This window comes from Lipophrys pholis, assembly GCF_963383615.2.
Source record: "Lipophrys pholis genome assembly, chromosome: 1".
Classification (NCBI taxonomy): Eukaryota; Metazoa; Chordata; class Actinopteri; order Blenniiformes; family Blenniidae; genus Lipophrys; species Lipophrys pholis.
The window spans coordinates 24,127,341-24,271,519 of record NC_137635.1 but is presented as its reverse complement, the minus strand read 5'-3'; the positions used below and the strand labels follow the sequence as shown (position 1 = coordinate 24,271,519).

The window sequence follows — 144,179 nt, the reverse complement described above, 5'->3', positions numbered from 1 at the left end:
CGTGACTTAAAGACTCTGAATATAGTTCTTAAATGGGCCTGACATATTCTGATATTTGTGCAACATTTTTTGGGCTCCAATAAATATTCCAAGAATATCAAGAACCACCTGTACTGGTAAAGTTAGTAACTGAGCGTGTGGATTAGTAGTGATGTGTGTTGATGTGTTCTACAGAGTGTCAGCATTCGCTCCCTGCAGCATCCTCCTCTCTGATCAACTCCATGGAGGTTCTCTGAATGCTGAGCGCTCTGGAGTGTGTCCACTGTTCAGTAGCTGCTGGGAGAAGAACTGGGGGGTGGAGTCATATATTTTTATACCCAGTTGCTGACCTGACTTGTTCTACGCCCTGGGTGAACAACCGGCCAAGATGGAGGCGCTGTTGACGTGGTCCTTCCCGGTCGATGAGGCGTCTACTTTATATTATGTCTATGCTGCGGTCAAACCCCGCGGTCAATCCCCGCGAAACCCGGCCTCGGTCAAACCCTGCGGAACACAGCGAAACCTGCCTGCGGTCAAACCCCGCGAAACCCGGCCGCGGTCAAGCCCCGCGGTGAACCGCGGTTTTCAACGCATCGCGAGGCTCGGCCGCGGCCAGGTTTCGCGGTGCGCCGCGGGGCTTGAACCCAGCCGGCCGGCCGGGTTTGCTGCGAGGCTCGGCCGCGACGGCTGGCGAGTGTCCTGCTAACGAATTTGAATGGCGGCCCACCACTACTAAGTGAATGTAGAGGAAAAACTAAATACATTAATTTGATAAATTTACCCAATCCAGTGTCTGTCGAAGATTAAATCTGGCTGCAGAAATGACGGCTCTTGTGCTCGGGCTAATACTTCTTCTTCCTTTAAAATGTGGTTGACCCTGGCACACTACCGCCACCCTCTGAATTGGAATGACTTTCTATTTCTGGTGGAGACCAAACGCTATTACATTACGTTTGTGTTCTCAAATAAATCATTTTGATATAATGCATGAAAAACATCCACATTCAACATTCTTCATAAACAACTTGAGTCTATGTGATAAAATCATGTTTACAACAGGAATTTGAATGAATTGTGTTGCATCTATTAAATTTATTTTCATAAATTCAAAGACCTGCTATGTATACGTTTTTCCAGTGTAATGGGCCAGCGCGGGCCAGACAGTTAGCTCCCGCGGGCCTGTGGCCCGCAGGCCGCCTATTGAGGGCCCCTGCTCAACACCAACAATATGGCACAATCTACCCCAACCCCTTCCACAGAGCCCGTGGTTATTCCATCTGCCAAGACCATACACTAGCTTTGGCATAGCTTTAACCCCACAAGCTGAAATGCCTCATGATGACTTTGGGAACAATTTTGCTGCCAGAGATAAGGACTACAAGCAGACTGGATTGGCCCAGCACACTATAGAGACTGGTAATGCCCAGCCCATTTGTCAACGTCCCCATCGGCTGGCCCTCTCTAAACAGCAGGCGGCAGAGGAAAAGATCCATAAGGTGCTCGCTCCTGGAGTGATTGAGCCATCAGATAGTTCATCGGCAGCCCCGGTTGTCCTGAGAAGAATGGCACCTGGCGGTTCTGTGTAAACTATCGTCACCTCAACGCAGTCAACAAAAATTACACCAATCCATCCCATCACATTTATGACACCCTTGACTACATCTCGAGGTCCAGCTGCTTCAGCTCACTTGACAGTTGCAGCTCAATGATTGGCCAACCCCTGCGAATGTCAGTGAGCGGAGCTTTCTGGGTCTGACTTCGTAATACTGGCAGTTTGTCCGAGGCTTCGCCACCGACAGAATGAGTTGACCGTCATGGACCCAGCGGACTCCACCAGAACCACTTCACATCACTGTTTCAAGGAGCCCTGTGACCTGGTCCCATTCGCCCGGCTTACCGGTGACCTGTACCCGTCTGTCCAGCTTCCAGGTGACCTGTTACCGTCCGTGCGGCTTCCCGGTGACCTGTTACCGTCCGTCCGGCTTCCAGGTGACCTTTTACCGTCCGTGCGGCTTCCCGGTGACCTGTTACCGTCCGTCCGGCTTCCAGGTGACCTTTTACCGTCCGTCCGGCTTCCAGGTGATCTGTTACCGTCCGTCCGGCTTCCAGGTGATCTGTTACCGTCCGTCCAGCTTCCCGGTGACCTGTTACCGTCCGTCCGGCTTCCCGGTGACCTGTTACCGTTCGTCCGGCCTGTTCCCCTGGGGCCTGCTCCTGTCTGGCCTTTCCACGGACCTGGACTCTGGTCTTATCTCACATGCTAATCTGCTAAGCTAACTAGCCCAGCATTAGCATTAGAGAGCCTTAAAAGCATTAGCAATAAACTAACAAACTAACCAATAATGTAGCTAATCGCTAAATATCAATTTTTGTTAGGGTTGTGGTGACTTATTTTGAAAAGATTGGATACTTTTATTTTGATAGCCAGCTGACCCCTAGCCTTGCTAAACAGTTAATATCCAATTTGAAGGTTTACATTGTCATTATAAAAAATAAGAACTTTTATTTTGAAGGAGTTTGGGGCTTTGACATGTTAGCATGTTAGCAAGTCCACAAACCCCTTGTTAGCATGTTAGCTCTTCCACTAACCGCATGTTAGGTTTTCCACTAACTGCATGTTAGCAAGACCATAAACCACATATTAGCTTCTTTATGTAGCGCATGATAGCAGGTTAGCTCATAAACAAGGACTTTCAAGGTATTGCGCAAATCTGGGTGTGAATAGACCTTTTTCCCGACAACTAGAAGTATTATTTTGAAGGAGTTTGGGGCTTTAAAATGTTAGCATGTTAGCTAGTCCACAAACCGCATGTTAGCTAGTACACAAACCACACATTAGCATGATAGCTAATCATTCAACCGCAAAATAGCATATTAGCTTCTTTATGTCCCACACGATAGCCTGTTAGCTAGTCCATAAACCACACATTAGCATGATAGCTAGTCCACCAACCACATATTAGCATATTAGCAAGCCCACGAACCACATATTAGCATGTTAGCTAGTCCACAAACTGCACGTAAGAATGTTGGCTAGTCCACAAACCCCACATGAGCATGTTAGCGTGTTTATGTCTCACACAATAGCATGTTAGCTCGTGCAAACACCACACTTCCCTAATAAATTATAAGCATGCTCACGGCTCTTTTCAATGGAAACATAAAGCTATCAAAGCTGAATCCAGCATAACGAGAATAAAAGTTCACTTAAATGTTTCGTACTGTGGAATATCGTTCATTTTGATCTGAGTAGTTTTTCCTTTACTCAACAGGATTTCAGTAAATGAGTAATCTTTAGGTTTAAGCGAATGCTAACTGCAGTTCCACTGCGCTTTCTTTCTGATACTTCAGGGATTTTAACCAAATGCAATGTCATCTAGAAGTCGGTTATTTGTAAGTATTTTTTTCTTAAAGTAGTGTCAGTACAATAATGTGAATATCATGTGAATCTCAACAAAGTTCATCATACAGAAGGATCTACACAACTTATATTATTGTAACGAAGAGCATCTCAAGTTTCTCAAGTAAAAAACTGCACATTTGCTGCAGTTTATAAAATGTAGAGCAGAACCAATAATTATAGTTTCTGAAATTCTAGTACTTCCATGGAAATATGATGAACAGATTGAATTGTAGGCTACTTCCTTGTTAACTTGAGGGGGATGGAGTTTTCTCTTATTTCTTCATTTTACATTTTAAGGAATTAAGTGATGTATTCATTAACTCTTTCTAATCTGAGTTTGGACTCAATTGTAAATGTTAATAGGCCAATTAAACATTTAAAAAAAGAAATAATCTGATAAAATTGAAGTTGGTAAATTGACTCCTACTTCTAAGTGGTTCTCAGAAAGAAACAAAAGGCAGACCATAGTTCACAACCTGGCAACCAAAAACATGTTGTTTATCTCACGACTAATGTATAAAGGCACCTTAAGGCAAAAGTGGAGTCTTTCAACTCACAAGGCCACGTAGAGCTGAGATGAAATCATGAATTTCATGACATGTAGAATTATAGGTTTTTCACATGACAGCAGTTGTGCACATAAACCCCCAAATGGTTCGATTTGTGAAAGAGCTTTGATTGAAGCTGATGCTAAATTAAGAGGAAAGACAGATTAGAAGCTTAGGGGAAATCAAGCCAAGGCTGATGCTCTTGTTTGGATGTTTGAAATTAGACTGAATACTGAATAAATCTAGGTGCTATGCTTGTGAGAGCGCCATTCTCACTGATTATGCAAATGAGGCTTGAAATTCACACAATAATCTGATGATGTGCTGCTTTGTTTAATTTGGACGGCTATTTTATCAGTTTAACGGAGACGAGTGCGGAACAGCTTCCAGAAAAAACCTAATTTGTGGTCTGTGGCCACTTGACTGTCGTAAAATTGTAGGGTCACAATGAAATGGGTGTGATCCTCTACTTGGTGCTTCCTTCCTTCCAGTCCAAGGGTCTGGGCCTAATAAAGGCCTGTGTGGTGCTGTGCAGACAGACGCCTTTCTGCTGTGTGGTGAAATGTGTTCAATCACCATGGCTACTGGTCAGGGAAGAGCCCCTGCTGTGGTTATTAGGATTTCTGTCTGCTCACACCGGACCAGCTCAGTATGCAGGTTAACAACTCACTGTGTGTGTGTGTGTGTGTGTGTGTGTGTGTGTGTGTGTGTGTGTGTGTGTGTGTGTGTGTGTGTGTGTGTGTGTGTGTTTAAAATGGATAAGTTCTGATGCCTCCTGACAGTGAAAAGGGGAATATGAGAAGCTCTGAGCAGTATTGATTCAGCCCACAATTCTCCAAGCTACCAGAGGATCTGAAGAGAGAATTATCCATGCACCATTTCCTCCCTACTGTGTGGAAATTCTGCAGTTACAGCTTTCTCTGCCTACATACAACAGAAACGCGCGCGCGCGCGCGCACACACACACACACACACACACACACACACACACACACACACACACACACACACACACACACACACACACACACACACACACACACACACACACACACACACTTGTGTTATGATGTTGCAAAATAATAGTGGTTTGGTGTATTTATAGCTGCCTTGTGGCCCTGTCTGTGTTTCTTTGGTGATTTTTTTCCTAAAATAGGACAAAGAAAGGAAACAAAGCATCAGGGCTGTAATGGAGGGAATTTTAACACTTGACATCATTTTTCCACTGAGATTGCCTCGATGTGATTGGAACAGATCCCACATCAGTGTAGTGATCATGACAATCACTACTTGGACTAAAGGCTCCAGTTTGCCTGTTAAAACCACATGAAGTGATTATCGGAATCCATAAAGTGGCCTGGATAAATCCAACCAATGAAATGTATTGACTTGTGAGACCCAGGGCATTGTCTGCATATGCCGCTTTGCCCTGAGTGTCTTCCTCCGCTGCTCCCCACCCGGTGTCTCCTGAATAATACAGCCCAGCCCCTCCTCGCAGCCTCCCGGTGTCCAATGGGCCGGGGCGCGGTCTATCAAGCTATCAGCTCTGAGCCAATCCGCGTCGTCCGAGCGATCGTGGAAGCCGGATGCCCTCCCTCGTAACGCCGTGGCTCCGGGAGGCAGGCGCACAATCGGTGTGGAGTTGCTGTGGGATGAAGGCAATGAGGGCGCGGAGACCACCTGGACTGGCTGCAGGGACGGAAGGGACGCCTGTAAGTATCCATCCTGTCAAATGTAACGGAGGGGCGGTGTGGTTTCATCTGTGCAAATTCATGCTTTATTTACAATTAAACCGTGCGGGTTTCTGTTGCGGGTGCGCTCCTGATCCCGACTGAAAACACCCAGGATCCGCTTCGTGTCCCGCACAGCGCCGCTCCGCCGGGCGGCTCCGCAAGGACACCGTACTGCACACGGCAGTCATCTCCGTGTGAATGCAAGGGGATAAAAAACGTGATTGCCGACTATTTGTGTGAATTATGATTCCCTCTTATGCAGTCTTGAACTTTTGTCACGCTCCAACCAGACGCAGTACCATGGTACATGGTGTACAGATACACGCTGTTCCCGTTTATTCTTAGAAAGTTGTAACGATATGTCCATACAGCAATCCCTGCTCCCAGGAATCACCTCAACAATCAAACTTCAATTCATTTAACTCATCAGGCTGCTCTTCTCACCCGGCCCCACCTTCGCTGATAAGAGGTGGCTGTTATTTCCCAGCTTGACAATGCGCCCCGGCTTCGTGTGGCCCCTCTCTCATTATATTCGCGCTACAGCACAAACCTGCTGCCTCACGAATCCGAACGAGACATCTGAAGAGCGGAAACCGCGACCGAAGACTTCCCAGCCGCTCGCCGTCTCTCTCCACACACCGACTGTGTGATCCGGTGTGTGCGTAACGCGGCCAGGGAAGAATAGCCTGGCAAACCAGTTCCGGTAACATTTTTAACGCGGAAGACCGCATGTGTGCTGATTGCAGGTAGGAACTGGGATAACGCAAAAGGAGGACGTTGGTTTCTTTTCACCTCGTTCCTGAATCTTGGAAGCTATCTTCTGCATCTGCAGGTACTTTAGTGCAGCTGAGGGGAGACTGGGCCTAGACGCTTAGTGCAGCAGGAGAGTCGACAGGATATGGATTCTGCACAACATGGTCTACTAAAAAAAGTCCTTCAGAATAATATGCATCTCATGCCAACTGGTTGTGCACACATTTTCAAACACAATGTCCAATTGCATGTTAATGAATGAGCAGCCCTGGTAGACGTTGATGTCATCAGCTGTGACAGTCTCACTTCTGTCCTCATTACACATAATTCACTTTATCTTGGTTCCTGGAAGAGAAAAAAAGCATAGCAACAACCTCCTGTTCCCTGATATTATGGAGCAGCAAATGTCCAAGTCCAATCAGTTGAATTCAGTTTGAAGTTGCTCTCTGAGTTCTCAGGGAGGGACAAGCGAGCGCAGCAGAGCTGATGTCCTCCTGCTGCTGTAACCCTGGTGGTTGCTTCTTTCCTCTCTCCTGCTGGAACGATGATCAGAGTTCCTGTGTTGCTCATTGTCACATATGAAGAGTTTCATCAGCTGCACCCAGCATTAGTGTGGAGAAGCAACCTGCTGTCGCAGTGGAGAGGGTACAGCCACAGATCACTATTGTTCCTCTGTTGCATGGCACCTTGTTCATAGCTGAACCATTCAACTGCTCCTGTCTTTTAATGGTAGCGTCTCAATGTGAATTCTTTCATTTGCACACTGTTCCCAGTAGGGTTGTTCGGTATACCGGTACTGCATTGGTATCGCCGTACTGACGCCTTTAAGACGATACTATACTGGGCCCGGCCGGTAGCGGGATCTTTTTTTATTTTTGTTATATATCTCCCATAGCGTCGCTGTGTTGTAATTTTCACCGAGGAGAGTCGCCAGTCTCTCTGTGGGGGAAGCGTCGGCCGGCTGCTCTTCTTTTTGACTTTCATTCACTTTGGATCTAGTAGACGTGGAGCGTGGCGAACGACCGGGGATCCCTCTCGGAGAGCCATCGGTGACGGAGGGTGCACGAGAGACATTGACAGCTCTTTATGCGATCGGGCGGGGGGCGGGGTTACGGGATGTTTTGGGCAATAGAAAATGCAGAAAACAGCGCTCTGGTTTCTTTCTTTATTTTTATTTTTAATTTTTTTGCACTCCGGTTTCTGCGAGACGAGGTGCACGATCCCGCGCTCCGACCCGACATCCGCAACTGAATAGCGCTTCATACTCAACCTTATTTACCAACAACTTTCCTGGACACAACTTCAAAATAAAAGTCAAAACAACGAATTTTCAAAACAGTCTTCTCCCAACCGAGCTTGTACTTTGAAAAGAATATCGGATGCGCATGAGTAAATGACATGGCGTTTGCGTCCATGTGAGAGTGAGCATGCGTAACTGACTCAAACGACCTGTGGAAACTCTGTAAAAAGAAATAGAGGGCATCACTAACGGAGCAGCAAAGAACAAGTCTGGAGAGAGAGATGAATAAAAGAGAGAGCGATAGAGAGAGAGGAATAAAAGAGAGAGGGTGATAGAGAGAGAGAAGGGAAACAGTGGCAGTGTTCGAGAACATGTCTGGTCAAGGTTGGAAACACTACTAACCTGCTAACCTGCTACACTACTAACCTGCTAAACACCTGAAGGACAAATACCCAGACCTGCAGAAGGAGTTCAAAAGAACCACTGCTAATAACTTATATACCCATGAAAAAGTAGCTCTGGAAAAAAATGTAAGCTGTTATAAATACAATATAATAAATAATATAAAAGAATATAGCATGAAAATATTTTATTTTAGCCCTTTAATGTTATAAAGATTACTGCATAGTAACATACTATTGAAAGACATTGGTCCTACTGAAGACAGGCTGGATCTAATGACATTTTTTGTGTTCTCTTTTTATTTGGAAAAGTATCGAACTACATGGCGGTATCGGTACCGATACCAAAATGTTGGTATCGTGACAACACTAGTTCCCTGTGGGCCTGCACGTGTTTTGTTGTTGCCCCAATTCTTTTCAATTAAATTACAATATGCAAAGAAATTAATTTTTTGCATCCCTGAAACATCTGGATAGTGTAAATGTCACGAGGAAGATGCCTCCACCTCAGGTGTGTGTGTGTGTGTGTGTGTGTGTGTGTGTGTGTCAGCCCTGCTTCAGGCCCGACATGCTGCCTGTACGATGAGTGAATGACCTTTGACCTCCCGTCAACCCAGGTGGCTTTAAAGTGCCTATTGGCCCGTTCACCATCACATGACATTTGAACTGTTCAGGACCAAGCACTGGTTTTAGCAGATTAAGAAAATGTCCAGCTCTGTGTGCATTCGAATGTGTCTGTTTGAAGCTGTGGATTAAAGGTTTTCTCCAAACCGTCTGAAGCTTCAGCTATTTTTAGCTTGAGAGAGGAAATGTTGGAGGAATGAGAAGTGTTTCAGTGAGATGTCAGAAGCTGACACAGGTGAGCCTCTGAGCTTCTGTCGGGGCTCAATTCAGAGACGTTGCTGATGTTGTGCCGCTGTTTTAATCACAAAGGACAGCGAGACACAGACGAGTCCCGATTGTGTCGCAGCTGAGAGAAACAGCCCGTCTCCATTCTGTCACAACGTGCTCTCTATTGTATCACCATGCACCAAAACTCCCCATGGAAATTTTGGAATCTTTCCCATTGTTCCTAAAGGAAGGAGGGCTTTCATATGGAAGTGGGGAACGCCAGGAAATGACGGGCATTCTTTGTGGGCTTTTTGAAAATGAACGTGTGGGTCCTTGCTTCCCTCTCGACAGCGTAGAAATTAAAGAAGGGGATTATGTTCTTAACATTTTCTGAATGGTATTTTAGCTTTCTTGAGTTTCCTGCTGCAATTTGTTCCCAAAATATATCTTGGTATTTGGCATGCTGGAGACGTGCCATCAGAGTTTCAACTAAAAGCTTTTGTCAAGAACTTTTCACTTTTTTCTTTTCCTACAGTTTCTTGAATGGGCACATTCTTATTTTGCTCCTTATTTGTCCTCAGTTTGCCTTCTTCACCCCCCCCCCCCCCCCCCCCCACCCCCACCCCCCCAGCTTTAAGCACAGTCCCGCTGCTTCAGCTCAGCTTTATGAGGTGTGACAGTGAGGTCTGGTTGCTGTGTGGACTGGAACGTAAAGCCGACTGCAGTTTGGGGAGGACTTAAACTCACTTCACCCCTATACAGTCCTTCGTATACAGGAACTGCCTTCATTCTGCTGAGCTGGCATGAAAGTGCACGACTGGAAGTAGGGCAAAGGAAAGAAAACACCTCTGAGCTGCTGGTTTTTTTTTGTTTTTCAAAGGAATATTTCAATCAAGTGGTCATCTATTAACTTCAAGTGTAAAACTAACTACGTCAACGACATTTCCCTGTTTTCATGTGTAGTTTGGCACCAGATGTTCACACGTCTCACACCTTTCCTTTCTTTTCAGGTTTAATGACAGGTTTTCTTTAACAAGGTTTTCTCTCTAACTTTCTTCAGATTCAACCTCGCAACTTACCCCCCCCCCCCCCCCCCCCTTGTTGTTTTTCCCCACCAGACCAGTGGTAGTTCCCAGGTATTTGAGCGGTGTAGCATAGCTGGGAGGCTGGTTGTTCGTCCAGCATTAGACAAAGGCAGCGTGTCTGAAGGAGGGGATGAAAGGAAACGGGGCTGTGCAGCCACTCCTTTTTACAATGGGAAACCTCCTTAGTGAGGCTGTAGAGCAAATAAGCACCTTCTCTCTCTTCCTTTTTGAACAAGGTGTGTGTGTGTGTGTGTGTGTGTGTGTGTGTGTGTGTGTGTGTGTGTGTGTGTGTGTGTGTGTGTGTGTGTGTGTGTGTGTGTGTGTGTGTGTGTGTGTGTGTGTGTGTGTGTGTGTGTGTGTGTGTGTGTGTGTGTGTGTGTGTGTGTGTGTGTGTGTGTGTGTGTGTGTGTGTGTGTGTGTGTGTGTGTGTGTGTGTGTGTGTGTGTGTGTGCCTTCCTTCCACCTGCTGCTCGGAGCTGACGGATGGTGATGCTCCTGCTAAACACTTTTCCTCTGCTGAGGTTTGTCATTGTTCTGGTTTAAACTGTGAAGAAAACATTTTTTTAATTCTCAACTTTTCCACAGAATGTATGTTGATTTTGAATAATGTAACCTCAGTAAGAATTCACATCATCATGCATAATAGTAAAAAAAAAAAAGTGCTGTTAAAACTTCTACTATTCTACAAAATTGCTGAGTACGTGTGCCACAAGCATTATATTCATTATAAACGTCTTGCTTGGATGTTGTTAAAATCCAGTTTCGATAAGCACAAACTGAAAATACATTGTGTGAGAAAACACATTTTCATCTTTTGCACCTCGTTTCCACTGACATGACTGACTGAATCATCGGTGTGCCTGCCATTGGCCATATTATAGCACATTACTCCGCGCTCACAGACGGGTCTAATTATACATGTGCACTTGTGTTCTGTGTGTCTCGGGCTGGTCGCTTTAAGTGTTCTCATCAGGGGGAGGGAGTGGGAGCCGCAGGAGTCTTTTATGGCTGCAGCTCCAGAGACAACCTTTTCTCAGGCACTTCTCTTCTGGCACTTTTTTATGACATCATAAATTCCTCCATTTCCTCTGACCAGCCTTAGGTGGGTATAAAGGACATACCTGGCCAGTAATTGTCTGTCTGGCCCTCTCATCGGTCAGATCCCTTACACTGCTGATGACTTCCTTCTGATCCAGACTCAAACTGCCTGAAGATGGACAAATCTCTCAGATCTGGACGGAGGACTAATTCTCATAATTTTTACAAAGGCTTATTTGAGTTATCGGGCTAGAAGGGGATTTTCTGTGTTATGGTTTTTCTTAGATGCCTTTTATGGCGTCTTTCTGGGCCTGTTAGGTCCGCGCAGAGTCAGCCTGGCACCTGGGCTACAGAGGCCTGCATGTGCACTTCAGACCCGTTTCTACCTTTTGTTTGTTGAAGTCTGAGGATGGAGAGCAGAAAAGAAAGGATGAGGGGAAGAAAGCGGGGGTTAGAGGAGCCCTCAGGAACAGTCAGTGTGCACATTCATTTGATGGCGAGCTTGACTGGCCTCAGGGAGGCTGCAACAATATACACACCAGCATGACAACATTCCGGGAGGTTAAAAAGGTCAGGGGTCCCCCAGTGACCCAGCTCTGCCAATCAGTCCCAGGGCACCAGCTCAGTGCCTTTGTTTTCGCTTTCTGTCTTCGCACTTGTTGATCAGACTCTACATGTTGTGGTACAATGTGCCCTTTGCTCTCCAATAGACTAGACTGGCACGGAGCCCTTTTATAGTTCAGCAGTCAGTCTGTTGTGGCTCAGGTGTTGGTTCTTTAAACATTTTAGAGGTGTTATGAAGAACTGGAATGTAGTTTTCATAATTTGTTAAAGCTTTTAATGAGAAAAAAAATAATGACCGAGATGGAAATTGCAGAGCTTTGGCCCTTGTTGCCTGTTGTTTAAAATGTCTGTAGCCTGCGGCACAGACAGTAACCATACCAGATGTTTGTCCAGCCCAGGCCTATATATGGTTATGACAGAGCCCCATTTTATGTAATCAGGCCACAAGGGTCAATTATTAATCCATTAAGAGCTAAGTTGTGCTGTTCCTCCCTTATGGAAAAGTTGTGTGCATGCGCGCGAACCACAACATACTTCAAATCACGTCTGAATGCTGCTATTAAAGTAGAGCCTATGCATGTGTAGGCATGGAGTGGCATGTGAGGCCCCCACAGACAGACTGCAGGTCTGTTAGTCATTATGCACGAATGTACAGTATACACAGGAGTGGACATGCAGCTACGCCCACAGCTCCGCCGGACCACCCCAGAGACACACCACTGGCACTTCCTTTGCCCATTTCTAGCACGCAGCCTCCAGGGAAGTGCCTTTTGGGATTTCCGGAGGATGCGCTGGACATTAATCATCTGCTGATTAGGAACCGTTCCAGGAAAAATGGAAATACTGTTGGTCAGAATCACAGACAACATGCAGCTTAATCAGTAGTTTGGGTAAAAATATATGTCCAGTGTATTGCTTTTAGCCATTTTGTTTTTACATCTGCTTTTGTTTTCCTGCAGGTTTTCATGATTATGACTGACTGTTGTGGCTCCTTGAAGATCCTTTCAGTTAGATATACAGCACAACATCATTAAAAACAGCCAATTTATTACTGAATAATCTCAGTGTGTCACATTATTTTGTCCTCTGTCTCGGTGGAGAAGCATCACATAAAGATGACTCTAAACCTGCTGAATTTCAGCGCGCTCTCTAAATCCTCTTACAGTGGAGAGCAGGAGACATGGCTCTCTTTTAGTGCACGGTTTAAAATGAGTCTGTGTGACTGCAGCTGTGGAAGAGCTCCAAAGATGGGGACGTTATTGTCAGGAACAAATAGAGGACTTTTTATTTTGTCTAGCAGCTGACGCCTACTCCCACCCACTCCTCCAAACTGCTTTTGTCAGTAATGTAGAGTGGCCCACTCAGGCAGGAGCAAGGCACCAGCAGAGTTTGAGGGTGCGGGCTTTGACGGTAATAGGTTCAGGAGGAAAAGGCCCGGCTGTTTGCCATATGGCGTAATTATCTGCTATTTGGAAAGATTATCTCGCTCCATCGTGTGTGTGTGTGTGTGTGTGTGTGTGTGTGTGTGTGTGTGTGTGTGTGTGTGTGTGTGTGTGTGTGTGTGTGTGTGTGTGTGTGTGTGTGTGTGTGTGTGTGTGTGTGTGTGTGTGTGTGTGTGTGTGTGTGTGTGTGTGTGTGTGTGTGTGTGTGTGTGTGTGTGTGTGTGTGTGTGTGTGTGTGTGTGTGTGTGTGTGTGTGTGTGTGTGTGTGTGTGTGTGTGTGTGTGTGTGTGTGTGTGTGTGTGTGTGTGTGTGTGTGTGTGTGTGTGTTCGTTCTGGTTACCCCACACTGTCATGGAGAGACACACCCCCATTTGTGCAGGGTTAGCTCTGATCTCTAACCCCAATCCCTCCCTCCTATGTGATCCCTCTCTTCCACACACACTCATAGACGCAGTGTTTTTCAACACAAAAGAAATATTCAGGGAGGGGGTCCCCTCGGAGGACGTGACATTGAACTGGGGGGATTAAGAAGAAATGGCTGGCTGACACTGGGGTTGCCATGGCAAAGCCCTCTTTTCTCCTGGTGTGTGAGATATATCAGGAGTGCAGGGAGGAGGGAGTTCACATGCTGCACTTCTTACATATTTTTCCTCATTACGAGAGCAGGTTATCGTGTTTGACACTATCCACTACTACATTTTGCAAGCAATATTTACAGTTAATATTCTGAGTAAAAATAAACTTTGTATAGTGAAAAAACCTGTGGCAGGAGAAGGCAGTAATTTGTGGACCAAGCGTGATCACCAGACAAAAACCCGATTGTCTTTTATGGCTTTCTGAATTATAGCTGTAATAATGTGACACATTCATCATCCATTGTAGCCCGTGTCTTATCATACCCGCCCGATGTCGGCCTCATTGCCCCAGCGGAGTAATGTATGCAGGTCCAGCTCGCCCAGTGACATCAGCAGCCCAGACTGATGAAATTGGCCCATGAATGACCATCGATAAGCGTCCTGACATCAGTCCCCCAGTCTGGGGTGACACTGTCGGCTGGTTGTTCCCCAGCTGGGGCCTGTTCCTGACAATGGCAGCTCACAGCCAAAGGCTGGGCTGCACAGTAGGACTTGAGTCTGAAGACGCCATGTTGTGGAGAACCACAGTGGGGATGAAAACAGTTCAGGAAAATGTTTTCAGGCCTAAATTAGAGCAATATATTTATATCAGTGGAGCAGGCCTGGACATTTCAATTCCTGGCACTTAGAACACTTGGACTGTTGAAAAGAACTGAGCCTTAAAACGAGCTCAGTTCTGGATGAACTGCTCATCAGTCAGATTTTATCTGAAAGTCTGTCCTCCACAAACTTAAATGTCTTGGACGCTCTGCATTCAGTCAGTATTATGCTTTCACTATGAGACTGTTGTTTGGTTCTGTGGTAATGGCCGGTACTTCTCTGTCACACATAATGACTTTTGAAAGTCACAAGCCTGAACTGTGTTGACTGGGAACCATCAAGTAGGAACCTTTTTAAATTAAAAGCAAATCAGTTATATTGATGCCTGATGTGCATTTTTATCATTTGTGTCATTATTTCTCACTTGCTGATCAGTCATTGGTGTCTGTAGGGCCTGTGGGCTACACAACATCTAGAAGAGTAGATCACTAAAGTTCTCAAACACGGTCTCATTTATCACTTCAACATGTGTTCATCTGGTTTGTAGATTTTTGTTTCTAACATGAAACAATAAAGATTGATTTTATTTTGTCAGTCAGTGTCATTTTTAAGCTGGATAATTATTAGTTTTCATCGTGAAAATTTCTTCTGAAGAAATATTTCTGATTACCACGGTCCATCCACAGAGACACAATCACATGATTATCCTCTCATGTATGCTTTTGGAAATTGGACAAAAACATGCAAACTCAACACAAAAGGCCCCCAAGCCCAGACCTATACTGTGGATAGTCTTAATCTGCTGCTCCACCGTGCAGAGCGGCAGGTTACGGTACGGTAAAGCTCACCCAGGACCAACTCTGTCTCGCCGTCCCACCACAAAGTACGGTAAAAATGTAGGCAGGGTTTTGAACGACTCTGAGACGTGTCCAGCGAAGAACACGGAAGCAGCCGTCCGAGTCGTTCTCTGTGACTCGGGTTAAACTTTCTCACTGCAGCGTCCAGCTCATGTTTCATCTCCTCCTCCTGTTCCTGAGAGGAGAAGCTCCTGTTTCATCTCCTCCTCCTGTTTCATCTCCTCCTCCTGTTCCTGAGAGGAGGAGCTCCTGTTTCATCTCCTCCTCCTGTTTCATCTCCTCCTCCTGTTCCTGAGAGGAGGAGCTCCTGTTTCATCTCCTCCTCCTGATCCTGAGAGGAGAAGCTCCTGTTTCATCTCCTCCTCCTCCTCCTGTTCCTGAGATGAGAAGCTCCTGTTTCATCTCCTCCTCCTGTTCCTGAGATGAGGAGCTCCTGTTTCATCTCCTCCTCCTGTTCCTGAGAGGAGAAGCTCCTGTTTCATCTCCTCCTCCTCCTGTTCCTGAGAGGAGAAGCTCCTGTTTCATCTCCTCCTGTTCCTGTTCCTGAGAGGAGAAGCTCCTGTTTCATCTCCTCCTCCTGTTCCTGAGAGGAGAAGCTCCTGTTTCATCTCCTCCTCCTGTTCCTGAGAGGAGAAGCTCCTGTTTCATCTCCTCCTCCTCCTCCTGTTCCTGAGAGGAGAAGCTCCTGTTTCATCTCCTCCTCCTGTTCCTGAGAGGAGAAGCTCCTGTTTCATCTCCTCCTCCTCCTGTTCCTGAGAGGAACGTCTGTATCTTGTTAAAAGACGCCATGTTGTGTTGCGGCGACGTTTCAATCAACCAGTGAGCACAAAGCGGCGTATGTAAACAACAACGGAGGTTTACGACCGATGGAATATTTAAATATTGCGGCGAAGTCCAGAGTGACGATCGTCACTACCAATCAGCAGACGGCTGCGTTGTAGCTCCTCCTCACAGACCCGTTCCTCGGTGCTCGGTACCTCAATGGAGGGGTAGTGGAAAATCGTACCTGGTGGTCGAGGGTTCTTTCCGTACCATCCACAACTTTTCAGTCGGACCAGGTGAAAACCCGGCCCACGCCGCTCCGGCACAGAAAGTGGGGCTTTACTGCGAGGTGTTCAGTATTAACCACTACAACCCTGTGTGGCCCCACCTCACTAGTTTTAATTTTGAATGTTATTTCTCTGTCGTAACCAAACCAAATGCCATTTGCTGCCATTATGTCACAAAGATCATTCAAAATGGGGCAAAGGAACCCGAAATTGTCCTCATGACAGGAAGTCATGAGGATGAGTGGAGAAAATGTTTTTTGGGGGTAACGTCATAGTGAAACCATAGAAAATTGGTGCTAACGACATCTATTTGATTTGTGTTTCAGATCCTGCTATGGCCAGTTTTCTTCTGGAGATGCAAGGCGTGGATTCCCAGTGATGAACGAGGTGTTGGTACACATAATAAAGCAGATCCTCTGCTCACGTTTAGGCTCATCGTAAATGCTGAATGGATTTCACTTTTATTTTCCACTGCTTGCTCAGCCCCCAAAGGGCTTTACGCTTTTAAACACATTGAGACACCAATGGAAGTGCTCAGTCCATCCGCTGGGTCCACATGTGAAAATGGGGAGTCAAACCTGCAACCTTCCAATTGAAACACGACTTTGTAGCCACCGAACCGCAGCCGCTTGCTTGAATATGCTCAGGGATGTTATTTCTTGTGTAACATAAGCAGAGGTGTCGGTGGCCTGCAGGCGGTGGGCCCACTGTGCCACTGTCTGGTGTCATCATGTCCCCACGTTGAGCAACCTGACCTCTGGCCTTTGAGCGATGTGCTCACCGCCCGTTCCACTGTGTCTGTTTGCTCCGCTCTTGCTCACAGCTGCCTGCCTCGGCGAACATTCAACGCTGTCGGTGAGTTTGGTATGGATCACACAGAAACCATCGACCGTTGACTGTGCCCCGAGGCTCGCTCCACCACGCCAAAAAAGAGGAGGAGAGCAAAAGGGTCAGTGGGTGGTGATGCTGAAAAACGCATGCATACATTCACCAGCAGTGACTGTTTCCACTGCAGCAAAGACAAAGGTCACAATCAACATTCATTGCTGTCGCTGGGTTGGACTGTGCAGAAAAGCTCACTGAACAATGAGTGCAACTGTGGCCCAGATCTGCCCGACTCGCGTCTCAGTCAATCAGCCGACCGGATGTGAAGCACTCTGATTTCTTTATTTATACACTTCTTGTTTTTCACTTCTATTTTATCCTCTCTTCCTCTCTCCCTGGTGCTGACAGTCTTGAGGGGAAGAGAAAAGACAGAGGGAGAGGGAGATAGAAATGCAAATAGACTTCTGGCTGCATGCTTGTCCTCATCCTCCTCTCCTCTCCTCTAATTGATGGTTATGTGTGCAGCAAGGGGGAAGGAAGCGGAGTGAATGTGTAATCATTTGGAGTCTCTTCTCCTTCAGATGTTTCATCCCCCTCTTTTTTGTTTGTCTAATTATACACCCAGCTCTGTTAACTCTGTGTTAACTGTACAGGCAGGAGAGAGGACTTGACAAAAAGGGAGGACACAGGAAGTGAGAAGATAACAGGTTTTTATTCATTTTCTATAATGTTTTTCTGCTGCGGCTGGAGATGGTTGAAGATAGAACGAGGATGTTACCTGGGGCGCGCGTAGGCCATGATGGAGGACCTGTCTGCAAATCTTAGAGTGCAATATGTTATTTTCCTGGTTGACTCAGGCCTGCTCCCTCATGGGAGGAAAACATTTTTTAACCTTGTCTTCCTTGATGGCCATGCTGAAACGGTGAGCACCAACTTTCAGTATCAGTAATTCATGTAAGGCAAAGACGCCTCTGACGCAGCTGATAAACGTGCAGGAATCCTGATATGTGCTGAACCATGCTTCATTACTGAGCTCAATAAAGTGAAATCCGAACCAATGTGTCTGGTGTCATGATTCTGTGTGTTGATCACTCGGTCAACTCATAATTAAGGAACATCCCACTGGAATGCAGTCCTGTATGAAGAACTTAGGCCCTGTTTACACGACGCTTCACCTGACAACACCTCCATTAACATAAAGACGTGCGTTTCCACTGCAGCAGCGGACACAGAGACAACGATGTAGTTAGTCTGCCGGGCCACTGGAGGGCACTGTTGCTTGATTTTGTTATGAAACTACACAGACGTGTGCAGAGAACAGAACACTATAAAGGTGAAGAAAATGGAGAGAACCTGACATCCGTATGGACTGATGACACATCGGATGATATCAGGGAGAGTCTCAACTATTAAGCTACTGATCTGGAGGATAAAACTAGAATATGGACCGCAGGTCCTACCACTACGGGTCGTACCGCCACGGGTCGCACCGCCACGGGCCGTACCGCCACGGGTCGCCATGTTTGTTTACAACTGGATGAGCAGGAGGGGGGGGGGGGATGAGCAGTAACAGGCTCTGTAGCCTCCATCAGTCTCTGCAGGAGGGATTTGCACCATGAAATAATCTTTCCACCTTGGGAGCCGGATTAAAAACTTTGTGGACACAGTGGATCAGAACACTGGTGTCGTGTAAACGGACCCCCCCAAAGTGAAGAAAGTTTTGCGGACACACTCGAATTCGTTGTGGTGGAAACGGGGCCTTATACTCCTGCTATTTACTGGCTAACAGAAATAACGATAAAACCTATGTTTTATTCAATTTATTCTTTGTTTGCCCTCTGTCACAAATAGTGCTGCGACCAAACCACTCAGTCATTGCTGTTAAACAACACAGATGTCTTTGCTCCATTACTGTAATGTCAGGTGTTTTTAATCGTGTGCATTTATTTCTATTCTGCGTGTAACCAGAAGAAGCAGCCTGTCATTAGTGTAATTCTAGTTGTTCAGAGTGAGCTGTCCCTGGTGTCATTGAGGACAATGGAAACAGCTGTGAAGTGTCTCTCATCCAATCGCACTCTTCCCACTGTTGTGTGATTAGATTGAACTCCCCTACCTTCATCCTTTAACTGTTTGCACTCCTGCTGTCATTTTGTCAGCAGGCACCATGTCAGTGTCCCCTTCTCCCAGGTCAGTCTGTATTATTCATAGAAAAGCACTCAGTGTAGAGGCGCAGAAGAGTGGAGCTGATGTAGCAGTGGATGCGAGTGCGTGCGTCTCTGGGCTGTTTGGTACAGACTCATGCCACAACAGGGAAGAAGTCCCATTTGCTCAGCTCAGTCGGTGGTGATGGCTGCACATCAAACACTGATAATGAAGCTAAAAGTGTGAGAACCTGTCCAGTTCAGAGAGTTTACACTCCATGTGGCCTCCTGTTAAAGTGTAGGTCCACTTCACAGAGTAAAGCTTCACTGATGGGAAGGTGCCACTTAAAAACAGCACTTAAGTGATGCTGCCTCCATCTAGTGTTCACCACGCAGCTTCATTTTCTCATGTCAGGAAATCAAACAAAGGCATTAAAGAAAGCAGACAACTTTTCTTTTTTTCTGTACCTGCCTTTGGTCATTCTTATTGTGAATAAATAAATGAATAAAAACTATTTTAAATCCTTTTCTGTAGAGGTTCAATGTGCTCGGACTGAAAGTGCTTATTTATTTATGGTTCCATTACTGTTATTCATTTGCTGTGTTGACTGAAAGAATCTTTACCATCATCTTGGTGATTTGGGGATTGGTTTAGAAAAAATAAAAGGTATATTCTGACAGAAGCAGAGACTCACCTGTCACCAGGAAAAGTGGAAATGGTAATATTTATGTACTGACATGAGCCATAAATGTTACCTTTGTAAGACTTTAACTTGATTTAATCAATTTACTGTTCAAATAGTGAAGGAAGTGATTATTTGCCTCGTACCTTGCCTGATGTTTGTGGACACTGTTATGATAAATCCTCACTTTCCACAGAAAAAAGTCCTGTATTTCATTCATGTTAATTGAATATACTGTAATTAGTGTAAAAAGGTAGAGGGTTCATGTCCCACGCCGGGCGCCACCTTCCTGTGGGCTCTCCACCTTCCTGTGGGCTCTCCACTTGCAGGAAGGTTCTTAATGGTGCAATGTGATCTGGGTGACGGTGCTCAGACTGACACCACCACCACCCGGGAACGGATAAGAGGGAGAAGATGGATGGATGGTGTAAAATGAAAAGCAGAAGTTGAGGCAGTCAGTACTTTCACCTCACTGTAGGGGGCACTGCTAAACATAGAAACCAAATAAATTTTTTCAATAGTTTTGAGACAAAATAGGTTAACTTCTCTGAAAATATTAGAAAATGTAAACTTTAATAATGGTCCAATGATGTATTTATTTGTTATTTTTTAAATGGTCTTTCATCTCTAATAAAAGAAAAAAAACTTCTGAAAAGAAAAATGAAAGAGGAGTAATTAAAAACAGTTTGAACTGTGAACCCCATATTCACTTATTCATATAATTATATATGTCTTATTGATTGTCCTATTCATTGATGACAGATTTATGTATTTAATTCCAATCAATATCTGCCACAAAACTTCCACAGCTGGAATTTCTCGCCAAGAGAAGATCAACCAGGAGGTCAGATGAGGGCAAGAGTGATAAGAGGAAGTGATGTGATGTGACCCTTTCACCATTAAAGACACTTTTTACTGAGTCGTTATAGTATTTTTTATTAAATTTGTTCTATTTTATTGGTTTTTAATATCAAACCACAAAAAAACTAAATTTTATTAGGATTTATGTACAAAACAGAAAAGATACACACCAAAATATTTCAAATAAAAAATTTTTCATGGCGGACAAACGACCAAAGAGCCAGTCGATGATCTGCGGTGTATACCTTGGGAATCGGGAGGTCCTAATGTGGACAATCTGAACTCCAGTCCTGCAACAACATGGATACAACAGGCCAAGTTACTCTTCTAGCCCCGGAGTATTTTTGTATTATTTATTCGTTTGTTGTTTTTTTTTATATCTAAAGCGTCTCACTTCGTTCAGTCGTAGTCCATCACCCAACTCATCTGTTTGTCTGGAAACTGGACAAAACAAGGAAGTAGTCAACTTTTCTAAAGTTTTCATGAAGATAATGTTTTAATCCCAAACTATTTTAGTTATACAGCACATTTCCCACTACTTCAACAGTGTCAGTCAACTGCAGACCTCCCACTCTACAGCAGCGTTCCTCCCTCCGTCAGACTACAGCAGCACCTGTCCTAACGCTTCCATCATTTTATGAATGGAGCAATGTTTTTATTACTATATATTCTATCTTTGGTGTCGATGGGACATGTCTCAGTCACGGTTTGAACTGAGTAGCTCCAAAAGGAATCCTGGCTGTCATGTGTTTTCAGCAGCATTCATCATAAAACACTGTAAAAGAGAGAAAAGACAAATATTTCACAGACAGATAAAGATATTTCAGGAGCACACAAGGAAAAGTCCTGTTCCACAGGTAAAGCATGTTTTTTAAAGAAAAGGGATGTTGATACCTGCAGAGCTGCTTGAGAGCTGGTGGCAGACGGTGAGGAGCAGCAGCACCATCACCCTGACTTTGACTGACACCGCAGCTCTGCAGACTCTCTGAACTTCAGCAGAAGTAGAGGGGTTGTGGTGACAGGCTGCTGAGCTCGGCTGCCTTTGTGCTCCTCACAGAGCTTCACAGCAGATTGGCTCTGCTCACACCAGAGAAGGTTCACCAGCATATTTCAGGTGCCATCTGGAGGCTCAGGAGGGGGTCGGAGGGATCTATCTCAAGCTGTGCTCAGCAAGAGTGGACATCTTCTGACCTCGAATGAGGAGATCCTCCAGAGGTGGAAGGAACACTTTGAGGATCTCCTGATCCCGGTGGACATGCCCCCCTTACAGGAGGTGGGGCCTGAGGCTTCTGGTGTGGCCTTGTCCATTTCCCTGGTGGAGGTCACCAAGGTGGTCTTTGAACTCCCGGTGTGAGCGCCACGTCCGTAGACCAACACTAAGAATGACTTGTTCAAGGTGGACCTGGACCTGGACCTGGACCTGGACCTGGACCTGGACCTGGACCTGGACCTGGACCTGGACCTGGACCTGGACTCTGCCAGGGCTGCACCTTGTTACCCCGTTTGTTTGTGATCTGCCAGCCAAGGGCCGGAGGGCGGCATGTAGGGGGGTGACGTCTCTGGTCTTTGATTATGTCGTCCTCATGGCAGCGTCACATGACCTCCATCACTGGAACCGTTCAGAGTGTGAAGCGTTGGGATGCAAAGCAGTTCCTCCAGATCTGAGTCATGGTCCCCTCCAGGTAGGGGGGTGGAGCTAGTCCAATGTCTGGACTTCTCTGCTCACTGTACTGCTACCATAACCCCAAACGGACTGAGAGGGAAAGAAGATGGATGGATGGATGGATGGATGGATGGATGGATGGATGGATGGATGGATGGATGGATGGAATATCTACCAAAAAATATGAAATCTTTCACAGGCGTTTGGTCCAATCAATTATTCAGATTTCACAATCATGAAGAATAAATAAAATTGTCAAAAACGTTCAAGTTCAACCTTTATTTTTATGTATGTATTTTTTATAAATTTTTTGTTGTTTTAGTTTGTTTCATACTAAACACCCATTTTGACCTGTTAAATAATCGTTGGATTCTTTTGGCTCAGCTTAGAATTTCTTAGCACTGTAATTGATAGAAATATTATATTCTAATAATTCAAAGCACATAATTAAAGCAACACAGTTTGCTTTCTGCATCTTGCAGAAGCAAGAGGAAAAAATAAATATTTCTAGTTCTGTACCTCACAATCTTAATACAGTATTTAATATTCCTACAATCCTCGGTTTTCCACTGTGTCTCCTGTAACACCCTGAATCAATGAAGATCTGTGGGCGTCACCATCAGTGTTTCCATCAGTCCACCTTGATTCAACGAAGAACTCTATAGATTCTCAGCAGGAAATTACAAGAGCAGCTCCTCTCCGTGACGTCCACCATCCACACAAAACCTCACTGCTTGAAGAGCTGAGTGACATTTAAATAAAGCTTGAAATGAGTTTAAGAAGAGGTTCCGTGGGTTCACCACCTGCAGGAAGGTTCTTGATGGGTACAACGTGATCTAGGTGACGGTGCTCAGACTGACACCCCCACCACCCGGAGTTTAAGAAGACGTTTCACTGCAGGCCTTCGTTCATCAGCTTCATGTGGGTTGTCTTGAAGGTGTCGACGGTGCCTTTCTAGGTCAGAGGAACACTTCTAATACACGCCAGAGCCACGCATCAAAGGAAAAACCTGCGTTCAAGTGCAGTGAAACAGGTCACAATGTAGCGAATGTAGGTCTAAATCTGACAAAACCACCAACACGTTTGTGATATATGGAACATTTTAGATTTCCTGTAGTGTATTTTTAACAGTGTTGCCACAGTTACCTTGAAAAAAGTAATCTGATTACTGATTACTAGTTACTCCTCTAAAAAGTAATTTAGTTACTTACTGATTACTTGCAACTAAGTTAGATTACAAATAACTTTTTAGTTAAGTTCAACAGCTGTCGACACCGCCCCACCGTCTCAAAATAAAAATGACAACTGGTTTTACCAAAACCTCCGTTCTGATCCCTGTCTGGCCTCCTGCTGATACATATTTAACCTTTGACCTTCATTCGTTGTTGTATTTCTATCTGACTCACGCTTTTATTATCAGATTTTTACTATTACTGGTATTTATTTACCTGGAGATGTAGTCATAGTCTGTTGTTGCATTATTTATCTATTTATATATTTGCACTATCTGTATCTATGCGACCTTTTAATTACCCCCCTCAGGGACAACTTAAGTCTTTGATTGATTGATTGATTGATTGATTGATTGATTGATTGATTGATTGATTGATTGATTGGTTGGTTGATTGATTGATTGATTGATTGATTGATTGATTGATTGATTGATTGATTGATTGATTGATTGATTGATTGATTGATTGATTGATTGATTGATTGATTGATTGATTGATTGATTGATTGATTGATTGATTGATTGATTGAAAAAGAGACAAATTACAAAAAGACTTCAACATCTCTGCAGTTATGTTCTTGTTGCAATGATATGGTTTGGTGTTCACATTTCTTGGTTCCAATTCTTTTGTGTTACCTGAATGCACTGTTAGAGCAGGTTTGCCTGTGATTGGCTGAGAGTGGAGAAGGGGGCGGGTCAAGTGATCTTGGAGACTGCATGCATGTGCTGCTTGCATCTGTGTCAGTTTGGAGGAGAATGGAGGAGTGGCTGGTTTCAGTTTGATAATCAAGCGGCTTTGCAGACAAGAAACTCGTCCTGTGGGATGCTACAATAGTAACACTACAATCATCACGCTACAATAGTAACACTACAATCATAACGCTACAATAGTAACACTACAATCATAATGCTACTATAGTAACACTACAATCATAACGCTACAATAGTAACGCTACAATAGTAACACTACAATAGTAACACTACAATAGTAACACTACAATAGTAACAATAGTAACACTACAATCATAACACCAATAATAACACTACAATCATAACGCTACAATCGTAACGCTACAATAGTAACACTACAATAGTAACACTACAATAGTAGCAATAGTAACACTACAATCGTAACGCTACAATCGTAACGCTACAATCATAATGCTACAATCGTAACGCTACAATCGTGATGCTACAATCGTGATGCTACAATCGTGATGCTACAATAGTAACGCACAGCGACTTGGATTAGTAACTTTAATCTTATTACTGGTTTGGAAATAGTAACGCGTTAGATTACTCGTTACTGAAAAAAGTATATGAGAATACCGCGTTAACCTGTTACTGGCATCATTGATTCTTAATGTGCAATCAAACAGAGTAATGAAGTGATGCTTGTACTTTTAGCAGGACCGTGAAATAACACAAAATTAAAAGACAGTTGCAATTACTGAACTTTCTGTTGGAGCTGCAGTAGCTCTCTGTCCTGCTCATTGTGGTAGTCATTAGCATTATCTTTGTTCACTGTATGAGAGCTGTCTCCATGTTGATCTCAGCTGCCACTACACGTTTTGTTAGTCCCTTTTTTTCAGCAACAGATTTTATGAGGAGTTTGGCAGAACTACAACAACTTGCAGTTTGGATGCAGCTGCTCGGCCTCGGAGGCCCTCCATGAACCTCTCGGTGACTGTTCTGGAGTTAATCTGAAGATCACATGAAATTTGGCGGTGTGTAGCTATTGACTCTGCAGAACGTTGCCCACCTCTGCGTATTATTTGCCTCAGTATGTCCTGACCCACCGCTTTGTGATTTTTCGTGGCTGAGTTGCTGTCGTTCCCTTTCGCGTCCACTTTGTTATAGTACAATTACCTTTTTTTTTTGTAAAGAGAGGGAGAGGAAAAAAAACAACAAAAATAAACAAACAAAAAACAAACAAAAAAACCCCTTCCTTCCCCATCCCAATTTTTTCAGTATGCTGCTGAAGTGATAGTATTAAAGATAAAAGTGAGGGTATGATCGTGAGAGGTTGTTAGTAATTATTTGTGTGTGTGTGTGTGTGTGTGTGTGTGTGTGTGTGTGTGAGGTTGTGACTGGAACTGATGTGGGACTGGACGGGGTGCAGAGACCCCCCCAGGCTGGGCAGGACCATCATTTTGATTGTTGCTACTCTCCCCATAAGTGATATAGGAAGTGTCCTCCATCGAGTGAGGTCCTCTTCTATTGTTTTAATAAGGGGGGTGTAGTTTAAGTGCACCAAGTCTGACAGCTTGGCTGAGACGTTAATGCTGAGGTATTTGATGTTCCCTGGTTTTAGCAGGAAATTGAGTTGTGCTGAAAATCTAATTAATAGGCAAGACGATTTGTTCCAATTCATAGAATATTCTGAGATTGAGGAGAATCTGTCTATCAACCCTTTTGTTTCTGGGAGAGAAGTCTGGACGTTTTGCAGGAAAAGTAGCACATCATCTGCATAGAGACATATTTTATGTCTTACATTTGCTGTTCGTATTCCTTTTATGTTATTGTTCTGTCTGATGGCTGATGCTAGTGGTTCCATAGAAATAGCATAGAGAGATGGTGACAGTGGACACCCCTGCCTGGTGCCTCTCTCAAGATTGAAGTGTGGAGAACTTTGATGATTCGTTTTCGTACACTGGGTGAGGTGTAAAATATTTTGATCCAGAAGAGGCAGTGGCAGTGGTCTATAAGATTAATTAATCTATGTGTGTTGTTAGTGTAGTGGTCTATAAGATTAATTAATCTACATGTGTTGTTAGTGGAGTGGTCTATAAGATTAATTAATCTACGTGTGTTGTTAGTGGAGTGGTCTATAAGATTAATTAATCTATGTGTGTTGTTAGTGTAGTGGTCTATAAGATTAATTAATCTATGTGTGTTGTTAGTGCAGTGGTCTATAAGATTAATTAATCTACATGTGTTGTTAGTGGAGTGGTCTATAAGATTAATTAATCTACATGTGTTGTTAGTGGAGTGGTCTATAAGATTAATTAATCTATGTGTGTTGTTAGTGCAGTGGTCTATAAGATTAATTAATCTACATGTGTTGTTAGTGGAGTGGTCTATAAGATTAATTAATCTACGTGTGTTGTTAGTGCGGTGGTCTATAAGATTAATTAATCTACGTGTGTTGTTAGTGGAGTGGTCTATAAGATTAATTAATCTATGTGTGTTGTTAGTGGAGTGGTCTATAAGATTAATTAATCTATGTGTGTTGTTAGTGCAGTGTCATCCTTTAATGAACTCAGTTTCATCAGGATGAGTGATGTGAGGGGACATTTTTTCCATTCCGCTTGTTAATGCTTTACTAATTATTGTCTAAACTGTATTTTAATGTTCAGTTATTTCATTTAAGTGCATTTTTAATTTTCTTATCTCAATCAACAAGTGGTCATCCTGGGAAGCAGCAAAAGCTGTTTCTAAGGCTTTGATTTTATCTTCTAATTCTTTTTAGAAAATCCTTTTTCAAATGATCTTTTCTGGATCCTTCAGCAGTGATGTGTTAAATCTCCATTATCTAATAGGACAGGTGATTGTTTTATCAATGAATATCAAAGTGACAGGTGCATGGTCACTGATAGAGATAGGGTGAATCTGTGTGTCCTGTGTGTGCATCCTGGAGCTTTACATTGCCCTTTGTTTTCTCAGCTATGACAATCCAGTGGACTGTGGCATCGGGAGCACCTCAGTGACTGGAATAGGTGTTGCAGGTCCTTTTCTCCTGTCTTCATGTTCCCCAGTGATTGGAAGAATGTTAGGCTCAATGTTCTTTCCACTTTTACAGACTTTCTCCGATGTGTGTATTTAACGTGTGATTCTTCATCTTTTCTTGTCTTGTCATACCATTGTCATTACAAATCTCTGGTGGCACACAAGCGGATCATACTACTTCTTGGATCTGATTCTCTTGCAGTACACTGCAATGAGAGACTTCACCAGATTCACTACCCATACTTTTATGGTCATCTCTCACTACTGCATGACAATGATTGTCTTTTTTTTTTTTTCTTGTGGTCCATGTGTCTATGTCAGTGGTGGAGACACACCAATGTAGTTACTGAGAAGGTTGAGTAGTTATCAGACCATTTCACCATAGTTGGTTTTTCCAACCTTCATGGGGCAACAAACCATCTTTCTTGACCATGAAGAAGAATCCAGCCCCAATGGGGGTTGAGGAAGGTCAGAAAATGCCTGCAGCCACAGTCTCCCGGATGGCGGTGTGCATGGCTGCCAGTTCTGGTCTAGACAGGGCGTACAGCCGACTGTGGGGCAAGGTGGCTCCAGAAAGCAGGTCAATGGAACAATTATAGGGGTAAGGAGAGTACCTTATATTTGCTAAATTCAGGAGCCAGGTCATGATAGGCGGCCAGCACTTGAGTGAGGTCGATAGACTCCGGAGGGGACGAGCTCAAGCAGCTGGATGGAGTGAAGGCAGAATGAAGACAATGACTCAGGCAATGGGGACTCAGGCACTAACCTCCTCCTTCACCCAGTCGATCTGGGGATTGTGGCTCCATAGCCAAGAGTAGCGGACGAGTGGTGGATGAGGTGGAAGGTGAACGTCTCTCTCGTCACAGACTCAGTCTTGTGGCCTATTCAAGTAAGATATAGGCCATCGAGGGGTCTGGGTTGTAGTTGAGATGATAACGGGTCCAAAGGAATCTTAAGATGGCTGACTGACTTGTAGTCCATGAAGTTCTTCTCAGCTTGTTAAGAGCTCTGCACAATCCCTCAGTAATGCCTGGCAGCCTTCCCAAAACAGCTGCCAACATAATCCGAACTTTGTTATAGATCAGAAAGCTGCCAGTTCCAATCAGCAGCATACCCGTTCTAATAATTCCAATTATGTAGACATCTTCCATGTCCTCAACAGAAAGGATAGACAGGCACACGATCCTCCAACTACCCCAGGAGTCCTTAGTGTATCCGGCAGCAAACGTTCCGTCAGGACAGGCGAGCTCTCCTTTGCCCATTCTTTTGTCAAAGAAATTTGGTCGATTGCATTGAGAGACCAGCTGATCAATTCCATAAATTGCGGTTTGGATAGAGATGTAGAGAGAGACTCCTATTAGATTCTGTCAAAAGACAGTACAAGACAAAGATCAGCAACCAGGGCAGATAAGGGGGAGGGAGAGGGAGAGAAAAGTGTTAGTGTTGAGAGCAAGAAGAGACGATTCTCTATCTACATTAAAACATTCTTGTTCATACTACATTAATATATTCTAATATTTAATTTGGATGCAATAAGGGGGAATCACAACAATGAGAATCTTGCCAAAACAGTATTTATTAAACAGCATAATCATGACGTTTGGACAATCAGGTTTTGTCCAGAGGACAGGATGTCTGTCGGAGTGCTCGTTTTGCAGCCGGCTGTAGCTGGCAATTCAATGCCCGCAGCTACAAGCTCCACTGTGACACTTGAATATTCACAATATATTGATTTTCTATATTGCACAGAGAACAAGCCGCAATACATCCAGTATAGTATACATAGATTAATAGTATCGCCCAGCCCTAGTTTAGTCGGACGTCCTGGTTAGTTATGGCTTGCTGGACTGACGATGCTATGTCGGGTCCTGTTGTTGGCCGGAACATACTGTTAGAGTTCAGACTGAGGCTCAAGCAGACGGAGAACAGAAACTGGGTTATAAAGAGTTTTAAAACACACATTTTTACAGAGAAAAACCTACAATTCCACATGAACAAGCATAAGTGACTGGAGGGAAAACTATTTTTATAGGAAGAAACCTTTGCAGAACCAGGCTCAGAGGTAGTGACTTTCTGCTATTCCAGTCGGGGTTGGGGAATAGGAAAAGAGAAAGGGATAGGACAGACAAGACAGAGATCAATGAAATGTTCATTAAAGCAGTCAAGCATCACAGATCTATCAGAAATCGTTTGGGATCCTTAATTATACAAGAGGGAAGCTCAACCTGCATTTGGCTTCCCAGATAAAGTTTTGATTTTCTTCCAAAACTTCCTTGGGTTGTTCAAGTTTTCTGTAGTCTCTGCAAGGTAGTCGTTTGCCTGCGCTTTTTTAATTTCGACTGTACATTTATTGAACAATTGCCTGAAGTGAAGCCGATCCGGATCTTGATTTGATCTGCGGGCTTTAGCCCATGCTTCATTACACTCCTGCAGTAAAGAAGATAAATCAGACTTAAACCAGGCATTGTTTCGTCCTCTAATTCTGGACCTCTTCAAAGGGACATTCTCATTGACAATTCTGGTAAACTCATCACAGAAGAATGTCCCTGAACTTTCAATATCAGGAATGAGCTGTATTTTATCCCAATCAAAACGAGAGAGATCGTGGAGGAAAGCCTGCTCCACAAATTGCTTCATATTTCATCTTGTAATGATTGGAGGCTTGAGTTCAGGAGTTTTTGCCATTTGGACTGTTGCAATAACACAATGGTCACTGATGTCATTTGCAAATATAGAAGCAGTTGAATATTTATGAGAGCATTTGTCAGTATCAGGTCAATAAAGGAAGATTTGTCAATATATTTAAGGTTTGGTCGTGTGGTTCCATTCACCAACTGAAACACATTCAATGAGTTGCAAAAGGATTTGAGCTCATCTGAGACAGGTTGGAGATTTAGATTTAAATCTCCCATCAAGATAACTTCATTTGACTTCAAGCCAGACAAGAGACTCATCATTGACGGTAAGGCATCACTGGTAGCAGCAGGGGGTCTATAACATCCACTAACAGTGAAATGAAGTGTTTTGGATACTTCAAGGTCAAGAGCTAAAAACTCAAATTGCTGACTCACTGATTAGGACAAGAGCACATTTACATGAAACTTGCTTTTGATGTCAATTGCAATACCCCCCCTTTCCTGAGACGATCAGTCCTATGGACATTTACCCATCAATACCAATATCCAAAATGGATTTGTTTAGCAAAGACTCGGATATTATGAGCATCAGTTGAAACTGCCCATATCCGAACCATGTCCATTTTGGCAAGTGGACTGACACATTGAAATGAATAAAACCAAGACCTGTCCTTGATTGAAATTCAGTAGGGGTCTGCAACTCTTCAGTACCATCAGGGCCTGGATTAGGTTCCACATTTCCAGAGATCAGAATCAACAAAACAATCAGACATCTCTGTTTAAACTCTTGATATCAGTTAGTAGACGCATCTCTATTTCCTAATGAGTTTACTTCTGTTCCAATAGAAGAATTTATGGTTACTGTAAAGTAGTCTTTTAAAATATGGATGCTCATCAATTAGGCAAAAATCATTCTGCAAGTTGAAGGCTGGTGCTGATGAACAACCACCATCTCCCAGTGAGTACATTTCTGAGGGAGGATTAAATTATGAGATAGTTTGCAGTCCTCATAAGTCTCATGTAGCTCCAATGGACGCAGCACAGTCAATATGGACAAGAAAGCTGCTAGAAGACGCATGATGACTGAGCGGTTGAGAATTCAAAACTAATGAAATTCCACATGACCTCAGTCAAATCCAAGCTGGGATTTTGTCCTCAGCACCTGAATTAGTGCAGCTGGCTGACAATGCCTCTCCACGCTCCACGCAAACAGGAACAGGGAACCCACGGAGAACGCCTCTGGTGGTCGTCATGGACCTCCACAGGCGATGGAAGAGGCTACTTGGCTACTGGGTTCCTGGTTTTTCCGTGTAATAATACCGAGAGCCACCGATGGTGCTGGTGGAGGGTGTCGCTCAGCTGTCGGGCCGGCGATCGGTGGCGTGATCCCACTATGAGCCACCGATGGTGTTAGCCCCCCGGCTAACACTGATGCTGGTGGAGGGTGTCGCTCAGCTGTCGGGCCGGCATTCGGAGGGGACAGACAGACAAACAACCACAGGGACAATTTAGTGTCACCAATTGACCTCACATGCATGTTTTTGTACCCTGGACAATATTAACTGAACAGAAGTTAGGCATTTACAAGTCAGCAATGTTGCCTGGTTTGAATTCTTCATATTTTCAGAAAATAACTGGTCCTCCATTTCTTGAGCTGCTCTGCAGGGTTTCTGTGTGTTTGTGATTGGTCAGATGCTGCAAGCTCCGCCCCTTTCATTCGACTACACACTGATCCCGACAGGAAAACCCTGGGTTGAACTACTGACTTGAAAACCTGCTTCATGTTAATGCTTATCAGGATCGCACATGTCTGGGTTAGTTAACTAGGTAACAAAGAGATATCCTGGATATGTTTAGCCCGGGTCGTAGTACTTGCCCAAGTTTTTTTTGGGGGGGGGGGGACTTCCCCTGACTTAGTCACAGGTAAAAAAAATCAGCACACAAGAATATTTGAGTGAGTTTGAGATGGACCACATTATGATTGCAAATTAACTGCAGCTCCTGATGGGTGAAAAATTTAATTTACAGCTGAAACCAAAAATATTTGTAATTTTTACTCTTACTTTTTGTGATTTTAGGTTTTAACAGATGATTTGTTATGTGTAATGCTCTTGCAAAATTTTCATCACTTACAAATTGTAGTTTTCTGTTGTCCTAAACTATTTTGTGAGTCTACTACAGTCCGGTTGAAAGTATTATTATTAGAATTTGAATTACCACTTGTAATGAGATGTACATAATTTCTTAATTTTTTTGTGATCATGTGCAGTATGAGTTGAATATTTTGATTTATTAGTTGTGTTAATTTGCTCCTACCTGTCCTTGTTTTGGCAGCAATAGGAGGAGATTCCGAATCTTGTCCTACTGCAAGAGAGAAAACTTTTCTGGCACCAGAAGGCTCTTAATCACATACCATTGTTTGCCGAAGCTGCTGAACAGGACAAGGTGGAATAAATAAATAATAATAGTAATAAATAAGGGGTGCGAGTGGGTGTCTTGGTCTGAAAAAAAGAGATGAAAAGAAAAGAGGATTCTTCCCCAAAGTTGGAATTTGCTCATTTTTTTCTATGTTGGTGCAGTTTAAAGGAGAATAAACCAAAACAAACATTGTGAAATCACAACGATAATAACCTTGTGATATATTGTTCAAATTTATTGTATTGTCCCACAAAAGCTGCATGTGCTTTTCGCTTTTTGTTTTGTAGTTAAAAACCAGAGGCAGGTGGTCTGCATGTTCTGGCTGATTGGTCTGTATGCCGATTCTTCAAATATGACAGAGTAGAGGGGGTTTTGTGTCACCATTGTGGGTTCACAGTGTCATACTTCCCATTTGACTCAAATACGATATGGCACGGGTGTTTCCAACTGGCCCCGTGCTTTGTGGTGAAGCATTTCCTTTCTGATAGAGTATTTATACTTCACAAGCAGACTTCATCAGATTCACTCCAAAAGGTCCTGATCAGAGAAGCAATTGACTGCTGACGATGTGGAAGCTGATGGTCTGTGTTTCTGCACTGCTGGTGCTGCTGGGGACGCTGAGTGAAAGCAGTAAGTGTTTATCAGTGGTTTTCTGCTGCACTATGCAGAGGTGGTTGACTTGTGGCTTTACTGAGATGTCTTTTCTTTAAAGGTCCTGCAAAGCCTTGCTGCACAGAGTACACTAAAAAGCCAGTGCGAGTAAAAGTGCTGAAAGCCTACGTACGCCAAGAAAACACAGGTTTCTGCAACATCAAGGCAGTAATGTAAGTACAGTTGATGCCAAATCCCACCATAATACAAATGGGCTGTGCCGTCATCCTAACTTCCTCCATTTTATCATCACAGTTTCAAGACAGTGAAAAACAGATTTCTCTGTGCTGATCCTGAGAAGCGTTGGGTGAAGAAGGCCATGAAGTCTGTTCTCCGGTACGTTTCTCTCTTCACTCACCACAGATGCACAAAAAACACAATCAAAGACTCAGACCCAGATTCATTTGACCGTACCGTGTGTGATTCTCATGTTTTGTCTTCCTCAGTCGAAGGCTTTCAACTCCATGATGTTCACGGAGGTCACAAGAGCTGAACGACATGCAGAAGATGAAGCTACTGTACTGTTTGTTATTTCTGTATGTGATTATTGAATTATTTTTATGTCGATGTCAATAAATAGAATATTTTTTAATCTGTCATCTCTGATATTGAGTATGAAGCCATATTAAAAACTAATGCGCTGCAATGGCTTGACGTGAAAACCTTTGTAAAAGGAAGGAGTTATCGTCATATCGAGAGAGGACGGCTGATAGTTTACAGGACTTCTGATGAGGTGAACAGCAAAGATAAAAATAGATGTATGGAGAAGAGAAGAGAGGCAGTAAAACACATTTACAGTATGGAGGAAGTGGAAGGTGAATGTGGTCAGTTTAAACCAGGAGGGACTGGAGCAGGGGGCAAGGTGTACAAACCATCGACAAAACTGAACTTTTAACAACAAGAAGGTCAAGTCATTTATTTTTTCCCCTGCAAACTAAATTAAAAGGCACATTGTGTATTGACTTTTGTCTGTATTTTGCACCAGGAGGCATCATTAGAAATAAAATTGAAATTCTATGATACATTTTTTTTTTTAAAACTTACAATTGTTTCCTGTAATTTTTATTGCACTAAAACAGGGAATTGTTTGTGGTATTTACAGAATATTTATGAGTAATTATGCTGTCATTCAGATGAGCCTTCAGTAGACAGAACATTTCGGTGGCTTTAAATAATTATATAATTGAAATTCTGAACGACACATTTTATGAGGGAAATTAGTTCTGAATACAGTTTAATACATACAAATTCATTCCATACATGATGTTTAACACTGTTTCCTAGCACAGGCCCTGAGAGCCATTAAAGTGTATCACAGGAATAAAAGCCTAAATGTTTCCAAAGTCTTTGTTGGCTAGTTTGTGTCATTGGAGCTCTGTGTGTGTGTGTGTGTGTGTGTGTGTGTGTGTGTGTGTGTGTGTGTGTGTGTGTGTGTGTGTGTGTGTGTGTGTTGTCATGAACACAGTGCAGATCTGTGGAGACAATACAAAGGAAAGTGGAGGAAAACCGAGGTACAGGATGAAACAGAAGAGAATATAGGTTAATATCAAGACTCAGGTTTGGACATGCTGCACTTAACTTTACACTGGCCAGAATAGGGAAACAGAAAACAGGGGAATGTGGGAAACAGTGGAACATGTCATGATACATGTCAGGGATACGAAATAGCAAGACACAGGTGGATTAGGAAGTTGGGAAAAAATATGGAAACTTTGAAACCGTTTATGTTTGAGTTTCTTCTGGGAGAGCAAGTTAGTGGGGAGGATATCATTTTTTATTTGTTTATTTGTTTATTTGTTTATTTGTTTATTTTTATTTTTATTTTTATTGGGAGTGAGGGATAATCATTTTGATCCCCAGTCCATACCAGTAGGTGGCGGTAATGCACCAATTCGTTGTTTGCCAACCGCCATAAAAAAGAACAAGAAGAAGTAGATCTGTGGCGAGCCGGTAGGGGACAGTAATCAACACATAGGAAGGATCCTCTGAGCAGAGCTCCTTTTCAGCAGAGCGACCCGTCCACTGTTTTTATAAATGCAGGTTTGAACTATGCATGTCGTGCAGGTGAAATCCTCCCACAGCTGCCTTTTTATTACCACGATGCGATGAAGTGAGCAGAAGGGGACATCGTACCTGAGTATGTGTGCACGCGGAGCGAGCTGCAGCTAGCCAGAGCTAACGCGGTATGTCATGATAAACCATGACCGCTCTGAGGAGAAACAGGCTTCAAAAGAGCTGCAGGTAAGAGACCAGACTTTAAAAAGTGCTCCATCTATCACTACAGAGCATTACCAACACGTTACCACATCAGAAAGAGCTGACTACATTTGTGTCGAGATGATGGACTGGTGTTTCGGATTAAATAGTTTCCATGTTACTTGGTGACCCATTTATATATATATATATATATATATATTTTTTTTTTTTTTTTTTAGGCGTCTCTTGTTGCTAGGAACAGCAGATGTTAAAACAAAAGCAGGGGTGGGACTCGACTAACAAAAATAATGTATATTGATAGAAACTTTATATTGAATTAATCTGAATTATTCGCATTTTAATCTCATAACAATATTTGCCCCAAAAAGCAATATTTCTTCATCTCCATGGATTTTAGTGGACAACTGATAGTGACAGACATGGATCATCTCAAGCTCTTTTAATGTCTCGAAAAGTACATTTTATTTCACTGCTCACCCACCTTACCTTACCGGCCCAAATACCTGCACTCAAAAAAGTATTACTGTCCATTACTTAATTTCATCAGTGAAACATTTTTACACTTAAAAATATTATGTCGAATTTAAAGCTTTGAAATCAAGTAAAACAAACCTTCTATAATGAGTAGCAGTAAGTCATACCTTTAATGATGTCTGAATGAACGGATTCAGTAGATTTCCTAAATAAATACAGTAAATGTAACTGAAACACTGGGTAAATTGTATAGAAAATGTGTGTAGAAAGCATTGAAAAAACTGAGTAGATATAATTGAAAACATTAAAAGAAAGTAACTGAAAACTTTAAAATTATTTATTAAAAGAATATAATTTATTAACGTGTTTCATTTTTTACTGTATTTACTTAATGCTATTGGAGTGTTTTACTTGAATATGGGAAGTATGTTTAATGTTAATCATAACCTCATATTAATAAATATGACAACCAATATCTCACAAAACATGAAAGTTTATTCCTCCAAAAGAAAATGTCATTTTTTTTCCCACATGAAAAACACAATTTTTTGCTGCTTCAGAGGAGATATATGAATTATCCAATTAAAACCATCCGCATTCTCAAAGTATAGTCCAAGTAATAACTAAAAAGTGCTTTGAAATAGGGGATTTTTGTAAATACCTCAGAATTTGGTCAACTTTCTTAAAGAACTGCCTACCAAACATGCAATAACGAATCAATTGTGCCTGTGTGAGAGCTGTCAATGTCTCTCGTGCACTCTCCATCACCGATGGCTCTCCGAGAGGGATCCCCGGTCGTTCGCCACGCTCCACGTCTACTAGATCCAAAGTGAATGAAAGTCAAAAAGAAGAGCAGCCGGCCGACGCTTCCCCCACAGAGAGACTGGCGACTCTCTTCGGTGCACATTACAACACAATGACATTAAAAAAAATCAATAAAAATAGATCCCGGTACCGGCCGGGCCCAGTATAGTATCGTTTTAAAGGCGTCAGTACCGCGATACTAATGCAGTACCGGTATACCGAACAACCCTAATCACTAAGTTGCTGTATCTGCAGCAGGGTCACTTTTCCAGAGTGTTCCACAACAACCCCCCTAAAATGTTCATAATACCAGCTGTTCATTAACTTAATGAAAGTTCAGTGCCTGCAATCACAATCTGTGAAATGTACACAAAGTCAGGAAGCCCACGGTCCGCCCGTAAGGCAGAATCATCCCAATGGCATATTGTGTTCCATGATATGACGCTGCATTGGTACTGTGGTTTGTGTTGGATATGTTTTTTTCAAACTTTCCTGTTTTCCTCATGAAGCAATGCCAATTGAATACTGGTTATTTTACTCACATACAGGGTTGCAAAATTCCGTGAATTTTCAAAGTTGGAAACTTTCCATGGGAATAAACGGGAATTTATGGGAATAAAACATAAATTTACAATATTGAAGGTTGGCCCTCAACGGGGAACTTAAATATAGTTGGAAAAAATATATTGTAGCATAATCTTGGCTAAAACAACCAGATTTAATGCAAGTACACTCCTCAATCTCATGCACACAGCACTGCTTACTGCAGGGCGATTGAGGCCACGCCCCCTGCAGAGCGATTGAGGCCATGCCCCCTGCATGCACTGTGCACTCCTCCATCACATGCAGATGATTGCTTCACCCCTGGAGGCCCTTTGAGCCCAAAGCACAAGACTATTGAAGCCATAGTACGTTTTTTTTATAATATTATGGGGTAAATATATTTGATCTATAATGGTATTACTGTTTAACTTGCAAAAATTTAATAAAAATGTATTTGTACAGTAACTAGCCAGCTGGTACGTTAGGTGCTACAAGTAATCTATTTTTCATTTCATTAACCATTTAAGAGGCGAGCTTATTATAGCGACCTCAAATGTGATGCTGTTTCTTCTCTTTTCATTTAACATTTTGAATCTGACTTTTTTGGGGGTGGGGAGTAGAGGGCATTTTACTTCTTGATTGGGTGGGGGAGTTCATGTTCATGTTTTTGTTGTTCATTAAAATAATTGTTCATTGTTCAAGAATGAAAACTAAAGTTCCACTCAAATAAATCTGTTGAAATGTCATGTTTTTCAATTGTATTTTACATGGATGTTTGCTTATGACAAAACACAAATATTTACATTTATGTTTGTTTATGATTGTTTAAATTACCCCCCATAACCAGTTAATTCCCATAAATTGCCAATAATTCCCATAAATTCCCTTAATTCCCATATAAAGTTTCTGATTTGGAATATTTCCAAAATTCCCCAGCTTAACCTACCATGGAAAGTTTCCTAAAATTTACCGGAAATTGTCCGCCCCTTTGCAACCCTACTGACACATAATGCAGGTTTCAAAGCACCAGTATGTGAACAATATGCCATCATCATTTGATGCTTTGAGGCAAGAGACAGCAGTATGTTTCTGAAGCAGTTTGTGTTTCTAGCAACTCGTTTAAAAAAAAGAATGCTTTGCCTCAAAGTGCATAGTCCAGACACAAACCAAAGGACCAAAGCATTTTATCATAGCAGGGTAATGCTCCAAGAAATGGTGCTTAAACTTAAAGTTAACTTTTGATCAGGAAAAACTTACAGCAGTCTAAGGCGATGTTCTGATATTAATGTATCTCGGTAGCAGAATGTTTCCTCAGTGTGAATAGGGGATACCACAAGTTCAGTTCAGCTCGACCTTATTTACCAACAACATTCCTGGACATAACATCAAAATTAGGCCCTGGTTACACGACAACGTTTCACCTGACAACACCTAATACGCAAAAAAAAGTGGGGGCATTTCCACTGCAGCAGCGGACACAGAGACAATGATGTAGTTAGTATGCCGGGCCACTGGAGGGCACTGTTGCTTGATTTTGTAATGAAACTACACAGACGTGTGCAGAGAACAAAACACTATAAAGGTGAAGAAAATGGAGAGAACCTGACATCCGTATGGACTGATGAGGAACCGGATGATATCAGGGAGAGTCTCAACTATTAAACTACTGATCTGGACCATAGAACTAGAATCTGGACCACTACGGGTCGTACCACTACGGGTCGTACCACTACGGGTCGTACCACTACGGGTCGTACCACTACGGGTCGTACCACTACGGGTCGTACCACTACGGGTCGTACCACTACGGGTCACCATGTTTGTTTTTGAAGGGAAGGCAACAAACTCCTGCTGCAGGGCGCGCCACATGGCTCGACACACCTCCGATACAATAAAGGCAACGGTGCTGCGGCCCAATTAATAACTTGCAGCTATAATTTGCCGCAACGATCCAGTCAATAAAAAGCGCAAAGTCACCGCGAGCCTTTCAGCCACACCGACCGGAGTCCGGTGTGTTTCTTTGTGGCGGATATGAGGAGCGATGCCACGCATTAGCTCGTCAAACCTTGAAGCCGACGTGCGGAAATATAGCCGATGCGTGTCGTCGTCGATGCTCCTCATTTCCTGGACCAGCGTGCTCAACTCTCCGTTCCTTGCTCTGTTCACGTTAAGTGGTCGCACATCGTACCGTCTGTTGTATTTGGCCAAAGAGGAGGATAAAAAAAAAAACAAACACAGGAGCTCGGCTTCTCGTTTTCGCGAGGTTGCCATTATCAATGCTCAGTGACCAATGTGCATGCGTGGAACGCCAGCGGCCGCGAGTCCAGAAATGTGGCATGGCCACAATCGTGTTGGCCCCGTGGACACTCGCGTACATTGCGCTCTTATGGATGCACTCGCGGACATTAATAGCATGTAGAGGCCTTAACACTCACGTGTAGAATACTGTTAATGCTGTGATTTAACACACTATGGTGATGTGTCACTGCTTCAGACAAATGTAACACCTGTGACCAGGGTGAGTGGACAGGTAGTCACCAGCACACTGAAACTGGATCTGTTCATTTATTGGAGATGCTGTGTTTCATACGTGGTACTGTTATATACTTGGGTGTCAGGTGATTTAGATTCTTTTTATCTGTGATATTTTGAGTGTAAAAATGACAAATATGATCTCTTGAACATCTGCATTATGGAAGTGAATATGGATCAAATATCAATTTGAAATTTAGATAAACACTGCATTTTCTGACTCAGATAAAATTTATAATCAATCATCTAAACGGCATTGTCTTTTTCTTCTCCAAGACTGCTTATTCTGTCACTTAATTCATATCACAATGAAAAGGACTTTTTAAGATTTAATTTTCAAAAGATGCCCCAGCAAACACTTACCAAAATGTAATTTGAAAGGTCAAATATGGAAAGTAAAAAGCATTTGCAGAAATGCTTTTTACTTTCAAGGTTATAGCTGCATTATTTGACTGATAATAGAATAATAATAGATCATCCAAAATGCCTTTTCATTTTCTTTATGAGGTTGGACAATTTATGACGTAACTCAAAAGAAAACACAAAGAAGAGATTTCGTTTTCATTTTCATGCCTACCCTCCATAAAAAGGATCAATATTCAATTGGACTTTGTTTTTCCAAACTGTGCCGTAGAGAAATGTGAGTTGCTGCTCTCCTTCTGACCAAAACCATAAAACGTTGGTCTTGACACTCAGACAAAAACGTATTTCCAACATTTATATTTTGCAAAAATTGGTTGACATGTCAGCATCATGAAACCGCCCGAAGATTCCCGAAGCAAGAGCTTGTTTGTTTGTACACTCAATCTCGCAAGATCTGGATTCGCTGTGGGAAAACGATTAACAATCACTTTCACAACATTTCAGACTTTTCTTGTTGAAAAAAATCGGAAATCTAATTTTTTGTGAGAACATCTGAGATTTTATTTCCAGGCCACATCGCCAGCCCGAGTCACTCGTGGTTTTCGTCTTGGAACTGTGTCAGGGATGCTATTTTTCCTATTTTCTTCCTCTTTTTGTTGAGTCATTAATTCTGACCTTAACAGAGGCGATGGAGGCCTGCAGTTCTTTAGATGTCCTGGTTCTTTGGTGCTCTCCTGGATGATTTGCTCCTGTGCTCTTGGGCCAGTTCTGGTCGACAGGCCGCTCCTAGGAAGGTTTGCCACTGTTCTTTTTGTTCTCTATTTGTGGATAATGGCTCTCACTGTGGTTCGCTGGAGTCCTAAAGGTTTACAAATGGTTTTGTAACCCTTCCCAGACTAATAGATGTCAATTACTTTATTTCTCATCTGTTCTTAATTTCTTTGGAGCACAGCATTTTGTTGCAGCTTTTTGAGATCTGAGATTTGAGTGAAATTGAACTTAGCAAAAAATGTGATAAGCCACAGTTAATCAGTTAATTCAGAATATGTCGAAGGGGGCAATTATTGTTTTCACATGATTTAGACAGCTTTTTTTCCCTTAAAACATTAAATCATTTAAAAGCCGCATTTTCTGTTGACATTGGACTTTGCCTTATTACATTTGTTTGATAGTCTTAATCTGCTGCTCCACCGTGCAGAGCGGCAGGTTACGGTACGGTAAAGCTCACCCAGGACCAACTCTGTCTCGCCGGCCCACCACAAAGTACGGTAAAAATGTAGGCAGGGTTTTGAACGACTCTGAGACGTGTCCAGCGAAGAACACGGAAGCAGCCGTCCGAGTCGTTCTCTGTGACTCGGGTTAAACTTTCTCACTGCAGCGTCCAGCTCATGTTTCATCTCCTCCTCCTGTTCCTGAGAGGAGAAGCTCCTGTTTCATCTCCTCCTCCTGTTTCATCTCCTCCTCCTGTTCCTGAGAGGAGGAGCTCCTGTTTCATCTCCTCCTCCTGTTTCATCTCCTCCTCCTGTTCCTGTTCCTGAGAGGAGGAGCTCCTGTTTCATCTCCTCCTCCTGTTCCTGAGAGGAGGAGCTCCTGTTTCATCTCCTCCTCCTGTTCCTGAGAGGAGAAGCTCCTGTTTCATCTCCTCCTCCTCCTCCTGTTCCTGAGAGGAGGAGCTCCTGTTTCATCTCCTCCTCCTGTTCCTGAGAGGAGAAGCTCCTGTTTCATCTCCTCCTCCTGTTCCTGAGAGGAGAAGCTCCTGTTTCATCTCCTCCTCCTGTTCCTGAGAGGAGAAGCTCCTGTTTCATCTCCTCCTCCTCCTGTTCCTGAGAGGAACGTCTGTATCTTGTTAAAAGACGCCATGTTGTGTTGCGGCGACGTTTCAATCAACCAGTGAGCACAAAGCGGCGTATGTAAACAACAACGGAGGTTTACGACCGATGGAATATTTAAATATTGCGGCAAAGTCCAGAGTGACGATCGTCACTACCAATCAGCAGACGGCTGCGTTGTAGCTCCTCCTCACAGACCCGTTCCTCGGTGCTCGGTACCTCAATGGAGGGGTAGTGGAAAATCGTACCTGGTGGTCGAGGGTTCTTTCCGTACCATCCACAACTTTTCAGTCGGACCAGGTGAAAACCCGGCCCACGCCGCTCCGGCACAGAAAGTGTGGTGGAACGGCGCCTTTATACTTTTAAGTGAGCAAATCTTCCCAAAAACAAGAATTTGAAAAGGGGGAAAATACTTTTTCTGTATGTATTGTTAGTTCAGTATTTATTTGGGTGTAAAGACAGTTTGAACGGTGTGTTTCTACAGTGAACATGCTCACTGAGCCAGCAGACTGAGAGACGAGTGGCAGCCATGAAAGACGAGTGCAGGGCGGAGGGTGGAGGAGCAGCTCTGTTCGTGGACCCGGACTTCCCCTGTGATGACACCTCCCTCTTCTCTGACTACTCTACGCCTCTCTGCAGGCTGCACACCAAAATCACCTGGAGACGTCCTCAGGTGACACTTTGAGCTTTCTTTCGCTCTCCCTCATTTCAGCTCAGAGTTTTTATGAGCTGTGGTTTTTGTGTTTGTCACGAGCTTTATTAACCGTCTACAAGTATTTTCATAGTGTATTTGTCATTTGTTTAACTCACTGTTGGATTTCATTCAACTTTATTTTTTCCTCAAATTCTGAGTTTTTAAGTGTGTATGTGCCTAATTTCCACTCTGAAGGACATCTGTCAGTCAGCAGCTCTTTTCCCTGATAACATCAACCTGGCTCATGCCAAGCAAGGCCTTCTAGGAGACTGCTGGTTTCTCTGTGCCTGCAGCTTCCTGCTCAATAACAAACAGCTTTTAAACAAGGTTTGTATGTTAATGTGACTTCACACTGAATCTGCAGAGCTGCGTTCTTGTACTAATATTCTCTGTTTCCTGAGTAGGTTCTGAGTCCAGATCAGCCTCAGTGGGGTGACGGCAGATATCAAGGCTCCTTTCACTTCTGTTTTTGGCAGCACGGTCACTGGTTAGAGGTGACAATTGACGACCGCCTGCCCTGTATGAACACTACTCTCTGCTTCTCACGGTGTCACTCCCCCGATGCCTTCTGGGTGGCTCTGCTGGAGAAGGCTTATGCCAAGTATGTATCCTTTTACATGTCTTTAGGATCACACAAACTTCTTCTTCATGTTTTTCTCTAACCTTTCTGTCAGGCTTCATGGCTCATATGAGCGGCTGTGGGCAGGGCAGGTGTCCGAGGCCCTGGTGGATCTGACTGGGGGCCTGGCGGAGCGATGGAGCCTGGCACGGTCTGGTTCAGAGGAGGACCTGGAAACAGAGCAGGACAGTGACGAAGTGTGGAGGAGAAAACTGGACCTGAACAGTCTGAACCCTGTGAAGGACGGCTGTGCACTGAGCTGCTCCACTCACAGCACTGCGGCAGGTCAGGACAACGATTTTATTTACCCTGCTAAACAATTACAAATCATAACTCGGTAGTCTTATAATAGAGGAAGTAAAGAGGCAGCTTTCCCTCGAAATTAAAACACTTGCTGCCCCAGCAGTCCTAACCTAAAACAGCACACCTAAGAAAATCCTCATAGTGATGATAATTCTGCTCCTCGCAATAGAAGGTGTGTTGGCTCAGAGCTGGAGAGGAGCTGATGGCAGTGAACTGAATGTGTTGCTGTCATTGCAGGAGTCAGTGAGCTGGGGCAGTATCATGCTCTGACTGTCATGGAATGGTTGCATGTCAAGAAGGTGGCAGGCGGCAAAGTCCGGCTGCTGCGGATCAGAAACCCGTGGGGAAGATGCAACTGGACAGGAGCGTGGACATCGAGGTGGGCGTGCACACACACTCTTCAATGAAGCAACACACACACACACACAGAATGTAGACCTCAAATATATTTTTCTAGTGAACTGTGAGTTTCTTTCTGACACGTTCCAATAACAGTGATGCATCAATGCAATTCTGTCATGCAGAAATACCCTTAAAATATATAAATGGCTTCAAACAAGGTTGCATTTAAATATATATTTTTATATTTCACAGTAACACTATTCAGTACAGTTGTTAGTGGCTGCAATTTTTAAACTTGATGTTTGATTAACCACTCGGCATGCGTGCTGGCTGAGACCTAATAAAACTGATCATACAAGATCTCTCAAATTGTCATCATCAGTCTGCATCCAAAGCTGTCATTTCATCAACATATCTTCTTCATGGGGAGGATCAGAAAACTGAACATGAGTGTGGATGTGCGTTTTCATGAGGTTTTTTACTGATGTACATCTGCTGAACTGAGAAGTAAAGCCACATGACCCGGTCTCTCTGCAGCGGTGCTGGCTGGAGCTCTGTAGACCCTCGTTGCGCTGCAGACCTTCAGTCCCGGCTGTCAGAGGGGGAATTCTGGTTGGATGAGGCTGAATTCATGTCCCATTTTGATGATGTCACATTGGGATATCCCATCAGTGAAGAAGGACACTTAAAAAGCATTTATACAGGTTATTCTCTCCGTTTTAAGAAATGGGAATTTTTACTTCAATTGTCTGTTTATCATATACAGTGGGGCAAAAAAGTATTTAGTCAGCCACCGATTGTGCAAGTTCTCCCACTTAAAATGATGACAGAGGTCTGTAATTTTCATCATAGGTACACTTCAACTGAGAGACAGAATGTGAAAAAAAATCCAGGAATTCACATTGTAGGATTTTTAAGGAATTTATTTGTAAATTATGGTGGAAAATAAGTATTTGGTCAATAACAAAAATTCAACTCAATACTTTGTAATATAACCTTTGTTGGCAATAACAGAGGTCAAACGATTACTATAGGTCTTTACCAGGTTTGCACACACAGTAGCTGGTATTTTGGCCCATTCCTCCATGCAGATCTTCTCGAGAGCAGTGATGTTTTGGGGCTGTCGCCGAGTAACACGGACTTTCAACTCCCTCCACAGATTTTCTATGGGGTTGAGGTCTGGAGACTGGCTAGGCCACTCCAGGACTTTCAAATGCTTCTTACGGAGCCACTCCTTCGTTGCCCGGGCGGTGTGTTTGGGATCATTGTCATGCTGGAAGACCCAGCCACGTTTCATCTTCAAAGCTCTCACTGATGGAAGGAGGTTTTGGCTCAAAATCTCACGATACATGGCTCCATTCATTCTTTCCTTAACACGGATCAGTCGTCCTGTCCCCTCAGCAGAAAAACAGCCCCAAAGCATGATGTTTCCACCCCCATGCTTCACAGTAGGTATGGTGTTCTTGGGATGCAACTCAGTATTCTTCTTCCTCCAAACACGACGAGTTGTGTTTATACCAAAAAGTTCTATTTTGGTTTCATCTGACCACATGACATTCTCCCAATCCTCTGCTGTATCATCCATGTGCTCTCTGGCAAACTTCAGACGGGCCTGGACATGCACTGGCTTAAGCAGGGGGACACGTCTGGCACTGCAGGATTTGATTCCCTGTCGGCGTAGTGTGTTACTGATGGTAACCTTTGTTACTTTGGTCCCAGCTCTCTGCAGGTCATTCACCAGGTCCCCCCGTGTGGTTCTGGGATTTTTGCTCACCGTTCTCATGATCATTTTGACCCCACGGGATGAGATCTTGCGTGGAGCCCCAGATCGAGGGAGATTATCAGTGGTCTTGTATGTCTTCCATTTTCTGATAATTGCTCCCACAGTTGATTTTTTCACACCAAGCTGCTTGCCTATTGTAGATTCACTCTTCCCAGTCTGGTGCAGGTCTACAATTCTTTTCCTGGTGTCCTTAGACAGCTCTTTGGTCTTGGCCATAGTGGAGTTTGGAGTCTGACTGTTTGAGGTTGTGGACAGGTGTCTTTTATACAGATAACGAGTTCAAACAGGTGCCATTAATACAGGTAACGAGTGGAGGACAGAAGAGCTTCTTAAAGAAGAAGTTACAGGTCTGTGAGAGCCAGAGATCTTTCTTGTTTGAAGTGACCAAATACTTATTTTCCACCATAATTTACAAATAAATTCCTTAAAATTCCTACAATGTGAATTCCTGGATCTTTTTTCACATTCTGTCTCTCACAGTTGAAGTGTACCTATGATGAAAATTACAGACCTCTGTCATCATTTTAAGTGGGAGAACTTGCACAATCGGTGGCTGACTAAATACTTTTTTGCCCCACTGTATTTACAAATCTCACACTTTGTTCTCCAACAGGAAACCTGTTGCCACACAGCCAACAGCAGGCTGGCCAGTGGGTTCAGGGTTTCTCTGCTGGTGGCAGCAGAAACAGCAGCAACTACAGCACAAACCCCAAGTTTTGGATGAAAGTCAGAGAGCGAGGAGAGGTACTGATCACCCTGCTGCAGCATCGAAAGTGGAGAAACTCTGGGAAACATTCTGAAACGTCCCTCCACGACTACAAGGACACAAAGCACCAGCACTACCAAGCTATCGCTCTGCACATGTGGAAGGTTTGTCCACCACAACAGTGCAGTTGTAGTGTATCTTTGGATCTTTTTAAACTCATTTTGCCCTCATTAGGTGGAGAAAGAACATTTCAATCTGAGTCGGATGGTGAACAAGCCTCCTTGTGCTTCTACTCACCGCCATGCTTACGAGAGAGAGGTGGTCCTCCGCGGGCAGCTGGAGCCTGGGTTCTACCTTCTGATCCCCAGCACCTACAAGCCTGGAGCCGAGGCCTGCTTCCTCATCAGGGTCTTCTCCTCCTCTCCCATATCGCTCAGGTAAACACCAGCTTATTTGAACTGTTTTCATCTGATCAGAATATACAATGGTTTCAGAACTGACTATTTTTGTCATTCAGACCTTTAAGGTTGTTTTTGTGTGGCTTCACCGTCCTACTAAAACTGTTTTCTTAAAAAAAAATAGACCTTTATAAAGAATTTTATTGACTGTAGCACAGAAAAAGATTGCCTTTCATTTTGAGATGATTAAAAATAAAACATTTAATTTAGACGGAAAACAGCAAGAACGTATCAGGAATTCACTATAAAGGTGACATTAAAAAATGATAAAGCAACGGCAGACAAAAATAAAAGACAATAGCTCGAGGTGGCTACTTCATTGTTTGATTGAAATGAGCTGAGACACAAGACAAACTGAACTCTGATTGAACCTGTACCACAAGATCTGAAGGTTTGCGAGCTTCAAAACGTGCGACTGAATCAGGGAAGTAGTGCTCACTAGAAAGTAACAGGATTTGAAGGCCTTTGATACCCATGAAGTCAGAATTGAAATGAACATAAATTTTCTGTTCATCTGTCTAAAAAACTCTACCCAAAGTTGGGGCTGGGCGATATGGCCTTTTATCTGTATCTTGATATTCTTAGGCCACATCACGATCCAGATATATATCTCTATATTTTGAGTTAGCCTTAAATCAACACTTTTGATGCATCAATCACACTAGTATGACAATTCTATATCTACATTAAAACATTGTTGTTCACACTACATTAATATATATGCTGATATTTAACTTGGATGCGATAAGGGGGAAATCACAATTCAATTCAACTTTATTTATATAGCACTAAATACAACACAGTCATTTCTAGGTGCTATTTACCGAGAGAAACTCTGCTTGCTCACAGATCCACATGAGCAAGCGTAGCGACTGTGGAAATTAACACAACAAAGTGACTCTTCTCAGAACAGTATTTATTAAACAGCGCAATCATGAAATTGTAATTTTATTTCTTTTGTTTCTCTCACTTGAATAAACAATGCAGGTAGAGCTTTCCCTGCAGAATATTTGCGACCAGGCAGATTATATCTTTGGTCAAGTGTGTTTTTCTGACTCAGGACTTTTCAACCACACTAACTGGGACCATGTTTTCTGCTATGTGGTGGGATACCGTGGAGGGGACCCCCACCGCAGCACGTGAGAAGTTGGACCATGGGTGGTTGGGTGGACAGCCTGGGCCGGGTCCCCGCGACCGCATTGAATGTTATGATGTTACGCCCCGGCGTGGAACCCACGCTGGGGGCGTAACATCATAACTGGTCATAACAGGTGCCCCGTGACAGAGGAGAACGATGGGCAGGCGACATGAGCCCACAGTGTTCGTCCGGCCCGCGGGTCCTGGACCATGGCCAGAGCCGGACGGAGGTGTTGGCTCCGGTCGCCCCGGCTTCCACCCGCTAGTACTCTGGCGAGAGCTACATAATACACCTTAGCTTATCAGAGTACGGGATGCCTGTAGGTGCGCTCATTTTGTTTCTAAGAGCCTGCTGGCTACAGCCGGCAATTTAATACCTGCTGCTCAAAGCTACACTGTGATACTCCAATATTCATGATATAGTCATTTTCTATATGGCACAGAGAACAAGCTGCAAAATATCGAGTATATTCGATATATTGCCCAGCCCTACTCCAAGCCATTATTCTTCCATCCTCAAGCTGTCTAAAACTGACCTTTCACACAGACTCTTTCAGGTGTTTTTATGACCTAATGGGGTAAATGTCACCCTCAGTGCCCTGAATAGCCCAGCGCCCTCACTGCCATCGCCAGCAGACACCGAGTGGGAGACCAGGTACTTCCGTGGCTGTTGGGTGGAGGGATTGACAGCTGGAGGAAGCAGGAACTTCCAGTCCCATTGGCAGAACCCCAACTTCCCTTTTTCAGTGTGTGATGAGCTGGTTGTGACACCACCAGGAGCAAATGTCAGGATTACACTGCAGCAGAGCCGTCCCGACAGCGACCTGCTCCCCATCGGCTTCCACATTTATAAGGTCAGTCCAGCACTGAGGCAGAAACATGAGGACAGGTAGGAGAGGAACGCTTTATCACATTGTGAAATTTAAGCCCATTATCTCCCAATGGAGCAGATTAAACATTCTGCAACAACTGAATTTCCCCACAAGATGGCGCCTTCAGTCAGTTTGCTTGAAAGAACCAGAATTTTTGGAGTTTATTAAAGTGAAAATTGATGACTACTTTAAAAATAACACAACCCAAACCTCAGTTACAATACAATGGGGAGCTTTTAAACCAGTCCTAAGTAGGCCGATGATAAGTAGTAAACATCCTGGAGGTTGGAGATGGAACAGTTACAGAAAAGGATAAAAGTGAATGTGAATAAACTGAATCAAAACACTTCACAAATCCCTCCCCACAGTCATTTTAAATAACTTAGTTCTTTTTTGTCACTCTACCCGCCGCCCAACCACTCAGTGATGCGTTGTACAGTCTGATGGCCAAAGGGACGAACGATTTCTTGAGCCTGCCCGTGAAGTGAAGACTGAGATTTTAACAATCTTTAGTCATCACAGCCTTCACCGATGTACGTGCTATTTACATGGCCCAAACTCAGCCGTGCTACCTAACAGCTGAAGAGGTGGACAGGGAACAGCGTTAACAAATCCTGCAGATATTTGAGCAGGACAGTGAGGAGGAGGATTTTCCTGGAGTCCCCACCTCAGCTTTAATTGTGAAAAGTAAGCCCTCCTACGTCCTGGCTTCTCTGGAAGGGGGCGGAATGTGACAGCCGGCCTGTCCATTCCCTTGTAATCAGCCTCATAATCACCCCCTAGTGTGGTTGGGCAGTACCGACTCTCAAGGAGCTGCTGGCCCTGCTTTTGAAAAATGCCTCATGTCAGTGTGTGTGAGTGGCTGAAAACAGGCTTTGGAGCGACAATACTCGTTTGTACTGAAGGTGTACAATCCTCACCAATTGTATCGCGACACACGTATTTCTTCCATTCTGACCCGGACCCCAGATGGGATTCCATTATCCGTCTACATCTCTACCAATCCTGCCATAACTCTGAGGTATCCCCATGTTTTCATCCATCTCCATTATTAACAACTTGCAGATAAGAAATAAGCATCTAACATTCAATTAAAAACTAATAAGAGGATAAAAGAAACTATTTCAGAGTTCAAAGTTGACAGGTGCTCAGTTTAGGGTGCAGACAGAAGCAATGTCAAACTACAGGGGGAATAAACAAGTACATGTAGTGGAGTTTGGAGTGAGGTGAGTCAGGTACAGGTAAAACCCATCACCAATGAGAAGCTATTTACCTTAAAAGGAAAAAAATACAACTTTTGAACAAAACAAAGTATATCGGATGCATCACCAAAAATGTCAAGGAGAAAAGGAAATACAGCTCTGGAAAAAATGAGTAGAAACAACACAATACTAATGTTTTAACTTAGGAAGAGTTCAGAAATCAATATTTGGTGGAATAACCCTGATTTTTAAACCCAGCTGTCATGCGTCTTGGCATGCTCTCCAACAGCCTTTCACATTGTCCTGCTGGAAGAACCAATCCTCAGAGTTGAGGAACATTGTCAGAGCAGAAGGAAGCAAGTCTTCTTCCCAGATAACTTTGGATGTGGCTTGATTCATGCGTCCTTTGCAAAGACCAGTCTGCCCAATTCCAGCCTTGTTGAAGCTCCCCCAGATCATCACCCATCCTCCGCCAAATTTCAGCTTTGCCCATCACCTGGTCGTCTAATGGTTAGACGGAGACCTGGAGAGGCCGACAGGCCACAGTGTCTTACAGCGACTGTGAAATTTGGCGGAGGATGGGTGATGATCTGGGGGCGCTTCAGCCAGGCTGGAGTCGGGCAGATAGACCAAACATTGATTTCTGAACTCTTCCTCAGTTAAAACATTAGTATTGTGTTGTTTTAAAATGAATATGATCTGGTTTTCTTCTCATTACTTGAGGTCTAAAAACATTGCATCTTTTTTGTTATTTTGACAAAATGCTCTCAATGACAATATTTTTATTTGGAATTTGGGAGAAATGTTGTCAGTATTTTATAGAATGAAACAAAAATGTTCATTTTACTCAAACACATACCTTAAAGTAGTAAACTCAGAGAAACTGATCATTTTGCAGTGGTCTCTTAATTTCTTCCAGAGCTGTATATTACTTTTAAGAAGCAAGATCTACTTGTCACAATGTAGTATTTAGTAGTGCAGAATCCATTTGAATGCACCATTTAAGGTCTGTCTCTATCATCTATCTTTTTTTTGAACACCTGTCCAGGTGGAAACGTCCTGGTGTCCTGCCACCCTGAACAGGACAGAGCAGTGTAGGAGATGGAGGGACTCCTTGTGCTTTTCAGGATTGATTGAATACTTTATACAAGCGGTTGCTTTACCATTCTGTTGAAGTCAGTTTGACTCATCTTTTCTGTGGTCCTCTGTTAATCGGTGTGCCATGTGTTTCCTCTCATCATTTTAATATAAACTGTTGATGTTATTGTATTCTGTGTTATTCATGTGCGCAGTAATTTAGACGCCTTGTTTATTCAATTTGTGAACCTAGTTCTTCAAGTTCTGGTATAAATGAAGATATGATCAAAGATATTCATTTAAGCAGATTGTAACTTTTTTACAAATAAAAATTTTAATGAATAATATTGATGAACAGAACTGCGGTAAAATAGCTTTGACTCTTTCCTGGTGATAATGATTTGAAGCTGTCGCTGTCGTGATCCTGCTCAGGTACCAGAGGGACGGAGCGAGCAGAGGATGAGCCGGGACCAGGAGCCCGTGGCCAGCTGCATCCCCCACTGCTACACACAGGACGTCAGTCTGACCTGCTCTCTTCCTCCTGCTGATTACACTGTAGTGCCCTCCACTTATCAGCCCAACTGCTCAGCAAACTTCACCCTCAGCCTGGCTTGCAGGACTCACAGGTCAAACCTCATTAGCGTTAGACTTGATCACGTTTCTGGTGAGAGCAGCAATGTGCAACTGCCAGCATCCTTTTATCTTTCAGGAAAGTGGTGAAAAGCCAGGAAAAGCTTGGAAAAGCCATTCAGGAGGTGAGTTTAGTTAATGTTGTTTCACAGCACTTAATATTTTAGACTTTGTTTTACTGTTCAATCCAAAAACAATTACCCCAGCTTTATGTTCCAGCTTCTTTTTTACCGACAAGGTAGTAACATGTAACCTTGCTTACATGTTGGCACTACGTCCGCAGTCTTTCTCTGTGCGTCACCTGACGTGTGATGATGTGTCGCTCTTTATCAGGTGACAGACCTGTCAGAAACTGTCAGGCTGGCCACGCGCCCCGCCAGCTGACACCTTCCTGGACTGGGGCCTTGACCTTCAGAGCGATGCCGTCTGGACCACATGGTCCTTCTAGGGTCACCTAAGGCGAACAGGTCTGGAGTGAAAGCTGAGATAAACATGTCCAAACCTCACCCATGCAAACAAAACACAGAAGATCATGTACCCCGCCCGGACGAGGGTCACCGGGATCACCTGGTGATCAGGTAGACCTCGTGTCCCGGTTGGACGCAGCCCGAACAAGTGACATGGGGAGGCTGCATGGGTCCACCAAGTCCAACATGGGGGAGCGGTGTATTGCTCGCACAGTGCAAAAGAGCAGGCAGCCACGTGGCGTCATGGGCTCCTGCAACAGAAACCGATTTTTGCGTTTAAACACAAAATCAGCCGTCACTAATCACTGTGGAAGAAACAACCGCATCATGGACTGGGACAAAGAAAGGTTGTAACTTCAGAGGTCAACAAACCAAAACGGTGGATCAAAGAAGCCATCGAAATCAGAATGGGGACGACCATGAACCAGGGTGAGGGGGCCTATATTCTCTCACACACCTGGGACTCCATCCTCCCGGGACCATCGGACGGTGGGGGGCGTGGCCGGCCTGACAGATTCTGACGGACCTGTTAGGCCAGTCTCCTGATAAAGACCGGCTCGTCATCAGATGATACTCAGAAGGAGACTGCAGACGCAGTGGAAACATGTAAGCAAGTAACTGTTCATACATGTCAGGAAAAAAGAAACTAGAACGTAAAGTTAAAGCGACAAAACCAACATAATTCGGCGCTCCACAAAGCTATTGTTTTCAGATGTGATGATTCAAATATCGAATTTTAGAAAATTCTATATTTCAGTCAGACAAATAAAACATGGATATCGGACCAGAGCCGTCATCACGGTTTAGGCACCACTTTCTGTCAATCAACTGTTCCCAACCTGTGGTCCAGGACCCTCTGAGGGGGCCACTCCAGATCATCTGTGGTCCCATTTGGATATATTATAAATGTACTCTGCGACGGTGTGTCTGCCAGCTATTGACTTCACTCAAATGTGACAAATCAGAAATGAGGAAACGATTCTGCAGCTTTCTTTAGCTGCTTAATGTCTTATATAAACTTCAGTAATGTGTATAACATGGATATAAATCATACATTGAACACCACAAATGTAACACACACACACACACACACCCACACACAGCCAATATCGTAATACTTTTGGGCATTTCCATTGTAATGAGAGAGGCAATGACTATACCGTCAACTATATCTATTTATTTCATAAGCAAATGACAAACACACACAGACAGATGGGTGGGTTTTGAAAGTCAGAGTTGACATAAAGCAGAACAAAGTGCATCAAAGTTTCCGAGCTCATCTATTGAGGTTTCATCCAGTGATACGAAATAACAGTTTCCAATGCTTTTATTAAATATTTATATGAGTTCTGCTGACTAAACAAACCTTTTTGTCTGAAACATGAGGACATATATTTTAACTTGGTGAAAGGGTGATTTTACAGAAGAGTGCCACTCATGAGAAAAATAATTAAAAGAGGCAGATTTTATTTTTCATCAGGCACTTCAAGAAAAAAGTCAACATACAATGTCGAGATTTCCTTTTTTCCCATCGTGCACTTTGGAAAAAATGTTAAATATTCACTGCATGCGACTGCTTCTACTAAATACATTGCAGGCAATTTGACGAACTGGTGAAACTATACTTCAGAACAAACAGTGTAGTTATCAGTATTAGGACTTTGAAGAGACTGCAGTGTGCAGCTCTCCTCACTGATTTCCCACAGAGTTTCTGGGACATCGGTACTGATCCCTGGGGTGCTCCTCTGCTTGAGCACTCACTGACAAGTTGAGCAGCCACTGGAGGATAGCTGATCATAAAAATAGGATAATCAAGGTTGCGTCCTTCGAATGAACTTAACATAAGTAAATGATGTTTTCAAAAGCTTTCTTGCGCTTGTCCATAATTGAACCCAGGTGTCATGAATTGAAGTTTACCTGAATAATACTAAGGCAGAAAGTTTCCCTATAAAAAGTTCCCTGACGGCTGATTGAGAAAGTAAAAGTCATTAGTTTTTCCTTGTAAAGCTGAATTTAACCACCACAGAAGTAATTCTGCAGCAAAACAGCAGGAATGTCTGCCTAGAATGAAGCCAGTCTGATCTACTGAGATGAGGTCTGGAAGAATTTTTTCTAATCAAGTAGCCAGAATTTTTGCAATAAGCTTTCTGTCCGTGTCGAGCAGGGCAATTAGCCTATATGAAGAGCAATTTTCTGGTGGTCGGCCCTTTTTCAAGATTAAAGAAATGTTGGTATCCATCATAGTGTCTGTGAGATGGCCAGATTCAAATGAATAAGATAACACTTTAAGTAGAGGATCCACCAGCAGGCTCTGAAAAGGTTTAAATAATTCAGGGGTTAGGCCATCTGGCCCTGGTGCCTTGTTGTTTTGCAGATCATTAATTGTGCACAGAACTTCCCCCCGTGAAATGGGCTTGTTCTTTCTGGGTCTGGGAAGCTTGAGGAAGATTGGCACCTGACAGAAACGTATGCATCAGGGTCTCAGTTGAGCTCAGTGTCTGATTTATATAAAGAATGGTAGAAAGCCTGAAAGCAGCCGTTAATATCTTTGCCATAGTGTAGTCTTTTGTCTGTCTCATCTTTTATTTCAGGAATTGCCTGATAATTTACCTCTTTTTTTGGCTAAGTTTGCTAGATATTTACCAAATTCATACATTCTGTGTTTAGCATAAAAAAAGCATCTCTGGGCCTCAAACGTCATCAGGGTGTCGAGGGCAGCGGCTGTGGTGTCTATTTGAGATCTCAACTCGTCCGAAGGATTATAATCAAATTCCCTCTTTAGTTTGTCTTTTTTTTTCAAAATATACTGTTCTACACCGCTCTTACGTTTCAAAAAGGCAGAAAAAGATTTTACTATACCACGTGATACAGCCTTTGCCGTCTCCCAGAGCACATTAGGAGAAATGTCTGGGGTATCATTCTCAGCCATAAACGTCTTAAACTGCTCTGCAAAATATTGAATGAATTCTGGATTCTTAAGGGAATTGTTGAGACGCCATTGCGTTGGGGGACGTTCTTCTTTACTAGATCATTCCCCATTGTCCTTGGTTATGGCTGAGATAACAATACTACCAAATGAACATGAAACCACGTTGTGGAAGGCATGCCCTGGTATATATATATATATATAAATGGATTATTAAAAAAACAAGGGAATATTTATAAAAGCAGGTGTTGAGAAGCAGTGAGCAATCCTATATAGTCAGAATAATGTGATTATTTTGCAAAACATCCCTCCTCCTGGTCCATCCAGTAGGCCAGGAGGAGATGTTTCGGCTCTGTATTTTGACTTTGTTTTCAAAGAGCATGATTTAAAAAGAAAAAAAATCTTGACATTGTATTTCCACTTGTTTCTCAAAGTGCAAGATTGAAATTTTATTTTTACCATTTCTTTCTTCATCATTGGCACGAATACTCTTCCATAACTTTGTCCTGTCAAAGGATCGTCTGCAGCTTATCTTCAGGAAGAAGGTAGAGAATCATTCAGATACACAGAACACACTCCAGTCTTGTTGCAAATGCAATAACTATAAATCTGTGATATAATGTGCAGCACTGCTGGGATGTGATTGGTATTTACCTGCAAACTTTAAATGAATGGGACACAGCAGCTCTGATAAGACTGATAACACCATCTATAAATTGATTGTTAAGCCGTGGTTCCACTGCGCAGTACGTCCCAGGGTGGGGCGGGAGGGTACGGTACGGCAAAGCAAATCCAGACCCAACTCTGTTGCGCAGTCCCACTGCAGAAAGTATGGTTAAAATGTAGGCTGGGTTGTGAATGACGCAAGGATCGAGCGAAGAACGTGGGAGCAGCCGGCGATGGCCCCTGCTGGTTAAACCTGCTCCTCTTCCTCCTCTGCCACTGTTCTGATATGAAAACGTCGGCAGCAGGTGCAGCGTGTCCACTAGAGCGCTCGAGGCGGCGCGTGGCGGCGCGTGGCGGCGCGTGGCGGCGCGTGGCGGCGCGTGGCGGCGCGTGGCGGCGCGTGGCATCTATACACTGCTGTGTGTCGCCACATTCTTAAGCTGGCTGATGAGTGTATCACTCATTCTTTAATCGTGTGTTGCATTGTAGCCTCGCAACGGTGTGAGCCCTGAAAGCCCTTAGCATGTAGCAGCGCTCGGAGTTACGAGCTGCACCTGGTTGGACAAATGCGTCTCGAGACCCACTCTACTTCTGATTGGCGAGTGCTGGCATCATTATTTAATCTGTTTGGTTAGTGTCTATGTTTACCTTGCAGCATGAGGGCTGACGAGCCAATCAGACCCAGAGTAGGGCATTACAAAGTGCTGACAACTGCTAAATTATACCAGGATTATGTGACAATGAGCAAATATTATTGATGGATTTTCACTAAACAGAGTAGCATTACAGCCACAGTTTCTTAAAAAAAATAGTGTGTACCCACGTCTCAAGGATCAATACATCACTGAACACAAGTATCTGATTATTAATGAACCTGCAAAATAGTCTGTGCTTTTTAATAACACTTCAGAAGAATAGTGATTGTCTTTGGATGATAAGTAGGCTACTTAGACCGTTATGTTTTAAGAAAAGAGGCCTATTTTTTGTGTGTGTGTGGGTGGGTGGGTGTGTTTTGTCAAAAATAACACGTTAATATAATTAATTGATTTGAAATGTTTAATTCGTTAAAATTTTTGTGTGTAATTAAGGTAGTTTTGTTTACTTCCGGTTTTTTTAACTCCCTTACCAGAGCAGAATGCAGCGTCACTGGGTGAAGCACCGTGACAACAGAGCAGCACCGTGACAACAGAGCAGCACAATACCAAGTGGAATAATATTAAGGCTGAAAGTTTCACTTTAAAAGTTAACTGATGGCTGATTGAGAAAGTAAAAGTCATTAGCTTTACTTTGTAAAGCTAAATTTAATAACTACAGAAGTAATTCTCCAGCAAAACAACAGGTTGCCATGTTGGCTGACCAGGAGCTACCAAACTGTAATAAGTTTACAACTTTGTTTGTAGAAATATTCAAATTCTCAAAGTGGTGGACCTGCACTCTAACAAAACCCAGACTTATGTTAATCTGTTAATGTTAGTTATGTTAATTTATTTATGTTTTTATTATTTTGCTAATCTTGGAGAGAAACAGTTTCATGCAAAGCTTAAAGGACGTTATAGAAAGTCTTTAATTTAAATATCATCTCTGTGTGTTAAGTCGACATTAATTCTGCGGTTTTCCCTTAATAAATATCCATTATAAGCTTCAGTCTTCAGAAGAAAATGCGATTAATCGCAATTAATTACAGAAAATTGTGCAATTAGTTTTTTTTTAATTGATTGACAGCACTAACATATATACAATATATTTGTAAACTTTTTTGTTGTTTGTTTGCTTCATTTTATTCATTTGGTAATATTTTACATTTGCCATGGTACAGGTGAGATTTTATGTTTTGGCCCTTGAGTTGTATTGAAAATACAACACAAATAAATATAGGGATGTCCCGATCCAATCGGTAGATATCGGATCAGGGCCGATATTAGTGATTTGTGAGTGATCGGGGATTGGCAAATCCAGCCGATCACCCCGCCGATCTAAAAAAAACAAAAAACCCGGTCCGCTCCGTCACCTAATAACCAGAACAATCAGGGACTACAAGCTCCGGTGGAGCTGCAGAAGCTAGAAGCAGGCGGAGCGGGGCCATAGACCTATAAAACTAGAGCTATATATAGTGGTTTTTGTGTTTTTGTACAGAAGTCTATTTCTAAATTTCTATGTGGTCTGACTTCTGCTTTTTTATTGTGTTTGGTGAGTCACAGCGCCCCTAAAGGCCTGGCATGTGTACTACATGCCCTGAAGCCTCGTGTTGAGCCGTGTTCATAGTGAGGTGTGGACGTTTTTTTGGAAGCAGGCCAGGGAGATAAAAGATGGTTATTTCGTTGTGTGGATGTTCCTCAGTTTACAACAACTAAAGAGAAAGAGAAGAATTTTGATTCAATAAGTGAGTTTTACAATAATTTCTAGGTAAACAAAGCTTCTGCCAATAGTGCTTTTAGCTTCAGACATCTTAGTCGCTCCAAAAATACACTATTGTGTATCTTTGCAATAGCAATGTGAGTATCGGATCGGGAAAGTATCGGTATCGGCCGATACTCAATTCTGAAAAATCACATCGGTATCAGGAGCAAAAAAGTGCCATCGGGACGTAACAAATAAATAGCAACCTTTTGATTTTTGATTTAGTCGTTGATTAATTGGAAAACTAGTCTAAAGATTAATCGTGACAAAATTAGCCATTCGGTGCAGCACTAAAGTTTTGTTGCCAGAAATGTTTTTGCTGTATATTCTGTCTAGGAAATGTCCAAGCTGCAAAGAAAATAACATTAATGGACCTAGTTCCATTTAGGAAACAATTTGCGCTGACCGTGAACTATGCTTTGTAATGGACACTAAATTCTGTTGTAAGCAGTCTTAAAAAGGTCTTAAAGTCTACAATTTAACTTGTAGGAATCCTGTTTTTCATTCTAGCAGTGTCCTGCTCCTGCTGAAGCTCCTCCTCTCCTGTTACAGAGAGGAGCGTCTGTTGAAAAACCACGGTGTTGTTGTGCGCCGACGTTTCAATAAACCAAGCTAACAACACAACCAGTGTGTGTAAAGCAGCAAATATAAACAACAGGAGGGTTTACGGCTGGAAAAATATTTAAATATTGCGGGCAAGTCCAGAGGGACGATTGTCACCACCATCGCAGACAGCTGTGTTGTAGCTCGACCTTCCTCAGTGCTAGCTACATCAATGGAGGGGTGACAAAAAATGTAACTGGTGGTTGCGGGTTTTTTTCCGTACCATCTACAAGTTATTTCAGTGGAGCGGCACGAAAACCCGTCTCGCCCCGTTCTGTCCCAGAACAAACAGCGCAGTGGGACCGCGGCTTTAGACTTATGTCAACATAAACTTATTGACAGAAGACCGAAATCTTTTTTTCTACTACACTGCTCAAAAAACTAAAGGGAGACCTAAACAACACAATGTACAGCAGCAGGACCTCTACCTCCTCCTTTGAGCAAGAAGGAACAGAAGGAGCACTGCAGGAGCTCTGCAACATGACCTCCATCAGGCCACTAATGGGATGGTTCTGCTCAAACTGTCAGACACAGACTTCACCAGGGTGCTATGAGGGCCCACGTCCACAGGGGGGGGGTTCTTACAGCCCAACACCCTGCAGGACCATTGGCATTAGCCAGAGAACACCATTGGCCATTGGCGCACTGTGCTCTTCACAGATGAGAGCCGCTTCACACTGAGCACATGTGACAGACCTGACAGAGTCTGGAGAACGTGGAGAACGTTCTGCTGCAGCAACATCCTCCAGCATGAGCGGTTTGGCGATGGGTCAGTAAAGGTGTGGGGAGGCATTTTTTGGATGGCCCACAGCCCTCCATGTTCCAGCCAGAGGTACCCTGACTGCCATCAGGTACCAGGATGAGATCCTCAGACCCATTGTGAGACCAGATGCTGGTGCAGTGGTTCCTGGGTTCCTTCTGATGCAGGACAATGCCAGGCCTCATGTGGCTGAAGTGTGTCAACACTTCTTCCATGATGAAGGTATTGATGCTCTGGACTGGCCTGCTCGTTCCCCAGATCTCAATCCAACTGAGCTCATCTGGACATCATATCTGGTTCCATCCACCAACCACACCTTGACCACAGACTGTCCAGGAGGTGACTGATGCTTTGAGCCTACTCTGGGAGGTCATCCCTCAGGAGAACGTCCACCACCTCATTTTGACTTGTCTGGAGGAATTTGACCTGATGTCTGATCAGCCTGCAATGTTTCTCCACTTTCATTTTGATAGGATTCCAAATCCAGACCTCCATGGGAGAGTCATTTTGATTTACATTGATCATTTTTATGTTATTTTGTTCTCAACGCACTCTACTATATATTAAGTAAAGACTTTGATCTGCAATATTTCATTAATTGAAATCTAAGATGTGCTATTTTAGTGTTCCCTTGATTTTTTTTGAGCAGTGTATGTTTTCTCTCCTACCCCTCCTAACATAGCCAACCACATGTTGACCTTCAGATCATAACTATCAGCCTTTGCATTGAGGACACTGGACGAAGTTCTTCTGTGTATTTCTCTGTTGATTGTGGTCAGAAGATGGCAGCAGTAAGTAACCACTCTTTCTTTGGCCGGCAGATTTCTCACATCTCTGTGATGCAGAGTTAGCTCTCTGGGACCATTGCTGCTGATGTCGACTCACCTCCCGGTGCCTCTTGGCCCATGATGAAAGAACCGGTTCTGCCATCCTCTCTCTCTCGTGTGTGTGTGTGTGTGTGTGTGTGTGTGTGTGTGTGTGTGTGTGTGTGTGTGTGTGTGTGTGTGTGTGTGTGTGTGTGTGTGTGTGTGTGTGTGTGTGTGTGTGTGTGTGTGTGTGTGTGTGTGTGTGTGTGTGTGTGTGTGTGTGTGTGTGTGTGTGTGTGTGTGTGGGTGGGTGGGTGGGTGGGTGGGTGGGTGGGTGGGTGGGTGGGTGGGTGGGTGGGTGGGTGGCACACTCACTTATCAGCGATTAGGACATCAGAGGTTGTCGGTGGGCTGGGCTACTAATGAAGTATGACGGGACTGGCTGGCGTAAACAAACCGGCACCACTGAAGAAGGCCGCCGCTGCTCTGGCTCATTCACTCACTGGTGCGCCTGCCGGCCCAGAACAAAGAGCCCTCTCATGAAGGTCCGCACAAGGGGCGAAGGATGGTCTGCCACAGCAGAGCCAACTACACCATCCCAGAGCACCCCTTACCCCAAGACACTCAATATCAATATTTATTTTTTTTTTAAGTTACTCCTTCACGCACCTTCTCACAAGCCTGACCAAGAAGTCAAGCTGGCGCAAACAGGAGTGCAGTTCTTCTCGGGGTTCCTTTATGTTGCCCCGGACGCGGTCCATGGCTCTGCTTGGACCTCTTTTTGAAGTGGCCGCAGGAACAGATGACAAGCGGACAGACGGGAAGGGATGAAAGGAAACCGCCTCTTATGAAGAAGCCGCTGTTCTCTTTAGTGGTGGTGTGTCTCTGTGCTTGTAGCCTGGCCTGTGTGAGCCAAGTCACTTTCCTTACCTGATCAGAGCAGTACTGAGTTGTATGTTTACAAACGTGTGAAGTGTGTTGAATAAAATATTAAAACCATATAAATTATGAGGATGTTTTTTAAATTTTAACCATGCATATTTGCAGTAGACCAACATGGAGGAAGCTATTTTACCTTTGACCTCTAACTTTAGTGACAACTGGCTGCGCGCGTCCACGTGTGTTTTGTGCGCGTCCATGTGTGTGCCAGTGCGCGTCGCCGTTCCTGCGGAATCCAGGTGGCAGCGGTCGGACCCCGAGAGGCTCCCTCCTGCAAGATAATGAACAACAAATTTGACGCGTGAGTATCGAAAGTTTTCTGAGGACTACCCGGCAGAGACTTTCCCGGCTGCCTCTGCAAATTTTTAGGAAAGTGTTGCTGGACGCTCGGTTGTGAGAAGGGAAGAGGTGTGTCAGTTAGTGCACCGTCCGGTACCGTTCTCTGTGCGGCGTTAAACCCACCCGAGAACCAGGTCACAAACACGGCTGCACGGTAAAGGGACTGTTCCGTAACTGAAAATGACTGGCTCACAACGGGGAGTGCGCTGGGTTGTTAGCTATAGCTTAGCCTGGCGGAAGGTGAGCAGGCCTCAAAGCCTCGGGTTGTAGTTGTGGGAGGGCGCGAGCAGGCTCATCTTTGAACGGGACTCCCACGGCTTCCTCTGAGCTGTGTGTGCGTGTGCGCGTTACAGAACTAAAGTAAATGGCTCCTGTTCAGCAGGTTCATCTACTTTAACCCTTGTATTATGTTAAGGGTCAATTTGACCCATTTCAGTTTTTGAGTTGACGAAAACATTGGTTCCCTTTTTTTTTTCTTCATGAAATTTTGTGACTTTTCCTCATCTAGGGTCATTAACAGGTGTGTAAAATTTGGAGTCTTTGACATGTAGTGGAATGTCTGTGCAGAGTTTACATACAAAGATGATGTTGCGGGTCATTTTGACCCGGACACTTTAATGTGGGTAAGTAGCTGTTCACATCCAATATACACCTGTCTCTTTGATGTACTTTGTTTTGACTGCCTCTGAATAGCCATTTAGAGACCAGACATCCACGTTTCTGTAGGGGAGGAACTTTCTCTCCCTTCTCCTCGTCACTTTTCTCATGTCATTTCTTTGACGAACACACCAACAATGAGCTCCAGGAGATTTACTGCTGAAGAAGCTTCATCACAGATGTTGAACTGGGATTGTGATGCAGAGGAAGAGATTTCAGAGACAGAGGATCTATCAGAGACTGAGGACAATGTTATTGATGATCCTGATTGTCAATTTTCCTACGATGATGAGGATTCAGAAGATGAGTCTCCCGCCATCTCTCCATCAGATGAAAACCAAGGACTGCAGCGATCCCCATTCACAGAGAGGACATGGGCATCTAAAGACCGTAATATAAACTGGTCAACATCACCACACCAAAGCCGAGGCAGACTGTCTTCGTCGAATGTTATCAAAATGACTCCCGGTCCAACAAGATTTGCGATCACACGAGCTGATGATATTCAATCAGCATTTCAGCTCTTCATATCCCCACCGATAGAGAAGATCATACTGGACATGACAAACTTGGAGGGGAGGCGTGTATTTCAAGAGAAATGGAAGCCACGGGATCAGACTGACTTGCATGCTTACATTGGGATTCTGGTATTAGCTGGAGTGTACAGGTCAAAGGGAGAAGCAACTGCAAGTCTATGGAATGAAGAGAGTGGAAGGCCAATCTTTCGAGCAACAATGTCTTTGGAGACATTTCACATGATATCTCGTGTGATCCGATTTGACAACCGAGACACCAGACCTGGTCCACGTAAAAAAGACAAACTCGCTACAATCAGAGATGTATGGGATAAGTGGGTGGAAATTCTACCTTTGTTGTACAATCCTGGTCCCCATGTGACTGTAGATGAGGGCCTTGTTCCCTTCAGGGGGCGCTGTCCTTTCCGACAGTACATGGCCAACAAGCCTGCCAAGTATGACATCAAGATATGGGCAGCCTGTGACGCAAAATCAAGCTATGCAAGGAATATTGCAAGTGTACCCTGGAAAGTTGCCTGGAGAAGCATCTGAAAAGAATTAGGGGAGGCATGTGGTGCTGGAGATGAGTGAAGGGCTGCAAGGTCATAACATGACATGTGACAAGTTCTTTACATCCTACCGCCTTGGAGATGAACTTCAGAAGAGAAAGCTGACTATGTTGGGAACAATGAGAAGAAATAAGCCAGAACTTCCCAGGTCATCTAACAAACCTGCTGTGGATCCAGGTGTAAAGAAACCGAAAAGATGCCAGGTCTGTCCCGCTCGAGAGGACAGCAAAACATGTACCTCCTTTGTGAAATGCAAGAATATCATTTGCAGAAAGCACAGTTACATTCTGTCCATCATGTGGAAAACGTTGGATATGTTGGACAGAAAAAATCTGATCAAGCGGGGCAAGTTAAATAAAAAAAGAGAAATGTGTTTGCGAAAAGAGAAAAACTTTAAATAGTCCCTAAATATAGAGTTGAAATTGAAAATGTATTGTATGTCACTTTTCCAAATGTTTATATAATCTTAAATAAAGTTAGTTTTGGTTGAACCTTGTTTTTTGACTGTTTGAGTGGATTTACACGGTCCGGGTCAAAATGACCCGCAACATAACCAATGTAATTTTTTTTCAACATAATACAAGGGTTAAAGTGAAGTTTTAGATGGATTGAAGCACGTCATTGAGTAAAACTTGCTTCTGCAGCAGTTAAAGGAAGGAGTGTCTGCAAGCCACAGGACGAAACTGCTCCAATTTAGGAGGTTCATCTACATTATTTACCACAACTATTAAAATACTTGCAGAATGCACAACAGAAATGCAAAGACAATTTAGGTGTAGATGAGTCACAGTAATAACATGCGTGACTTCCTCATTTCTGCCATTTTTGCCCAAAACTAAACATGGTTTCTATTTCCATTCTGTTTCCATGTGTTGTCTCATTCTGTTGTACTGTCTAACAATGACTTCAACACTTGCAGGTATCTCATTGAAATATAAGGTGCTTGTTGTGACTTTAACTTTTCATATATTGATGAAAAGACTGCTGAGTTTTGACTTGGAACACTATCCCTCACTGTTAAACTGCCCGTTTCAGAAAACCTGTTAAAATATGAATATATGTGACACCATATTTCATCAGAATACCCAAAAAACAAATGACAGGACACACATTGTTCAACTTTTGCTGAAAACACAATTAGAATTTAAGCTGCAAGCAGCCTTGAACGGGTACTCACTGTAACTGAGAATGTAAGTTGGTGTGTGTATGTCCTCTAATGAAACGTGAAATTTGGGACCAGTCGGAGCATGGACAGGTTATGGAGACCGCACTTCCTGTTTCCAGCAGGTGGCGCTCTGGCCGATAGTCATTGTGATGAAGTGTGGACTCTGATGCGATGTGTGAACTTTGAGATAAATCTGACCATTTTCAGGCTATTTACATTGCACTTCTGTTCCGTGGAAAATTTGACCTAGGCCACGCCCTCTAATGGCGTTAGGAGTTAGAGTCATCATATGGTTGTGATGAGGGCCGGACTCTGATGCAGTATGTCACCTTCGAAGCCGATCTGACCATGTTAATCACATTGCTCTTCTTGTGCCATGGCGAACGTGGCTAAGACCATGCCCTCAAGAGGCATTATGACTGACAGTCATCATATGGTTTGGATGGGGGTTGGACTCTGATGCAACTAATCTAGTTTGACACCGATCTGACCATGTTCACGCTATTTAGACCCCACTTCCTGTTCCCAGGTGGTGGTGCGATTGGTGATGATTATAATCATCACTTGGCTGTGATCAAGTCATCTGGACTTTCATGCAACTTGTAGAGTTTGAGCCAGAATGGAGAAAGTATGCCCCACTTCCTGTTTTCAGCAGGTGGCGCTATGGCCAATGGTTATCGTCATATGTAGGCTTGTCGTGATAATCAATAAATCAATTAATTGCAAGCTAATTAAAAATGAGCTGGATCAGTTTGCCAGCCTGGAAAGACGTCACTGTGAGCGGCGCTCATTCTGGTGTTAGTGAACGGTGCTCACAGTTTAATGTTGTTTTAGAGAGTTGCCAGATTTCTGAGTCTTCCAGTGAAAACCCAGTAAGGCTCACTGTAAACGGGCCTTAACATGTCGGGGGGAAAACAGCCAATCTGGCAACAGCAGCCACCAGAGTGGCTCCACCGCCTACGTCATCAACATGTGAAGCATCACGGCAAAAACAAGTAGAAGACAGCAGCTCTACCTCAGACTCTGTCTCACCATTAATACTTCATCTTGGTATGGTTACTGTACTTTCTGGATGACAAGCCGCTACTTTTTATTTTTTAACATGCTTTGAACGAGGACGACTCTGCTTTTTAAGGGTTAACAAGCTTCATGCTGCTGATACTGGGTGATGTGTTCAGGTGCATCACGTAACTCCAAAGCTCACAGCAGCATATTGAAAAAAAAAAAAGAATTATGAACTAGTTCATTTTTGGAACTATGAATTTAGAACTATGAACTGAACTGGTTCATATAAAAATTTGTGAACTGAACTTTGAACTGGTTCATGTAGAAAGTGAACTTTCCCAATACTGCCTGTCAATCACTCTAGTGTGTGTGTGTGTGTGTGGGGGGGGGGGGGGGTTATTTGTAAAAAGACTATTTACAAAGTCTTTTTTCATAATACAATTCCTATTTGTAATATTCTTAAGAAATAAAAGTGTATTTATCTTTAAAAGGGTATACTTACATATATATTAATATATTAGTGGAAAAATGGTATCAAAACGGCAATATTATCATTTATCACAATAATTTCTGGGACAATTTATCGTCCAGCAAAATTTGTTATGGTGACAGGCCTCGTCTTATGGCTCCGATCAGATCTGGACTCTAATGGAACGTGTTAAGTTTGAGACCGAGCGGACAATGTTGAGGGTATTTACAGTTTGGGCTGCTTGATTATGGAAAAATATCATAATCACGATTATTTGGTGCAATATTGAAATCACGATTATTTACACGATTATGTCTTTGAATTAGGAACAGCATTTATTGAACATCTTTAAAAAAAACAAAAGACTCCTGTTAAGTATATAAAAATATCTTGTAATGTAGTAGTAAAAAATAAACCGTTGTACTGCACTCAATCTTTTGAAAACAATAAATATTCATTATATATTTCCATAGCGGCCTAGCGTGCTTCATTCTCAGTGTGGACATGGTGTGGTGAGGGTCTCCTCTGGTCTGGCTGCAGGAGGGAGGGAGGGAGGGATGGAGGGACTGTCAGACTGACCGCAGGCCTGTCAATGCTTCAGGACGGGGGAGGGGCTCACAGGAGGACATGCTACTCGTTGACGACAGTGACTGCAGGACCATACCTGCTTTCACGTCAGTCGCCAAACACTAGAAAGTCGCTAGATCTGTCGCAAGTCACTTTTCACAGTAAAAGTCGCCAACAGGACCTGAAAAGTCGACAGATTTAGCCAGAAAGTTGGTGACAGTGATGCCCGTCTCAGAGGGAAACACCACATGGTGGTGCTGTTAAGTTCATATTCCCCCAGTTACTGTGGGGTGGTGGGGAACTTTATTTTGTCGAGGCGGGGATTCTGGTGGGAGGTATCTTGGTGTTACACAGCATACACGCTCTTATGTTGGAGAGAAAGAGAAAAGAAAAGAGTTACTGAGACGTTTGGTTGAATGGAGAAGAAAGCTTGGAGTTCCTTGCTGAACATGCCGCCTCCGAATCCCGTTCATCGGCTCTACTACATCATCCTCTTTCCTCCATTATATGAATTTTGAGATCGTCTGGAGCCATAATCGTAATCCCGATTAAAATTTGATTAATTGAGCAGCCCTACTCACAGTTTACTTCCTGTTCGATGGCGAATAACAAAGTTTGTGGTGTGGCCACATCCACTCCCTCAGGAGGAGCTATGGCTGAGATTTGTGTGATGTGGACCATACTGTAATACAATCTGTGATATTTGAGGCAGAACAGAGCACATTCAGGTTATCTACACTCCACTTCCTGTTTCCAGAAGGTTGCGCCATGGCTGACAGTCGTAATTGTTGTATGGCTGTGTTGAGGGCAGGACTCTGATGCACCATTTCAAGCTTGAGGTCAATCTGATCACGTTCTGTCTATTTACATTGAACTTCCTGTTGCATGACGAACGTGGCCAAAGCCAGGCCCTCAAATGGCGTTACAACTGAGAGTCATCCTTTGGTCTTGACCAGGGCCGGACTAGGGATGGGTCCGATCCAGTATCAGTATCGGGTTCCGATACCAACGTAATTCACGGATCAGACATTTCCTATCCAACCTGCTGTGATTTCCCATCCGCGAGCCTCATCTGTGCTTCAGGGGATTTCCTGCCGCTGCTCTGCTCGCTGGCTGCAAACTGTGGAATGGATTTCCTGAACGGAGGCGGGTCTCAATGAGACGCAGAGTAATGATATAGAAAATCCATTCCACAGTTTGCAGGCTAATATAGCAGCACTGTGGCTATACAACTTTTTATAACATGTCTGCTGTTTGGACGTATTTTACGCTCAAAACACTGGAAAGCAATGTGCAATGTTTCCACGCCGTAGTCCAGCGAGGCGGTGCTCTGCAGCCAGACGTCAGCGTTTTCAAACTCCAGCTCTCGGAGGAGAACAGCTCTGACATCAAAACAATGACCAGCAGCTCCTCCAGGCTGTCAGCAGGCGATTCACACCTCCGTGAAGCTGCGTCCTATTCCACGCTAAACTCCCTGGAAATAGTCCCAATGGTTGGAGCTGCGTTTGAGCTGGAAACATTGTGTTGCTGCTGCCTTGCTCAAGAGTTTCCCCAGAAATTAATAAAGTCATTCTGAGGTTCTAAAGATAGAACTAGTTTATTATGAGATGATGACGTCACGCAGACCCCCACATTGTCCACATGGAACAAAAATACTTTGTACTGCTTCCTTTTCTGTCCTGATACTAACCTCAAGTTGTCTTTAGAGAGAATACATGTATACATTAGTACATTTCATACTTTACTGTCGAGAGGAGTTTATTACAGCCTCATATAGAATCAACAGTAATGATAATATTAAAGCAAATAACTCTGGTATCGGAACAATATCGGTATCAGCAGATATACAAATTCAGGTATCAGGATTGGATGAGAAGTGAAAAAATGTGGATCGGTGCTTCCCTCGGCCAGACTCTGATTTAATGTGTGAAGTTTGATGCCGATCAAGGAATGTTAAGGCCTTTTACACTGCGTTTTCTGTTTGGTGGTGAAAAATCAAACTTCGGCCACGCCCTCTGATATTTTTCAATGACTTAAGGAAGCTTTGCTCACCAAAGCCTTGTTGATCATCACACCAATTTTCAGATAAATTGGAATTACCCCTTTGGACTTCTTTGCTTTTGGAAATTCCGCCATATTTTTCAAAATGGCCAACTTCCTGTTGAGTTTTCAGTTTTGTGTAAGAGATTTTTTTTGTGCATCATGGGGTGTTAGATATGGTGGCCAAATTTCATAGCTCTAGGTGAAACGGGGTTCTGGGGCTACCATTTTAAAATGTTGCCAGTGGTGCTGTTGAGCCACTTTGCCAGTCACATGTTTGATTCCTCCAAATGTTCACATATTTCACCAGGCCTGAGTGCAAAGTGTTGCAAAAAGTTAAGTATGTCTATTTTTAAAAAAGTATTTCAATGTATGTGACCGAGAGGTGAGGCAGCGCACCTGATTCCCATCAGGTGCGCTGCCTCACCTCTCTGTCCATAAAAGAGGAGACACCGGGTGACGAGCAGAGGAGACACAGTGCTGCAGAGTCTCTGTATGTCAGATTTGGTTTTGTTTTAATTGAATACATTTTGGTGATTGGAACTTCTGACTCTGTGGTTGAACCCTACGGTGGCGTCCATCACTGCTACACTGTAATAATCCCTCATATATTATAGATGCTTTTTAACGACAAGAGAAGCAGGAATGTTTTGACCTTCCTGACATGTTTCTGCTGCGTCTGCAGCTTTCCTCAGAGCATCATCTGACGTGTCGGTCTTCATGACGCTCTGAGGAACATTTGAAAGAAAAAAACATTATAAAAGAATCTATAATATAAGCTTAAGAATTGACCCATTGGTAGCACCGCTCAGGGGGCACTGGTAGGGGCTGAGGGTCTTGCTCAGGGGGCATGTTTTTGGGACTGAGGGGGAAACCCGTACACACGCAGGAAGAACATGTAAACTCCACACAGAAAGACACGGTGCTTCCCGGAACACATCCATATGCTGTTGTCTGTTCAGTCTTGGCGCCACCTTGTGGTAGCAGGAATTTCAAAGTTTGACACTTTGATGCACTATTGTTAGCCCATTAAAGATATTAAATTCAAATGTGACATAGACCTTGACCTGCTCATTGAGAGTCATGAAGAAGTGGTGACTTGACATCAAAAGATGCGTTTGCGGCGGCACTGCAAATTTCTGTATTTCCTCATGGAAATACACGCATCCAATCGACCCCAAACTTCATATGCTGGACACCAATTTTGAAATATTATTAACGTCACCTATTGGGTGTGAAAGTTTAAAGCATTCAGATGAAAAATTCTGTCAAAATTCTTCTGCCTTGGAAGCTCCCGAAAATCTGATGGTTCGCCATGAAACAAGAAATGTTGTGGAACTCTACATGCTATATGATGAATTCCACAGACCAATATACAGTCACAGTGAGAGCGCCACCTGGTGGTTGGACAGGAAAGGCTGCATAACTAGCCTGTACATGCTCCACTCAGCCTGAACCTTTACATGTATGATCACAGTTGGCCTTCATCACATCCACAGGCTAAAATGCAGTGTCAATCACAGCGCCACCTGGAGGACATGTTTACAATCGCTGACCAGCAATGATACGAGGACCTATTCGACGCTGCTTGCAGCTTTAATTTTACTTTAGCCTTTGTTTATAGTTGTGCCCGACCAATTAATTGGCCGGCTGATTTAATCGGCCGATTATAGCCTTGAGAGGAAAATCAGTAATCTGCCGAAAGTTTGCTAATTAACACCGTTGTTTACAGAACTGATTGATTATCAATTCTGACAATCAATCTAATTAATTAAATAAATAAATCTGAGCCAGCATATGAATAGCAGGGGGACAGTCATCATGTGTAATGCTGCTCTATTGATGCTCCAGCACCGCCATGCACTCTGGACAGACTGGTGCTGGAGACAGACGACCTCCTCGTCACTGCTTACAACTCTAGAGTGACTGACATGAGTGATTTTTCAATTTTTATTGTTTCCCTCATATAAGTCCATAACATAGAAACATAATATACATTGAAACAAAATTATATTCATTCCATAAGGTACAGAAAATAGGTAAGAAAAATACAAACACAAAAGCCAGGAATAGTAATGACATTAGGTAAAATTGGTCAAAGTGATAACAGTAATAAAAATAAATAATTGAACAACAAAAAAAAGTGAATCCAATATAGCATTTTATAGGAAACTTTTTTTTCCTTCCTCTTAATTAGCCCCCACCTACCAGCTGTAACCCCACCCCCGTCCCACCAGTCAGGGATGTTGCACTGTAAATTTAATTTGGGATCATGCATGTCAGATGCTGTATATATGTTAAGATACACTCTTTGGTCTTTTAGGAACGGCCCCCAGATTTTTGCGAATATGTCCAATTTCACATTTATTTTGTAAATCGGTCTCTATCAAGAAGTAGTCAATATGGGAGTATACAGTGTCCGTTTGAAAAGAATTTGTGGTCGCGAGCAGTAGGGTTTAGAAGTCCCCATGCAGCAAATAACCCTAAATCTTTACATAAGACTTAAATGGATGCTAGAGTTCTATATGGACTAGACAGAACTAGAGCCAGATTTGTCTAGAAAAGCATCCAGCACCTGATTATAGTCACCCTCAGAATAACAGAAAAGTCCCCAAGGTCCAGTATAATTTTCTTTAGTTGAAGGAAGAAATCTAGATCCTCCACATTAGTTGCATAGAGGTTCCCCAAAATTAGATTTTGACCTAATATTTTAACTCGAAGTATATTTACCCGCCCCTCTTTGTCTCTACATTCACTCTCTACCTTCACATTAACCTTTTTTGTACACAATATGGACACCCCTCGCTTCTTTTGGTTAAGTCTTGTGATAGGCCCTGCCAATCCATTTATTATTAATTCTGGTGCTGTCTTTCTAAGAGATGTTTCCTGGAGCATGATCACATCCAAGTTATTTTGTTTCTGGTAGCTTAACACCTTTCGCCTTTTCAGAGTGGAGCTCAAAGCCATTTACATTCCAAGATAACTATGTCCCTGTTCATAACTACCTATGAGGGTATAAACATGAGGTATGTACAGCTGCAGAAGTTTGCCTTTAGAATGTACTACTACTATACAGTGCTGAACATAGCAAGAACATAATGACTGGTCTTCCCTCCCTGTATAACCAAAACCCTGAGAATCATCTCTCCTCTGATAAAAAAAAGAAAATGGGTCCCAAACGCCATACAAGGGTTAAGCCATCAAAGGCAGATATTTAATCTTTTTTTAATTGAAAAAGGTAAGAATGTGATCTGTCGATATATCTGTGATCAAGATTCTTTATTCCTTAGTATCGGAATAGTTGTCGGCCCCCCAAAAAATCCATATCGGTCAGGCCCTACTTCATCCCGTCAAACAGTCTCTGAAGACCAGAATGGGGAACTGCTTTTCTAAATCATACATTTTTATCATTTTGTTTCTTTGCAAAAACTATTTTTACAATTTTTTTAAACTTACTTCTGCATCAATTACAGATTTATTGGATTTATATTTCATCTATTCTAGGCTTTTTGTTTTCATTGAGGGTTTCTCTGGGTTCAGCTCACACACACAATTGTTTTCCGACTAAATTCTGAACAGAGAAACAGAAAAATAACTCAACCAAAAGAATTTCTGCTGCTTTTTCTTTTTTCAGTTGAAAGTTAGCCGTCAAAGTAAAATAATGCATAATGCTGATTACTTTTTCACTTTTAAGTTGATCCATTATCTCCATTAAACCTTTAAGCCTCCATGTTGAAGAAAAGGTTTTCTTCTTGGATTAATAAAATATTTGTGTTTAGTAGCTTTCTAAGATTGTAACTTTAACAACCTTTTGTGTCCAACAGTCTGGAGGTCAGGGGGGTGCCTTGTCCCAGTGTAGTTTTTTTCCTTTTATTACATCACATATTTACAAAACTGAATGTATTGTAGTGTAATAAAGTCAGGTTAAAATGCTAACATAAGCGCTGCTGAAATTGCCTCTTACTGACACAGGAACAGTCGGGCTTTGAAAAATACCACAAACATAACCACAAGGTGAAAGTTTAAATCTGCTGGTCTGCAGTGAGCAAGATATGAAGCACTAAGTTCCACAGTGATCCTGAAGTGGGTTAAAAGTCATCACAGGGATGAGAAATGACTGGTTTCCTTGTTTCCGATCCAGTCTGAAAGATGACGACAGCGGAGACCATGACCAAGACCAAGCCTCACCGAAAGACGGTGAGAAGGAAAAAACTGAAGATGAGGACAAGGACCAGAACTCTTCCAGGAAAAAAGTGAGGCTGCGGAGAGTCACACATATGTATTTATTGGTGTTGACTGTTAGACTGAGCTCCTGTGGTGGTTTTGGCAGATGGTGGTGCCTGGAGCGGGAGAGCACCCTCTTCAATACAACTACACCTTCTGGTACTCCAGACGCACTCCGGGGAGGCCGGCCAGCACGCAGAGCTACGAGCAGAACATCAAACAGATTGGCAGCTTCGCTTCGGTCTGTTCTCCTCCTGACTACTCCACTCACACTTCTCCACCTCAGCCAAACATACACACAGTCTCAACATTCCCTTCATGTCCAAAGGTGGAGCAGTTCTGGCGTTTCTACAGTCACATGATCCGGCCGGGTGACCTGACGGGTCACAGTGACTTTCACCTCTTCAAGGAAGGCATCAAACCCATGTGGGAGGTGAGGAGATGTCATGATTCCATCGGAGGGCAAACAGGCACACACACGAGTTTAGTGGTATCGACATCTTGATAGCATTTATCAACCCATAAAATCAGCCCTGGACTCCACCAGGTCTCCAGCCCTCCGTCTCAAGGGTAAGGCTACCCAGTCCCCGCTGTGCTTCAGTAGATGGGGGATAACTCGACTGAGTAACTGCTTAGGCTGGTTGGCGAGGGAGCTTCGCTCCGACTCTCACGGTCTAGCATCCAGAGGTCATGCCCATGGTCTCAGTCAACATTGTCAGTTCAGAGCAACAGCCTAGGGTCTGAACTGTATAACGATAACCACCTCTGTGAACGACCGCGCCCCTCAATGGCGACATGCACTTGGTACTGTCAGTTAGGTTTTAGAGTCTAGGCATACGACCCAAGTGCATTGTTTAAAATAAATGCAGCTGATAAGTTGAAATAAACTATTTAAGACTTGATACAATGTGTAAGTATCACTGAAAAGCACACTTAATCATCCACATCTGAAATCAGAGAACAAATGGTAAATGTCCAGATGTTTTGGCCCTTTAGTGTATCGAAATACACATATTTATTCTGAATTCAGCGATGGCAAACTGCTTGCAAAATGGTTATATTCAAATAATGCAAATTAGGCTTAGGCTCACCCAATAGCAGGGTCCCCCAGCCGGGGGTCTGGGCTGTCTCAAGCAGAGGAATTCAGTGCACCAGGGAATGGCTGTCAATCCAGGAAAAATTGTAATAAAAAATCTAATAAAATCAAAAAAAAAAAAAAAGTGAGTGAGGAAATCTGTTGTGCGTATGAAGAGCCGTCTGATGCCTTGAATCACAGTTTTCAATGTTTGAAATGTGCCAAAGTTTGAGGCTCTGCGCACAAAGGTTTTCGTAATCTTGCTCAGTGCGAGGATGGTTGGTTAGTTGCAGGTTGAATACAGACGCTTGAGTTAATGTGGCTGTGTGTTGCGCCACTGGAGTGATTGTCAGTGTTCTTCTGACCCAGTCTACATGCTACCAGCTTTTCATCGTGTTCCAATATTAATTCCTCACAGTGACCATATTATTATTATCAGCCTCATTATTTCAGATAAACCCGAATGGAGCTAAACGAACTTAGAACAAGTCAAGAGCAAGAACAATTAAAGCTGCAAGCAGCGTTGGTCGGGACCTCGCCCCCCGGCCCGTCGGGGTCGGCCCAATCGCAGCCTCCAGTCCCCTTAAATCAGGGGTGTCAAACTCAGATCCTCGTGGGCCGCAGCCCTGCACGTTTTAAATGTCTCCCTCCCCTGAATGTCCTGATGGTTCATCACCACATTCAGCACAAAGCCAGATAACGAGCTGCTCATTGCAATCAGCTGTGTTGAAGCTGGGAGACATGCAAAACGTGCAGGGCTGCGGCCCTCGAGGCCTGGAGTTCGACACATGTGCCTTAAATGTTCTTCACCTGAAAATCACCCAGGTTCCTCCCAGGTGTCCCTGACCTGGCACCTGGTCTTATCTCGCATGCTAATCTGCTAAGCTAACTAGCTTAGCATTAGCATTAAAAAGCATGCCCCCTCCTCCTCTTGCTCTGTTCTCCTTCTGTTCCCCCTCTTCCTCCCCCTCCTCCTCTTGCTCTGTTCTCCTTCTCCATTGCTATAATAACCTTGGAATTTACACTTTAAAGTTTTTCTCTGTTGTGTTCAGTGTCTGTAATGAAATTCTCTATATTTTTACAAGATCAAATAGTTCCTGAAAATGAAGTCAATTTTAATGAAACATTCTGGTGCAAAATCCAATGAAATGTCAAAACAAAGTAGTATAAATCCTTTAACCTCCTTGCTTGGTGGGACCAGATTGGACCTCTTGCTGGGTTTTGGCCCACGGGCCTTATGGGTCCGTGTACCTTCCGGCCGTTTGATTTTTGTTTTGATGTCAGAGAACGAAAAACCGGAAACCATCCGATTTTCGTTTTTCGATTTGATATGGGGAAACGAAAAACGGAAATCAGATGGTTTCCCGATATGCGTTTCGGGAAATAAAATACGACTGTAATTCTCTATTTCAAGTTTGATTTGCCGGAAAACCGGAAGTCGACCCCCTTCTTCGCTTGATAGGAGAGTAAACAACGGTGCATTGCGTTGCTGTCCCCTTCAGGCTGTGTGTGTGAGCTTCGTACTCGCCCACCAGTTGATTTAGATGTTTATCTGGCTGCTGCAGTTTAAATTAAAAAATAAATTTCGGGCACTAACTATAGGGGCTGGGCCTCCTGCGGAGGTTTTGTTCTCAGTTGCGTACGAAATACAAAAGAGAGAAAGACATTTCGAGGAACTTTTATGGGGAAAAAAAACTCAACAATTCTGAATGAGCCAGCATATGCAACTGTGGAAAAAACAGACTCCTATTTTTATAGGAGGAAACCTGCAGAACTAGGCTCAGGTGGTGGCTTTCCTATTCGACTCTGGAAGTAGCAAATGCATGGATTAGTTTTTCAGCTTCACTCTGAGTCAACATGTCGCTGATTTTATAAATATGATGCAGGTGAAAAAAGTCAGTCCTGCAGATTTGTTTAATGTGGGAATTGAAAGATCAGTCCTGGTGCAAAATAACTGACAGGTTCCTCATAGTGCCACTGGAGGTCAAAGTAATACCATCCAGTGTTACTAGATGTTTAGATCATTTCTCTCTCAGATGTTTTGGACAAAATACAATAGAATTTTACAGCAGCTGTTCATGTTCATTCAAATTCATTTCTTATCACAGATGTCAGGAGGTTCTCACAGGAAGTCACACAGAACTTTAAATGGGTAAATGCTGGGCCTCTCCTGGTGCTAATGGTTGATCTCCAAGCAGATGTTGCCCTGAAAGAGCAGTTTGTTAGAACTGACACTTCCACTTCCTGGCTCCAGATGTCCCTGAGACTCTTTCCCAGGTCTGAGGAAAGCATCTCTGTACATAACACACATTGATGAGTGAACAAGATCAAAACTAAATATGGTTCCAGAATCAGCAACGCGCTCCTCCACCTGAGTCTCAGAGGCACTGAAGTGAGGCCTTCTCAGTGGAAAGCAGAGGCTGGGTTCTCAGGTAGACTCGCCCATTACCCAAGCTGAAGTCACCGAGGTAGTTGCTAAGCTCCTCGGTGGCAAGGCACCGGGAGTGGATGAGATTCGCCCCGAGTTCCTTAAGTCTCTGAATGTGCCGGGACTGTCGTAGCTGACATGTCTCTGCAACATCGCGTGGCGGTCAGGGACAGTACCTCTGGAGTGGTAGCACGGGGTCGTGGTCCCTCTTTTTAAGAAGGGGGATCGGAGGGTGTGTTCCAACTACAGGGGGATCACACTCCTCAGCCTCCCCGGGAAAGTCTACTCCAGGGTACTGGAGAGGCGGATCCGGCCGTTAGTCGAACCTCGGATCCAAGAGGAACAATGTGGTTTTCGTCCTGGTCGTGGAACAATGGACCAGCTCTATACTCTCAACCGGGTGCTCGAGGGCTCATGGGAGTTCGCTCAACCAGTCCACATGTGAATTGTGGACCTGGAGAAGGCGTTCGACCGTGTCCCTCGGGACGTCCTGTGGGGGGTGCTCCGGGAGTATGGAGTCCAGGACCCTTTGCTAAGGGCTGTCCAGGACCCTTTGCTAAGGGCTGTCCAGTCCCTGTACGCCTGGAGCAGGAGTTTGGTTCGCATTGCCGGCAGTAAGTCGGACCTGTTCCCAGTGCACGTTGGCCTCCGGCAGGGCTGTCCTTTGTCACCGGTTCTGTTCATAACTTTTATGGACAGAATTTCTAGGCACAGCCAGGGACCGGAGGGGGTCCGGTTTGGGGACCACAGGATCTCGTCTCTGCTTTTTGCAGACGATGTGGTCCTGGTGGTTTCATCAAACCTGGACCTTCAGCGTGCACTGGCGCGGTTCACAGCCGAGTGTGAAGCAACTGGGATGAGGATCAGCACCTCTAAATCCGAGGTCATGGTTCTCGACTGGAAAAAGGTGGCTTGCCCCCTTCAGGTGGGTGGGGAGCAAATGAGCATATTTTGCAAATGAGCCTGACTTTTATTTAGTCAATGAGAAAACATTATAGCAGTCATAGATATATTTTCACTTCTATGTTACATGATAATAAATTGTCAATACATTTTTGAATTGTACTGAATTCATTTGATTTGACAATCAGCTGTTGATTACATGTCGATGTTGATAGAACTACAAGGCCAATATATCCATCCCTCCATCTTCTATACCGCTTATCCTCTTCAGGGTGGCAGGGCGCTGGAGGCGATTCCAGCTCACTGTGGACGAGGGCAGGATTCACCAGAGGCCTCTACTACAAACCGTGATAAACGTATCCAGGATCTCACTTTGTTTCCTGGGTTCACAGATCCAGACACGCGCGATCTTTATAACCGTTACTACGAAGCAGGTTGTCTACTCACCGTTTCAACCCCCTTGTGTGCGTTTTACATGAAAGGGGCGGGGTTTGCGACGTCTGACCAATCACACACACAGAGAAATCCTGTAGCGCAGTTTACAGATTATTGAAGTAGCAATTATTCTGAGAAAATGAAGAATTAAAACACGTCCACCAGGCTAAAGTAACACTGCTGCTTCAGCCCAAACCAGAACATTTCTGACTTGTTAATGCTGACTTCATAAGATCATACGATATCAATTCATCTGCGATATAAATGCACAGCACTGCGATCACTGTTTCACTTTATTACAGCAGAAACGTGTCGGCCTTAACTTCCTCAATGCTCTTCTTTTAACTTAACTTTTTTTTTATAACTTTTTATTATACCATTTTCAAATTTTAGTTACTAACAATAATAACAATAACACCAACTTACAGCTAAAACAAAAATAATAAAAACAAAAAAGGGGGAGGTTTTCCATGTTTATTAAAATAGTCCGTTGTGGTAGGGATTTGACCTTGGATGCAGTACAGTTCTGATGCAGTCCAGTTCAAATCCCACTCTGACTCTCAAGAAAAAAGTCAATTTTTCCATTTTATATATTTCCTCAACAATGTCCAGCCATTGTCGAGTTTTTTGGGGGAGTCGGTTTTCAGCCAGTCAAGGTCTTTTTGATAGCAATGGTCAATATTTTAAAGAGGTAAGTGTCTTTCTTTTCAAGTATTTCACCAGGTAATACAATCCCAGATATACAATCCGTGGGTCCCTGGGTAGTTTTACATTTAAGATTTCCTCTATTATTTGAATGACATTGTTCCAGTATGACTGTATTTTTACGCCTGACCAAAAGATGTGGGAGTGATAGCCGTCCACATGTCCACACCCTGTCCAACAATCCTCTTGTAATTTTAATTGTTTAGCCTTTATGTGTGGGCTATTAAAAAAGCGTATAAGGTTTTTCCAACTGATTTCGCTCCATCTTCTCAAGCTCGTTGAAGTTTGTTGTGTTGCACATGGAGAGCCAGCCACCGTCAGACATTGTGACGTTGACTTCTTGTTCCCATTTTGTTTTCAGATGTAATGAGTTTGTTCTATTACATTCTTGGAGATCGCGATACAGTTTTGATACGATCTTTGAAGGAACTCTGGTATATGCGCCTGTCACAAATAATATCAACTTCTGAATCTCCTCTGATAAATGCATTTTCTCTTCCTTTTGATTAAAGTTCCGTAACTGTAAATACCGGTACAGGTCTTTGTTTTTTAACTTGAACACTTGTTTGAGTTTTTCAAAGGATTTAAAGTTTTTTCCTTCAACAAGTGTACATATTGCTGTTATTCCTCTCTGTCCACCTGAAAACATCTCATCTGACACACTGGGACCAAAAGCAGGTGTTTGAGAGGCCTATATTAATAATTTACTACCTCCTTCCAATTTGTTTTTCTTAACAATCTCAGACCATATTTTAGTGTTTAAGTGTTACTCAAGCTTGTATTATCTTCCTTATGATCCTTAATTTCTTTCCCCCTAATTTTGCAGAAGGTGGCACTTCATCTATATTGAATTCAAAGTGTTTCCACTTTGCGTGATATTCAGAACACCAATAAACTATGTATCGCAGTTGATCCGCATAGTAGTACTGTTTGAAGTCAGGCAGGGCGAGACCTTTTGTTCTTTATCTAACTGAAGTGTTTTGAGGTTTATCCTTGGTTTAGCGCCTGCTCAAGTAAATCTAGATATTCATTTGTATCATGCAGAGAACTGGGATTCTGGGATCCTTACAGGGAGTGAGAGAAACAGATATAATAGCTTGGGCAGTACGTTCATTTTTATCGTCTCTCTCCTCGAGCTGAAGTCCAAGATTAATGTTGACCAGTGTTTTATCATTCAAAGTATAATAATTAGATTCATACAGATTAGATAAATTCTGTGTGATTGTTACTCCTAGATAGTTTGACGTTTTTGAGTCCCACTTCAATTTATAGTTGCTTCTAATTTTGCTGTTTGGTGTATAATTTAAGCAGAGAACCTGTGTTTTTTTTAATATTCACTTTGTATCTGGACATCTGACCGAAGAGCCAGCTAACTCTGTCGAATGCCTTTTCTGCATCAAGACTTAAGGCTGCGCCAAGTTCCCTTTTATTAATCTGCTCTACAATATGTAATTTGCGCCTGATATTGTCTTGTGTTTGTCTACCCTGAATGGACCCAGTTTGGTCCTCACCTATTAAGTCAGGGAGGAGATGTTCCAACCTCCTAGAAATGATGGATGTGAATATTTTATAATCTACATTTAGTACTAAGAATGGACGATAAGATTCACAAAGCTCTTTACCTACCTTTGGTAACACCGATATCATTGCTTCTTTCCATGATGGGGGCATGTTGAAGAGTCCAGTTCAAGGTATCAAGCTATGCGGGTCAAGATCCTCTGCAAAAACCTTGTACCCCTAACTAGGGAAACCATCACTCCCTGGGCTCTTATTGGTTTTCAATTTCTTAATATCACCATCTAATTCTGTCTTTGTAATTGGGTTGGATAAAGATTCATTTTGTACCTTTCCAATGGAGTGAAGATCTTGTGATTGTCTCATCTTCCATTGGATCTGAATCAGAGTATAGTGACATGTAATAATCTTTGAAGCAGTTTTCAAACCTGCCATCCTCTACGCATTTTGACATCTAAATACGCTAGTACTACTCGCCCCTCGAAAGTACGCAAAAAGCTGCCGACGTGAGTTCTGTGGCAAATGTGCACGTGAGGTACTCATGTCTGACAACACGACGCAGCAGCATGGTGAAGCAGTTTCAGCCAATCACTGTAGAAAAGCGGAGAATAACGAGTCTTCCGAACCGATAGCGTAACATCCCGCCCCCCTCCTCCCTGCCTCCTCCCTAAGGAGGAATGTGATTATTTATACAATTTAAACATGGAGCCAACAAATCTTTTGCAGCAAGTTTTGCAACCACTGCCATGATCAACTAAATAAAATAAATGTAAATACTATAGTTACCTTGGTTTGTTAACAGCATTTTCATGTTTTGAAAGTGTTTCTGTGTTTTATTGAAAGGCTGTCATGATAAGGACAAAGCATTTTGTGGTTTTCTGTTGAGTGCAAAATGTCTATATTTTCTTTATTAAAAGTATTGTAATCAAGAATATAGGTTTTATTGTTTTTTTTATAACCAATTTCTAGCCAGTGAATTGGCAAATTACTGAGTGCAAAGCAATGGAGTTGCAAAAGTCTGCGAATAAAAGCCGCATAACACAAGTGGTACTCAAAATATTTTGACACGGTTGGCAGGTCTGAGTTTTCGATTTTCCCAGGTTCAAAAGTCAAGACATTATTCAATGAATTTCTAATCTTAAATATGCTGTTTTTAATTTGTTGTGTCTTGAGGCGTCTTGCCAGAGCCTTTAATGATTTTGGACCGAGTTCGTAAAAGGTTTGTTTTATGAATCAGTGTTCCTTTTCCAATTCATCAGTCTGAGTTGCATCCATTTGTTTTCTGACTTCTTCGAGCTGATCTGTCAGCCCTATATCTTTGTGTTTGATTTTGTTTCTCTAACCTTTTCAAATCTTCCTGTAATTTTTCATATTTTAATCTCTTCACTTTATTCATATTGGCCGTCTGTGAAATTAGATTCCCTCTCATAATTGCTTTAACAGTATCCCATATTATTGTTTGTTCTACTTCGCTGTTAATATTTTCAGTACACTACCTAATTTCTCCTTGAATTTCCATTCACTGTTATGTTATTCAGAATCCCAATATTCATTCTCCAAAGTGTATTTTTTCGTCTGTCGTTTAGATGTATAGGTAGGTAAACGGCATTATGGTCTGAGACATCTGAAGTTCCAATTGAGCATTCTTTCACCCTTCGCCTGTCTACTACATTCATCAAAAAAATAAGATATTCTTGAGTGAATTTGATGTGTGGCCGAGAAATGATTAAAGTCCTTGTCAGAAGTATGCAGATTCCTCCAGACATCAAACATACCAGTTTCTTTGATTAAGATATTGAGCTTTTTAGACATGTGCAATTTGTGTTGTTTTTACTTGTGTCCAAGGAGTAATCTCGGATTGTATTCCAGTCGCCACCACAGACTAACATGCCCTCACTGAAAGTAACGATTTTCTCAAAAAGCTCAGCAAAGAATTTCTTATCGCTTTCTGGTGTTGTATAAATACAGGCAAATGTGACTAATATATAATCTAGTTTTCCTTTGACTACAGTATATCACTTCTCTTTTCCTACTATTTTTACAGGAACCGTAAAATGAGTTTAAGCATCCCAAGCTTCTCATCTTATTGTGTTCTTCATTGGATAAATGGGTTTCCTGGAGCATTAAAACCTGTTGTGGCAGTCGAGCATGCCACCGTCGGGTTCCCACACAGAGACGCGGAGTCAAAATGCCGTTCTCCATAATTTATTAAATTAAAACAAAACCAAAACTGAAAACACGCACAGAGACACAGCCTCTTTCGGGTCCTTTCATTTCTTACAGTAAATGTGGCAGTGACATAAAAGAACACATTTCTAATGTCTGTACATCACAATGTATGAATGTTGTTCAATAATCTTCCTGAAGAGGGAGTTCTTGAACTTCTCTCCATGCGAGGGAGTTTTTCCTGGCCACTGTTGCTTGTTACACCTGCTTGCTTTGGAAGGGTTTAGTTGGGTCCTGTTGTTCTCTATCATTGTAAGAGCGCTTTGAGATGTTTGTTGATCTGATTTAGCGCTTTACAAATAAAATTGAATTGAATTGAATAACATCGGTGGAAAAAAATAATGTGTGTATTGGCCTAAGTACTCTTTATCGGTGAGTACTCAAATGCAAGTACTACTCATACACTACTCATTTTAGAAAAAGTGGTTTCGGTGCATCCCTAAGAACAAACATTCCTTGCATTCCAATAGGGTCTCGTCCAGCTCTGCTCGGACCCTAAATATACAGTCACAGTGAGGGCGCCACCTTGTGGATGGATAGGAAGGGCTGTATATTTAGCCTTTGCATGCTCCACTCAGCCTGAGACTTTACATGTATGATCAGAGTGGGCCCTCATCACATCCACAGACTGAAATACATTGTCAGTCACAGTGCCACCTGGAGGACATGCTTCCAATCACTGAGCAGCAAGGATCCAAGGACCCGTTCAACCCTGCGTGATCATTAATCATCACGAAGCTTGTAAAAAAACGCCCAATGAGGAGCCACTCACTACAATCAAGTGTGTTGCAACTGGGAGAGACCTCTGACATGCGAGACTCTCCAGTCCAGGATCATGATAAGACACCCGTGGTCGAGACCAAACAGCCACTTCATTCAGAACAAAAACATTACTAGATCCACCGAAATACTGCATGAATGCAAAAGCTTCCTTACACCAACTTGGCTGTAGGTGTTACTGCTTCTGATCTAGTTTTCTACATTCAGAAATGTTGCGTCAACGTTTGCCTGCATGTGTTCAGGATGATGCCAATAAGATGGGAGGGAAGTGGATCATCCGGCTGAGGAAAGGCCTAGCGTCTCGGTGCTGGGAGAACCTGATCCTGGCCATGCTGGGAGAGCAGTTCATGGTGGGAGAGGAGATCTGTGGGGCTGTGGTGTCGGTCCGTTTCCAGGTAAAAACACTTGTGCTGCACAGAGCCAGTAGCCCTAACCGCCCTCACACTGCTCCTCTTGATGTCCCCTCAGGAAGACATCATCTCCATCTGGAACAAAACGGCCAGCGACCAGGCCACCACGGCCCGCATCAGAGACACGCTGCGCAGAGTCCTCAACCTGCCGCCCAACACCATCATGGAGTACAAGACGCACACAGACAGCATCAAGTATGTATGTTGCTTTCATTCATTATTTTCTATCCACTTTCCTCTTTTACTCACTTCATGTTCATTATTCAGAGTAACTTTTAAAAATAGTTCTATACTTGTCTGATTTTATAAAATTGCAATTGTAGTTTTGCTATTTACAGAATTGCTTCTCTGTATTTTGTTTTTTGGATTGTTTGATTTTAGAAATGAAAACTCTTTAAGTGCCTATGACACCAAAACATTATTCAAAAAAAAAGCAATAAGGATTAAAGTATTTTCATAATAAAACGTTCTTCTCATGCTCCCGTCATCCACAAGTAAACAACTCTGAAAAACCAGTGAAATTAGTCGTGATTCTGGATTTCCGCCGAGCGAGCTCTCTCAGCCCCTCCTTTTTGACGGCGACGTCACAGAAGTACAGGCGCCGGCAGCCAGACAAGGATGGACGTGCCGCAGCAAAGCGAAGACAGAGAAAGGTATTCAGACTTTTCAGACTGTTCCTCTGTAGTTGAAGACTCTTTTGAAGAAAAAGAGAATGAGAGTGTGTCTGAGGGGGCATCAGGCATCAGACCTTATAGATTTGAATCGTATCTTGACGATCCGAGAAACTGTCGACCATCGTCATGGCGACATCGATGTGATTGTGTCCTTAACCAATGGACATCGGGAGACTCCAGAATAAAGAATGGTAGATATATGATGCATCTGATCTACCACTCAGCCACGTCCTAAATCCAACATCACATTAACAATGGTCATATATTCTGTACAATAAATGAATTAGTACTAGTCTACAAGCTCGGCTGACCTTGAAATCAAAGTGGATCTCATCATACCTTACTTTATTGTAATACAACAACAACTAAATAATAATAACAACAACATAGTAATATATTTGATAATAATCAATTGTTACATTTAAAACTTGGATCTAATGTTTTACATTGCTCTTATTTGTTTGATTCAATTTGATGTAGGTGTTCCTGTGGGCAGTGTGAGCCAATGATCTCTGTGGAACAGAGTGTGTGTTGTAGAGAACAGAGTGATAGAGAAGAGAGAGGAACAAGCTGAAAGCAGGTGTATAACTGAACTCTGTGGGTTTGCTCCTGTGTGTCTCAACACTGAGGTCTTAGGGACGGCATACAACATGTACCGTCAACACTACAGACAAGATGTAGGAAATGAGTGAGTATCCCATCTATAGGCCTATGTTTACATTCCAAATACAAGTAACTCAAAAAGTGAATTTCCTTTTTATTACTTTTATCATTTAAAATCTGCAAAAGAGGTTAGTCACAATCACATTTTAGTTCAAGGCAAATAATATAAAGTAACATGTCACCTTGTTTTAGCTTTGTTTTTACCCTGCTATTTTTAAATGTGAAATACTTTGGTCAACGTTGGTTTTTGAATGTGGTATAGAAATACGTGATTGATGTCAACAAACAGTTTATCCACGGGTGCTACCAGTATCTTGGTCGTCATGTCCGGGTACCACTCCCATCAAGGTGGTTATACCAATTAGTGTTAGGTTTAGTAAAGCTTCTAAAACTCATTGTATTTATGAAAATATTATTCTGATAGTAGATACACCTACCAAAAGGTGCATTTTCCAAAACTTTCCTGACGATGTAGTCACCCTACTTGTATTTGGGAAAATGCACACTGCACACTAGTGCTCCATCTTTGGGACACATTTGTGGTCCATGTGCATTTTCATTGAAGTGCAGAGCAGCCAGGGTTGTTCTGCACATAAAGAAAAACAAAACAACTACTTGTTTATGGTCAGGTCTCACTGACTGCAGAACACCACAATGTAAAATAACATGGATATAAACCCAAAGCATATATTAAACAGAACAGTGGTGATAGCACCACTTTTCTTTGAAATTGCTTGACAGAATTTATGACCGAAAATCAGGGTCGGCTGTGTGGATAGACTAAAGGGCAGCACCTGCTGGAGGGAGCGCCAAATTGTATACTCAAAGAAATGTAAAAAATCAATATGTAGGAATGTCCATATAAATCGATACTGTATGTAGAATAAACTTGCAGACTTACACTTACTTGACACATTTTCTCATAAATACATAAACAAATAGCGTGGAGGCTGTAAGGTGTCAGGTTGTAAAGGTTGTCGATGTTCTCCAACACATTATCTTACTGGCACTTTGTTCCATCATACGAGTAGGGCAACATCTGTGGAGTGAAATGGGTCACCAGGCTGTGGAAGGCCTCAACGTATGATGTCTGATGGACGGGAGACAGACGCCTGATGTCTGCACACAGCCTTGGACTGCACACAATCCTGTCCAGCTCTTACTTTGGTACCTTATAAAACGAAATAGTATTATATATTCATTTCAGTTTATTATGTACACCTTTTGGCAGAAATTGCACAATAATAAAAGTAGCTTCTTCCCGGGGGTGAGCCATGGTTTGTGACGTTCCCTGCTGACACGAGGACCATGTGTGCATCCTGGATCTGGAACAATCCTTCCAACCCATCATGTATATTGTGCATGTGTTGAAGTACTGACATCCACTTGGCGATGACAGGATCCCTGTTTCCATCAGGTGTGGACACAACAGACGAGATGGTTCATTACACTGGCAATCCATGGAGCAAGTCCTGGACAATCTGCCGTCCTGCTGACGGCTTCTTCTTTATGCCCGAATATAATGAACAACAATCACTCACTAGTAAACAAAAGCTGTACATGAAAACGTTTATGGATGCAAATGGAAAGATTACATGTACAACATGTTGCATGTGTACATAGAGAACGATCTTACTTTTGGCATCATGCCAGATGTCAAACAGGTGCGTCAGGTCTGGATGGTCCAGATTTTGCAGATGGAGACGTGCCGACCGGTCACCAGCGTTCCAACATGTATGTGGTTTTCCACCCTCTGCAATGACCGCATTCACAACTGTGGCTCCCTCCACACACGGCGAACAGCTGTGTACAGGATCCGCTGCTGGTGTCCAAAGTAGGACCTGATCCTGATCACTGCCACTCCCATGTGCCATCACACTTGCAGCACTTTGGTGGCGCTGGCACCGTCAAACAAAATGGCAGCAGACAGCAAAATGTGACCAGCAGCTGTTTTGCCATAGGAAGGCTGACTGTTCCAGGTCCATCCATGGACACAGTCCACACATTGGACAGCTGCACCACGTGTCAACAGCTGGACGAGGCTGGACCAAAAGACAAGGTAGAAGGTGTGCTGAGGGCTGGCGCAGGGAGAAGTACTGGCATCTGTGCACATATCCACCTCACTCTCACTCTCACTATTCAAAGACTCATTAGGTGGTGTGTCGTCCTCACCTAACATGGCCTCCTCAGTTTTCTCTGGTTCGTCCTCATCCGACTCTTCAATCAGAACATGGCTGATACATGTGAGCATATCGTAGCAGAGGTTTCATTATTTCTTCTGAACATTAAAGGAAAGCAATTCAAAACACATCAATTTGGAGAAACTTTTGTTGTGTCCGTTGAACTTGCCTCGTCCATTAGGCACGGTGGACTGCGTCTTTCGAGAATTTGAAAAGGCTTACTCCGTCTGCTCGAGTGTTCGAGCAAAAGCCTGCTACACAATGCCCCAGCATAATAGTAAAAGTTTGTAACAGCAATGCGAAATGAACCGAAAAAATGCACCACAAGGATACGAACAACGCAGTACTCCAGAGTCAAGGCCTCCTCCTCCTCCTCCTGGGGCATCACCTTCGCTTTCTTGTCCAACTGCCGACATTCGTGAGAAAATTTTTTATTTCAACGGCGCAAAAATAAATAAAAATAAAAATGTTAACATTCAAGCGCACGTCTAGCGAAGGTAAATACACCTTTGACTGTTGTTTTTTAAGTGAAAAATTTATAAATTTAAATGCGATATGGTGTCATAGCCACTTTAAGATTAAAAAGAAAATCACTGTATTTTAACAGACATGAATACTTTGTGCTACTCTACCAACGACTGCTTCAGATTTTAATTCAGTGTTTCAAAACCATGTTTAGCTGTTAAAACTATTTTGTCTTACAAACATCTCATATTTCATGTTATAAAGAAGCTTGTTGTGACTTTCATGGAGGGGCTTGGACATGTAGACCTGTTGTGGACTTGTGGAACTGTGGTGGGCATGCAGACCTATGGACTTGTGGCCTTTTGGGCCTGTGGTAGAGCTTTGGACTTGTGGATCTTTGGTGAACTTGTGGACATTTGGTGGACTTTTAGACTTGTGGCCCTGTGGTGGACTTATGGACATGATGTGGGCTTGTGGTGGACCTATGGACTTGTGGACCTGTGGTGGGCGTGTGGACTTGTAGTGCGCATGTGGCATTGTGGTGGACCTATGGACTTGTGGACGTGTGGAACTATGGACCTGGGGACATGTGGTGGGCTTGTGGTGGACGTGTGGAACTGTGGACTTAGGGACATGTGGTGGGCAGGTGGACAAGTGGGCTTGTGGGCATGTGGACTTGTAGACATGTGGTGGGCTAGTGGACCTGTGACAGCCATCTGGACCTGTGGACATGTGGTCAACTTGTGGACCTGTGGACACGTGGTGGACGTCTGGGACTATGGAATTTTGGACATCTGGTGGACTTGTGGACCTGTAGTGGGCGCGTGTGCTTGTCGGCATATAGTGGACATATGGTAGACCTGTGGACATGTGATGGACGTGTGGTTCTGTGGATTTGTGAACCCGTGGTGGACTTGTATTGGACACATGGTGGACACATGTTGGACTTGTGGAAAGGCCCGCTGGTTCTACTGTGAATGATGAAGCTGCGGTCTTGTTTGCAGAGCATGGGAAGACTTCCATGGGCTGGTGACTGCTAGCGGCGGACGGTAACCTCCTAGCAGAAGCGTGAGCACAGTTCCATTCCTAATGTGACAGATGGATTCATCCTCAAACTCGTCTGACGCCTGTTTGTGTGTTGCTGCTGTACAGGTGTGTGGACATGTGCTGTTTTGGCTGAGAGGAGTCCAAAGGAAGTGGACTCGCGCTGCAGACGTCAGGAAGAGGCCGGAGGACACTTCCCTGTTTGTGTCCAATTGGAAATGAACCCGAGAGAAATATTTTTCATCAAGAGCAGAAGAGCCGAGCCTCCAGTCTTTCTTTTTGCCTTTTTAAAAAAGAAGAGCAAAGTATGATGTACTTGAACTTGCCAGCAGAGGGAGGCTGCGTGACTGCTGATCGTGGACAGGATGTTCCTGACATATCCAACAGAACCAACAGAACCAATGTTTGTAAGAGATTTCTTGGCTTAAGTTGAATCTCACCTGCTCTGTGTTAATCAGCTTTCTTAAACTCTGACAGTCCTTTTATCTCAGTGCTGTATTTTAACTACGATTCCTCCCGTCATTTGGAGCGAAAACACCAACTCAGTTGTCAAAAGTCAATCGTATTTGTTGATAGAATTCAAAGTCAAAGTTCATTTAGGTGAATCGGTTTGGATTCGTCATCCGACTGGAAGGATGAGGAGCGTCGTGTGTTGAGAAGAAGCTTGTAGACATTGAACTGCCGGGCTGCCTCGATCACTGTGCCTACACCCCCCCCCCCTCCCACCTGCACCCAATCCTCCACCCGTCACCTCTGTCCTCCCCCATCGCCTGTTTCCCTCCCGCTTTTAATGACTTCAGGGACGGACTCGGCCTTATTGTCCTCCGTTCTTCCGCTTGGTGGTGAGGGAGAAGACAGTGAGCTGTTACAGTTTTTATTCCGAGGACGTTTTTAGTTTTTTATTTGGACTGGTAGAGGAATCACCTGTCATTTGTTGAAGAACTGTCGCCGTGCTCACTTTTGGTGCAGGGGTGTGAAACGTGAAGAAACACTTTTGAATGTCCACCTGGAGGATTATAGCAATAAATGTTGAATATGCATCTGCTGCTAAAGCTGCTTCGTTGCCTCTTTCATTGAACCAACACAAATCTCCTCACCAGGGAAGCCGGTTCTGAACTGTAATCTATTACAAATGTACAAATACACTTCAGTGTTGCGCCTTATGAGAGCATCTTGAAAAAACAGGGAGAGTTTTTATTTGTTTTCTTTTGAATACCTTCTGCAGTTTTTTTTGGAAAATTGTCCCCATCAAGTTCTTTGATCCAGTTTCATGTCGAAATGTAGAATTTAGGAGCTGCTGACTGATTTCAATGAAACTTTGCAATGTTTTCCTTTTGATGAATTAAAACAAAAATAACTACTTTTATGTTAATTTATTTTGGTTGCCATGGAAACAAGCTACCATGATTGATGGCATACTTTGGCTCTCATGGGACTGGGAGCAGTCTGAAGTTTGACCATCTTCTCAGTTGAGTTTTCAAAGCAACAAACTATACACCATTGGAAAGTACAACTCTTGTACTTTCCAGACAGAGGTTACTTTATATCAGAACATAGGTTTTTACCCTGAAAATGTTCCTCGCAAGCAGATTTATGAAAGAATTATCAATTTTGCAACGTTTTTTACAATATGGGGAATTTTGGAAATTTAATGATGTTGGCATTGCTTCTTAACACAGGATGAAGTCAAGTTTTATGAACTGTATATATATGTAGTACAGGAGTCCTAAGTGCAATACATGGGTACAGCCAGTAGTGGGCGCTATGGTACCTGCAGCTCAATGAAAATGGCCTTGCTTCATTCTTACAAGAGAGAAAACTTCATCAAACAAAACTAACATTTTCAGGGTAAAAACTTATATTCTGATAAAAAGTAACCTCTGTCTGGAAAGTACAAGAGTTGTACTTTCCAATGGTGTGTAGTTTGTTGTTGCTTTGAAAACTCTTCTGTATATGTTCCTGAGAAAGTCAAAATTCAGACTGCTCCCAGTCCCATGAGAGGCAAAATATGGAATAAATCATAGTAACTTGTTTCCATGGCAACCAGAATAAATTTGGACATAAAAGTACTTATTTATGTTTTAATCAAAAAGAACACAAAGCAAAGTTTCATTGAAATCCGCTGACCTCAACTTTCCACCCCACGGCTGATTTTCTGTCAGCAGCTCTTAAAAATGTGTTTGGTCCAAGTTGAGAAAACTGAAAGCTGCTTCCTGAACGACACAACGCTTTTAATCCACTTTCTATACCTGTGGCCATTCAGCCACCATGACTGAATGCTGATCATTTACAACGGAAAACATTTAATAACACTGAGTGCAAAGGACGGGGAGGATGATGTCGACCCGGACAACGACAGCTGTTACTCAGAAGATCAGTACAACAGGACAGTCCAAACAGACAAGAAACTCTATTAGACATTTCAACAGCAGAAGCTTGTATTGAAACTTTAGTCTATCAAGGTCAGTTCAAACAGCCTTTCAACATTCTGGCCATCTCTGAAGTGTGGATCAGCGCTGAGAAGGGAGCTGACTGGATGGATACGGGTTCAGATACCTAAGCGGAGAGGGGAAGCTGTATTTGTGGAGATAAACTTGAAGTACACAGTGGTGGAAAATATAACAGAAATGAAAGATGTATTTGAATGTATAACAGTAGAACTCTATATGGAAAAGAAAAATAATGGAATTTTAAGCTGCATCTACAGGACACTAGGGTCTAACTTAGAAATGTTTAGGGAGTCAGTCTAGGAAACAAATACAGCTTCAACTCAGATGGTCTAGTTTATCTGGGAATTTTAACATCGATCTGCTAAACTCAAACAAATAATCACAAACTAACAAAAGAGTTTATCAATACGATGTCCAGTCTGAGCCTTTACCCTAAAATCACCTGACCAGTAGCATCATGTCTCATAGTGCCACATTAATATAGAACATATTTACAAACTTAGGAGACAATAAAACCAAAAGTAGTTAATTAATTAATGATATCAGCGATCATCTCTGATATCATAAAGGGGGGGTAAATAAAAGCAAAACATTTTCAGGTCTTAAGAAAAGAAACATGCTTATTAAATAGTTGCTGCTTTAACAGTATTTGAATTCAGTCATCAGGTCAGATGTAGGAGAAAACACGTCTTAACGACAATAAAACAAAGAAGTTGAACAGGTGTAGTTAATGCAGTAGGAGGACAAGCCATCCGGTTACGTCTGCTCCTAACAAATACTGCAGCAGAGTTACAGTCTCAGAGAAAGTGTGCAGTCTTGGTTTCCCGACTGCTTCGTCTCAGCAGGCGTGGACATCAGCTCATCTCAAAGAACATGTGGTTCTGCAGAGAAAGAACACACTGAAACATCTGTTATTGTCACCACATGATGCATGTTGAGCTGAACATCAGCAGCAGATTCATCTAGAGCTGTATCAGCTGTATGCTCATTCCCATGTCACATGACTCCTCCAAACATCAACAATAAATAATCTGATCATTTCATGTTCTTCACCCCCCAAAAAACAAATAAAGCCACCAAGTACAACCTTTGATTGTTGCTAAGCAACATAGGAGCTATTTCTACATTATCTTAATGTTCGCTTCTCTGAAAAATTGACATTGTTATATTTCATGTGCAACCGCAGAAAAAAAAATAGTCGTTATCGGTGAAAGTCAGAAATGAATGTTGTTAGGCATTCGAAAGAGATGTGTACTTTATCAGTGCTTTCATTCTGAATATCAGTCACACATCAGTCCCGTCCAAAGACATTGGATTCAAAGTGTTTTGGACCAAACCCAGCCTTGGTCCTGAATGTCAGCCGGTCTAAAAGTCCCTCTAGTGGGAGAACAGGCTGTTTCTGTGTCTGCCCACACTGACCTCGCTAGGAGAAGATAGTGTTGCCAGATTGGGGTTTTCACCTAATTGGGCTACTTGGGAGGCCTGTTTGTTTTGTTCCTTTTTTTTTTTTTAATGTATTGCAGTTGTGTCTTTAAGACATTTTTTAATTTTTTTTATTTTTAAGTTTCTACAGAGGTTGAGATTTGGGCTGGTTTTTATTAAGGTGGGTGTTTTACATTGTGTTTGGGCTGGAAACAGTGAGTCAGATCTGGCAACCCATCATAATGTTGTTAATGATATTCATCATAAAAAGCAGTACATTTTTCAGCAGTGTCTTCATTTATGACGCCCCTAGATTGAGACATGGAGTTATGTGGTTTCATATCCAGAATCCAGGAAATTCCAAAAAGGACACATTTATGATCAGTGACCAGTAAATCCTCAAGGCCAATGTTTCCATAGTGAGTCCATGAATAAAAACCAAGTCCAAAATATGTCCAGCTTTGTGTGTGGGTCCAGAAACATGTTGCCTAAAGTTAAAAGACTCGGTGATCCAGATCCAGAAAGGCAGCGGCAACCTTAGAGGTAACATCATCAATGTGAAAATTAAATCTTCAATAATTAAAACCTTTTCAAACATTATAAGTGAAGATAAAAACTCAGTAGAATCAGACAGGCAAGGGTCAGGAGGTCGTTAGATTAAAATACAGTAAAAAGGGTCAACACGGCCAACTTTGGTTACTGTGAGTTCAGAGGAGGGAAAGTCTCTGTGCTGACCCACCGGCAGTCAAAATGTCTTTTAAAGATCACAGCAAGACCTCCAGCGCGGCCTGAGAGCCTCGGTGTGCTGATGTAGCTGCAGTCTGAGGGGCGGGGCTGCAGTCTGAGGGAGTGGCTGCAGTCTGAGGGAGTGGCTGCAGTCTGAGGGGGTGGCTGCCGTCTGAGGGGCGGGGCTGCAGTCTGAGGGGGTGGCTGCCGTCTGAGGGGCGGGGTTGCAGTCTGAAGGGGTGGCTGCCATCTGAGAGGCGGGGCTGCAGTGTGAGGGGGTGGCTGCCGTCTGAGGGGCGGGGCTGCAGTCTGAGGGGGTGGCTGCAGTCTGAGGGGGTGGCTGCCGTCTGAGGGGCGGGGCTGCAGTCTGAGGGGGTGGCTGCTGTCTGAAGGGTGGGGCTGCAGTCTGAGGGGGTGGCTACCGTCTGAGGGGCGGGGCTGCAGTCTGAAGGGGTGGCTGCCATCTGAGAGACGGGACTGCAGTCTGAGGGGGTGGCTGCAGTCTGAGGGGGTGGCTGCCGTCTGAGGGGCGGGGCTGCAGTCTGAGGGGCGGAGTTCATTTAACGCAGTATATTCAGAAGACCTCTGCCAAGTTTCAGTGAGGGAGAAGAAGTCCAAGTTTTCCCTCATGAACAGGTCCTGAAGAAGAAAAGTTTTCTTGGTAATGGAGCATGCATTGAGCAGAGCCATTTCTACAGAACGCTCAGTAGGGGGCGTTGCAGCAGAAGCCAGCAGCAGTGTGCGCAGGTGACAGGTGTTCACGCCCTGGTGATCCCTGCTTCTGTGTGACTGCTGTGTAGTGACAGTACGACTGATAATCACAGTATGTAGTGATGTGTGGGACCAGTCTGCCTCCACAGTGAGGAGGGCAGGAGGGGGAGACGCTGTCCTGAGGGGGCAGGAGGGGCAGAGGGGGGGTTTGAAGAGGGAGAGTATTTATTGTGGCGTCATGCTTGTGATCCATACCGGACTGCATACTGAATATTGGAGGAAAGCTTTTCACTACCATGCTTATTTGGGTGAATTCCATCATTCCTGAAGAGTGAGGATCGATCCAGGACAGATTAAAGTTCTCAATAAAAACCTGGTTCAAAGCTCTACATGAAGACTGTAAGCCATGTGTGCAAGTAGAGACTGGAGCCAGGTGTCCAGGTAGAGACTGGAGCCAGGTGTGCAGGTAGAGACAGTAGCCAGGTGTCCAGGTAGAGACTGGAGCCAGGTGTGCGGATAGAGACTGGAGCCAGGTGTGCAGGTGTCCAGGTAGAGACTGGAGCCAGGTGTGCAGGTGTGCAGGTAGAGACAGTAGCCGGGTGTACAGGTAGAGACTGGAGCCAGGTGTGCAGGTGTGCAGGTAGAGACAGTAGCCAGGTGTCCAGGTAGAGACTGGAGCCAGGTGTGCAGGTGTGCAGGTAGAGACAGTAGCCAGGTGTACAGGTAGAGACTGGAGCCAGGTGTGCAGGTAGAGACTGGAGCCAGGTGTGCGGATAGAGACTGGAGCCAGGTGTGCGGATAGAGACTGGAGCCAGGTGTGCGGATAGAGACTGGAGCCAGGTGTGCAGGTAGAGACTGGAGCCAGGTGTGCAGGTAGAGACTGGAGCCAGGTGTCCAGGTAGAGACTGGAGCCAGGTGTGCGGATAGAGACTGGAGCCAGGTGTGCGGATAGAGACTGGAGCCAGGTGTGCAGGTAGAGACTGGAGCCAGGTGTGCAGGTGTGCAGGTAGAGACAGTAGCCAGGTGTACAGGTAGAGACTGGAGCCAGGTGTGCAGGTAGAGACTGGAGCCAGGTGTGCGGATAGAGACTGGAGCCAGGTGTGCGGATAGAGACTGGAGCCAGGTGTGCAGGTAGAGACTGGAGCCAGGTGTGCAGGTAGAGACTGGAGCCAGGTGTGCAGGTAGAGACTGGAGCCAGGTGTCCAGGTAGAGACTGGAGCCAGGTGTGCGGATAGAGACTGGAGCCAGGTGTGCGGATAGAGACTGGAGCCAGGTGTGCAGGTAGAGACTGGAGCCAGGTGTGCAGGTAGAGACTGGAGCCAGGTGTCCAGGTAGAGACTGGAGCCAGGTGTGCAGGTAGAGACTGGAGCCAGGTGTCCAGGTAGAGGACACGACTAAAACGGTCTGAACCACCGCCGATCCAGGGAATCAGACCAGAGACAAAAATAGATGTTCCTCACTCTTTCAGGACCTTGTAAAGGAAGTTAAAATTACTTTTAATGTGCTCAGATTCACGACGAGAGGTGTGGTTAACTCCAACATGGACCAGAGTCCTCTGAATGGAAGCTGGTGGAGTGGGCAGGAGGAGGAGGAGTTTCTCCAGGAGGACAGGACTGGTGCACCAGGGACGCAGCGTGGAACTGCATTAAAGAAACACACATTCCTGATTAATCTCCGATAATTAATGTATTGGGAGGGAAAAGAGGGCGGGGTGATGGAGGTTGTGGAACATCAGGACAGGCTCGGTGTTGGTTGTCCGTCTCCCTCTGAACCAAGGACGGCGGCGCTCACTGGAGACACTGCACATGTGTGCAGGGAGGAGGAGCCTCAGCCTGAGGACGAGAGCCTGACCGCATCCTGCAGCAACCTGGACGGCTGTTCCCGACGAGCATGGCTGATATTCCCCACCGGTGTGGACCACAGTGGAGCAGAGTCAGCTGAGACATGGAGAGCCTCAGCCGGAGCCACGGCCATCCTCTCACCAGAGAACAGGACTTCCCTTGAGGTCCGTCCACAGCCAGTGTGACTGGAGGAGGCGTGTCGCTGAGGTCAGGCCGCTCTGGGTCTGAAGCCCCGGGCCGCGGGGTAAACAGTGCCCATCCATGCAGTGACGAGGGGACCCGCTGTCGGTGGGTGAGGCCACCGGGCAGCCCAGACGATCCAGACGCACCCGAGGGAGGACGGACATCGAACTCCAGAGATGCTGGAGAGGCGTGATGACCGCCGAGTGGAGGGAAATCCAGATCGTCCAAGATGGCCAACTTGTTCGACAGCTAGAGAGCTTTTTGACGAAAGAGGAGAACAGACACGTCTCCCAGCCTTTGGGTGAGTCCAGGATCTGCTCGTCATCTCTGATCTGGTCGATATTCTCCCTTCAAGCTCGGAGATTTTCTGGGACAGAGGGAGGCAGCGGTCACCCCCGGATGGTGCGGTGAGTGGAGGCATGACTGTGTTTAAAGTTCGTACTTAGAATCCAGACCTCCGATTGTTAAAATCTTGATATTTTTGAGAAATGTGTGTTTAGAAGATCCAGTGTTTCAGAGTGTAGCCCAGGGTATTCCTTAAAACTGCTTAGAAAACAAACTTGTGATGAAACTCCAACAGAGACACACAATGTTGTCTGATCACTCATTACTTCTAATGAAATGCAAACGATGTGGCATAAGAGGTGCAGCACAGCTTTGGTTAAGAAGTTATAATAGGTTTCAATATGTGAGCACTAATCATAAATCTTATCTAAAAAGAGTAACCTGTGAAGTTCCACAAGGTTCAGTACTAGGACCCAAGTTATCTTTTACTTTATAGTAATGATATTTGCACAGTAAATGATGTATTAAGATTTACTATGTTTGCTGATGACACTAATTTATTTCGTCCTGGGTAAACCTTAAGGAATTGTTGAAAACAATAGAAATATAATTGAATGAGTTAAATACATGGTTTGCTTTAAATAAGTGATCATTAAATACAAGTAAAACAAAATGAATGTTGTTTAGTAGAAAAGGGGCAGATGCTGAAGTAAAACTGTATTTAAATAATGTTGAAATTGAAATGGTTTATGAAACTATATTTTTAGGAGTAATAATAGATGGCAAACTTTGTTGAAAGTCTCACATGTAACACCTAAAATGAAAACTATTTCTGTTCTTTGCAAAACTAGAGACTTACTGAAAAATAAATGCCTACATTTATTGTACTGTTCACTTGTGCTGCCTTATACGACATATTGTGTGAAAATATGGGGAAATACTGTACATATAAAAATAACTTGGATCCAATAGTCTAATTGCAGAAAAGAGTGATTGGGATCATAAATAGAGCTGGTATGAGATTACACATATCGTTCATACAATCATTCACATTAACATTTCTGGATATTATATATTTAAAAACATTAGAAAATATTTTCCGTGTGTTGAATAATAGCATTCAAGATGGTATTCAAAAATATTTTTTTCAAAGAAAGCCAATTTATAATTTGAAGGGTGTTTTAATGTTTGAAAAAGAAGAAATGTCATTTATAGACGTGTGTCAGTTCTGGGAGTGAGGTTATGGAATGGACTTAATGATGAACTGAAAAGCTGTCATTCTTTGTGTTTTCAAAAACAGTTTAAGATGTAAAATAATTAAAGGTTATGCTGTGAATTGTTAATTTGATATTTACATATTATCCAGAAAATGATTCCTAACTTAAACTGTCATTTACTTTTGTATTTTGTATTATTGATCTTTGTTTGGAGTCGTTGATGTCAGGATGGGCAGAACAAGCCTCGGGCTTCAGACCATTCCTTTTTTGGTTGCTGGACAGTTAAAAACAAAAATTGTAATACTGTTCTTGTTTGCTGCTTTGTATAAATGCAACTGAAATAAAAAAATAAATAAAAATATGTGACTTAGTTTGGTCGTAAGTTTAACTACAGGTACGACCAAGTAGCTAACGCTAGCTCCTGCTAACTGCTTGGCTAACCGTTCCAGTCTTTCATATGATACTGAATTGATTCAATATATCTTTATAAGTTTCTATCTCCCTGTGGGAGGGTCAAAGGGAGTATCCACTACCAGAGGGAGGGGTTATTTCCCTGCATGAGGTCATGAAGGGAAAATCTCAGGCGGTTTTCCAGTTCTTAGAGCGCCAGTGTGTACTCGCATACGTCATGAGTAACTACTGCAGGCGTCCTCGGAAGTGCGGACCTCCTCCTTGCCAAATGCATTATGGGTATCTTGTCTTCCATCCGGGTATTCCCTTGTGTACTTGGTGAGAAACGGCCTAAGAATTGGAACAGTACTTGGTCTCCCACTGATGACGTTTCACAGGTACACCAGAACACAAGTATGGACGAGTATGGGGACAAGTATGGGTATTGGAGAACAACCTCTGATTTACCTGTATGAACACACGCTCGCTAAAACACAGAGCAGAGTGAGGGAGACCATAGACTTTCTTCACTTCTGGGACTCAGGCTATGGGGACACATATCACTGTTAGAAAACTATTGTAAAGTGAATTTTGCATTATATGGGACCTTTAAATTGAATTATAAGAAAATGTTCCTGTTTCTTTGTAATGATCAAACTTAACATGCTTTTCTACCTATGATGTCCTGTGTGACTTTTGCCATTATTTAAAAAGGACAACTCTTCTTTTAAATGTGTGAAAGATGTGTTGTTTTTAGCAGTATTATATTGTTTCAAGAAGAAAACAAGTTTTAAAAGATGAGATGTGTTATTTTCAATTAGAAAACTATGTTGTCAGTTTCATCTATAAGTTAATTGTAATATTAGCTCTCTTTTGACAGTGTACACCATTTTTTACTATTTAATGCAGTTTTGTTTACATCATGATAGAAACCAGGGGCTTCATTTTAACGTCCCACCACAGAGTGTTGATGGAAACTCAGATGCTCACCAGCAGGAAGGTGGCCGCCAGCAGCAGAACTTTGATGTGGGACTTCATGCTCAGTGTCACTGGAGAACAGAAACACATGCAGGAGTTTCTAGATTACTAACTGAGCTGCAGGGAGTTGAGGTGGAGCCCTTTCTACATGCTTTCCCTGTGTGATAGTCTGTGGAGGAGAAAAGCCACATGGAAGACCAGCCGACTGGTTAAAGCCCCAAAAAGAGAGAGAGTGCAGACAGGCAGAAGAGAAAAAAGAGAAAATCTAAGCTCCACATTCATTATGACATCTATAACAAAAGGCTTCACATGTATTACCTTGAACTAAATGTAGAACTAAAAAGGCCAGAGTCCTTTCTCTCTGAGGTTCTCAGCAAACACAGTACTAATGCTGGTACTTGGTTTAGTGTGGTGGACAGACTGAGACAGACAGTCCCTCACCATCAGGACCTCCTGAACTCTTCTCAGATGCATCTTGGAATGATGTCCCTCCTATTTCACCATCAAATGAGGCCAATCAGACTGAGAGTCAGTGGGTGGAGCTCAGGCATTACGACTGGAACCCCTGAGCCTCCACCCAAAGATGTTCTGTCTAATCTGGCAGATGTTCTCCTGTTAGACTGAGCAGCACTAACCCACATTGTTCTCCAGCTCAGACCCACAACATGCAGCCTCCACCCTCTGCACACAGAGTTTGATTTAAAGATGTTTTGAACTATTTAGCTCCAGATGTACTCTAAAGACAGCTGTTATCAAAGCTCTTTTAAAGAGTAATCTGGATGCTTCAGTAATTAGTAATTACAGGCCCATATCAAACCTACCTTTCCTCTGTAAGATTATTAAAAAGTAGTTTTTTATACAACTTAATGCTTTTATGGCATAAAACAATTACTTCAGTCTGGATTGAGGCCAAACCACAGCACTGAAACACTCTTATTAAAGTGTAGAATGACATCTATGTGAGCAGTGACTCATCTAAAGTCTCAGTTTGACTGTTACTGGATCTTAGTGCTGCTTTCCATACAGTTGACCAACATGCTGCTGGACAAACTGGAAAAATGATTGGGAATGTCTGGCACTGCATGAAGTAGCTTTAAATCTTGCTTGCAAGATTGTGTCGATAAATAATTATGAACCTAAGTGAATTAAAATCACTTCCTCAAGGCTGCCACCCACAACAACACTACACACCTCCAGGAGTACACCGACACAGTCACTGCCTACATCGCCAAGTGCACGGACAACATAACGCACCTCAAACATATCACTGTTCGGGCCAACCAGTTCACTGTCATTGATCATAATAACATGCTGCTAAATGCCAGATCCTGTTTCTTACCCACAATACAATACAGTGACGTGCGGTGAGGTTCATGGCTGGTGAGGCACTGACTTCATCACAGTCAGATTTACAAACATATCAACCCTAAAGAGTATCTTATTCACCATTTGATTGGCAGCAGTTAACGGGTTATGTTTAAAAGCTCATACCAGCATTCTTTACACATACAAACTGTAGCACACAAAAAAGCACATTTAATAAAAAAAAACATTATTATGGTCTTACCTTTACTTATAAATGAAGTCGAGAGGAAAAAATAAACAATCGCTGCCGCTGCACTTGACTTGCTAACTGTAGCTTGTTGTCACTTATTCTGCAGCCGAGGAGTCGCAAGAAGGATCCCTGGGATCACTAGCGCCCTCTACCATGAGGCAGGAGAACTGCGTGCCTCACCCAGTGCATCTTCGCAGCCGTTTTATGATTGCTCAGCACAAGAAACACGTTACACACATACAGTTGTTGACAAAATACACTGTACATTATATACCTCAGTTAACTAAACTATGGAAATTTATAATATAATTCATATAGCAAAAGTGTTTGAACATTTTAATAGCGACATACAGAGAGATAGCAATACGGTCTCACTGCACAGCAGGCCAGCAGTTAGCCGAGTCATTGCGCAATCCATGGTGAGGCTCAGCTGGCTGCTGCCTCACCGCAAGTCTCTTCTCAGTATTTGAACGGTAAATGTGAAAATTCAGCAATTTTGAATAAAAATAATCTAAAACTGGTGAAGTTAAATGGAAAATAACTTTATAGTATAATCACTGGATACATATAACAATTTAATAAATTTTTTTTCTTTTTACATTTCTTTTCTTTCCATGATGCCTCCCCTGACATCACGTCACTGATACAATATGTCTCTGCTGGAATTCGGCTATAAATTAGAAGCGATGGCTTCAAGTATACCTTTCTTCTAATCATAAATGTAATAATGTTTCACAAAGAGGCGACATATTCTATCAAAAATGGGTATTTTCTTTTTGTCTAACATGATAACACTGACCCCCGGCCAGCTCAGCTGGTAGAGCATGAGACTCAGTCTCTAGGTAGAGGGTTCATGTCCCACGTCCAGCTCAGCTGGTAGAGCATGAGACAGTCTCTAGGTAGAGGGTTCATGTCCCACGTCCAGCTCAGCTGGTAGAGCATGAGACTCTCAATCTCTAGGTAGAGGGTTCATGTCCCACGCCAGGCGCCACCTTCCTGTGGGCTCTCCACCTGCAGGAAGGTTCTTAATCAGGTGCAATGTGATCTGGGTGACGGTGCTCAGACTGACACCCCCGTGACCCGGAAACGGATAAGAGGGAGAAGATGGATGGATGGATGGATGGATGATAACAGTGATTTTTCCAGTGGAAGGAGAATCGATGGGTTAAGATAAGTTTGTACTTCTTCCACCCTTTTTCTAAGATGGTTGTGTGTTTACAGTATAACGATACTGAATCCCTTTTATTTTATATCTGGACTAAAATTCATTCATTCATTCATTCAATGACTGACTCAGCCAAGTAAATACTTAATATTGTGGCATTTTCATGACATTTCTAGACCTCACCTTCCAAGCCGAAATATTCATGGTCCATGTTACGTTCCTCACTGAAGCCAGGCCACTTCTTCCATATTGCACCTATTTCCTCACCGATGTTGGAGACAACCTTTGGTGGGATTTTAAACAATGAGAAACACAATTTTGAAGTTACAGCTGTATTATTTTGTGTTTTAATGATGCTACCTGGAATTTCTGATTGGAGGAACATCTACAAGGACAGCAGGAGCCTTGAATTGTGACTGCGGACGCTCCTTCTGAATCCAGGACTTCAAGAAGAGGGGTGAACATACTCCACCTGAAATCAAACACAGCACACATCCATGCACTGTGCACTAAGAGATCCACTGGACAGAACTTCACACAAAGGCACGGCTGCAGGCGTGATTATTGGTTGATCACATTTTCAGCTGGCATCTTTCTGCAGCTCTGGAACCTTTGTTTGCTCAGTGTTCGATCAGAGTTCAATTTGGGGCACAACTGAGAGAATCTTTATACCAAGTCCATCTGATACTTGTTTGTTCTACTTAGACAAGAGAGTTGCTTGTGGAAACCTTTACATCCACCAGGCAGCAGCACCCCAGGTCGCCCTGGAGTCACATTCAGGGTCGGTTTGACCGGGGGCTGCCATTAACCAACTTTCCCATTAAGAAGGATGCCACATGCCTTCCCTCCATCCAGAGCAGCTCTAATTTTAGACACCCAACTGCTATTTCCAGACAGGCTGGGTCGCCAGAGGTCAACAGTGGCCTAGAAAATTGTTCAGCTTCAAAAGAGTCCCTTCTGCAGTGAAAGTCAACTTGGTGGTCTCCGATACCAACCTCATTGGACCGAGTGCAACCGCATGAAATCACTCAGGAGAATAAGAACGTTTTCAGTGATATCTCTCACTGTGGAAATGTGAAACTTTAAGCTCACCAGTTAGCAAAGCGTCACAGCCTTCTGCTCTTTCTGTTGTATGCCTTCCCTTCCTGTGTGTCAGTGTGGTGGGCAGAGTCAACACGTCGGACCTGGAGATCAGCATCATTACCTCCTTCACTTCTCACTTCTACCAATATGTGGATTTTGCAACCCGAGGAGCAAACACTCTGGGATCAGGTCTACACCAACACTAGAGGAGCATTCAAAGCAGCCCCCTTGTCCCCATCTTGGCTCATCAGACCACACCTCTGTGATGCTAGCCCTAGCATACAGGCCACTGATCACCAGAACAAAACCAGAGGGAGCCGTGACAACACTGCAGGGCTGCTTTGAGGGTACTGACTGGTCTGTGTTCAGCGAGGCAGCGACCATGGACCTGAAGATTGACATCGATCAGTATGGAGAGGTTGTGTCTGGCTACATTAATAAATGCATGGATGATGTCCACGTCACCAAAACCATCAGTCAGGGTGAGTGAGAAGCCATGGATGACTGCTGAGGTGCAGACTTTGCTGAAAGTGAGAAACACTGCATTTAAATCTGGAGACACAGCCGCCCTCAGAACAGCAAGAGCCATCCTGAATAAAGCCATAAGATTGGCCAAAGGGCCCATGGACAGATGATCCAGAAACACCAGGAGAGTGTTGCAGGGAATCCAATCTGTGTCTGATTAGAAAACAAATTCTCATGCCTGTGATGACAGCGCTGACTTCCTCGATGAACTAAATACTTATTTTGGACAGTTCGAAGCACTGAATGACACATGAGCAGTGAAGGCCAGGCCTCGTCCTGAAGAGTAGGTCCTGATCTGGACCCGGCTGATGTGCTTTGGACTCTGAGGAGAATTAATACCAGGCTGTGTCCTGAAGGGATGTGCAGAACAACTGGCAGACGTCCTCACTGATGTATTCAACATATCCTTGCATCAAGCTGCTGTGCCATCATGTTTCAAAACCTCAGCAATCATCTCAGTGCCTGAAAAAACCTACAGTCACCACCCTGAATGACTGTCGCCCTGTAGCATTAACATCAAATATTATCATGAAATGCTTCGAAAGACTAATTAAGCGTCACATCCTACCCCCCTCATTTGATCCACTCCAATTTGCTTACCGTGCCAACCACTCCACAGAGGATGCCATATCCACTGCACTTCACGCTGGAACATCTGGAGAACTCGGAGCATCCGGACCGGAGAATGCTCCGGTCCGGATGCTGTTTGTTAACTTCAGGTCAGCTTTTAATACCATATGTGGTCAGCAAACTGGTTTTAATACCATCATCCTCAACATCAGGGGCCTCATTTATAAAACATTCCTAGGATTCCTACTAAAAATGTACGTGTGCCCAAAAGCAGGAAATGGCGTGCGCTCAAAAAAAGTCGAATCTATAAAACCGAGCATCCACACATCTGCACACACTTTTCTTTTATGGATCACAATCCACCTGGAAGGTGACCGTTCAGGCTCCGCCCCCAACACGCCCACTTTCTACCATAAATGCTCAATGCAAAGGACCTCGTCAATATTATAGCATCTCATTCAGCCTGTTGATCGCTGGCATTTGACGCTAAATCCTGACAGAAAAGACGAAGAAAAGGAATTTTACAGAGAGAGAACTAGTGATGGAGGAGGTGGAGGTCAGGAGATGATCTTATCTGGTGTCACAGTAGTGGAATCACTAATAGAAGAAAAACAAGCGATCAGCAGCTCGTTGTCACTGCTGGAAATAGTGAGAGAGTCTGAGAGATCAGTGACTGTAGAGGTGGAGGAGAATAATCTGATGTGAAGGTGGAGGCTAGAGGAGAGTGACATCATGGAGGAGAGTGACATCATGGGGGAGAATGACATCATGGAGGAGAGTGACATCATGGAGGAGAGTGTCATCACGGGGGATAGTGACATCATGGGGGAGAGTGACATCATGGAGGAGAGTGACATCATGGAGGAGAGTGACATCATGGGGGAGAGTGACATCAAGGGGATAGTGACATCATGGAGGAGAGTGACATCATGGAGAGTGACATCATGGAGAAGAGTGACATCATGGAGGAGAGTAACATCACGGGGATAGTTACATCATGGAGGAGAGTAACATCATGGAGGAGAGTGATATCATGGAGGCCAGAGGAGAGTGACATCATGGGGGAGAGTGACATCATGGAGGCCAGAGGAGAGTGACATCATGGGGAGAGTGACATCATGGAGGAGAGTAACATCATGGAGGAGAGTGATATCATGGAGGCCAGAGGAGAGTGACATCATGGGGGAGAGTTACATCATGGAGGAGAGTGACATCATGGAGAGTGATATCATGGGGGAGAATGACATCATGGGGATAGTGACATCATGGAGGAGAGTGACATCATGGAGGAGAGTGACATCATGGAGGAGAGTGACATCACGGGGATAGTGACATCATGGAGGAGAGTGACATCATGGAGGAGAGTGACATCATGGAGAGTGACATCATGGAGTGCAGCACCAGACCTCACTGCTGGACACTAAAACAACCCCCATGGTTGTGACGCCACCGTGTGTGTCTGAGTGTCAGAGGTTGAAGGAGACATTTTGGTGGAGACACAGCAGAGCGATAAAGTTCAGTTTTATCTGTTTATTAAATGTATAAATTAGATATTTGAACAGGGACGGTGAAAAGGCTCAGTGGACTTTGTGTTTTATTCTCAGTCACTCCAGAGGTGGAGGTGGAGGGTGGAGGAGGTCGCCTGTCTCCAGCAGCAGTGCTTTCTGAGCACATGACCATCCACGCCAGCGGCATTTATCAGGATTTACAACCATAACATAAAAATACACTAAACTGTATTACGTATCACGTATGTATGATAATAAAATCAACAATATAAAATCTATCATTTCTTTATTTTACTTGTAACCCATTGGTAAATCATCTCAACTTCTTTTTTTTTTTTTGCATGAGACTTTCCCAGAGACTCACTTTAGTTGTTACCATGTACATTCAGTTTAGTATATTTGTACCTTATAGCTGTAAATCCTAATAAAACAGGACAGACGTCCCCAGTGACTGGCGACAACACCAGCAGCTTTACTCACTGTGCTATTTATGTGTTTACTCTGAAATGAGACTGATTGTTACTCACTTTGTCACAACTGATAATCAGTTCTATCCACTCTGGATCATTTGAAGATGAAACAGTGACATATGAACATGGTGCTGCTGATTCAGCAGTAATGTTCCACTAAGGAAACACATCTAAACCACTGCAGCTTGGCTGTTTACGATAATGTGGATCTGTAAGTTTGATATCTGAAGATAATAAATGTATGAGATGAATCTGGCTTCAATTCTCCACCTCACAATCAGCGCCGCAGGTTCCCCGTCTCCAAAACGTGCTGCTCAAGGTCCAAAGCTTGCATAGTGGTACGCACATTCTCCCGCAAAGTTTATTTTTTTAGATCACAAACTTTGCGTGGGAAGTGGCGTACGCATCTTTCAGGACCTGTTTTGTGCTTCAGCAGCCTTTATAGATGAGGCCCCTGGTCAGTAAAGTGGTTTTTATATCATCGTCCCTCAGTATCTGGTCAGCAAACTTGGCCAACCAGGACTGAGTACTCCCCTGTAGAACTGGACTCTGGACTTTTTAACATACCTCAGTATGTACGGGGTAGGAACAAGTCTGACACCATTTCACTGAGCACAGGTTCTCCACAGGGCTGCGTTCTGGGTCCCCTCCTCTTCACTATGATGACCCACGACTGTTGTGCAAAGTTCAGCACAAACCACATCATAAAGTCTGCAGACGACACAACAGTGGCAGGTCTCATCCGAGAGGATGAGGAGGAGGACTCCAGACAGGAAGTGAAGGCCTTTGTGGAGTGGTGTGACAGCAACAGTCTGATCCTGAATGTCGAATAAAACTAAGAACTAATAATCGACTTGAGATTAAGATTTGTAGTTTCCCAAACTGCTGTTTGTCATGCCATGCTGAGATTCTCTGCTGCACTTAGTTTACTGAGGCGTGTTTCACCTCCTGCTCCCGACTTCACCACCGAACTCCCGCTCACCCTCTACCCCTTCATCCTCAGCTTTTGGGTCAATGGCAGTCACTCACGCCACTGTCGTGTTCTCCCACAGAGACAGAACTTACCAAAACCATTGTTTTATTAAATAAATGAAAATGAAAGCGAAAACTCAAACACACACACACTACAGCCTCTTTCAGGCCCTTCTGAGTGTCTGTTACCTCCCTCCGGTCACCTTGTGTCTCTGGGCGGCTCCGACTCTTCAGGCAGAGCGGTGATTAAGCCCCTGATTTGAATCAGGTGTGCAGCCTCACCTCTCTGCCACAAGGTCCTTCGTACATTGTGAGGGAGCAGATTGTCCTCCAATGCAAACGTGGTGGTTCAATCCTCCTCTTGCCAGTGCCCTTGGGCACTGTACCCAAGGTTTCTGCCAATGGTGTGTGTGTGTGTGTGCGTGCATGCGTGCGTGCGTTCGTGCGTGACAGAGTACGTAATACTCAAACATTGAATATAAGGAGGTCCATTTACCATTTTTAAGGAAATTATACACATTTAAACTCACGTGGAACTAAAACAAATTCCAGCAGGACTAAAAACAAGAGATGTGGTTTGTTTAAAGACAACACTATGTTGGGACAGACGTACCTCTGGCGGACGGTCCCAATGAGTTGTTTCTGAGGTAAGTAGGCCCGCATCTCCATCAGGCAGCAGGCAAAACAGCAGGCATCCACCCTGATTGGTCTTTCAAAAAAGAAGATCTGATGGCCTCGACTATCGAAGCCAAGCAGAGAAGATTCCCGAGCTGGACCACAACACTGGAGGCTCAGGCAGGAGCTCTCTGACAGAAAGAAGAGACCACCCAACACTCAGGATTCACAGATAAACCTCATTCAGTCAGCTGCTGTGAGAACAAAGATGAGCTACCTTCTACTGCGACAAACATATGTGAGTTGCTTCCTGTGGTGATGCTGAAGGTCCTCCTGGAGACGCTCTGTGGGCCTGCTCTCAAAACACACTGATCAGGAGAAGGATCCATCACAAGTGCAGACATGCTTCAATACAAGTTCAATCCGACTCACCTTGCAGGTTTGGTCTCGCATTGATGTGAAACTGACTGACAGTTTCCAGCACAGACAGAAAGGGTGCTCCTGCTGCCCCTTCCAGCCTCTGGTCCTTCAGCCTCTCTGCTGTCTGCAGTTCAAGGTGCTGCTCAAGCTTCCTCTCACACGTCCGCCCTGACCGCTCTGTCAGTCCACAGTCAGGAGGGTGGAGACAGGATCTGGGTGCAGGTGAAAAAGTCTGGCATGGTCCACAGCTCTTCTGGAAAGCTTTCAAAACCCTCTGGATGTGCTTCTCTCGCTGCAGTCCACCAAGAGGAAGAGGCTGGCTGGTCACTGCTGACATGGTGTCACAAACACTGAATCCAACACAGGATGGAAGTTACAAGCAATTTCTGGGAAATCTTAAATGAAAAAAAACAACCATGTATCTTGATGAAACTCTAATTTATACTGTAAATTAAAAATCCTTTTTTTTCTTCTTCTTTTTAAAAAAAAGTAATTTTATATAGAAAGTGGTGAAGTACAGGGACATCAAGTCAGGGGAAGTAAATCATTATAAAATAAATAAATCTTAATGTTTGTGAGCTGATTATGCAATAAAGAAAATCTATGTGTGAGTTTTACTTTATTTTTTATTTTTGGGGGATTAAATTCGCTCTGCCTCCCTCAGATGACCATATTTCTTTTATCCTTACCTTCCAAAGAACAAGTTGTATTTATAGTAATATTCATCAGTAAGATATTCATTCTTACTGGTTTGATGCTTAATTGCAATGACAAAGCAGGAGTTGAGACTCTCGGCGCTTCTGTAGGGGACAGTGTTGAGAATATGATAGACTTTCAAATACTGCAGTTCAAACCTTGACCCATTTTATTCTGTGTCCAGTGTGACACAATCACACATGACAAGACATGAACTCAGCCTGTGTTTTAGCTGCTGGAAAAGATAAACTCATTTAACAATTTTTACTTTTAATTTTATGTTTTAAAAAATGTATGTCTATACTTTAGAGCATCTTCCTCCACTAACTTTATCTACATCCAGATTATAGATCATCTTCCTCTCACTAATCGATGGAACTCCAGTCAAGGGACTGACCCACCCAGAGCTTACAGCATCACTACAACTTCCTCACCTCTGTCAAGTGTGATTGAAAACTGATTACCTGCGTGTAAGATTGTATGAGAACAGCATCTGCACTGTCCGTGTTTCTCATATTCAGTCTCAGGACATTAATCTGCTCACTATATTTTCATTCTCCTCACCACAGCCGCCAGCTACACAATCTTTTGTTTTCACATCACATCAAAGTTTGGTCTTAATGTACTGAATTCACGTCTGCTCACAGCGACAAGCTGTCACCCTCAAACTGAGGCTGCCACATGACTGAAAACAGAATCTAAACATATATATCTGCCAAATGTATTGCAAACAGAGAAAAAACAGCATATAAATGCCTCCTACCATCAGCGTTCAACCTCTCAGCAGATATAGGTCCTGATGTCTCACTGTGAGGAAGAGCAGGGAAACAGTGATAATCTAACAGCCTCCCTCCCATCTGTGTGTGTGTGTGTGCGTGTGTGTGCGTGCGTGCATTTCCATCCCAACCAGCCGGATCTGCCTGTTATTGAGTGAGAAAGGCAGGACTCATCCATGTAATTGAAATCCTGCTTCCAGAGTTGCGAGGCTGCGCGGTGAGCTTGTGTGCTTGGTGATGGACCACCGATGTCTCTGTTCCCTATCGACCTGAAAAACAGAGTCAAACAGGAGGATTTAGGGATTATATTGGTACCTTTACTGATAAATGTCTTCAGTTGAGAAAAAACTCAGACATGTGATCAACACCTTCTCTTCACATTTCCTGAAAGTCAAAAATATTAAACACTGAAGAAAGGATGAAAGAATGAAGATTTTTCCTCATAGTTCCATTTGATCACACACAACAAGCATTTCAACACAGAGGGGCATCATCTCTATTTTCTACATCTTTCATCTTTGAGTTTTCTTCAACTTGAACAGGCAATCAAGAACTGCTCTTCATTCTCCACTTGACTCAGTGAAAATACCACAAAACCTCAGTGTGTTTGTGTTTGGCGGATTAATATTGGGCTTTAAGATTGTTTCTGGAGCACATGGTGGTGTAGCGGCTCTGGTCAGTTCAAACTGGGGCTTCACCTTTCTGTCTGGAGGTTGAATGTTTCTCATGTGTGCCTGGATTTCTTCCCACAACCCATAAACGTACATATGAGGATAAGTGATGGATTGAAATTGGCTGTAGGCATGAGTTTATGTGTTAGCAGCTAAAAGTAATAAAGGCCTATTGACCTTGTTCCACCCCACCCACTTTCATATCTCTGTTATTCCGTGTTGTGGCTGGTCACTTCCGGTCACTGACCACTTCCCTTGTGGTGACTGGCAGCCCCCAACAGAGCACCATCATTGTCTTTGTTTTCCTCCAGCGCTCTGTGCAGCTGTGAGCTGCTGTCATCACGGCTCCTGACTCCTCCACTGCAGCTCACGTCTGGAAGTTGGGTTGTGGTTTTATTAAATAATGGCCTGACGTCGCTGGACATCATTTTAAACTTCTTGTTTCCAGGCTCAAAGCCACGGTGTGCAGCGATCAAAGCTGGCTGCCACTCCCTGCAGACCTGCTGTTTTACTGAGTTCTACCTGCTCCAGCCCTACAGTTCTATTCTACCCAGCTCTACAGAGATCGGCTGGTTTAAATCCACTTTAGCTCGATTTTATTCATTTTATGTTTTGTGTCGTTTGTCCCCCGTCATTGTCTCTGTGCTTTACCGTTATAAATGAGTGTTAATTTTGTATAGTTAATTGATTTATTGGTTTCTTGATTTTTGTTTCGGTTTTCTTTATAAATTTAGTGTTCTTATATTTTATCTAATTCTTTCTATTGTGTTACTGTCCTATTGCTGGGGGTATTTACCATTTGTTTTGTGCCTGACAGGAGCTGTGGGGGCTCAGTGTGGCAGCCAGACCCCCTGGTGACGGTGTGTCTCTTTTCTTTGCAGTGTCACTCATGTTTGGTGTCACGTGGTGTTTTAGGCTGAGCCCCCTTCTCTGCTGGCAGTCTGGTAAGACCAACCTCACATTGCTATAAAACTTTTGTTATCAGGATGTGTGTGTGTGTGTGTGTGTGTGTGTGTGTGTGTGTGTGTGTGTGTGTGTGTGTGTGTGTGTGTGTGTGTGTGTGTGTGTGTGTGTGTGTGTGTGGCCCCTTTAACAGTGGTTGGGTGCGCTGCTCCCTTGACCAGTGTACGTGAGAGAGAGAGCGTATGCAGAGCAGGTTCAGAAAGATGCTGTACATTAAAGTAACTGGCAAATAAATACAAGTGTTGATCTCAGAAGCTGAGTTCCGTGTCCTGCTTTCCACCGGCTGTGAGACGAGGGAGTTCACCCAAAGCTGAGGACTGCTTCGCCCCGCAGTAGAAGTTGGTCTGGAGTGCATTCCAGTGCATTCCTAATATAAACCATCACAGTCCTGCAATGGGCCCCAATCCAGCTCCACAAACACTTACACTTTATTTAGTATATTTTGTATACATGTGTATATACAGTATGTACACATTATTTCAATAATAGCTGAGTTCTGAAGAAATCACAACTCTTGGCTCTGTGGGTTCACAGAGGTTAAAATAGAACTGCAGAGACTATGTCAGCTGTATCTGTGAAGGTTTATAACCGTGGTGGTGTTAGTCTTGAGAAATGGCTCAGCCCAGGTTAGTGGAGCTCAGTAAGGTGGTTCTACCTGTACTGAAACTGCTGACGGAGGAACCTGCGGAGTTCTGCGAGGTGGACCGAATGGTCACCAGCACCCGTGGGAGGTTCATATCTCCATTTGTACCACTGCTGTTGACATACCTGAGTATGTGGGTGATTGTGTGGTTGACTTGGTCAACCTGGGAAGATGACTGGGAGGTTTGGTAAATGGAGCTTGGGCGAGTCCCGCGCGAAGTTCGCACAAAGATCGTGTGATAATTTCAAAAGACCTCAATAAGTCCCTTTCCTCGTTTCTGCGGTGTTAAAGCGTCAGCTTTTGCAGAATGTTGCTCATTCTTTGACTCAAAACCTGTAAAAGGTTCTTCTGGAACAGACGTGGTCTGTCTGCTCGAAGTGTCTGTATTCTCTGGTTGAGTCATCGGAGTGTACACAACCATGTGTAATGGCAGAAATTGTTGTCACAGAATAAAGGTTTCTTGTCAACAGTTTATTTAGCAAAGTTTTAATTCGAAGCTTTGAGACACAAGTCACACAGAGAACAGAATTGTCTGCATGAGAGTGCGCAGAACTGCGCTGACACAGAATATTTGTACCTGCCCTGGATCGGCATAGGCGACAAAGGTCAACCAGTGAGATTAAGGGGGGGTCAGTGGGTAAAATTCCCCTTTTGCAGTAAGATTTGCAAACTTGCATCTTTATTTAATCTTGCTGACATAGGTGAAACAGGATATACACCAGTGCTTCTTGGAACACAGACCTAGACTATGTCATAATTGTTAGTTTAATAAGTTCTAGGCTGAGTCTGTGTCGCAAAAGTTCAGACAGAGTTTGTCTGCATTTTGCATGAACTTTTGCACAACATAACGGAAAGGTTCAACTGAGGTTTCCAATATATAATTTTGCCTTAACAATTCCTCCCTTTTGGTCATAAACATTTTGACCAATTTAACAGAATATTAAATTATATGTCCAAGTCCACAATGGGAACACATCTACGTATATCATTATCCTGTATAACAGTTTTAAGCGATACTTCATAACTATTTGTGCGGAATGAGCCATTTCTTCTGGCGGTGGAGTGTCTTTTTGGTCACTCATTCCGGGGTCTTGCTGGGCCTTTCTCTTTAGCCACTTTGAATGTGTGCGAGTGGCACCGTGCTTCTGTGTTGTTATTGGAGCGTTCTTCTATCACATTGAGGGCGAGGTTAGCAGCACTTCACCTCGTGTGAATCTTCAGTGTGTGCATGCGTGTTTGTGTATCAGATCAGTGCTAATTATGGTGACTAAGTGTTGGTGTTTGTCTTTTCGAGCGGGACAGCAGCTGGGCCTGGATCTGGAGTGTTGGGATCAGGGACCTTCTTGCGGTGTGTCGTGTGGACCCACGTTGCTCTCTCTGCGACTTTCACTGCTGTGTGTGTTGTTAGTTGAACCTGGAATGGTCCCAGCCACCTCTGGTCTGACCACCTTTCCGTCTCGGGTTGTGGATCATGACAAAGTCACCTGGTCGGATGATGTGTCGTGGTGTTGAGGCCGACACGGGTAGTGCAGCTTGGACTCTAGACCTGGGTTGTGTTGAGCACAAATAAGACATCTTTGGCAGAAATCAGAGGCAAAGGAAGAGAATCCTTTGGTGAACCAGTGGGCCTGCACTGCTGCGATTATTCCTCCCTTTGACACATGGTCGGGACCACATGCAACTCCAGAGAACGTCTCTTTTAATGCAGCTTCCCACCCTGCTTTTAACAGGTAAACCCGTCCCATGGGTGTGGGAGACTTAAACCAACCAATGATCAAAAAATGAATTGGCGAGTGTACTCCAAGGTAGCTTGTGCCAGTCAATGACCCCCGACACGCTGTTATACAAGTCCACTTCCCAAGTTTTAGGGTTTACATCGCCAAAAATTCCTCAGTTATCTCATAATTGTCATTAATCCCTCTGATTAAAAATGAAAAGCTGAGCAGTGTCCTTTAAGTCATTACTTTCGTCTACTGCCAAAGAATAAAATGCATATGACTCAGCTTCTTTATTTAGCTTGCTAGCTCAGTCTTTGACAATCGGCTCAACATGGTGAGTCACTGTCCTGTGTGATAAACACCTTTTTGTTCTTCCTCTCAGGACACAAGATACCTGCTATCTCTACCATTCACTCTTTAAGAAACTCCCTTTCGGAGAAAGCTAATTGGTCTTTGCTAATTTGAATGTCAGCAAATAATTTGCCTGCACGTTGGATTCTTGGATGGCAGTTTGTCTGATAAAAGTGTTTTGCCGAGCCTGCAAATCAGCTGCCAACCTCTGAGCCGTAGCTGCCCGTTCTTGAGTTGACTGGTTGTTAGCATAATTAACATGCTTGGTGAAAAAATGACAACTGATGTTGACTTTTGTTTTCTTAGGCTCACTCATTGCAAATGATTTAAGAGCAATAGTGGAGTAAGTGACCCTATTCACATGATGTTGCTCGTCTTCTGCTTTCTCACAAATTAGAGTTCACCCATCTAGTGTGGTGTACGTCACTTCCTGTTTGGTACAGCTGAGTGAAGTGGTGGACGTATGTAAACAAGTTAACATGCAGACCTGGATTAAAGCAGTCAACTGAGAACATGTGTACTGCGTGGTTAGTGTAATGCGGGATTAGAACACTACAATTGGCGACGAGGAGTCAAGATGGAATGTGCAGTTACGGTGCTCTCGGGTTCAGCAGCCGTAGCTCCCTTTGATGTGCTAGCCGACTCAGCTAACGTTGGTGTGCGCTGGCGGAGGTGGTTAAATAGTTTCAGAGTCTATTTGGCTGCTTCAGGAGTTTGTGACGCTGCACGGAAAAGAGCTTTACTACTTCACTTGGCAGGTGATGAAGTCCAGGTCATCTTCTTCACGTTGGACGACACGGGAGAAGACAACAGTTACGACGCAGCAGTGAACAAGTTGGCTGAGTATTTTGCACCACAGAAAAACATTCCCTGCAGTGGAAATGAAACCAGGCAGAGGGAGAGGGAAAACAAAACTGGCAAGCCCCATGCCTCAAGATCATTCCTGAAGTGATGAAAAAGGAGGACCATGTTACAGGTGTGGACGTGCAGGATATGCACTTATATGCATTTATAAATCAATTAGTCAGTAGGAGAACCACAATACCATACTAGAGAAGAGATCAAATAATAACAAAATGCTCTTTGCAGATTAATCTCTATTATCTCTATTAATCTCTGGAATGCGGGGGGCGTGCTCGCTCAGGCATGGCGCTTGCGGGGGGGCTGGGGTACGGTGCTCCCTCCCCATTCGCGGTTGGATTAGTGGAGGATGAGATCTTGCGGTGGCCTGGTGGGGGCCTGGCTGGCGGCCTAGGGGACGGGATGCATCACCCTCCCCCCAAGTGTGTGAGAGTGTGAGAGTGTGCAAGTGTGACAGTGTGTGTCTGTGTCTGTGTCGGGGTGGGGGTGAGTGTGTCTATCAAGATCAGGGGGGGAGGATCATGGGGCGGGAGTGAGGGGTGGTGGGGTACGAGTCCCCTAGGGGTGGGAGGTTGACTGTCCTCCGACCGGGCCCGGCTGAGCCTTCGCTCTTCCTGGTCTGGGTGAAGGGCTGGTCCGGGGCGTGGCGGCTGGGCCTTTCTCTGCCCTGGGGTAGTGGGGGGGCCGGTTCCTGGGGGTGCGGCAGGCTTCGCCGCTAGGATTGGGGGGGCTCCAAGCCCGCTTGGCCCAGGGGCCCTCCTCCATGCAAGTGAAGTGGCTCTTTCTGTTGGTCTGGTTTTGTACTGTTGCACACTGAGTATGCTTGCACTTCCTCTTCAATGTCTTTTGTCATTGTCATTGCCAAAACACGATGCCTCTCGCTCTCTGTTTTGTGGCCTCTGCACCTGGATGTCCCCTGTGTAGTATGTTTGTGTACATCAGTTGTAAAGATGGAGGGATCACAGTTTTCTGTCCTTTCATGACAATACCATTCTCAATAGTCAGTTCATCCCTGAAAGGAAAGTAATGACGCACAGCATGTGGGAGACTGTGCAGCTTGTTGGGCCAGCCACGTCTGATAGTGCTGCTGAGTATTTGGAGTGTTGGATCAGTTGCTCGTTTACAGGAACTGACATTACACCGAAATCATCTACTTTGTCCGCGAGCTGAGTTTTGGTGGTCCTTGGAGCGCTCAACAAAGTATAGCCAGATGCATTTGTTTTCCACTTTTGTTTACAATAGTAATGCTGTACTTTTGAAGCCTTAGCATCATGCGCTGCAGTCTTGCTGGTGCTGCATGAATGGCCTTTTTGATAATCATCACAAGAGGTTGGTGGTCAGTCTCGATAGTGATGGGTTGGCCATAGATGTAATCGTGAAACTTAGAGCATGCAAACACCACCGCTAACAGCTCTTTTTCGATTTGGACGTATCAAGTCTCTGTGTCGGTGATGGTATGCGAGGCAAAGGCTACTGGTTTGCCTTCCTGCAGGCACGCTGCACCGAGTCCATATTGCGAAGCTTCACAAGTAAGCGTAACAGGTTTGTTAACGTCATAGTATGACAACACTGGGGGTGTGACATTCATCCATCCATTTTCTCCCTCTTATCCGTTTCCGGTTCGTGGGGGTGTCAGTCTGAGCACCGTCACCCAGATCACATTGCACCGATTAAGAACCTCTCCTTCAGGTGGTGAGCCCACAGGAAGGTGGCGCCCGGCGTGGGACATGAACCCTCTACCTTGAGATTGCGAGTCTCATGCTCTACCAACTGAGCTTGCCGGGGGCGGATTTTGACATGTGCTCCTTTAAAGTGTCAAAAGCATGTTGCTGTTGTTCATGCCATGACCACTCATTGTCTTTGTGAGTGAGTTGTTGGAGTGGAGCTGTGATTTCACTGTTGGGGATAAATTTCCGAAGGTAGTTGACCATACCAAGAAATCTTTGCAGAACTGGAACGTTGGTTGACACAGGCATGTCACTGATTGCTTTGGTTTTAGATGGGACAGCTTTTAAACCCTGACCAGTGAAAATGTAACCAACCGAACTGACCTGGTTCAGCCTGAACTTGCATTTGAGAGGGTTGAGTTTCTCTGGCTCTGTTGAGAACTTTTCTCAGGTTTGCATCATGTTCCTCAATGTCCATTCGTCCGATGAGTATCTCATCCACGATGATTGCGCAGGGGTAACCCGTGAAGATCTGCTCCATAGAGCGCTGGAACACTTGCGCTGATTCCAAACAGCATCCACAGGAACCTGTAGTGACCAAAACAGGTACTGAAAGTGGTTAGCATTGAGGATTTGTGGTCCAGGGAGATCTGCCAGAACGAGTTCTTTGCATCTCGGACTGAAAAGACTGTAGCGTTAGACATTTGTGATGCAACCTCATCCACTGTGCGCATAAGTACTTAGGATTTATGCAGATCCTGATTTCCCTTTTGTCCTTTTTGTTTGTGGCGACCATGGAGGATACCCAATCTGAGATGGGTGTGATGACGCCTAACTCTTGCATTCTGTCCAGTTCAGCTTTGACTTGGTCTTTCATTGCGACCGCAACGCGGTGTGCAGGGCGAACTACAGGTCTCACCTCCGGGCCAAATGTCATTGAATATGTGACCGGTAGCATTCCTAGCTCGTCTGTGAACTTTTGATATGCTGAGCGAAATCTTGGACTGTGGAGATATTCACTTGGTGTACCTCTTTGCTGAGAGCTACAAGTTCCATTTGTAGTGAAGCACTGAGTCCAAGTAATGGCAGTACATTGTCATTGATAACGATTAAGGGTAGAGTATAGAATTTGGCCCCTCGATGGCAGCAGAAGTCAACACAATCTAGAGTCTGTATCTTACTACCAACCATAGGCAGCGAGGTTAGTAGGTTTACTGCATGGCTTTATTTGTTCATCTCTTTTCACTTTTTCAAAAGTCTTAGCTGAGAGGACGTTGCACTTAGCATCGGTCTCTACTTTCATTTCAACTGCATTGTCATTAATCTGTAGTAAGTTAGTGAAAGCCTCTTACCTTTCCAGTGTTGGTGCACAAGCTGAATCCACTGCTTTACATAGTAGGTTTCACTGTCACTGTCCTCTCTTTGATCCATGTCCACCTGATGGACCTACTTTCTTTGTCTTTGCCTGTGCCTGTCAAACTGAGGTTTGGATTTTCAACACCTCCTGAAGTGGTTCATTTTCTTGCATGCAATACACTGTTAGCCAAAAGCTGGGCATTTGTTTCTCCGTGTCACACGACTGCCACCACAATTATTACAGTCAGTAATGAGCTGTGATGTGTTTGGTTTGCCATTAAACTTGGCCTTGTCTTGCCTTTTCACGTGTTTAGTTTGAACCACATCAACGTTTGTAGCAGAGCTATGTGGGGACACACTGAAAAGGCCTTAACTAATGTCCGATCACTGTCACGCAGAACTTTTCTGAGGTGGTCGTTATTTATGCCACAGACCAGCCTGTCTCTGATAAGTTCTTCGCAAAGCTCACCAAAGTTGCAGCTCTTAGCTTTGATTCTCAAATCGCTTACATAGGATTCAATGGTCTCACTAGCCTTTTGGTTACGTGTGTTGAACTTGTGTCTTTCCATCGTTATGTTTGTTTGAGAGTTGCACATTTCCCTGAAATTTCTCTTGAGACATTCCAAGTTCTCCTTGGACTCCGCGGGAACAAGGACATGTGCATCGTCGTCGGGTTGGCGTACCTCCGCCGTGTAAAAAAAGATCTTTCGCACTCGATTGCTTCAAGCACGATTGATCCATATCTGGCATGAAAGATCTGGGCCAGATAAACCAAACCACATTCGGGCCACATGTGGCATGCCATCATATAAACGGTGCCATCATTGCCGGACCTGGCCCACATCCGGTTGACATACAACTTGCCAGGAGTCAGCCAACACTGCTGGATTGATGCCGGATCTGGCCCAAACCCGTCTGCTATGTGGGAAGCTGTTGACACTGTGAGAGGGATAACTTTCGCCCTTGTCTATCATTAAGAAGGAAGACACAATGACGAAATGCAACTGAGGTGTGTTACATCAGTTAAACTGATCTCCCGCAGAGAAAGGTGAAGGTTGGTCGGCCCTCATCAAAACCATATGATGACCCACTCATAGCACCATTTCAGTGTGTGCCCATGGCGAGGCACGCTATGGCATAGAAGGTTACCTGAACATGGTCACATCAGCCTCAGAGTTGACATATTGCATAAGTTTGGCCCTCATCACAACCGTATGATGACCCTTTCTCATAGCACTATATGAGAGTGTGGCAATGGCAACATTCGCCATGGAACAGGAAGTGCACTGTAAAAAGTTTACACATTGCTTCAGAGTTCGGCCCTCATCACAACTATATCACAATGATGACTATCAACCTGCTGGAAACAGGAAGTATTTATCTCCTTAACCTGTCCATGCTACGACTGGCCCCAAATTTCACGTGTCATTGGATGACATACGTATATCAACTGACATTCTCAGTGGAAGTCCAGCAAGTAGCGAGGACCTGTCCAACAGTGCTTGCAGCTTTAATTGACAGTTGTGTTGTCACACACCACCAGGATGTACTGGTGTCCTGCACTGTTTCTCACCAGAGGACCCACAATGTCCAGTGGTAGAGTAGAGATGACAGGGAGAAGTTGCAAGAAAGCTTGGTTGGACTTACAGGCAGCACATAGAAGGCCACTGAAAGCGTGAACCGATGCGTAGGTATGTCTTGTGGCGACCGAGATGTCCAGACCAAGGAGTAGTGTGTGCGAGGTGCATGATAAGTGCTCCACAGCTAGCAGGCACTTCCAGACGTTTGTGGTCATTACAAACAGCATACAGCATCATTGTCCATAATAAACATTTCCTTCCCCACACAGTTTTTCTTTGCCTCCTTAACAACATTGGCAAACAAATGTTTTCATGTACAATCTTCCCTCTGCAGCAAAGAAATATTCTCAGGCACTTTCCACAATGCATCTGGCTGTACAGTGCGTAGGCTCCACCAGCCTCAGCTGTTTCTCAAAGCGGCGCTGTCAACGGGACCTTCTTGGGCACTTTGTTCCACCGTCAAACAGACGATGGTCAAAGTCTGACAACAGATGGATGGAAGGGTCCGCAGCAGTGGACTCTGGGGTGTCCTGCTCACGCAGACCACTGTTACGGCCTGGAAGTGGTTGGACAGCCACTTTAGTCATGGAACACGTTAACACAGGACAGGAGACATCAACATCACTGTTGACATTCATTATTTCCCCAAAGACAGTTTGCGTATTGTCCCCCAGCAAGTCCAAAAGAAGAGTCAGGTCCACACCCAGGAGATCTGCAACAGGCAATCTTTCAACTGCTCCCTTTTTCAATCAATCAGTCAATCAATCAATCAATCAATCAAAGACTTTATTTGCAAAAGGTCGCATAGAGCAGGTAGTGCAAATAAATAAATTCACAAATATTGCAACAGCAGACTATGACTACATCTCCAGGTAAATAAATACCAGTAATAGTAAAAATCTGATAATAAACGCGTGAGTCAGATAGAAATACAACAACGAATGAAGGTCAAAGGTTAAATATGTATCAGCAGGAGGCCAGGCAGGGATCAGAACGGAGGTTTTGCTAAAACCGGCTGTTATTTTATGTTGAGTTCCAGGGGTGTGTTGTCAGCAGATGCTGAAAGTAAATAAAAAGTTACTTGTAATTTAACTTAGTTACAAGTAATCAGTAAGGTAACTAATTTACCTTTTTAAAGAGTAACTAGTGATAAGTAATCAGATTACTTTTTCAAGGTAACTGTGCTCACAACACTGCTCACCTGCGATTGCAGGTGGAGCTCGTTGAGCTGATGATGTGCTTAAGCTGCCTTCAGTCTTCACTCTGCTGCACTGACACTCAACAGTCAGTTTTTTCAACTCGCTCTTTGCTCCTGCTAAGTCAACTTCTCTACGCCTTCAGTTGATGATGCGATCTGCCTGGCACGAATCAGCTCTCGAGTCAGCCTCTCTGAATCCCTGGACCAGCTCTGTGACTCACCGTGCTCCAGCCAGCCCAAGTCCTGCTCTGCTCACTGATGTCCAGCCATGCCTGCCCGCCCACCAGTAAGCCACCAACTCCTGGTGGAAACAATCCTCTCTGTCTCTCGTCTCAGCTCCTGCTCAACTCTATAGAACTTGTGGGGGATCCATGCACTCAAGACCCAAGCCTGGATCCCTGAACTTTAAGTTAAATAAACTTTATTTTTTGAATCTCCGTACGGCCTCCTGCTTGTTGTGTGTGTCTGAGCCTCTGACTGCCCAAGTAACAACCTTGGTGTCACTCTGCAGACACAGGCATGAGGCATGGTTTTATTAACAATTTATTCTTTCATTCATATATATATTTATATACACATACAAACTTTTTCCTTTTTACAAAAATACAAAGACTTTTCTCTATACAAATAAATAAAGCAAGGAAAAAATAGAATAATGTTCACAGTCTGTGTGCTTCACAAGAGTCTCAACCTTTGTAAAAGACCATAGGAATAACTTATTTTATACAGATTCATAAGTTAGACAACCACACAAATGTCTGTGGCCTGACTGTTGGTCAGTGATCGAATTGGTACATTCATGTCTTCCTTTCCAGTCAAGGTGAGGCTCTCAAATGGGGAAAAGAAAGTAAATACTGTTTTCATGAGATAATAATGGCTTGGATTTATATAGCACTTTTTCGAGCTGACTGAAAGTGCATACAGAGACCATTATTCATTCACACCAGTGATGGTCCACAGCTGTCCTGGGGTATGCTGACAGAGGTGTGGCTGCCATTTCACACCAATGGCTCCTCCAACATTCATTCATACGAGGCAATGTGGGTAAAGTGCTAAGGACATAACGACAGTTACTTGGATAGAGTGGGATTTGAACCGCCAACCCTCTGGTTATTGGACAACCGACGCTCCCACTGAGCCATGATCGCCTCGATGGCAGAAGTAATGAGTCTGTGTGTGTGTTTCACTGTTAACACAGATTTCTTTATAGTGGCACCCTTGGCCATCATCTCTGGTCTGACTTCTTCAGTTAGGACTTAAACGCTTCCAGCGCCAAAGCAATGATCCTCGGCATGCTGCGGTAAAACGACTCGTTCTCCAGCCCCACCAGGCTGTAAAAGGTCAAAGGATGACCTCCCACCACAGCTCGGACCCTCGCTTGGTAGAGTCCTTGCTCATTCTTCGAACTCAGGTCAACTAAAACCTGTAGAAAAACAGACAGAGTGAGTCAAACAAATGAAATGCACTCATCCATTTATCCATCGATTAAACCTCTAAAGAGCAGGTGACCAAATGTTTTCCACACTTTTTCCTGTTTCATGAAACTAAGCCAGATAAATTCACTGAAGTGGTTTTGGGCATGAGGATACATTTTTAATATCGGTTAGAATGAACAGAATTGGCAAAACTTCTCATCTCTTTTCATATAATATTTCATGATTTGCAAATGAAAGTAGAAACTTTTTGTTTTTCAGATATGGAAAAGAACCTTCAACACATCATCAGAAATAATTTCTTGACAGATATAAAATTTGAAATACTTGGTTTTATCAACCTTTAATTCAAATACCGAAGGCATACACTTGTGCCCCGCCCTTCCCCTCCCCTCCCCCACCACCACCACCACCATAATTTGAAAACAACTTAAAATAGTCTTCAATAACAATACTGTCCTTTCTAATTTCCAGGAATGGTAAAACTCCATTTTCAGGTTTTTACCTCTTGGAAGGTCATCTGCAAGTTTCTACTTGGGATGTTGAGGATCCAGCTGTAAGAGTCTCTGACTTGGCTGACTTGTTGTGAAGACTCTTTCACTCCGGGACAAACTGAAGGGAAAAACAAACAGCTGAAATAACAATGTCTACCCTTATTTGATGAAACAGGGCATGCACATACTTTTCCCAGCAGTTATCTGCCTCTTGTGCTGAAGGCTCCTGTATTTTCTGTGTTTGGCAGCATGCAGAGCATCAGCCATTTCTGTGTGAACGCTCTCTGCAGTCGACTGTACTGCCAATGGTAATTCTGAAGGTCTCGACTCTGTTCTGTCTCTTTCCTCAGTAAAAATAAAATCACTGGACGAGGCGATCCATGGTACATCAGGAGGAGTGTCCAGTCTGGATGTTGGGTCACTTTGTAGAACATCTTCTGGATCCAGCTCCTCCCCTGTCCTTAGTTTGTGAAGTTCACTGATCAGGGTCGTGAGGAGAGACCAGGGCTCCCTGGACCTCTGTGCTGAGGGGGATGGTTCGCTGTGGCCTGGTGGTCCACTGGAAGGAGCTATATTGTTGAACTTGTCCTTCTGGATGTAGATGGGGTCCAGGTGTAGGATAGGAGGAGCAGCTCTGGAGTCCAGTTTGGAAAGTAGAGCTGAGATAATGGATCGATATTCTCCCTCCAGCTCTTGCATAAAGAAGTCCTGTGTCTAGAGATGACAGACAGATTTCAAGATTAAGTTGACTTATTTTCACTTCATCAAACACAGGAAATCTGACTTAAATAAGCATAAAAGCTGGTTCATACCTGAAGTCTCGTCAAATAGACATTGCCCCACAGTGCAGCAATTCAAACTTTAGGACTGGACCGAACTACATTTTAATCGCTTTTAGTGTCAGTGAGAATTTCAGCTTATTTACAGAATGTCTTTTACCATAAAATAATTTCCCCAAAAAATGTTTTCATTAAATATAGTTTGATTCAGTTCAGTTTTTCCAAGATTGAGGCTAAAAAGTCAAAAACAGGAAAGAACAAAATAGGTCTTGAAACTTTCTTTGTCAAAACCCTGGTGTTTCAATTCCTAAGAGTTTTTGAGTACTCTCTAATGGGTTAATGTTCTGCAACAAAATATTTGTATTTCCTGACAGTGATGAAGTATCAGTGTGTTTTCAGGTATCTGTACTTTATTTGAGTAATGATGATTTTTTTTTTTTTACTTTTATCTTTACGTTTAATTGCAAATGTTGGTGCCCTTTACTTTTATCATTGAAACAGGCTTGTCACTTTTTAAAAACTTGATGGATGATTGAAGTGACATTATTTATTATTGAATTCCAAGATGTCATGTTTTTATTTCAAAAAATTTCTTACTCTTTTGTTTATTTGTTTGTTCATACAGTCCTAGTACATTTTAAAGAGAATTTATAGTGTTTCATGCAAAGTCCAGCAGGGTTTCTGGTTCAAAACTAAGATAAAAGTTAAATAACGAATTGTGTTTTTGCTGATTATTAAGCTCAAAACCTGCACTTTTCTTTTACTTTTACTTCCATAACATTCAATCTCCACTTTAGCTTTTACACAAGTATCTGTACATCTGTACATATATTATGTAAAAACTAAATTGAAAACATCAGATCATTGCCATTGGTTTTTGAAAAACATAGGATCATTATAGCATATTATCTTTTCCACTCCGAAACAGTCTACCTGTAAGAAAATGTTGTCCTCTTGTGTTTTTGGTGTGGAGGAGGCATCGGTGTGCTGCTTTTCCAGATCATCAGCAATATTCCTCAGGTATTTCTCCCAGTCACCCACAGAGGGCCCCACATCTCTGAATAAGGTGGGGAGAGGTGGAGAAGGCTCCATAGGTCCACCGAGCTGCTCTGCAAGTAAGAAAGCATCAGTCACAACCACAGCAGCTCTGAATGATGCACCTGCTTGTTAACAAGTGGATTTCCACTACTGCATTGGATTATTTCTGATTTCATGTATTATTATGTGTGGAGTACCTTTAATCTGTGTGAGGTGCTGAGTCAGGCCCAGGTCCCTCCTCTCTCTGGTGTGAGTGAAAGCAGTGCTGTAGATGTGCTCCACAAGCTGAGGCAGAGTCTGGGTAAAGAAAGTCAAGTCCACTTTGTCCCTGATGTAGTCTTCGGCCCTCTGGAGCAAGTCCAGCAAGGTCTGCAGAAAGGAGTGCAACTCTGAACGACAGAGAGAAAACCGAAGGTAAGAACAGGCGGCAGTGAGTGAAGCTCAATTTGAAATAGCTGATTGTTTTTGAAGGAACACTTACGACATTTCTTGAACCGGGTCAGGCATTTCTCCTCCGCCATGTGCCTGCAGGCACTGGAGGACTGGCCAGGAGGACAGGTCAGGGTGTAGAAGTGGCACAGCGAGCTCAACTCTAACTTCAGGTCCTCCTCTGTCATCTGAGTAGTCTTCAGCAGCTCCAGACATGTTGGTTCCCGGCTTCCAAAAGACTCTAACAAGGAGAGGAGAGTGATTAACAGATGATTCACTTTTTCACTATTCATTCAAAGTTCCTGTCAAATGACTTGTAAGCTTTTTTATTCAATGTATGAAACTAACTTTGTATCTCAGCTTGAATCCAGTCGGAGAAAGTAGACACTCGTGTGTAGACCCCAGGTTTTCCTTTCTCCCCACAGCCATTTCCCCATGAGATGATGCCGTGGAGCTGGAACCGGCCTGAAACCCGGTCCTGGTAGAGCAAAGGCCCTCCAGAGTCTCCCTGAAGGAAAAGTCTGAAATGTTCTGTTTGCAGTGGCGAAGCATCCAATTAGCTTGTTCCCAGGGTGCTTTCACCCCAGGATAGCACAGGAACTTTTTCTGTTGGTTAGGTTTGCTTTCACACTGCATGTTTGAGAGTGGACAAACTGCCTGGACAACGTCACGCAATTACAAAAGCTCCTCAAAATCAACACTGTCCTGAGAAGAAGAAATGCATGGCGAAGGGGAAGCCTGGGTCATCGATTTGTCCAGACCGAAAGTGGAACTCACACGCCTTTATGGGTAGCCACAAACAACAATATAAGAGTGCCTTCCTCACTTTTCTAAGTTTTTTTTCTGCTTATTTGGATTTGTGCTGTTACCTTTGTTTGTTTTACTACCCGAAATGCACTGCGCTCTACGTCAGTCTGCTGATAGTCTCTGACGCGTTCACACCGTCCGCGAATCAGACCTCAGTTCATTTACAAGTGAACCGAGACCCAGGTTTTTAAGTGGACCAGAGTTCACTTCTTTGATCAAGATTAGAATCTGGGGGAGCGTTCACACATGACCAGGTAGACACTCTCTGAAATAATGATCCAGGTCAAACAGTGCTGGTGTGAAAGCAGATTCATGCTGAAAGACTTAAAAGCAGTTTGTTGTTGTTTCACTCACCTGACAGGAGTCGATGCCGCCAGACAGATATCCAGCACAAAGCATGGTGCTTATGACCAGTTCTTTACCAAAGATGCTCTTACAGGTACTCTGCGATAACAGAGGCACCTTGGCCTCCATCACAGCATCAGCAAAGGGGCCTTCTGCAGAGAGGAACGAGTCAAGAAAAGCATCAGGTCATTTCAAGCCTGTTAAAAAAGTGTTTCTATTAAACATGTTCCATTTGCAAAAGACAGCAAATTTGTCCATGACTCGAATCATTTCTTTTCAACAATACACGTCATCTAAAATTTAACTACTATATATATGTGTGTGTGTGTGTGTGTGTGTGTGTGTGTGTGTGTGTGTGTGTGTGTGTGTGTGTGTGTGTGTGTGTGTGTGTGTGTGTGTGTGTGTGTGTGTGTGTGTGTGTGTGTGTGTGTGTGTGTGTGTGTGTGTGTGTGTGTGTGTGTGTGTGTGTGTGTGTGTGTGTTGGTTATATCACAGTGGCACCTGGCCAACAGAGGACATTGTGTTGAGAATTTTATAAGTGTGTGCAGGTTTGTTAATGTTTATAAATGTTTAGATATGAGCATATTTATTAATGACTGAAATTCTAAGAGCTTAAAAAAAACTGTTTATTTTGCAATTGTTTTTTTGAATTACTGCACCAGAACCTTCAGAGCGTGGATTGGCCTGACCAGTCATCTCAACACCCAACACAGGGACAGACTCTCCTAAAATAAATAGATGGTCCTCGTCGATTCGACGGACGGACAACATATGTCTCCACAAACAAAGCCCACCATTATGGAGGTTTAATTCACTTCATTTGGCAGATAAAGAATTTTGTGATTTTATTTCTAGTTCAATTGATGAGTTTTTGTTGTTTAATAAGAATAATTCTACTTCAGCTTCATTATTATGGGAGACACTTAAATCCTCTCTCAGAGGGCAGATCATTTATTACTCTGCACTTTCTAATAAAATAAGTAATTCTAGCTTATGGAACTTACTACTGCTATTAATAACCTTGATCAAAGATACGCCTCACTCCCTCCACCTGAATTATTTAAAGAGCGTATGGAGGAACAATTAGAATTTGATTTAATTTCTCCCAAAGAAGCTGAATGGTTGTTATTACATAGTCGCGGTTCATTCTATGAATATGGTGATAAAGCAAGCCGTCTACTGGCACATCAGTTACGGTGTCAAGCAAGTTCTCGGATAATTAGTAGTATTCAAAACACTCAAAGTATCATTACGACTGATCCCACTGAAATTAACGCTACCTTCAAATAATTTTATTTATCTCTATATACATCAGAATTTCCCCAAGACTCAAACAAAATGAAAGAATTCCTCCAAAGCCTCTCGAACCCGGTTATTGACCCCAATATTGCCAAAAATCTGGACTCCCCGCTCTGCCTGGTCGAAGTAACAAATTCAATTAAAGTAATGCAGTGAAATAAAGCCCCTGATGGGTTCTATCGAATTTTACAAAAAGTTTATTGAAAAATTGGCCCCACTACTTTTAGCTATGCAGAGATAGATCTTAATTTTTCTCCCACTGGTCGAGCGGACTAGTGAGCCACAGGTCGCACTAGTCCTGCAGATTTAGCACTAGTCCTGCACCCAGTGAAATATATTTTGTTAAACAAAAACAGTTTCATGTTATTTTAAAATCATGATCATAGAAATACCAATTGAGTTTTTTAAATGCTACATTTTGTGTTGCAGGTACATCATCTAAACAGTTTTCTTCCCTCATGGTGGCAAAAACTAGAAAAGTGGCTCAGAATGTCGTCACCCCCGCCTCCCTCATCACCTGCTGTGTGGTTAAATTGTCTTTTTGCTGAGGCAATGGCTTATGCACATTGTGCAGCAACAGCTTGAAGTTCTCCAGTTGTTACAATTTTTATAATGACCTGATTGAAAATACTGCAAGATGCTGTGTAACTGTACTGTATACAAGACTGCTTGAGGGGGGGGGGTTACAGCATTGTTCTCTCTCGTCAAAAAGGTCATGTTTTATGTAATTTTGTGCAATTGTGCAAGTTGTCCCACTTAAAAAGAGAGGCCTGTAGTTATCATCAAAGGTACACTTCAACTATGAGAGACAGAATGGGGCGAAAGAATCCAGGAAATCACATTGTAGGATTTTTAATAAATTAATTGGTAAATTCCTCGGTAAAATAAATATTTGGTCACCTACAAACAAGCAGGATTTCTGGCTCTCACAGACCTGTAACTTCTTCTTTAAGAGGCTCCTCTGTCCTCCACTGGTTACCTGTATTAATGGCACCTGTTTGAACTGGTTATCAGTATAAAGACACCTGTCCACAACCTCAAACAGTCAGACGCCAAACTTCATTATGGCGAAGACCAAAGAGCTGTCAAAGGACACCAGAAACAAAATGGTAGCCCTGCACCAGGCTGGGAAGCCTGAATCTGCAATAGGTAAGCAGCTTGGTGTGAAGAAATCAACTGTGGGAGCAATTATTAGAAAATGGAAGACATACAAGACCACTGATAATCTCCCTCGATCTGGGACTCCACACAAGATCTCACCCTGTGGGGTCAAAATGTATGGAAGCGAATATGGCTCAAAAATCAATTTGAAATGTTTTAACAGAAATACTTTTTCATTTTAGGATTAAACTGCATTTTTTGACAAATAAATAAAAATGAATGATCAATCATCCAAACTGCATTTTAATTTTAAGGTCCTGGAGTGGCCTCACCAGTCTCCAGATCTCAACCCGATAGAAAAGCTTTGGAGAGAGTTGAAAGTCAGCATTGCCCAGCGACAGCCGCAACACATCCCGGCTCTAGAGGAGCTCTGCATGGAGGACTGGACCAAAATACCAGCAACACTGTGTGGAAACCTTGTGAAGACCTACAGGAAACATTTGACCTCTGTCATTGTCACCAAAGGGTATATCACAAAGTATTGAGATGAACCTTTGTTATTGACCAAATACTTATTTTCCACCATAATTTGCAAATAAATTCTTTAAAAATCTAAGGCTTTATGAGGCACTAAGAAGCTTTCTCAATAGATTAGTGATGAATAAATAATTATCTTTGTGTTTGTGCTGAATAAGATTAAAAGTTTTGATTATCCATTCAGAGAAAGTTGCAGTAACTATTACAAGCTATGACCTGCTGATGGTAAATGATGTTTATATTCCACTCACCCTCATAGAGAGACCCCCAGCCTGCCACAAGGCATGGGCTTCCAGGGGGGGGCTCGGAACTGGTCGGGAGACACACTGGGGTGACGTGTTCAGACATCACTACAGGGTTCGCCAGCTCCACCAGCGCAATGTCATTGTTCAATGTCTTTGGATTGAACTGCAGAGAAATTGAATTTACAATGAGTTGATATCTCAGCAGAGGTAAAAGGGACTGACTTGGCAAAATATATAAACTGATTCAGCAGGATAATACTTATCTGTTTTGTCTGTTTGTTACATTTTAAATTATTCCATTTAAATTTTGTTAAAGATTTCACTGAACTGAACAAGACCAACATGTTAGATCTTGTACCTTAGGGTGAGAAATGATGCGATTCACTTTGAGAACCTGCTCATCAGGGTCAGTCTTTTTTATGTCGAACTCGCCCACAACAGCAGTCCAGGAATTTTCATCACGGCTGCTGGAGTGGCCAGAACAATACAGAGAGAAAGTTAACAACTGTGAGTGCTAATGAGGGTTTATAGAGTTAAAAGCCATACATTGGGCTTGATGTTAAATCTTAGCAATGACTAATATGCTTGTGTCAATTTAAAACAAATATTTTAGTATGTTTGAATACCAGGGTGTTTCTGGGCTTTATGTCATAACACAACAGTCTTTTTACCAGTTATTGTAAAACAGCTTAGAAGTACAAAAGGTGTGTCATGAATTCCTTTACAAATACTGTTTGGAAGAGAACACATTGTGTATGTGGCAGAGATGTGAGAGCAGTGTCACTGTCAATGGTGAGGTGCTGGTCGCCCCTCTCTCCATGAAAAGAGGAGCCCCATGGACACAGGCGGGACTGACGGAGGAGCATGGGCCTGTGAGGGACAGCGCTCTGAGTGCGGGGGTTTGTGTGTTCGGTGTTTGAGTCAATGAAAAATGGTAAACTGGAAATCTGGCTCTGCATCTGTGTCCGAACACTAGAGGAGCAGTGGCTCCCTGTCGGGGAAATAGGGGAGAGGGGAATGTTGGTGCTGGGACACATGGTCCTGGTGTAGCATGAGCAGGCTGCGCTGGGCCATCAGCGGCTAGATTTGCTCCTGTTGCAGAATGGGATTCAGGGGGTAGCCACAGAAATGAGTTGGCTAGGCTGGAGAACTCCTCGGCCTAAATCAGGCGGTGGGGATATGTGGGGGAGAAGTAAGGGCAGCACACCTGTAAGTGGTTCGGTTCCGATCATTTCTCGCCAAATAATGGACACGGGAATGACTGGCAGAGCACACCCACACCACTGCCCCTCACAGGCTATGCTCTCCGTGTGTCTGTTTGTGATTTAATTAATAAAAGAATGGCATTTGGCCATTCTTTCTCTTTTTGCGTGAGGCCCCACTTTCACGGTCTGAATTCCTACTGAAAATCAAGATCCAGCAAGCTTTTGCCTTCTGCACTCGCCCCACATCACTGTGTTCCAACCCTGGGGTAGCATGCACCCCTGCTATAGTCTGTCATTTCATCAACCTGAAGCTCTGATAATATCAAAGGTTCCACTCTTAGAAAATATGGTGCGTCAAGATTACTTGCCTTCGAAAACAATGTGCAGCAGTGACCACCCATGAGCTGTCCACCAGGACGCCTCCACACATCATGGCCCCGTCCAACTGTAGGTTGACGAGCCAGGGCCAGCTGCCCGGAGTGGCAGGAGAGCCCCCCACAATCCTGGAGCGAGGCTGCGTGATGTTTGGCACCATGGATGACCTCTGACCACACACAGCTGCAACAGAGAGGCAGCAATGGTAAAAAGAAAAAATGCAGTGAAGCAGGATGGTATTGTTGTGACTGTGTGAAAATGTGTATCCTCTCACCCTGTGCATGAGTCTGCATGGCGGGCTCCAGGTTCTGCATTGTGTTGAGCAGGCTGCACTGGAGGACACGAGCGCTGCAGCTCTCTCCCATGATCCTGATGCAGTTGTCAGTTTCCAGTTCACCTGCTGGACAGCGATGCTGATAGTAGGCGCAGGCCTGACTCAGAGCCCAGCTCCGCTCCGCCTCACCTTCCAGCTTCTGAGCCTTACCAATGACGTCGCAACTGGGCTGCGTTGGAGCTAACGGAGGAGATGCTGATGGACAAGAGGGGAAGATTCTGATGTCATGCACCAAGGAGAGTTTGCAGTTATTTTACATATGAGTGATCCACTTACAGCAGGAGCCTGACAGCTGCCCACAGTTCTGAAACAGACAGGGAACACAACCTCTGCAGCCTGCTTCAGCCCGACTTTTCTCTGATGACGCACGCTCAAGAGAGGACAGGGCACTTGTCATGGCGGCTTCCAGGACCACGGTGCCACGATCAGACAGAGCTGCAGGAGAAGGCGGAGAGGAACAGTGAAAGTGAACAATTAGAGACTTTAGAAAACTCAAATGAAAAACTGAAAAAGGAGGGAAAGGAAGCTGTTTTATAGGTTCTACTTTCACACTTCTGTCTCAGCTAAACACAACAGAAGTGATTACTTGTCAATATTGAAACTTGCTCTTTTAAAAAAAAAATTTGCTCATGAATCCAGAGCTGGTTTGAGTCCCAGTATTCCGCAGCACGGTTACAGGTTTCAATTAGAAAATCCACATAAACACACTCAATTCTGACACAAACACAACCTTTCTTAAGTTAAGGTTTAGAGACTTGTTTAGAAGAACATCCACGTCAGAGCAACATCGTACCCTGCTGTGGGAACATTGTGTTAGCATGAACTGCTGCAGCTTTCTGGTATGTGTGTGAGCAGCCTTTTTTCTTCTAATGCTTTGAGCTCATTGGCAGCATATCGGGGAAGCGAGCTCACGCTCAGCGCGCTGGTGAGGCTTCAACAGACACACTTCAATCAGGCCGCCGGCCCTGCAGCCCCCCTTTGTGCCGCAACACATCACAGGATAGACCACAAACAACAACAATGCTGAGTGAAGACTTAATTAGAAGGCCAGGACTGAGCGGGCAGAGGCTGGTGGGCAGGGTTCAGCCTCTGAGGGCACCGAGTGGCAGCGCCAGGGCAGCTGGGACTGGCGCTCTCTTGTTCTAAACACTCCAAAGACACTGAAATATCTGCTGTCCTCAGCACTTCAACCAGAGAAATGTCTCATAACACTGAGCTTGGTTGCAAAGTTTAACAAGTGACTCCTCAGCAAACTGAACAAACTATCAGAGCACGTGTAGAAACTGATCTCTAACTGTTTCCGAAAACAAAGACTAAATTAATGTAATATTTTGTTCATATCAAGTTCTGTTCAGTATTTCAGTAACGTTTTAGTCAGTAAACCAGATATTTTATCTGCATATTGCTGAACGCATTATGGCAGAATCAATGCTTGTTACCTGCCTTTTGGCGTCATTGCATGAAATATTGAGACGGTCCAAAGTCAACAAATAAAAATACTGCCTATTTCTGCCCCCAGACCAAAGTAAAGATGACGCTACAAGTTTGGAGAAAGTACCTTTTAGTGCGCTCTGGGGCATCCTGTAGACCTCTCTACCTGCCGAGGCAGCCAGCAAGCAGTCCAGCCACATAAGTAGCAACGATATCAGCAGCAGCATGCTGTCAGAGTATCAGACCTCCACTCAGTGACAACAAGCAGACCAGCAGGGCAGACGCAGGATGAACGGAGGAGATGCAGAGATGCTGTGGTGGATGGTGGCTCTTTGCAGTCACTCTCAGTCTCCCTCCTCCTGACTCTCTGGACTGGCTCCCACACTGTGGTGCAGGGCATCTGTCTGTAAGTTTACTTAGACAATGGGTGCCTGGAGTGCTCCCTCATATATATAGAGTCCCCCGGGGATCACCAGCAAAAGGGAGGGGGAAGAGCATCAGAAAGAGGGAGGGGAGGAAGGAGGGAGAAATGCTCCCATGGCCAATACAACACAAACAGATGGATTCATTAAGATAGTGACAGCAAATCGGGTGCAACTTGCCAAGGCTGGACATTACAAAGGGGTTTGGTTCTGTGAAAGGAGGCAGAGGGAGGGAGAGAGAGATACAGATAGGGAGGAGGGGGAAGCAGGGAGAGCAGAGAGATTGGCCAGGTTGCAGGAAAAAGGGGTGTTGTTTGAATGAATTAATGTGAGAGGAAGAGGGAGAAAGTTATACAGATAAGAATATGTGCTCATGCTACACTGAAAAAGAGTAATATGGAGGAAAGAAAGAGAGATGTGAAAAGGAGCGTCCGAGCTGAAGAGTTACAGCGTGAGCAGGAGACAGAGGGAAGTGTCTCTCGTTCTCAGTGCTTCTGAAAGAGGGCTTTGTCCCCGGCGTCCCTCTGAGGTTGCCCACATCAAAGCCGCCCCCCGGACATCACTTGGCTGCCGCTTCCATTGATCACTTTCAGTCTTTTATCCCAGCCATTAAAATATTGTCAGTTCACATCACTTTTGTCTTTCTCTGCTGAACTCTGCTTTTGTTACATAAAGATACAGTAAAAAAAAATAAAAAATGCTTATGAACATGGCGTATTTTCGAAGCCCAGAGAAAATCCTGCAAAAACAGATCACTACCAGGATTATTTTGAATTGTTGTTTTTTTCTTGGGTATTTTTGGAAATTTCCCTTTTTGTTTTTTTTACTTGCCATTTTAAGGCTGGACAGTGATACACAGATGTGTGGCACACCTAAAAGTTTCACCACATTTAATTACAGGTATTCTACTGGTAAGTGTAAGTAACTGTTTATGATTTCAAAATGTGCTATCTTTGTATGTTTCATTTAATTAAGATGATTAACAATGTTCTTTGGTTTGAGAGAGCTGTGAGGTTCGCCTCATCGTCTCCTCAGAAAGATTTTGGAACGACTTGTGGTCCACCTCATGTTGCTGTTCATTTATCCACCTTTTGCAGGTTGGTGATATATTTGTTTTCAGTCCCTCGCTCTGGGACCAATAAAGATTCTTGGGAGCTCATCCAGGATTTGCGCCACCTCTTGATCTGAAGCAGATTGAGAAATGACATCTGGGACAAACCAAAAGACTGATGCAAAGAAAGTGCTGTGAGTTGGAGCAAAACAGACTGACTGAACTGAACTGTGTGGCTGGTATAGGAGGAACTGTCATATTGGACAGTGTCAAGAAGAGCCTTGTGAGAGACATGCGCATGCAGCCTTTCAGAGAAGTTTTCTCTGAATTCTCTAAGGGATGAGTGTGTTATGGCACGGTGTACGTAGGACCCAAAGCTGACTCGAAGATGGAAAAACGTGAGCAAAATCTTTAATAGTGAGTCATTGCACCACTGGAGCGGGTAGAGGATCAACCCAGTCTCACGGCAGTTCATCTAATGGTCACCAAATTCAATTTATTTTTCGTGTTCTGTGACAGGTTTTGCCCCTTTTTTTCGTGTTACACATTAAGAATTTCAAATGAATACATTTCAGTTGGACTTATGTTTCGTGTCTGTGTCTTGCTTTTTTCCTTATTTAGACAGCTCATATGCTGTGATGTTTTTGTCTTGCTTTTATTCCGACAATCAGGCGTTAACTAATTTTACTGTATGGCCACTCCACACTAATGACTAGTTCCAAATAAAGATGTGTGCGTCCACAATGATGAGCATTAACATTTTGTGAATACCTGCTCTCAGCAGGTACCGTGTGTTTAGCTGCATAGAAGCTCTATATCCCTTCAAATATAGCAAAATAAAACAATATCCAAATGATATCAAATCTGATTTTTTATCATGTTTTGTGGCGCCCCCTATGGTTGAGCATCCCTAACCGCAGCCCATGTGATAGAATGTGTCTGGAGCTTTGTATAACACCTAATTTCATGCTTGTATCTCATTTAGTTGAAGAGTTATAAGACTTAAAATTTGCACCAAATTAAAGGTTGAAAGGTCAATTTTTCAAAACAGGAGCTATGTATGACATTTATTTATGATACTAATCCACTTATCGAGACCTTTCAGATGATCTATATGGTTTAGTCTTTTGGCATGCTTTTACTTTTCACCCTCTGAGAACCAGCCTTTGTCTTTAAATTATTTGTTTCAAGGAGCAAGCAATCAAATGGAGAAAATAAATAGTAGAACAAAAAAACAAAGTGAAGATGTAATGACCAAATTCTTCTATTAGAATTTGGTTATGAGTTTCAAGAAATTTGTTATGTGTAACATGAAAAAAAAGCGGGCAAAACATCTCACAGAACACGAAAAATAGATAACATTTCATGACGGACTGTCATGAGACTGGGTTCAGAGGAGGAGTGGGGACCAGACAGCTGGAGCCAACAGTGGGTGTAGCCACACAGGCTGAGATCTCTGAGGAGCCGAGGCCCTAAGGCCTCGTCCATATGAACCCAAATGATCTTTATTCATCTCCGGCATTCTTAAAAAAAGATTGCATCCACACATCACTATGAACATGATTCAACAAGATTCCTCAGGACATGTAATACGTATGCCAGGCCTTTAGGGGCACTGTGACTCTCAAAATACACCAAAAACGCAGGAGAAGACAAATAGCAGTAGAAGTTGACTCCTGCTCATAGACGTCCATATAACTTCTATATAATGAGTTACATAGGTCTATGCCGCTGCTCCTCTGGCTAGTGTCAGTAGCTTCTGCAGTTCGACCTGGAGCATGTAGTCCGCCATTGTTGTGGTTATTAGGTGACTTTGCGCATCGCGGTGGAGAGAAAAGGCATTGTTTTCTGCAGGTTTGCACCGTCTTTGCAGTTCACACGTCAAAGCCAAGCTGGTACAGATGCACAGACTTCTCTTCCAGAAACAATAGAGTTAATAGACAGATTCTCCTCAATCTCGGAATATTTTATAATTTGGAATGAATCAGTCATCTTGCATATTCACTCTAAATTTCAGCACACACCAAATATCCCACTAAAACCAGGGAACATCAAATACCTCGGTATTAACATCTCAGCCAAGCTGCCAGACTTGGTCCACTTAAACTACAACCCCCTTCTTAAAACAATAGAAGAGGACCTCACTCGATGTAGGACACTTCCTATATCACATATAAGGAGAGTAGCAACAATCACAATGATGGTCCTGCCTCAAATGAACTACATCTTCTCAATGATCCCAACAAAACCACCAAAAACCTGCTTTAACATTGTAGGGATTTCTTCCCTCATAAGGATCACGTGGTAACATTCATGTTGTGAGTTAGGGCACAGAGCACCAATTATGTTCGGTTTTGGCAGTTTGGCTATTGATAATGATTACTAATTATCAAAGATATTTATTATTTATGTTATTGAAATTTGAATCTGATCTGTATCAAATACCTCGCGAGCACCACTGTTTAACAGGAAATAATAGCCAATTCAGTCAAATCAGTCTCATAAGATATACTAAACTATTAATTAAGAATTGGAATTATTAGTTAAATTCATTACAATTACTAGAATTAACAGAACAGCTTGAAGGATTTTGGAGTTCTTGACACAGAAGAGGTCAACATTTTTTTCACCTTTGTGCTCATTAATAAAACAGCAAGTATGATTCCAAAAATTATATTTATTTACAATGAAAACAAATAAAACAAATTCGAAATACAGCTTTGTGTGTGTAGGTGTGTGTGTGTAGAGAGAGAAAGAGAGAGAGAGAGAAGTGGAGGGAATGTGTGTACGTGACCTGGGATAGAACTACAAAACAAGATGGCGGCTCACCAGAAACTACATTCCAAATGGAGGTTACCAGAGAGCAGGAAGGCTGTCCTCGGTCTCCACCAGGTGATGGAGAACATTAGAACATAGAAGCTCGTCTTTAGCATCTACTTCCTGTATCTCTGTTAAAGGAACATTTCTAACATGAGTTGATGTGAAAATGATTTGCCGTAAAACATCTGGAGGGTCAGACGGTGTTCAGTTACTGTGTGATGTTGTCTGTGATGTGAAATGTGTAGGTTGTTAGTTAACTAGTTAGTAAAGCAAAGATTAGCATGCAGACCCTGTGTGTGTGTGTGTGTGGCAGAGCTAACAAGGTTGGTTTAAAGGTTGTTAACTACTAATATCATTATCAACAGAACTCAATCAATGTAATATAATCTAATATCATTATCAATAGAAGTCAATCACAAGTAATTGAATTAACACATCTTCATAAAGGTAAACAGTTCTGTGCAGAGCAGCATATTTAACTAATCCTCTCATGTAAAGCGTAGTAGTTAGTTACCACTTCCTTCATGTCTCTGAACAAGGAGTTGGTTGTTGTCCAGCCTGGGAAGCTGGTGGCTTCTGTGGCAGTTAGCACCTCTGTGCTAACTCTGGTTGGCTGTGGTCTGCAGGCTGAGGAGAAGACGAAGCTGGTGACTCAGGAGAGTTATTGCAGTGTCCTGGTTGTTCCTTTTTTCAAACTGGAGGAGTGGGTTGCTTGGGTCTGTGATGCTTTTCCTGCTTGTTGAGGGAAAAGCACAAAGAAGTTCTGTGACCCATAGTTTGCCCGGTCATTTTCCTGGGGAAACTGGTTGGATGCTTCCCTGCACGATGATATCAGACACTGGGTGCTCGCCTCTGGTTCCGGGGAAGTTCTGTGGTTGGTGGTCGGGTCAGGAGAAGAGTTGAGGAGTTCTGGTTTTAGCAGGATGAGCTAATGCTGGATGAGCTTTCTGCCAGAAGCTCTTACCTCCTCCAAGAGCAGGAGCAAAGAAGCTTGAAGAGAAGCTCTCCAAACTCTTTCTAAAGGTGGGGGATTCCAAGGTGTCGAATCCTGGGGCTTTGCATGCATGGGGGGCTGCAGTGGCAACAGGACCCCCCTGCAGTGACATGCTCAGGCACAAATGAAGATTGAATTTTCTTAGAACTGAACCAATCTTGTGAAATCCAAACAACACTCTTGATTCTTCGGTCTCAACATTCTGATGGAAAAACAAACCATCAGGTAGAAGTTTAAAAACACTACAGAACACCAAGGACCAAGATGGCTTAGAACTCCCAAACTTTTATACTTATTATCTGGCCAATAAAGTACTTTATGTAGTAAAATGGATGAATCAGAAACCCTTAGATGAAGGCTGGCTAGACATTGAGAAAACCTTGTGTGAAGATCTCCAAACCAGAGATCTTCCCTTCTTCAGTCCTTCATCAAAGAACCTAGCTGCTTTAAAAGCATCAATAGAACCACGTCTCTGACAGCTTGCTGGGAAGTTCTTCAAATGAATGGATCTTCACTCATCCCCTGCAAACTCACCCCCTCTGGAAGAATCCTGACATCCTGCAAAGAAAGAAACCAAGAAACTTCCCAAGATGGCAAAATAAAGGAAGAAGAACCTTAGAAGAACTTTTCTCCAGTAACTCTTTGATTCCATTTAAAGAGCTAATAGAACCATCTGCTATCAGTCAGAACAAGTATCTGGAACATCTTCAGCTTCAGTCAATAATACCAAGTCAGTGTAAACTAGAAGAGATTGAGCTGAACTGACCTCAGACAGTGACAAAGCTCCTGAAGATCTCAGCTCCTAAACCACTTTCTAAAATGATCTCAATCTTGAGATGGAAAGAAGATCTCAACATCAACAGAGACCCACTGTTTGGCTCACAACTCTGTACTAATACATTAGTACACTAATAAAACCAAGATACAGCTCATACAGTACAAGCTCCTTCACACAGTACTTTACAATACAAAGTCTTTAACAGAGTACTTTACACAGGACAAAGGATGTTTAAGATGGGTCTCACTCCCACTAACATATGTTCAAACTTCACAGGTGATCTCCCTGATACCTATTTACATGCACTATGGCTGTGTACACCAGTCTAAACATTCTGGCAAACGATTTGTGAAGATGTATCATTATACCTGGGCCCTATTCCAGTCTCACCTGCACTTTGCTTGTCAGGTGATCTCACATAAATTAAAAGAGAAAAACATGACTCCTGATGCTCCTGGTTTCTCTAAGCGTCACAAAAAAGGTTGATGAACTGGAAATCCCAAAGTAATCTGAATATAAAGTTATTTAAAAACTTACTTCTAGACCAAATCACAGTGGAGAGAATGTCTGCTATAGGAAAAATCATTCGACACAATTTGAGTCCACATGGTCCCCAATAATTAAATACACCATGTAGCCCTGTGGGGGGGGGGGGGGGCTCCTGGGGCTGTCGGTTACTGGGGCATCGTTGCTTGGGTGGTTGGCGACCCTGTGGGCTGGGGGTGGCTGTCTATCCTGGGGGGCTGCGGCCTGGCTTGGGGAGTGTCGGGGGAGTCTGTGGGTTATTTGCTATGGGCTGGGGTGGTCCCGCGGGGGTTGGGTGGGGGTGCTGGGTGTCGGGACCCAGCTGGGCCGCCTAGCCATGGTGGACAGGTGTGGGTCTTCTTGTCCTGGGGGCTGAGTGTCTTCCCCTTTCCTGGTGGGGGTGCCCGCTGTGGTGCCAGGGGTGGGCCCTGCCTCTGCTCTCGTCCCCCAGTTGGGGGAGTGGGGGAGGCCCAGGATACTGTGCTCCGGAGCTGCGTCGCTCATGGATCTGGGGATGGAGCACAGTGGGGCTCCTGGTGCTGGACGGGCTGAGGGTGGTCTCCAGGGCCGAACATTTGTGTGGGAAAGGGCCAGATAAGGTTATATGTAGATGTATGGGTGTGGGTGTTTGTGTACGTGCGTGTGTTTGTGTGCGTGTGTGTGCGTGTGTGTTGGGGGGGGGGGGGGGGGCGGTAAGGTTATGTGTGGATGTATGGGTGTGCGTGTTTGTTGATGTGTATGTGCTTGTGTGCATGTGCGTGTCTGTCTTTGTGTGACTCACCTCACTCAACAATAGGGCTCAGTGAGGCGGTGCCTAGGGTGGGGGGTCAAGGCTACTTAACTGCGGTCTGGCCCCTCCCCAGACTTTGCACTGTCCACAGTTTTGACTACACTTAGTCACGTAGGGACCCCTACATGCATCCAACACCCCACAGGGGTAGGGGAGCGGTGGAGGGGGCTCCCCCCAGCACCACCCGAAATGATCTCACTTCGGCCCAGGGCGAGTGCGGCTGGAAAGTGGGGGGCGCGCTCGCTCAGGCATGGCACTGCCGGGGGGGCTGGGGTGGGGTTTCCCCTCCTCAGGCATGGTTGGATTGGTGGAGGATAGGATCTCGCGGTGGCCTGGTGGGGGGCCAGCTGGTGGCCTAGGGGGTGGGTGGCACTCCTCCCCAAGAAACTAAAGAAAGTGTGTGTGTGTGTGTGTGTGTGTGTGTGTGTGTGTGTGTGTGTGTGTGTGTGTGTGTGTGTGTGTGTGTGTGTCATCTTTGGAGGGATTGGGGGGTGGTTCGCTGGAGCCTTCCTGGGTGTGGGGGGCCACCGGCCACCAGGGTCAAGATGTCCAGGCCCGATGGCCTTGGGTGGCCCAGGCTGTCGCTGCAGGCCACCCCCACAACAGTTCCGATGACGCCCAGTGGACTAACTTGTTACTTTTATGTACAGCTTCTTGCTGGACCCGCTCCTCATAGGCACGCTTGCTCTCTCACGCACACTGGCCTAGTGAGCAGTGCACCCAGCCACTGTTAAAGGGGCCACACACACACACACACACATGCACACACGCACAGGCGTACACGCACGCACACACACACACACACACACACACACACACACACACACACACACACACACACACACACACACACGCACGCGCACGCACGCACACGCACACGCACACGCACACGCACACTCCCATTCCTCAACAATGAGATGTACTGCTTGTTATCCTATCATCAAAATCATGTACTTCTGTATTTGTTGTTGCTACTGTGCTAATTTATGTAGCTGCTTGAATGTCATGTTAATATCCAGACAGTGCTGCTCAATTACATTTAATCTAACAACAGTTGGAAAATGGTTGGATCTGTGTTTTAACGGTGAATAGTATATATAGCATCAACAAGGGTATTGTCTGTTGTCCATAGATCCTCCCAATCCATCAGAAACCGAAACCCATGACCCCACACTACCACAGACATGCTTCGGAACATACGCCAACCATATTAACAGTATGTCAGATCTAATGGTCTCAAGGCTGTCCTTAGTATTAAAAAGTATTAAAAATAAAACATTTCCTTTTGCCATGAGTTGGCACTATTACTATCAAAACATATCTCACTTCTGGTTTTGCGGAGGATGGAGGAGGCATGTAGTTTTCTAGCTCCCACTTTTAACCTTTTATTTTTCACCATAAACCCCATTTCTCATTCTGAAATATCTTGTATCTGATATTTAATAGAAAGCAATGGAAAATATGGCACAAATATGTCCAAGTCCGGGAAACAACCAAGGAAAGACTCAGCTGCAGTGAGCTCCGTGGCTGGTGCTCATGTTGACGCTAGCCTAACAGCAGCTGGTATATCAGAGCTTCTGGAACAGCACCGAGCAGCGCTAGCCTTGGACTTCAAAACATCGTTTGGCAACTTGGACACAAAGCTTGACCAGATTCAGGCCACGGTTTCAGGACAGGGACAGCGCATCACCGACCTCGAGTCTAACGTGGAGGAGGCTAGCCAACATCTGGAGCAGCTCGAAGCTACATGTGCTTCACTTCAGGGGGACAACAAGTGGCTGAAAGCTAAACTCTGCAACTTGGAGGGAAGAAGCTGGAGACAGAATATTCGCATGGTGGGCTTACCAGAGTCTGTGGAGGGCCCCCGGCCCACCGCCTTTTTCGCACAGCTTCTCCTCCACATCTTTGGCAATAAGGTGTTCACTTCTGCTCCGGAGCTCGACAGAGCCCACCGCAGCCTCGCACCTAAACCTGGACCTCAGGAGAGACCCCGTCCCGTCATCATCCGCTTCCATCGCTTCCAGGTGAAAGACGGTAATGAGGGAGGCACGCAAACCAGGTGACCTGGAGTATGATGGCCACAAAATCCGCTTTTACGAGGACGACACGACAGATGTCTTGAAGCAACGGGCTGAATATAAGGATGATATGGCCAAACTTTATAAAAGAGGACTCCGACCATCTCGAAGCTGCACATTACTCTCCGGAATGGTGAGAAAAAGTTGTTCTCGTCCATATCTGAAGCCGCTGGCTACATCCAGAGTTTGGAGCAGCGCTCCTCTACTCCGCCATGATTGACATGAAAGAGACTTGAGACTTAAACTAAATCTGTTAGGAAATAATTGGACATTTGAGCTGTCCATTTTTCTTCTTCTGCAATCTACTCTGGTTTATATTCCAATCAATATAGCTGGCTGCACATGTTCGGTTTCGTGGCTCACACCTTGTCTTGATCAACATTTGTTAAAGTATGGTGCATGGGTAACTAATTAATACAGAAGATGCTAATGGAATTTTGAATTGCGTCTTTCTGGTGTTATAATCTAAGTAAACAGGTAATGTTCAGGTTCAAATTTAGGTTAACCTGTGCTTTTTTGATGTTGCTTACCGAGCTTCTACAGGTGTTTCTTTTATCCTATTCTGATGATATAGGGTTAACCGTCTAATGCATTAGTGGGAAATATTTAAGTTAGGAAGTATTTTTTTGGAATGGTTGTTTTAGGACCTGGTGAGGTTTCTGACATTCGGTGTTCAGATCTATATGTGGGGGCAGGTGTGGGAAAGGGGTTTGTGGGGGGTTATTTTTAGTTTTTTTATTCTCCTTTTCTCGTCTAGCTCGTTCTAGATTGCCCTGAATGAAGGGTAATCTCAATTTCATTAGCTGTAACATTAAGGGGTTAAACCATCCGTTGAAGAGGTCCAAAGTCTTCACTCACCTAAAACAGCTCAGAGCTGGGATCGTGTTTCTCCAGGAAACCAACTTACGTGACTCTGACCAGTGGCGTTTGGGTAGGGGCTGGACCGGGAAGTTTCTCCACTCAAACTTTAAGGGGAAGGCAGGGGGTGCAGCTATTCTCACTGATAAAAACATTCATTTTGAGCCCATAAATATTATATCAGACAAAAATGGTCCCTTTATTGTTGTCTCACAACTCCCTGATCTAAATACTCACTTGTTGATCCTTGGAGATTGTAATTGTTTCCTGGATGCAGTGGAAGACCGTTCCTCTCCAAGGCTCACTGCTCAGTTGTATTAAATCTTTTCTTTCTGACTTCAGCCTTTCTGACCCCTGGCGGTTTTCGTACCCCACTGGAAGAGAATATTTCTTCTCTCACGTTCACCACGTGAACATGGGAGAAGAAACCCCGATTGATTATTTTTTCGTAGATAACTCTTTAATTTTGAATCTCAAATCTTGTAGCTATGAGAACATTATTATTTCTATATATATCTATATATATAGATATATATCTGTGTATCTATATATCATTTGCAGTGTATAAGAAAAAGTGCTCAGAACAAAAGCAAAGTGAAGTCGAGAGCCAATTACTTCGGCACAGAAGCAACTTTTATGAACATGGTGAGAAAACAGGCAAATTGTCTGAGGGTGAAGCAGGTTATTGCTGCGGTGTGGGCAGGCAATGGGTGTGTCACATCTGATCAGAAAGCAATCAATGAAAGGTTTCAAGTTTTTTTCTCCAACTTGTATAATTCAGATTGTACAGCAGATGCAGATATCATGGATAACTTATTTAGTAATTTGGATGTACCATCCATTTCTCAAGAAGTGAGGAACAATCTAGAAGCACCTATAGACCTTTTTCACGACAACCGGAAGTAGCGTCTTGTGGTGTTCGATCACTTCCTGTTTGTGCCGGTCTCATCGAAAATGGACCTTATCTTTTCACCCACGATCCTGAACTTGCCAGCTTTTTCATTTGCTGATGCGGAGGCCATCGCAGCGGGTAATACACGAACAAATACCGTACACTTGAAGAAGGGTATAAGTTCATCCATGAAGAATATATCCACAGCTATCAAGGTAAGAAAAGACGTAGTTCAGTGAGCTAACCGCTAGCTACAACATATGATGAACGTAAACATGGTGAGAAGCCTCATCTAGTCTGCTTAATTATGAGAGGTATTTATTGGAGGCATGATCTAGACTTTTAAATGATATTTTACATTCTGATATGTGTTTGCTATTATGATAGGGGAAAGTTATGATGATGCCAGATGTTAACCTTAACCCTGCTTTCAATCTGCATGCTTTTAGTATCAGATAGTATCAGCTGTCATAGATGAGAGCTGAAGAACCTTCATGTACGATGAACAACTCCTGTATGACGGAGCGCTTACTATTTATCTTCTGCTGCTCTGGATTCTGCTACTTGATTAAAGCTAATTATGTTTTAACAAGTATTAATTTCTATATATGTGCTAAAAACACTTCTCTGTTTTAGATCTCACTGGGTGTTGACAAGCTGAGTTGTTGGTTTATTCCTGTAGTTGTGCAGCTGGTAAAGGCTTTTTCAACCATGTAGTTGAACTCCTGTATCAGACTGCTCACTTCTCCCAGCTCCAGCTGCCAACGGTTCCTCCTGCACTGACCTGCACAAGTGATATACACAGATGGAACAGACCAAGAACACAGGTAAAAAAAAGTGGAACCATTGTTTTCCTTTTGTAATATCATTTAGTATGTGACAATCTCCTTAGTAGTTTTAGCAATTTAAGTAAAAATCTTAGCTCTCACAAATCTATCCCTCCATGTCCGACCAAATTGCTCACCTGTCCCTTTATTTATTTGTCATATTTGTTTATTTCTTGTATAGGAGCCATCCTGAACCTGCCAGTGAGGTGGTGGGGGGGAAACAGATGCGTACAGAGCTTACACAGGTATCATTTATTAGTAATTAATGTTTTTATGCTTGTAATGTTTCCTTTGTTTTAACTTACTGTGATTATGTCACTCATGTGTTTGTAGGACCACTTCCTGATCCCGACATCCTGACATCAGGAGAAAAACTATGCCAACTGGAGTCCCAACCACTCATAGCTTTCATTTTAGATTGCCTCTCAACTTTGGAGTTCGTCCAAAACAAATGATGTGACCCAGGTTGCTTACCTCAAGGTTCAGGATGGCCACACGTCTGAGGCGTTCACACACATACTACTGGCAGGTACAGGGTCAGCTGGTAATCACTGGATTGGAATGGTGGGACTTTGTCACTGACACATT

General features: G+C 43.7%; 3 protein-coding genes and 1 long non-coding RNA gene across 5 annotated transcripts; 3 read left to right on the top strand and 1 right to left on the bottom strand.

The window, feature by feature from the left end:
• Window positions 1-32,808: 32,808 nt before the first annotated feature.
• Window positions 32,809-34,282, top strand: LOC308124817. Its single transcript, XR_013936336.1, has 4 exons — window positions 32,809-32,915; window positions 32,998-33,109; window positions 33,192-33,272; window positions 33,383-34,282. It is a non-coding gene; the product is annotated as an uncharacterized lncRNA (long non-coding RNA).
• A 593-nt stretch (window positions 34,283-34,875) lies between these two features.
• Window positions 34,876-61,147, top strand: capn10 (calpain 10). The gene is made up of 13 exons (XM_080468660.1): window positions 34,876-35,177; window positions 42,183-42,371; window positions 42,588-42,719; window positions 42,797-42,993; window positions 43,067-43,296; window positions 43,552-43,693; window positions 44,194-44,360; window positions 46,053-46,309; window positions 46,380-46,582; window positions 48,336-48,594; window positions 51,324-51,517; window positions 51,601-51,646; window positions 60,162-61,147. Exons 2-13 carry the CDS (start codon window positions 42,228-42,230, stop codon window positions 60,189-60,191), a joined length of 2,001 nt encoding a protein of 666 aa, XP_080324786.1. The 5' UTR covers window positions 34,876-35,177; window positions 42,183-42,227; the 3' UTR covers window positions 60,192-61,147.
• Window positions 61,113-89,482, top strand: eif4e2 (eukaryotic translation initiation factor 4E family member 2). 2 transcript variants are annotated; one of them, XM_080468689.1, is made up of 8 exons: window positions 61,113-61,386; window positions 72,553-72,664; window positions 72,742-72,876; window positions 72,964-73,068; window positions 82,945-83,097; window positions 83,171-83,307; window positions 88,099-88,162; window positions 88,247-89,194. In XM_080468689.1, exons 1-7 carry the CDS (start codon window positions 61,367-61,369, stop codon window positions 88,145-88,147), a joined length of 711 nt encoding a protein of 236 aa, XP_080324815.1. In that variant the 5' UTR covers window positions 61,113-61,366; the 3' UTR covers window positions 88,148-88,162; window positions 88,247-89,194. The 2 variants fall into 2 exon arrangements, with proteins under 2 accessions (XP_080324815.1, XP_080324816.1); XM_080468690.1 differs by having other exon boundaries at window positions 61,248-61,386; window positions 83,171-83,311; window positions 88,247-89,482.
• A 1,960-nt stretch (window positions 89,483-91,442) lies between these two features.
• On the bottom strand, window positions 91,443-107,561 carry LOC308108686 (phospholipid scramblase 1; the record flags this gene model as incomplete). Its single annotated transcript, XM_080461837.1, has 7 exons — window positions 91,443-91,469; window positions 98,354-98,412; window positions 101,245-101,344; window positions 101,422-101,533; window positions 106,803-106,995; window positions 107,082-107,156; window positions 107,237-107,561. The coding sequence occupies 7 exons, from the start codon at window positions 107,559-107,561 to the stop codon at window positions 91,443-91,445; spliced, it is 891 nt and encodes a 296-aa protein (XP_080317963.1).
• Window positions 107,562-144,179: the final 36,618 nt, after the last annotated feature.

What these genes read in the sequence shown, in the direction of transcription:
- eif4e2 (XM_080468689.1), top strand. Translation starts at nt 61,367, where the DNA reads ATGAACAACAAATTTGACGC. An exon ending in ATGAACAACAAATTTGACGC is followed by an intron (nt 61,387 to 72,552) that starts GTGAGTATCGAA and finishes TTTCCGATCCAG; the next exon opens with TCTGAAAGATGACGACAGCG. An exon ending in AGAACTCTTCCAGGAAAAAA is followed by an intron (nt 72,665 to 72,741) that starts GTGAGGCTGCGG and finishes TGGTTTTGGCAG; the next exon opens with ATGGTGGTGCCTGGAGCGGG.
- capn10 (XM_080468660.1), top strand. Translation starts at nt 42,228, where the DNA reads ATGAAAGACGAGTGCAGGGCGGAGGGTGGAGGAGCAGCTCTGTTCGTG. An exon ending in TCACCTGGAGACGTCCTCAG is followed by an intron (nt 42,372 to 42,587) that starts GTGACACTTTGA and finishes TCCACTCTGAAG; the next exon opens with GACATCTGTCAGTCAGCAGC. An exon ending in TCCTCTCCCATATCGCTCAG is followed by an intron (nt 46,583 to 48,335) that starts GTAAACACCAGC and finishes TGTCACCCTCAG; the next exon opens with TGCCCTGAATAGCCCAGCGC.